The following is a 144,179-nucleotide window of genomic DNA, read 5'->3' as shown; positions in this document are numbered from 1 at the left end:
ACTTCAAGCTGAGGAACATTCTGGTAATATGTTCTTGGTGAAGGCTGAGGTATCAGCGGTGGAGTGACAACCTCTGTTGGGTGGTTATTCTTGTGTTCTGGGCTTACAGAGTGAGTCTCCTGCTTCTGTAGAGAAAGCATCCTCAGTTCGCCTTTATCCCTGGGACTCGTTTGGCTTTTGTTGCGTCTGAGTAAACAGCACAATCCAACGATAACGAAGAGCAGAAAAAGAATCAGACCTCCTCCTCCTGCTAGCACTGCCATTACAGTTTGACGTTTAAAAGAAAGTAAAGGTGGACAAGTCGGCCGAACCTTGTCGCTACTCGCCTTGCTGATTTTGTTTGCCACATCACACATGAAACTTCTCTCAGCTTTCAGATCGATAAAAGATATGCTCAGTGTTTGTTTTGTTTCACTTTTTAATGTCTCCTTATCAAGCGTCCATGAAAACACCAAACCCTCAGGTTTAGTAACATGGCAATTAAGATTAACAGCCATAGAGCTGAAGTCACAAGAATAACTGAGCTGAGGTTTTGATACTTTGTCCAGCACGCAGAGGCGCCCAGTCCATGTTTTAGCAGATGTATTATTGGGATGCAGTACATGTCCTTTGTAAATCCCTTGACTTGAAAACAGAATTTTCTTAAGCACGAGTGATCCATTTGAAGTAATGTCCTCTGGTTTTCCAGTTGACACTTTCCCTTGCCTGTAGAAAATGACTGTATTGTTATGAACCCATCTCAGGATATGAGAGTTTGTCAGTCGTTCATATGCAAGCGGCAGAGTCAGACTCTGCCCAGGAGTGGCATAGAGATCACACGTATCTTCTTTTGCCATTAAAAGGTTGATGAATCCCAAAAGAATTGCAGCACCAAACATGGCTGTAAAATATGCCATGAGATCCAGAAGTTTTAGAAGTCAAGATGATTTCCAAGCCTCGCTCCAGGACCCGTTCTACCAAAATGGGAGTGATACATTCGCAGCTCAGAATTTATCTGACTTTATTTGGGAAGTGAATCTTCAGTAGTGTGGAAACCACTTCATAAAAGTCTACTTTCAGTTCTGTAAAGCTGACTAAAAGCGCTGTCAGAGTCATGCGGTAACTGGCATTTACCCGTTTTCCTTCATGTGACATGACGTGATGTGACGTGGTGGAGAAAGAATTTTTCGTCAAAATATCACTTAATAAACCATTACAAAAAGTAATACCTTTTAAATGTTATTTATAAAAGCCACAGGGGATTCACAGTTGGCATCACATAACTCCCTCTAACCATAGCTCTCCAATGAGGAACAGATCCACACCAAAACCCCAAGATAAAGCAACTGAGGATCTCTCTTTAAGACGAAAATACAAAAAATAGATACAAACAAGTACCGAGTAGTAGTACCAGTAATCACAATGAAGATGCCAAAAATCAATGCTCAACATGTTAAACTTATCATCTGTGCTTATTTGAAAGCTTTTTTTAATTTGTAGATGCAGAAACGTCACCATACTGGAAGAGATTAGAAGACATTCAAAGAGCAACAACATCATAATAAATGACTTGATCTGTGCTCTGTAAAAAGAACACATCCAGCAATAGTATAATATTTCAAAAATGTAATATGCATGCTATATTAGATTACTGAAAATAACATGAAAAATCACCAGTAAGATATTTCCCTGCTGGCCTTTGCTTTATATATTCTGGTTATTGGTTTTTGCCTGTCGAAGAATACAAATGACTTTTATTTGTGGAGTCTAAATTGGTTTAGTCATGGCCGCCTTTTCTGATAAAGCAAATGAGTAATGAGACCACTGCCTCATGTTAATATTTGTTACAAATGCCTTTGTTTCAGTGGCTTCAGTTAAACTGCTCAGCTTGTGTATTTTGTAATTATAAATGGTGCCCCTTGAAACTATAAATCTTTTCCAGACACTTTCCTTTGAGAGTAGACCTCTTCTGCAGAAAGTCACACAACAGTATTTTCCTTTGAACAGTAACAGTCTGACCTTATTAGCCTGATTAGTTTTAGTTCAACAAGTGTCCAGGTGGCACACAGCTTCAGCTACTTTCACGGTCTTTAGGTTTTTTAATTTGGTAGATGTGAAAACGAGCTGGCTTTTTTTTTCTTTATGCCATTAAATATACTATTTGCCTTTGAAATGCACTTCAGTCATCACATTCGAGGGAGCGCTCTGTAAATCCTCCCCACAGCATTCCCGGTAAACACTGTTCATTGTTCATTTAACGCACAACACACCTCTGTCATTCCACAATTCGTGCCATCTATAACCCTTCAAGGTACTGCAATTACTGCCGTGGCTTATGCTGCACTGGCATGAGTTCATTTTGCACCCCACAACTATAATTTCATGCCATTAGCGGTGATTCACAATCTTTCTGTAACTCTCAGCACCTTCAAAGAAACGCTTGGCGAGAAGAACACCTGTTTCTTCTAGTTTCACCGTCATTACACTTTTTCCTACCCTGAGGGAACAGATTGATGTAAAATATTAGCTATTCAACTGAGTGTGTGCAGGGGGCTGAGTGCAATAAATTCCTAGTTACAAATGTTGTAAAGATTACACGTGCTTGTTTGTGCAATGAATTGAAAGCAGCAGGTTCACAGACACGGGGGAAAACAGTCAAAGAAACATATGGTGTCCTTGTGTTTTATATCATAGCTGACATGAAGCAAAGAACGTGCTTATTTCAAATTCTCCACTTTTTTGATTAGTGTCTTTAATACAGTACCTGGCAACAAACACTTACGCAGAGATGTATTTAATAAAGCTGTCGGCTGGAGGAGTTTCATAGCCCAGCTTCGCTGCATTGACAGGCGTGGCAGCAATTGTGTCAGTAAGATCATCAAAATCCAGTTGTGAAAATGTTTCAGCTGAGACTTCTTGTGTTTCTGACCATAAAGGTTTTTTAGGCTTTCCCAAATAAAAACTATAACTCCTTTTTCTTCCCTTTCCCAGAAGGTAAGCCCCACTGCAAGGGTGTTTTCAGGATTTTCTTTTAAAACAGGATGCTCAGCAATAAATACCAAATCAACTGAGAACTGGCTGAAACGTCACCAAATTCAAGATGAGGTTGCTCTGTAACATTTCGGCAGTTGCTCTGAAGCACAGCATTCAACCCAGAGGTAATGGTGCTAACAAAATCTTTAAGAACATTTTTTTTCTATTGAGTGGTAAAAGAAATGAACAATGAACATATCCTTTCCTTGTTTAAAGTAAAGGAGTCACCAAACCTTAGTGAAGTATTTGAGAGGGAGGAGATTTAGTGATATATTAATTCAATTCAATTCAATTTTATTTATATAGCGCCAAATCACAACAAAAGTCGCCTCAAGGCGCTTCATAGATACAGAGAAAAACCCAACAATCATATGACCCCCTATGAGCAAGCACTTTGGCGACAGTGGGAAGGAAAAACTCCCTTTTAACAGGAAGAAACCTCCGGCAGAACCAGGCTCAGGGAGGGGCGGGGCCATCTGCTGCGACCGGTTGGGGTGAGAGAAGGAAGACAGGATAAAAGACATGCTGTGGAAGAGAGACAGAGGTTAATAACAGATATGATTCAATTAGAACTTTATCTGATTGTAATTTTAGTATTATGTATACACTTGTGTTTTTAGGCTTTGAAATTTGTTAAGGAGATGTTAATCATTTAAGAAGATGGATGGATGGATGGATGGATGGATGGATGGATGGATGGATTCAAAGAGGAAGACAGCAATTGCTTTTCTAAGAAAAGGTCATCAGGACCCCCACACAAGCTGTCCCTTTTCAGTGTCTGGGGTGGAAATTTAAGTTTTATAGGGGGGATTTGCCTGCCCCTACTACACTGGTCATATGGTCCATATCATTATGAACACTCCCAAACACACTCAAAGCTGAATGTCAGCACCTTGACCACATAGCATGTGTTTCATTTCTATTTCAGTGTGCTGGAGTAGAGCCAAACAATGAAAAACATATTAGTTCTTATACTTAGACACTGCTCTGTGTAATGATAAATCCTGGACATATTATTCGAAATGTTTAACGGCACCACTCAGTGAAGTGAAAGCTAAATCAAACTTTGCCTGCATCCTGTTACATTGCAAATGATTTTCCATGTCACAGTCTAATAAGCTAGGTTACACTGGGCCACAACTGTGATCATTTCCATCTGTTGCAAAGGCAAAAAAGACTTCCTGATTTCTTTTCACTTCTGCCCTTCTCTTTGTTGTGTTTCATGTCCTTGTGTCATCTGCAGAAGTATTTCTTCATAGTATGTAGAAAAGAAGACAAAGTAGTATTTGATGACGTTGTGACATAATGTGGCAAGTCAAAAAAAGATTTTGCAAGTGTAGTATTTAGTGGTTATACTTAAAAGGTTTTGTTATTCTATAAATTATTCAAGGGAAATATTATTGGGGCCCTAAAATACCCACTTATTAATCATGATTATCCTTGGCATTTTTATTTAGTTGGATTATGCAAACTGTAATCACAGCCAGAGACAAAATGTTCTCCTCTGGTCTCTGTGATTTTATGCAAATGGTGTCCAGTGTTCCTGATGTCAAGTCAGAACCCAAACGTTTTATCATCTTTTGACATGCCCTCCTAATTGGCTACACAGTAAGAGCTGAATAGACCAGGCATGGGTTAATTGGCCTCAGTTTCTGGTCCCTCAAGCTCTGGGGCAGGGAGCCCGTCTGCCTAGATGATGTTTAATTCAGGGGTCCAGATGGAGGTGTAACAGCCTGGCTGTGAGATCTTTGACTCACACTTTATCCAGACATGGCTGTGGCCGTGGACGGCCTCTGGGGATGGCCCCTCCTGCTCGTCAAAGTCAATGTAGTCCCAGGGACAGTGATATCACTCTGAGCCAAGTGTTGGTGCTTTGAACTGGATAATACCAGATCACTGGAAAATAAATTAATTTATTAAGAGATTTGAGCATAAAATGAAACTTAATGAATAAAAATTTGTAGTGTAAGCTCGTGGATATTAATTGTTAGTGTTGGCATTTGGAAGAACTCAGAACCAAGGAGTGCAAAAGAGAAGTCATACATTCAGTTTTACATAACTATCCACCAACAACAGTTCTGTGTCAGTTGTAAGATCAAAACAAAAAAAACAATGTCTACTGGCTTGCATAAATCAATGCATTCTCATATACTTAGATCAATTAAAAATATATAGAAATGGGCGCCGGTTTGTGGTCTGCCATGTATGTGCTTAGAGTACGTCATGTAGCGAGGCAATTGCAAAGACACGTTTTAATTTGCATCTGCACCATCAGAGTCAAGAAGTCATGAAGGCCTGTGTTTTATCATCTGATTATATTTTATCATCCCTCTTTTACCAAAGAAGTGAAAATCCAAAGGAAGGAGACAACGTGATTGGCATCTCAATAAAATGTCATTCTCCATCTCACCTCTCACCTCATCTCACCTCATCTCTTGGACTGAAGTCAGGGCTCTAATACAAAAAAATGTGCATATACATGCTTATTTATTTCTGATAATGTCGTAATTACTAACTTCTCAACAGATTAGCCATGTGACCCTCCCGTCTTCAGAAAATGAGCTAAAAATTGAAAGCTAGCGAAACAACAACAACACATGGTTATAAGCTATTATTACCTTAATACCTTTATTTGTACAGAACTTCTCAAAACACAGGGTTAAAGAGTATTTCATAGTTTGAGAACTCAGTTGACTGCAATCCGCAGTCTACTGAGTTCTAGCGGTAAGATTTTACGCACTATAACTTTAAGTAAGACAATAAACTGTTAAAAACAGTACCTTGAGTGAGAGTGAAATTGCAAACTATACTGCAGTGTAACTGTTAAGAAGTTCCTTTCTCAGTGTGCTGATTCACAACTTCAGCTCTTTCTGAATATTCATCTTTGTTAATCCTTATTTGACTGTGTGCTGGATTAATTAGAGAATAGGCTTTAAAATTTGTTACTAAAAGCTCACAGGTGACGTGTGACCTGCATTTCCATAATATAAGCGTATTAGTGAACTTAGTGAACACAGTAACCAGTGCCAAAAGAGTGTAGCCCACAGCATGTGCAAGCAAAAATCATATCAGCCCCTTTAATGACATAATGCCGTGTAATCATTTGCAGAGCTCTATCCTTGTGACCTTGTAAATTTGTTTGGACTATATTAGAAGGATGGCATTACAAAAATGTATTCCTTCTCCTCGTCTCTGATACGCTTGACTTCAGGCACAGACTTTGGGAAACAAATTAGCTTAAAATCTTTATGTTTCGAAGGATCTTATGTGTACAAATATGAACTTTTGCTTCTGGCAGACTCTGAAAAGGGATCCAAGCTTGCTCTGTTGTGCATGCCTCAAGCGCTGTCAGCTAAATCCAACAGGAAATTGTGCAATTGAAAGTGTTTACCTCCACTTTTATGCAATGTCTGCAAATTGTAAAGCCTGGAGAGTCCTTCTTAGTACACTTTCTTGTCACATTGCTGTCAAATTCTGCACCCATAAAATTAGACTTAAAAACTTGTTTTAAATATGTCTGGTTTACAGGTCCTAGTGTTTTAAAGGGGGAAGACATCTTTAGACATTTAGATCATGTTCTTATGATTTTACAGGTCATTCGTTGCCAGTTAAAATCACACTCGCTACTTCTCCAAAATGGTTGTCGTGACAAAAGCCAGAACTCTTTTTTTTGGCAGGGTTCAAGAGATCGCAGTTTATATTTCCTCTTGCAGCACATGAGGCGGTAACTTGTCTGTTTTTGGTGGTGCTAGTAGTGCGGTGAGAGGACAGGTGGGGTAAAACGGGGAGATGGTAGAGTAAGAGGGTTTCGGGTGGGGGACTTATGCACTTCAAATATATAGGCTTATCATTGTCGACTGCAGTAGTGCCGCCCCTAAGGAGGAAGCTGCTTATATCATCTTTGTTTTGCTTGGGCCCAGCTGTTTTTGCTCACGGGGGTGACCAGCTATCTGCTAATGCTGGGGATCTTTGATGTGCACAGGGAGGCTCTGTATACAGGGGAAGCACTCTGGCACCATTCACCCCAAAACCTACCTCCCATCAGCCTGCTGGAGTTCAAGTTTAAACAAATTAGAAGGGCTGTTTTTGTTCCCCTTTTCACTTTATGACTGCAGGGCATCTGTTCTCTGTTGTCCTCCCCTGCAATCCAGTGAAAACTGAGGAGGACACTTAAGTGAGATGCTTTGTCGTTGACTATGTGCTGCAGACATATGCAACTCTCCGTTGCATAAATGTTGCAGTGTATGACTTAGAAAAAGAAAGGCTATATTTCCTAGAAGTACCAAATCTGTCCCTTAACAATTCTTTCTTTTTAGTTCTTTATTTGTTTTAATCCAAACAGGATTTTAGGTCCAGGAAAGCCACCTCAAAAATGCTGTTAAAACAAAGTTTGTTGGACAGCTGGGAAGAATGAACCAACACTTGTTTTCTGAGATTTCGCCACAGATTATGTCATTTGTACTTGCCTGAAGGTTATCCTGTCCACACTTTGCTTTTGTGACTAATGAAACGCCTAATCCTCTGCAGATGAAGAATTTACTTGATCTAGGAGCTTTCTTTGTTGTTTTCTGTATGCTAACATGCTGCCAATTCAGAAAGCAATAAGAAAGACCAGTGTGCTACATGGTGATTTTGACTTTTGATCCTTTCATCCCTTTTTTTCTGTGAGTGTGTGTGTTCTGGCCTTTGTCTGCCTATTGAGTCACAGTGTATCATTTCAAGCCCCTTGTTTTCCATTTAAAGTTATATTGGTTTTTTTCCTGCTTTTACTTGCAATATAAGATTTTTATGTTGTTGTTTTTTTAAGCACAGTAGTTAAAATCTTTAAATTCAATAATTATCTACAAGCTGATTAAATCTGTCAAGCTGTGAATCTTGACAAAGAGCAGAACTCTCAGTGGTGCGGGTTAAGGCTCGGGGTCAGTGTTAAAACCTGTGATTAATTGCTTGTTTGCCTGCTTAAGTGATTCTGTCGAACAAGTGAAAATAGCGTGCAAAACTGGTCGACATAGATGCAGACCTGGACTGTAAATCACTGCACACCATGAGGTAAGAAAGCTGGTTGAGTGAAACAGAAGTTCTTGCTGTTGTTTAAAACAGAAAAGTTAAAAAAAAACAACTTGTTTTGTTTTTCTTTAAATGATCAAGTATGTATACGTTCCCTTTAGTTTTTCATAAGGCTAGCTGGTCAGTCAATTCAAAATCATCTGCTGTTTCATTCATGAAAAACTAGCGTACAGAGTCACACCTGGTAGCTCGCTTTCAAATGCCTGTACTCAATAATTAGTAGTGGAGTTTATAAAGAGGGCAGTTATGTGGCATCTGTTCTTTGGAGCTGAGGGGAAATGCTGGCATCCTTTCTTAAAGTAGATTTGGAGTCTTAAGTTAATAACAGTTTTGATGCAAATGCCTGTATTTTGAATGGTGTTTTGTTGGGATTACTCAGAGCCGAGTACACTGCTGAAGATAGCAGCCAAGACCTGAACCCTACATCAGGCTGATGGCAGAGTATAAAACAATATTACAGCTTACTTAATGTGCTGTAATTAAAATGATCAAAGCATCAGCTAGCTTGAAAAAAGCCACAGGTTTTAGCCTGTGTACCTGGTAGGAGGGTATGAGATAAACTAAGCTAAGGACAAATATTACATTGTCTCAGACAGATATCAGAACAACCAGAGTGGAATATTAGACCATGGAGGTATTTCAGTGCTGCACATCTGGCAGTTTTGCTGGTTACATCTGTATTTCAGGCCATCAATCAGTCTTCATTCCTTCCACTCTTTCCACCTGGCTTGGATTAGTTCACATGAAGACAGGATGCCATATTCTGCAGTCCTCTTTGAATAGCTCAAAAACTTTTGATGTGGCTTCAAATGTGAGAAAAGATCAAGAGATCAAAAACCAACTTGGATCCGAGAGATAACGCTGTCGGTCATGTCTGTCATTAAATCAATAAAAAGGCTATGTTCTTGCTTTAGTGATAAGATTGCAGGGGTTTCGGTGAGTGAGGGTAGACAGTTTGGCTAAAGTGACGCTTGAGTGTGGTCCCAACTGATCAAATCCACAAACAGTTATTTAGGTACAAGAAATTCCTTAGAAAAGTGGATAAGCCAAAAGGAAGACAGTAATTCTGAAAGTCACTGTTCTCTTCTGAGATCTTTGAAGTGTTTGGCCAACATCGGCTCATGTCTTCATTGACAGGATCACAGTCATAGGGTCTTTCAGCAGTAGACTGCATGTGATTCAGCAGTTTCATATCTTCTCAATTGCTAGCCCCAATTATTATGAATTTCCCATGTTTATGATTTAATATAAAGGAGTCTGGAAGAAACAACTTAAATTGCTTTTTCTAATTATTCAAGTATTTCAGTTATTGTCAAAGCATTCCCAGAAACTGGAATTAGACACATTTCTGGATATTTAAATATGGAGGTTTACGTTAAATGTAAAATGTCTTCTTTTAACATGAATTTGTACAAAAATGTGCTTGAACTCCATTTGTGTGTGTGTGTGTGTGTGTGTGTGTGTGTGTGTGTGTGTGTGTGTGTGTGTGTGTGTGTATAAATACTCTTAAAAGCTAATCTACCTTTAAATAATTGTTTTCCATTAAGTCTTTATCATCCAATCAAAAAAGAGAAAATATTTCAAGACTTCCTGTCGAGTACGGCTTATCTTCACAGTCCAGAGATTCATTTAACGCTGAGCTTAACTTCAAATGATTTTTGAGAAGGATATGGTGACCAAGAAGAAGAGGTCAGCCTTTTTCTTTCTGCCATGACACTTTCATGTAGGTCAAATAGCTTATAAGCAGCCCGGTATGGGGCCCTGCCTCTCATAGCTTGGACTTGTCTGGGGACACAGAAGAGACACAGAAAGGGGGATTGAATTCAAAGCACTGTGAGTACTGTTCTCTCAATTCCTCTATAATCCTCATGCTTACTAACTCATGAGCTAAGACTGTTCGGCAGCATCAGCTCTTCCAAGAATCCTATGTGTACTGAAGCTTCTGTGTTTCGGTCAATCTGCTGTACAGATTGCTTGAGAGATTATAGCCAGTCACCGGAAAAAAGATAAAATAACAAAGGTTTTCCCATTTGTCTCCATGCACAATGGCTTCCATGGCTTGAAACAAAAGCATAAAGAAATACAAAGGATGGCTGCGAATACAAAGAGTCAAATTGGCTTTCTTTTAGCTTGGCTTTTTAATGAACAATAAAATCTCTCAAAAAAACCAAACTACATATATATATCAATCAGAAGATGCAAAGTCACATGCAAAGTTTGCACCTGCAGTGAAATTAGACTATAGTCATCTGACTAATACGACAGTTGAGTTAGGGTCAGACAAATTAAAAATCTTATGGCACCTGTAAGAAGTCAGAACCTGAGTCTGACACTGAGGAGTGTCATTATGAAATCCAGCCACGCATCGGGAAAACTCGATTTATATTTTGGACAACTAGATATTAACTAACTCCTCAGGCTTGTCCACAGCATCAGTATTGCTGCTTAACTCCTACTGCTAGCTCTATCTTTTTCAGTGAGTTGGGGTTTGATCATTTATTTTTTAAAGTTTGATACCTTCAGATGTTTCTGATGTGATGACAGTATGTCACCAGATCTGTTTAATGTCAATGGAAGACACTCAGTTGAGAGTAGCTATTACCTGGTTATTCAGTGACAGAGTTAACTTCTTTGACCACTGGCTAATAAACACCAAAAATCATACTCATGTGAAAATGATGGAGCTTTGTGAACACTTAAGAAAGCCTTCCATTACACACATGTTCTTCACAATTGTGTGTATTTGTGGGGTTATGAATACCTGATGAAATCAGTGCTGGCATCCTCACACAGAAGTCATGATGAAAGAAAAAAGAGGCTTGTCAAAGCGGGTTCAATCACAGTGGAGATGCAAAGATAGAATCAAATAAAATAATGATTTCTTTTGTTTATTCAAGAATTCAACCAAGGATTTTTTGTATTTTTAATAATGAACTACACAAATGCCAGAAAAGAATTAAGCAGTTTGACTGTAAAAAAGTAGGTACTTGTGGTACTTATTTTAGTTCCCAGAACTGCAAGAAGTCTTCAGATTTTTGTCATATTTGGTCCGTGTTCTTGCTCCATCCTGCAGATTTAAAAGAAGAAAGTTTCATTACCTCTACTTACAGATCAGAAATCATTGATTTCTTTGTCTTTACTTTCATTTTGGGCCTTTTCCCAGCACTGTCAATGCAATTTGTTTTCTAAGTTCTCTAAAAACCATGAGTATTTTATGCAGACCAGAGCGGGGTCCTAAACAAAATCCTACCTGACCCGTGAACCATGTAATCAATTTGTCATTGCCACATAAGACCCTAGTGCACTGCTATCCTACCTATAAAAATGCTCTCTCGCTCTCTCTCAATAAACCATAAGCAGGTGGACTGAACACATACAATGATGAAAACTTAATATTAGTGGAATTTTTTTCTGACATCAAACACAAGATACCTGACTCCTGCTTCAGATGTTTACTTTTTCCTTCCTCATTATGTGACCAGACAAGCACTTCGATGAGACATTTGAAAGCCCCAGTTTTCCACATGAGCCCAAAGCAGGCATTCAGCTTACTTACACATCAAAACAGCTCTGATGCAGAAAAATCCACTAAAGTTGGTAACTGGGACGTGGGAATGAACTGCCGGGCTATTAAGTAAAAATAAGTAATTTAATCTCAATAAATCTTTGAAACAATGAGTACTGAAATGTAATGTTAATATAATAATTTAAAAACAAACAAATAAATAAATTTTAAATATTAAATCATTGAAGAATTATGAATTAAGAATTAATAACTTCTCTACACATATGCTTTAAACTATTCTTCCTGCCATTGAGTTTAACGAGGGAGAAAACATACAGTTTAAAATGGATTATTCTTTGGGTGTGTGGGCAGAGGGGGTATTTTCACTGACAGGTGAGTGCGAACACCACCCATATTCCTCCATGTTGCAGATTAGCAGTGTGCCAGAGGGCGGAGACGCAAATGGGATCATTTCAAAGTGGGCTGTAACTACAAATCACAGAGATAGTGGGCGCAATAGTAAATCTTGTCGATGGATAGAGAAAAAAATGTGACTCCGTCTGCCCCGCTGTGGAATGTAGCATTGTCTCTGATAAGAGCGACGTCTCGTTGTAAAGCCTGAACATGCCGTGGAGGCAGAGGCCTTGGAATCATTGCTGATCTAATCATGCTACACTTTGACTTTGCATGTGTGCCAAAAGAGCTAGAAAGGGAGGGAAAGTGCAAAAATCCCCCGTAAGAAGGTGTTATTTAGGATTTTTATTGCAGAAACACTTCCAAGGTGTTCAGAGAAGACTAAAATGTCTTATTATTATTTTACTGAGAGCTGCCAAAAGATCTTTAGTTTATTTTGCAGTTTCTTTTGGATTCAGGTCACATGAGCACTCCAACAAAGCTAAAATGGGAACTGCCATTCATGGTCAAAGCTAATAAATTACAGAAATAATTCAAATCCATCTCTAATCTGGAATAATAATAAAAGAAAAGCCAGCAATGTGTGTCATAATGTACTATCAGCCATGCCAAATATAGCTTACTAACCAGTGGTAACACAGAGTTCAAGGAAAATCTGGGGATAGAAAAGGTCTTACAAACTCTCAGCTCGCTGTGTTTATGAGAACCTTTCCTGAAACCCTGTCAAAATACCACCTGTAGTTCCAAAACCAGCCTGGAGCTATCGAAAATAACTTGCTGTTTTTCTTTGGACAATGTAAAAGACCACAGCTGTACAGATACTCAAAATGCAATCATATCTGGGTTAGTAGTTAAATTCCTGCATATTTTCCAACTTACACTGCTTGTTGGCTTTTTAGCAGCGAAAAGTAAAAAATGTTCAAAAAATTTCAAAGTTGGAAAGGTGTGAGAAGTTAGGTGTCTTTAAGAGCGTAATGTTTAGAAGCTAAATTAGAAGCCTAAAATAGTTTATCTTCACAAGACATGACAACTATTGCAAGATGCTGTCTTATGATATTCCTGATGAATCAATGTCATTAGTCAGTATTTACTTCTACTTTTGCCATACTTGTTGGCTTCTGTGGGAGACCTGGGTAAAAATAGAGCTTTTATTTATGTATTTCCTGCCAGGGTCTTTATGACTGTAACCAAAACGCTGTTTGTTTCCTCACTGCTGATTTGTTTCCTCTTGATATGCACAATGTAAATTCTCAGGATGGGGATCAATGGTACTTGGCCACCTGAGGGCAATAACTCTAGAGCAAGTGGAAAACGTAGGGACTGAATAATTTTGTGGCAAAATCAGACCCAACGGAGGATTGTTAATTATGTAAACTCTGTATATTCACTGACAGACACATGTTGAGCTGGAGTTTTGTAGCACAACTCAAAGATTTGGGAACTAGAGCTCTTACATAGCAGAAAAACAGAACAGAAACTGATAGCTTAGAAAAGAAAAAGACTCTGTCTGGGACTTTGGTGCCAGTCCTGCAACATTTGTACAAAAAAGAAAGACTCAAAACATTAGAGCAGATAGCAGAGTTCCCCGTTGTCATAACCTTGTAAATTAAGACTGACAGCCAGCATAACAGCGACCTGAGCCTCACCACTCTCAAATGTTATCAAGGTCTCAACAGAAGCTCGGCCCTGTGATCTTTTCCACTTCCCTGTTTGCAGGTACGTTGACCCTGCCCTGACCTCGTAGACATTTGAGTAACCTTAGTTTACTTGTCGACTCAATAGGGCAAAAGGAACAGATGGGTCAAAGGTCAACCTGTACATTTCATGCTCTAATTTCGCCTTTACAGCAGAAGCCTCCAGGCCTGAAAAATGAAGCCAGTGAGGAAGTGACACAAACTGCAGTTTCTGTATTGGCCACACGAGGCTGGCCCTTAAAGACAGTCCTTCCACCTTAAGCTGTCCAACACTACAACAGAGAAACACCAGAGCAAGAGCAAAAATTCCTTTAATTTTAAATATGTTTATATTGTCTATTCTGTAAAATAGTCAGATTGTCTATTCTTATTAATGTACAGAATTCACCTGCTTGCTGCTACTACTGCACATTCACCTAATGTATATACTATATATATAATGTCCCCCCCCCCCATTTGTCAAGGAGCGTGTCAGGTTACATTTCACTGTGTGTTATACTTGTATAACTATGCATGTGAAAAATAAAGAAACTTGAACCTTGAAAAAAAGTGGTTTGGATCTCTAATACTTATTTTCATGTTCATGGCAATTTTACAGGCACGTTTTATTTTGTTCATTTATTCTTCATACAAAACAATCAGTGTCAGTGCGCTTAGCTTCTTCAAACAGTATAAGCTGCTCTTGGCTGCTCCCTTATTAGCAGTTGTTTTTTGGAAGTTGTTTTTTTGTTTGTTTTTTTAATCCAGGAGGCCTTCTGACACAACTTCAAATGGGATTTCTGTCTCCAGATGGAATTGAACCAGTGGCCTTTCACTGACCAAGTAACTATGTAAAACTACACTGTGGAGCTACTGCCAACCAATAGATTTAAACAGTCTGTTCGCTTTGGCATGTCCCTTTTGAATACTAAGGTATAAAGTATATCAGGACTTCCTCTTTGATTTTATATCACATCCTGCTTATTGTTGGATGGACTAAACCACACAGATAGGTGCTTGGATGGATGCAAAGTCCTTGTATAACTCTTTATTTTTATTTTTTTAATAATATACAATAAAACTAGGATAAACACTTGTCAACCTAAACCTTTTTAGTTCAGTTTACTGCCTCCAAGGAATTACAGTAGGAGGGGGGAAATCAAGAACAGCACACAGATAGCATGGACATATGGACATAACCACCTCACAGCCTCTGGCGTTGCCTTGCCCTGGACACTTCCTGTTGGGCCACTCCTCTCCTTTAGTTGTGGGGGATGCTGGGTGTCAGTGGAGTCTAGCAGATCTGTACTTAGCACTAGGTGGCTTTGCTTAGTGTGACTGTGGTAGAGCTTAGACAAGAAGAAGTGAGTTTGATGTTATCAAAGGAACTGGTTGGTTGTGGTTAAGGTGGGTGTCTGGAACCAGGCGGCAGCCGGCCATCTTAATGACCTTCTGTCATCAGGTAATTGCTGCTTTGGCTTCTGATCAAGACTTGTGCATTCCAGGATCCAGCAGTCATGATCAAAGTTGTTCTAAACCTAGAAATAACTTAATCCTCTCCGTAGTAAAGACGGCCTGATGAAAAATGGTTGCTGGGTTTCACTTTGGATTGAAGTGAAGCTTTCAGAGCTGGGCCTTCTTTACTTTCTTTAGTGATACTCTGTTTAGTGCCTTGTGTTGGACATAAAGTTGGAATTGATTGTTTTCTCTTTTTTCTTTCTCAACAGGTGATCCAGGTGATTGATATATGTATTTTCTGTCTGTTTGTTTTGTTGGTTTTTGCCCCTTATCACATCCCTCTTCCCCGCTCTTTTTTCCCCCTCTTTCTTTCTCCCTTTTCTTTTCCCCAGTCAAGTCTGTCCCGTGTTCAGCAAATGAAAATAAAATCAACAATAAAAGCAAAGGTGAATCAAATAGACCAATACGGCAAGGCTGGGATGGTCCATTTGGTAAAGTAAATCCGTTGGGCATCTTTCTTTACCTTTAGACAACAATTCTGATGGCAAAAGAACCAGACGGGACAGGCAAAAAAAGAAAAAAAAGGAATTGAGGATTAACTGGTCTGGACAGATCAGCAGTGGAACGCTACCTGGGTCTGAGCCCTGCTGGCTCTAGCCACTTGTCACTCATGTCCTAATGACCAGTTTTTGATACTCTGGTCAGCCAAAGGACTTACCAGCTTCACACAGAATCTCATTGATAAGATGAATGAATTTATTCTTCATGTCACCAGAGAAATAGCTGGACACATCCTATAAGCCGCATTACAGATCAGTGGAATCCCTCAACTTTATTGGTCCTTCTTCCGTTCCTGCATTCCACTGATCGTTGGAGGTATGGTAACAAGTTTTCTTTCTGAAAAAAGTTATGTTTGGGATGTTTTTAAAGAACCCTGACCATAATGCTCCGTGGTCCGTACCTTTAAGAAATCACAGCTGTTAGGCTTTGTGAATATCCTGCCGAGTTGCAAAACTGTTTGACAAAATCTGTTCCTCACCTGACAAGTCAGGCAAACACCTGCAAAACTATACAAAACTGTCTTTGTAGTCCTGGTTCAAGCAATTAATCATACCTATATTCGCACTCTTGAAATAGATGACTAATATCTGCAGGAAGAAAGATTGCTTTCGATAATAGTTTGCAGGCCAAAAAGGTGTAATTACCACACCTGGAGCAGTTTCTTCATCTCCATTTGACATTAAGCAGAATGTATAAAATAAAAACAGATGATTTTTCAGGGTCTTCTGTGGTTTTTCATTTTTATCTTCATTTCACGTTAACACTGTAAAGTGCGGAATACCAAATTTCACACTATTGTTCCTACTTGACTTTGGTTTAATGCAATCCAGACTTGTTCTCTCTCATGTTTATTGCAATGTTTTGTCATGTCCTTGTCAAAGCAACACTGAAGTAAAATGTTTCTGATAGAGCTAATTACTGGACAACAGAAGCGGACTGGCATGTTTTGGTCCTCTTTCATATTTTTGTTATTTTTTTTCAATAGAACAAGACTCATGAAATACACACGTAGCCCAAAACCTCGAAAAAATACCAATCTGTCAAATGTAATTGAAAATATGGGGTTTCTTTGCATCATGAAACAGAAGTGGATATTGTTACTTCCACCAAGGAGGTAGTGTTTGCATGCAGTGTGTAATTCGTTCTGCTTTTCAAGCACGATAACTTGGAAAGTTTTGCATGAATTCTAATAAAACCTTGTAGGGATGAAGTGGGGTCATGTTAACAAACCACTAAAATGTGAGTTAAGGCCAAAGTGATAATAACGGTATATAGAGCTATTTAAAACTATGTTTCTTACATATAGGGGCATATAGGGAATGACATATGATGATACTAAATATCACAATACTTTAGAGCTCTGACCTCGTCTTCAAGATCAAATAAGGTCAAACTTTCATGAAAATATATTTTACTTGTAGAAGTATGTTTCAGATTTTACCATCTTTGATTGTTTTGGCAACATTTAGGAATGAAAGTCGTATATTCTAAATTATATATTACTCACAATATAGTTTGCATCCAAATCACATTTGACCATTTAACTCACTTTTATATTTCAAATCCACGTTTTTTTCAAGTTGACACCAAGACGTGTTATATCTTTAAAGAAAAGTTTGTCAAGAGAAAGACACTGAGCTGCTTAGTTAGTTATAAATATACTGTAGTATAATATTATATATGTTCAAGTCATGCCCAGTTATTTAAAAATTAATGCCTGGTCCTACATAATGTTTGTGTAATCAAAGTAAACATCTGTCACGCTACCCTTATCTGATTTTTAATGAACAACTAACTTCTTAAAGTTAAAGTAAAGATAGTTAAGAGTAATAATCAATAATGTAGAAAATTATTTAATTCTACAAAAAAACCACACACACGTGAAAAAAGTATAAATTACTGACATAAAAACACAAAAGGGACATAAACACTACCCAGTCATACTTTCCTGTGCCAAGAGAGGAGCTCTTCTTTCATTGTGTTTGCCTTCCAGCACTGACGGTCCATTTATGGCCTACAGTTCTCAGTGAGTTTAGTCCTGGTCACATGAGCCTGCTGTCACAACCATCATCACTGCAGAACAAAAGGTGTAAACAGCAAGCTCCTTGGTATATTTCTGTGTTTGAGCTCTTATGATTTATTATCCAGTTGCCCTCAAATATGTTCCAACTTGGCAGCGGCTTCTGCCGAGGATTAGCAGCAGCTGTGGCTAACAGGCAATTGAATATTTATATACTGCTGAGCAGTGGCAAACAAAACTCCCTTTGAGAGTCAAATCAAATCACAAATCAAATCACTTTTTATTGTCACATCACATGTGCAGGCACACTGGCACAGCACATGCGAGTGAAATTCTTGTGTGCGAGCCCCACAAGCAACAGAGATGTGCAAACACAACAACACAAACGAGCAAAATACAAGAATGGCCAACCTGAAACTAATAAATATATGTACAATATATAATAGTGTATGCATTTCTGGATGTGTATACTAAATATTTTCCTACGTGTGTGTGTGTGTGTGTGTGTGTGTGTGTGTGTGTGTATACACATTTTTACAAATTAAATAGTAAAAAAATAAAATAAAATAATAATAATAATAATAATAATAAAATATATAAAATATAAAGAGTTGAATATGTGCAAAACAAGTGGCATTTATATACAGTGTGGAGTGCATAATGTTGAAGTCAGCAGCTTGAGCTGTGAAATCGCTCTATTTATGCGGTTGTTTACATAACTCTGACAATATTTTCACGGAGAATTAATGCAAATGCTATCTCAATCATGACTTAGCTGGTGGTGACAAAATGCATATGTGTAAAGTGCAGAGAGACAAGTCAGCCTGTTCTTTTCGCATAAAAGGCTTTGATGGGGGTGGTCACCCTCTGGCCAACATGGCCTTTTGTACGAGCTACAGCCAGTGAGAGAAGCAAAGGATGCATGTTTGCGATCAACTGACCAGCTTTGGAGCAACATAGCTGGGATCTTGCTCTTGTCCCTAACCTGAAGGTTTGCATATTAAACTTTGTTTGGCTAATCCTTATGCCACAGAGAATAGCGGAGGATTAAGACTTTAACCCCTTCAGAGAGCGAGAGCAGAAAGAGCCCTTGGCCAACGTCTCTCTCTGCTGGAGCACCTCTCTGACTCGTTGTCCCATCACGAAGGCCAGCTGTCAGTGTCCTTGAGATGATGAGATGAATGAGGGGCCCTTGAGCAGTGCGTCTGCTCCCTCTGTTTACTGAGGGGCCTCTTGCTGTGTAAATCACAACTTCAGAGCATAGCCCGGCTTTACGCCTTTATCGATTTTAGCATCGATGAATGAGTTTAAAACTACAAGGTTGAATAATTTATTAGATTACTGGCCTGCTGTCCCATCCTCCAAGGCTATTAGAAATGATTCTAAAATTGTATTAATTGGCAATAACAAATGCATTTTGAGAGAAATCAATTTAATCGCATTTTTGTTAAAATAATTTTTAAAAAGGATGAAAAAGTACAAGATGCAATATTTATGCATAAAATATTAGGAAACTACTTAGTGATAACATATTCTTTACGATGTCTGCTCTTGCAATAAAATAGCATAATCGAAAAACTTAAGTGGGGGTTACACTTTCCACTGATGAGTCTGCTATGGTCCACTTGGATCCCAGTAATGTAAACTTCCAAGAGTCTGAACAGACCTGCACATGCCTGTCTGCTTTTGGTGGCTCGTGGGCTTGTCCACGGAAGGTTTACATTACAATGCACCAGCAACACATGCACCCAGGTGGTGAACTTCATACAGTAAGTATGTATAAAATCTACTAAGTAAGTATAAAGTCTAGGTTAGACTCAGGTGCAGACAAGGACAGTTTCGCAAACACAGACAGTGCAGGCAGTCTTTCTTGGTACTTGGTACATTTTGTACATTTTTATTGTCATTTCAAGTCTTAATTACAAACCTTATAACTGTCTGTGACTCTGTGTTTTGATACCTTGCTGCTGTTCTCGGTACATTAACGTGTCCACGCCCTGCATCTATGTGAGTGTTCTTATATGGTGACAAAGGCAAATGTAGCTTATAGTGTACAGATTTTTGAGAGGTTGATAAGAAAGTGGACATTGACAAGCTAGTCCAGGGACACAAGCTCAAGTTTCCAGAAAAAAAAACCTAATTACAAAAGTGTTTGCAAAATAATGCAAAAAAGGACAAGATGGGCTTGAAATGGATTTGCAGTATTTTAAAAAAGCACTTTACAATTATTAACTTTAACACTGAGCTTTATGGACATCAAGTGATCACAGAAAGGTAGAGGTGCCCGGGATGAATTCACATGGATTCACCTGCATTGTTTATGAGGGGCTGGGGAAGAGTTCTTAGGGAGTGCGCACTTTCAGGTTGGACTGTAGGTGGTCTGGCCCTCACACCTGCTGCCGCATCCCGAGCCTGTTAGCTGCACATCTGCAAAGTCACTCACTTAACGCCCTGTCTTAACGGCATTTCTGCGTCACAGATATTCACCTCTTGGCTTACATGATGTGGACCCTGCAGGAGTTTCACTGAGTGATCAGCAATGAAAACATACTCACTGATAAGGGTGCTGGGTCACGAAACTGAATCCTCCCAGTCAGCTGCCTCAACTTCAGACCAATCAGTGAACCAATGGAGCAAATGTGTAATGTTTCACTTCACTGCTTTGCAATTGGTGGTCTCCCCTTCCCTGTATCTCCTCCTCATCTTGCTTGTTTTCTCACCGTTCCACATCCACTGTGCCACCTGAGCCCCCCCTGCATGAGCCTGCCTGTTCACATCTCTCATTGTGACTTAGAGTTCAAGGTGCGGCCAAGGAAATACCACCAACGGAGAAGCCTGAGCATTTCTGACAAACAAATGTCGTGAGCAATTCTTCAAGACTCTCACAGTCACCCTACAATCTTCTGAGACATAAAAGCAGCCATAGAAAGCATGAGCTAGAGACAACAGCGAAGTGTCTGGGAGGTGGTTGCTCATGTGGGGAGGGGGGGTGCATTTTACAAAGTTGACTCAGCTCTTGCTAAGTGGAATGACTGATGGAGAAAGGGAGGATGGGTGGTGGATGCGTGCAAGAACAGCTGTTTTCTTGCTGGTTTTACCGCAAAGGTCAGAGAACCCCGTGGATGATCCTTACCCAACCTGCTGTCACAACTGACTTCCAGGTGTCCAGATGTCCAGATGTTGATTCACCGTCATCTTGAAGTGTCACAAAGCCTGGCATCACCCTCTAATCACAGCAGTTTTGTGAATCAGCAACTGTTGCCTGTGGGCCAAAGCAAGCTGATCCTGCATGTAATAAAAGCATCTGAGCACCAGCAGAAATTTTCATTTAACTTTTAATTTTAATCAGAGCAAAAGTCAAGGAGTTCAAGTTCAGTGAAGAGATGTAAGTTTTCTTCCAGATGCAATGTCTCTATGGATTTATTGTGGAAATATTACTAGAAAGGGCCTGAAGCAATGTCACTGATACATTCTGGGTGGTTAACTCCCCTCCCCCAACCTCTTTGCCCACTGTTTCCAGTGCAAGTGCTCTCCATTTGTGTCCGCGGATCAAATGTCCCCAGTAACTGCTCTGTTGATCTGCGAGCCACCTTATAAGGCCTGAGCAGAGAGCAAAGCCTTGAGAGAGCTATACCAGCTCTTTCCCTTTATTTACACAGACTCTTAGTGCATGCAAGCATGGAAAATCCACGCTATCAGGCTTTATTTAAAAGACCCAGGAATATCTTGATTGTCAAACACTCCTAACGTGGCACAACTAGTCACTGTAATTCTGTTTGATTCTTCTACGTGAACCAGAAGATGGATATTATTGCCGTCTTATGTTTAACCATTAAACAAGCCATATGCAGTTGAGATATCTATATTGCTTTTCCATTATAAATGGTAGTAAATATACCTGTGTGGCTCAGTGACTCAATCTATAAAAAAAAGATAAATGTATGCAACATTTACAAAGACCATAAAAAGTAAAGACTTAAAGATTTATTTTTATTTTACTGCATATGCCAAAATTCATGGACAAAATTCCGAGGGTGCTTCAGCACAGATCAAAATTCATTATAAGGGAAACCAAAAATTATGGTTTCCCTCATAGTGAGTGAAAGAGGAATTTCCTGCACTGGAGGGCTGTTAACCTGAATCGTAGGGTTAATCTGTGCGGAAGACGGTAATATGACTTTTTCTTCTGCGTAGATTTGGACATATGTCTGGTTGAGTAAACACGGAGTCAGAGAGAGCCTTGTGTGAACAGTGCCTACATTCAGCCCTGCAGTCTCCTCCCTTAGGCTCTTTAAACCCTTTTCTCCAGCACATGGCAACATGGCCTATTAACGTGTAATATTTTGAGGGTGTTTGAGCAGATTTTAAAGTTTCGAGCAAAAACAACTGCTTTGTTTTCCAATGTTTTCCAATGGCTAGGAATTTTTTCACATCCTCTTCAGGTTGTTAACATCCCCAAATTCTCATGCATACGCTGTAAGTAAATCCACTAATAGATAAAGTAAGATAACCAAATCACAGCATGGGTTTTGCAGCAGCTCGTTTGCCAGGACTTTCCATTTTAATTAGCACAAGTTGCAGTCCAAACGCAGCCAATTAAAAATGATGCATGGGTTTGTTTGTAAAGACAAGTGTTCACACGTATGAAATGAACACCCATCAAGCTTACAACATGTTAATTTGCCATTCGTGCCAAGGGTTGGAGTGACCTGATTGGATGCTATGCTGAAACAATTTAAATCTTAAGCATAATAACAGAGCCATGTGACTAATTAACAGTACCTCAGAGCTCCTTTTCTTCTCCGCTACCATAAATCATGGCTAAAATGGTTTTATTTAACTGCAACATTTTTGCTATCACATTAAGCCACAGGCGTTTTAAATGAGCCTGCCTAATTGCATGATAAGGCTGGAGATCTGCAGAAGTCATTTGTGTAGGTGGGGGAAAGAGGAGTGTAGGCTGGAAGGATATATGAAAATGTGCCTTGGAAACATGATTCTGGCCAATGCAATAAGGCACGTTTCTATTAGTTGACACAGATGATTTCCCGGCGTTTCATATGAGACCATGTGGTAAGTTGTTCACGGAATTTAATGAATGTCGGAAGAGGATCAATATCTTAAGCAAATCAGTGAATCCAGGAAAACATACTGATGTCCCAAATGTAAATTATCATAGCTGGGATGTTTGTCTGCATTGTGGAGACTTTGCTCGACTGCTGAGCGAAAGGTCTCAGACAAGCAGTTACGCAGATAATGAGGGAGTGGAGCCGGACAGCGGACAATCAGATCTGTGTGTGCGCGGACTGGCAGAAGCCCCTGACGGTGCGTCAGTCCCCCGTCACACCTGGCAGGCAGCAACGTCTACTGGAACCGACAGCAGCCTTCAGCAGTCAACACACCTTAATGAATGCCTGCAAGAAGCTGTAACAACCGATGTTGCAATGCACTCAGGTGATATGTCAACAATGAATTGAAAAAAAAGTTCAGAACATCCTGTAAAATACCTGCACTTTTCTTTTTTGTTAGAATCTCTTTGCTTTGAGTGTGAAAGCATGTGAAGGTGAGTTGACAAGCCCTTGGTTAAAGTGATGTAAACTGGCTAGGGGAACGCATGGATGTCACAAATCTGTCTGTTAGCAAGGAAATTCAGCCAGTCAGCAAGCCAGCCAGGCAGTGAGCAAGGCCCTGAGGCAGTCTGGGTAATTACTGGCAAGTCATGAAGGCCAAATGGAATGTTTACTCTCCACCAGGGTCAGCAGGCATCAGGAGAGCGTGCTTCATAAAATCTCTGACAAGATTTGCAATCGGCTACTTTGTTGCTGCTGTCCCTCTTTAAAAGATCATTTGCCTGTCACCGTGACTCTGTTTAAAAACTGTCTTATACTCTATGAGCAACTTTTTATTGGTTGCCAATTAATGCTATTGTGTAATAAGGCAGCTGTTTTTGACATGCAATAAGGGTCCTTTTCATTTTCCCCTGTTATTTAACTGCAAAGAAAACTTAATTTCATTGCTGTTAAATATTCTCTGTATAGCAGCTGTAGCATAACTGGCTTTGAAATACATTCTGGGAGCAGGACACAGGTAAACACATGGGCCATAAACAGCTTTATTTTACAATGCTCTATGTAAACCTCACAAATCAGGCTGAGTATGATCTTTAAGCATAACTGTCAGCTGCAGAGGTTGTGACCTGGCCCGGGGCTCTTGACCTTTAACCTGTACGAGTTCACTGAGTTGCGAACCTTGTGGCTCTGAGGGGAGGTTGGGTTCAGGCAGACGCCTCGAGGGCCGAGGGGAGACATTAGCTTCTCTGCCCTCATGAGTCAGAACTACACACACATCAAGGCAATTACAACAGCGAGGCTCTTTTCATCTTATGTGCTGATTATTTTGATACAACACGATGGATCAAAGGTTCCATTTGTTTCCGTGCAAATTATGTTTGTTACTGAAAGGCCAGCCAAGTTTAGTACCATAAGTTTTAGCTGAGCTTGTACACAACCTCCTAAACTAAAGTCAGTCAGTTATGTATGATCCAAGAAACCCTCCCTTCCAGCCACTGATTTACAGTCCTTATTTCAATTTACAATCATATAAAATGTGAAATTAATTTATTCTTAATTAAACTTGGTCATTTAGTAGCTTGTTCCACAAGAGCCTGGGACTTGTTCAGAGTGTCAGAAGGATCTTGTTTCCTCAGCAGAGTTGCTGTTCTTGGCAGTAAACAAACCATCACGTCTAAGCCAAAGTCTGTGCGGTTATAATCATTTTCCCCTGCGTTCTGAGCTGGCACATTTGCCTTTAGCTTGTTTTCGACATTTTGTTCATATCACAGAGCCAACTGAGTGTGTGGAAATTAATTTTTGAAGCAGGAAAAAAAGTAGTTTTGCCTTCCCCTTCAAGCTTGTTTTTCTTGTATCCAACGAAAGTTAAAGTTGAAGATGGATTTTAGATGTGTCATGGTATCCGGTGTTATTGTGCAGCGTGGGAATGTTTCTACCTTCATCACTTACATTTTGCATAGTATATCATTCCATCTGCTGTCTATAAGCATATGATGTAATTATGTGAGTCACTGTTTCCTGTGCAAACAGTCAACTGATGAAATTAAATAGAGGTTAGGTTACCCTCATCATAGAGAATGATAGGATCAGCTTCCACTGTAAAGGTACGGTATAAGGAAAGCATGATGGCACAGTAGCAACCAGTTTAGCGAATTTCATCTGAAAGCCCTTCTTGTTGGATTTCCTGCCATCATAAATCAACATGACAGAGATCCCAGTCGGGATAGCGGCATTGTTTCCCAATACAACAAGGCAGGTTGGAGCCTCCTATTTAAAACCAAGTATTTCAATAAAGGCTAGGGTAGGGTAACTGAGCAAGGAGCCTTTCAAAGACCCTGGATGATGGGAGGCTATTTCTGGCCTTCAGGTGATGTATCACAATTTTCTATAGTAGAATGATCGAGTCCTTAGGGACTAGTAAGGCGCAATATAAATACAGGCCATTTACCAGATGCGCAGTGGACTGGCAGAGTCATAACCTTGGGCAATCTGCTGCTGGTACAGTGGAGACTTGTTCATCTCATTTTCAAATCACACTATCACTGAGAGGAAAGGCAGCTCTGTTTTGAAAGCAATGCCCTGCTCAGGGATGACTGTGTGGTGCTAGAATGTCAGCTCGCCGTCAGTACAGCGCATCTCTCTGGTATGAGGTCACCTGTGTGAACCAGTCCGCATGGGGGAAACTGCTCTACGACAGGCAAACAGACTTGCATGCTCCTGGCAATGAGGTATCCAGAACGATTTATCTCTTAATCGCCATAGCAGTCACGCAAATCTTCTAATAAACACACTCACATCTCAGCCCTTCACTAAGATGTTTGACTTGTCTCATGTTTGTGATGATCATTAGAGATTATGAAGACTTTATAGGGGATTTGAGCCAAACTTTTTAAAAGTTTCACTCCAATGATGTTGTTTCAAGAAGATTGGTGGTTAATAACTGGTTACTATGTGATTTAAAGTTTTAAAGTTCTCTATGATTTCTGCTGGAACTAAACCATCCATAGTGGAAAGGTAATTAGAAATTACTATATACTGTAAATTAGTGCCACTTGGAATTGGTTTAACAATTAAATGTCCAAATGACAGTGAGTGTGACTTAAGCACAGACTGGCATTGTCATACTTGAACAGTTCATGTTTTGCTACCATAGCTGAGTTTTAAAAGACAAGTAGAAATTGTATGTCCTACAATGTGAATTCTGTTTGCACTCGCTCCAGCAATATTACGCATATAAACTGTGGAAAGAAATGTAAATGTGCGACTAGAAGTATTTCCGTGAATGAACACATTTTTTGGACAAGCCGAATTCCAAAAGATGTAGCATCCATTGTTAGTATATGATGGTGCAGTCTCCTGAGGGCAGGAGGTGTTCAGTCAAGTCTGATTCCGGTAAGAGGGCTCCGGGATGACACAACTTGTTCAGCTCATCTGCAGAACTGCTAGAAAGACTCAGACTATGCCACAGCATGCCAACTCTTTTTTGCTGGCTGCCCAGTTCAAGAATGTCAGAGAATGCCATCTGGATCAAAGCAAAAGGCCAAATGTTCAACTCCTCTTCAAATGGTATCAAAGAGCCGTTAGCATTAACAGGCAGTGACAATATCATACCAGGCACGATGTGCATCTTTACAGAGCTGTGGTTGTAATGTGTTTATAACTCTTGTTCATGTAAAAAACAGCTGAATCTCTTGAAGCCAGCATGTCTACTACGGAGTGGAAAGAGTGGAAACACTTTTCTAGAAGAAGTTTCTGTGCAGCTTTATTTAGGGAAGGATTATACTGAGGTCGAGTTTCCTAATGAAAAGCTAATAAATGAAAGTGCTCTCATGGAAGTCTGTAGCTTCCAGTAATGCGGCACTCTGATCAAGAACGTTAGTTCACTTCCTTAACTTCTGTACCTGACTGTAATTATAGGCTTTGATATTTCCTGCTACAGTACTAGAGTGGCGGGCCTCTCTGTAAGAAAAAAAAATGTGTAAAAGCTAGGGGGTGTGATAAATGTGAATTTCTTTGATAAATGAAGGATCATGAAATGTGTTTAGAAAAGCGTGTTTGTTGCCAGAATCGCTTAGTGCAGGGGAAGAAATGTTTCTTATTTTTTGAGGTTCTACTGAAAATTGAAAAATGTTAGGTATCAAATGAACAGCCACAATCCAGGTGTGCGTAAAACTACATGCACTTTTTTTTGCTGGAATGTGGAGACTTGAAGAAATATTTTTTTTGTGCACCTAGCAAAGGTGGGGGAATGAAAACAACATGGAATGAATGCAGGGCCTCAGAGCTCCATGTCCGGCATGTGCTGACGAGAGCCAGAGACCAGACCTAATCCGCACTCCCGACTTCAACGAATACAGGCTCCTGCATACATGCAAAAAAAATCCCTGCACGTGCACAATCACCCCAGAAAATTGTTAATGTTGCTACAAAATATTCAAAAAGTGGATTCTATTTATCCAGTGATGGAAAAAAGTATCTCAGGAGAGGTACAGCAATGAGTGTCTACACCCGTCTGCAAAACGCGATGGAGGCTCTGTCATAGTTTGAGGCTGCTTTTCAGTCAGTGATGTTGGGAATCTTGTTCAGGCTGATGGACGAATTAATGCAGAAAAGTACTGTCAGATTGTGATCCACCATGTAATACCAACTAAAAAACATTTGATTAGCACAGCTTTACTTTTCATCACGACAATTACCAAAAAGACAATCCCAATGCAATAAAAGCGTTGGAAAGAAAAATGCACAATAAAACAGTCACCGATTGGGCTCCCAGAGCCCGAACTTCAACGTTATTAAAGCACAGTTTATTCAAAGATGAACTTTGAATATCCTTCAAGAAACTATTCCTGAAATCTTGCCCAAGAGGGTTTTGTTGAATAATAAAGGTAGTCGGGCCAAATATTGACTTTCAAGCTTGTTTGAATTTCACTTTACTTTTGCCTTAAATACTGTATTTCCATGCATCTTTGCACATTTCAATAAATTCCTGCGTTTGTGTCCCATTTTCCTTGCAAAAAAATAAGAAATGAGGGGTGATTCAAGACTTTTGCACAGTGCTGTGCACCTTGAGATCCATCATGAGAAACTGAACAATGAGTTTAAACATTGTTCCAGCACAGGCAGGGAACATCTGCTGATAGTTTAGTGGTTTGGAAAGCATTCCAGCAAGGTGATGCTTGGATGATGACACACAAGGAACTAGAATATCCTCTGTTTCTGTAAGATGAAGTCATTAAATCACTCCCTTGCTTTCTCTCTATATATTTACACACTATAAGGTTCAGACGAGAGCAACTGGGGAAGGGTACTGGGAACAACTGCTATTTGAAAAAACTCAGGTTTTTCCATTTAACGAGGCCACTTACTCTTTTTTGGACCTTTCAGGTTCTTTCTCTTTGATAATAGCATTCTGGCTGTCTGGGAAAGGCTAAGGTGCAATGGTGAATAACTGGCCTGAAGACCTGGCAAGACCAGAGGCCATAAACTATCCCCTTGATTCATCGAAGAAGGCTGTCCTGGGTATGAGTGGGAGCTCTGGCCAGACTACAAGAATACTAGCTGGCCTTAACTCATGTGTCCTCCTCCATCGACTTCCACATGTGCATTTTTGTACTGATGAAAAATCACTTGGTATGCAGTTTATGATAACCCGATGAAGTGCTGGGTTAGGCCGGAGATGTATGGGTCAAATTTTTCCAACACGTGGGTTATTGTGGATCTAAAACACTCTGTATTTTCCTTCTAATTCTCAGTATAAATATTGTCCAGTTCTTGATGAGCCCCATTAGAGCAGTTCCCTCTGTTACGTTTTAGCATAATGTACTCAGATATGTGCTTCTTATGCCCAAAGTGTAGCGGTAACAGTGGCGCAAATGTAGCGGTAACAGTGGCGCAAATGTAAAAGTAAGCAGACTTGGCCCATTTCAATCACTGAGCAGTTCATTAAAAACCCTCCCTCACATGGATGCACAGGGAATTCCTCTGCTCTGAGTTCTGTTTTGACCTAAATAGAAGACCACACCTACAAAAATGGAAACATGAGCTTCACAGAGTACATGTAGGAAAGTATATTCCTCAAAGTGAAACCATATGACTCAGTCCCTTGCAATTTAACTGCAACATAGCCGGTCAGAGGGAAAAGGTGTTATAGAACTCAGAACTGAAAATGTGTTATGGCCTTCATACATTTAGGCAATTCAGTCAATTCAGTCTTTGTCATTATTAATACCAGGTCCCCAGATCTCACTATGTGGACAGATTGGGTTCAGACTAAATTCTGACTAGCCACTGGTTTCTGTGTTTACATAGTTCACAAAGCCATTGAGAGATTCCTGTCAAATGCAGTTGAGAGGCAAAGCCACCATGTAGGTTCAGCTATTGCACAAGGACAGGGAGTATGTGCTACACGGTCCTTTAGCAAATCAAAATATCTGGCCAAAGTCTGAAGCATGTCTTCATTCATTTTGTTATGTTCTGTTATGCTGGTAGCTTTAGCTGTAGGAGCAATAAAGGAAAAAGCTACAGTGATGCTAGGTTAGCATTAAGACTGGAAATGGGTAACTAGCTTATAAACTGTTTTAAAAGTTAAAAAAATATGCTGAAAATGATTTCTAAGGAACGTTGCATTCAGTATTTTAAGCAGAGTTCTCTATTATTGTTCACATGCACCAGTGCATTTTGAACAATTGAGCAACAATTGCTTTTACGAGTATCTTGCCATTACTCATCTGTGGCATTCAATTTGTCAGCGTGGTACTCAGAGTCATCTATTAATGTCTGGCTGCAGATGTTGCACATCTCCCTGAGCAGGGATTGCCTGCTCTGTCTCCTCAAAGTAGACAGAATCCCTTATCACAGCTTGCTGATCTCACCTCCATTAAGATGCACCATCTGCAGTACGACATCTCTTTTATTTCTTGCCGTCTATCGTCTGGCTCTGTTTGAGGCCGGATTTATGGGAAAGAGAAAAAGACTTAGACAAGCTAGATCACCACTGAGGAAGGTTTTTATTACTGCTCTCCTCTCCAAACTAAGTTTAGTTGTTCTGTGCTGATCAGCCTGATTCTCCAGCATTTTATACTGATGGCTGTCTATTTATATGTTGTTTTCTAATATAATTTTACTGCTATGAAAAATGCAAAACTCAGTGATGCCATTGGCCTGATAAATCAGCAGAATCACAGTATTGGCAGTGAAAAAAGTGTATTTCTGTAGATAAAGACATTTCAGACTAGGTTTTAAAGCAGCAAGTATTATCATGTTTTTCTACCTTTCCCTGTCTGCAGCAGCTGAGCTGTCAGGGAGAGGATAGATGGGCTCAGGGCCCCACATGTCAAAAGCAGAAGTTACTGTAGCGTGGAGAGCAAGCGCTTTTGGTACACCCTCAGATGGCCCACACTCTCACCCTCCTCCCAATACCGCCCTCCGCTTGTGTCTTTGAGCAGACACAAGCTGAGGGCGTGGGCTGTTTGGACACAGCTGGTGGACAGGGTTCTGACAGAGATCAGACTGAATCAAGCTTCATTGGTCAAGCAACTGGATCCCTCCCTTCACAAAACAAAGACAGCAGGATAACGTATTATTCTGCTTATTATGATTTCCTACAAGGATGACTCCATTGTGATGTTTTGGTCTTCTTCATACTGCTAAAATGTTTCAAGTGATTCATGCTGCTCTCTTGAAGTGGTACTGACCGCTTGAGGGCTTGGACCAGTCTGAGTTGTTTCAGCTGTGGTTTGTGTAGAGCAAAAGGGTGTAAATCCTCAGTGCAGGAACCCTACATAAATCTGTGCACATTCTCAAAGTTTGTTATAACTCCATTTTAGCCTTATGACACTGTACAGTTGGTGCTTTTATCGTGAAATAATCAGACCAGCAAAGACTATATTAATCTTAAAGTGACAAAAAAACAACATTTTTTTGTTGTTTAGTATGATACTCTACTCCACTCTGCAAGCTACAACTGGTCTTTTTTTTGGTTTGGCTTTTGGTGTTTTATTCACACTATGGTTTGGGGGAATCCCATTAGATAGCCCTCATGAACTGATGTATTCAGTTCACACACAATCACTTCTATTGTACATGTACTCTGGCGTCTACCTTATTTTCTTTTGTTCAGACTCATTTAAACAGACACTCTTCTGTTCTGCTACAATGTTGCTGACACGTTCTGTTTGGGCATAAGAGCCCAGATGGCTGCCTATAAGAAAGAACATTGAAGAAACAGTCTACAGGGTGACTCATGTCTCATTATGTCATTCATGACTCTGCTTCAATCCGCTCATCAGTGCTTAACTCATTAACAGTGACATCTGTCTACCGTTGAACTTTGGTGTCAATATAATAACAGACTGAAGGAGCACGTCGCGTTTTCCTCTGATGCCTTACTGTAAGGTTCACCAGGGTTAAACTGCCCCGAGGGCAGATTCATGAAGTGAAGCTTTTATGCAGAGTTTAAGTGTAAAGTCAAAAGTATCGCTGCTAAGGTTTGTTAGATTTTTTCTCTTCAGACAGTTTTTTGTCCATTTCATATGTTGGCATAAAGTGGATGAACAAAGCCCATCTTCTTGATGCATTCTCAATCATCCAGGTAAGTAAATCTCCAAAGGCTGATTCTGTTCATCTGGACGTAACGTTTTCAGTGGGAGACCATCTCTGAATTGAGGAGGGGGCCTAAGGGTACATCTTTCGGCCTAAGGGTACATCTTTCGCCATCTTACAATGCTCTGATTGCAGCCATTCCCCAACTTTCTGTGAATGGTACTCGTGGCCATTGATCAGTGGTTGTTGATCAATGGCCATGAGAATTTGCATAATCATGATGAAGGAACTGACTTCCCAGCCCATTGTTCCTTCATTGGGCTGGTTTCAGTCAGACTGTTGTACTGTTTATAAGATTGGGGAAACCTGCAGTCAGCTGAGACGGAAGAAGTCACTTGGATGAATGACGAAATGTTTCTCCCACTGAAAATGCTACGTCCAGATGAACAGAATCAACCTTCGGAGAAGCCCATCTTGTAAAACCTTTAGTTTAAAGTTATAATATGTAACATTTGCAAACAAATATTTCAGTCTGTAATGTTTTGTACGCTTACATCATCCCAAATGTCTCTAGTAACGTTAAAACCTTGAGAAAGTTTTTCTCAATACATGACACATTTTAATGGTCTTGTCTCTGGCATCATATCCACTTTAACCCAACCATCTACCAAGCTAACCATGAAGATGACTTAATCTTGCAGCATGACCACAGGTAGAAGAGTAGTTCATTAATGTTATCTAGTTGTAGCTGTATGGCCAGCTGACTCACGCAATAATATTTGGGGATACCACCAGAAATGACACTTATGATGCCTTTAGAAACCAAAATTCTTTTTAAAAAAAACAAGTGTTTGGGTTTTTTTTTCTTTTTGTTTTTTGTTGTATGGTGCTTACTGTTGTTAGAATATGTACCATGTAGAGCTGTCAAAATGTCAAACTTTGAAACAAATTGTCACCAACCTTTGCTATTGAAACAACACTGATACCAACATAACTTGAAACAGGCACACAGCCCCTCCCGCCACTAGCAGCTGAACAGTAGTGAACACTCTTAACTGATCACCTTAAACAGACATTGTCTTTTTGAGCAGTTTAGTGATGTTTGTAAGACCACTGTTTCAGCAACACTGAAGCACTGAAACAGTTATCATAAATGTTCAAATGTGTGCACACGTTAACATTAGGTGTTTAAATATTAGCAGTTAGCCACATTAGCCATCTGTTTAGTTAAGCTAGCAACTAGCATGTTGGAGCTACACAGCAAACTGTGATACTGTTAATAAACTGTTAATAGACAGTGTTAAATTCACAGGATAACATAGTTATGTTTTTCTTAAAGTCTCAGACTGAAGCTGGCGAACGTCTGCCAGTAGCTACACAGAATGAGTGGCCGTTTACCTTAACAATTCTATTTGATCAGCAACAAAATCATGGTGCCAAGTCACCAGAAACACGGGGAATAAACAGGGCTGCAGCTGAATATACTTGCAACACCCAGTGTTGTTGTCATTTTTCGTTTTAAAAAAATGCACTGACAATAGTATTGAGTATTTTCCTGGGTATCAACTTATCAGTATCAGACTGAAATTTTTAACATAGTGACAATACTAATTAGAATAAAATTACATTCCATAAAAAAATGATTTCGATGTATTGACATATCATCTTTACCATAAACAAATCACGATTTGCATTTGATGTGAAATCCTACAAAACCTATAACCAAAACCAAAGACCAAAACAAATGATTCTTGTCATCTTGGTGTAACAGAACTTTGCAAGTTTGATTTTTTTGTGTGCTTTTTTCTGTTTTTCATATAAAACTTATGCATATGAGATAATAACTGGATTGGCTGCGCTGAAGCTGTGAACAGAACCCTGTAATCTTCAAGCATGCCCCATACAAGCTTCCTCAACAACCCAGAGCTACACCTCTACACAAATTACACAATTTACAAAGGCTAAGTGTATCAGTTGCCACTTCCACACATTGCACCACTTTGTAGCTGACACTTGGTCTCTAGCAGTCATTACAGTTTTCAGTTGCATAGATAGCAAGTTTCATGAACGAAAAAAAGACAATGGTTGAGCATAAATAGAAGCTGAAACAATATGGAGGGAGAAACCTGTGTGGTTTCATCATCATAAGGGATTTCTTTCATATTCGACAGTCATTTAGCTCATTGTTCTCATAGAAATTTAGCATTGCAGCTTTAAAGCTTTGAACCTTTGAATGACATTTGAAGGGCAGCTTTATTTTGCTTTGTGCAATTGCAATGAAAGTTCCTGTTTAGGATGGATATTTTTTGCAGTCCCAACATCTCTTAGCTTGCTTTCACTCTCTAGAATAAACCACTGAATAATGTAGCCCAGGACAATACATATGTGCTGACAATGAATTATGCTCCTAGTTTATTCTGTATTTATGATCAGCCCCATTGTCTGACTCAAATGCAGTTTTACTGCTGGCTAAAAGAGGATAATATGTCTTCATCAAGAAAGGCCTTCAGAAAATACTTAAACAAGCTTCCTCCATCTGCAGCTGCGGGGAGCTTTTATTCTTCCTTCTTGGAGACATTATTTTAAATCACACCCTATTTAAATTTTGGCAGACATGTGTTCAGTGATGGACACAGCTTTTACACTAACCATCGCCTCACCAACTTGAGTGTGTGTGTGTGTGTGTGTGTGTGTGTGTGTGTGTGTGTGTGTGTGTGTGTGTGTGTGTGCGCGCACACACATAATCCACAGCTGAGTGCCCCAAATGTCTTAAGTAGGATTAAAGAGAGCAATGACAACCTCTTTTTCTCCAGGCTGATGTTCATCTCACACATTGTGTGTAAGACAGTGAAGGAGTGTCGAGTTAAATTGATGGATAAGCACTTGACCAAGAGAAAGGAGCAGATGACAGAGATGTATACACAGACGTTATGCTACACCAGCAGAGTAGCAACACCTTCTATTCCCCTGATGGATCCTCAGACTTTGCTGTAGCCAGTTATCCAATAAGCTTAAAGATTCTTGAGTGGTGGAGGACAACACCACCATCACCGATAGATCAAAATAACTGAGTGTATACGTAGTGTATCCGTACATTCATAATACAATGCTGGAAAACTATTGTAGGATTTATCTCTGGGTCTGGCTCATTATCAAGGCTCTGATCTTCCTGGGACTTTCTATGTGAAGTGAATGGGTGAACTTTGAAACAAAAAAAATACTGTTATAAATCAATTTACTTTAGAGTGCAGACTGAGAGATACACATTTGAGTTACTTGAGTTTATTTTTAAAAAATGTTGTTACACTAAAAAAAAGATTATTTGTTACTTATTGAACCAATAATTTGGAGTAAAATGTATCTGAAATCTAATTAATCATTAGGAAAAATATGCTTGTGATGAACTGAATGTATACCAGTCAAGTAAATTTGACCAACTTCTGTTAAATGTAAGTTTTACATTGTGCCTAAGTAACAAAATTATATCAAAATTTAACAAGTCGTCAAATTACTTAAAAGATATTTAGGCCCCAAATGTTGATTTTGTGTGATTTGAATGTGACCTATATTATATTTCTTTTAAAAAATCATTTTTAATTTAATACACAGTCTCATATTTAGCTTATTGACAGTATGCTCACATACCTTGATTGAATATTACTGTGTAAAACTTTGAATATTACCACTTCATCGCATGCTTAGCCATCAAAATCAGCTTCCCAGTTTAAACAAATTAAAAAGGAATAAATAAAGAATTTAAAGTAAACCAAGTGCACGTCTCAGGCACAGAAGTCATTTTGATAAAACCTGAAATATTAGCTGAGGAAAGTTAAAACCAGGAGCTGACTGATGCTTTTCATCATGCCCACATGATTCCGCTCTCAGTTGTAATCACCGATGTGTCATTTAACCAAAAAACATTTTCACACATGAGGCAGTTTTTGAAAATGAGTCATAAATATTCTAATGGTGTTTGTCTTTAACGTCACAGTAGACTGGCTCTTAATGGGCCGGCATGACCCTTGACTCTCTGAGTGTGCCTGCCTGCATGTGTGTGTGTGTGTGTGTGTGTGTGTGTGTGTGTAGGTGTAGGTGTGTGTGTATGTGTGGCCACCTGCAATCCAGTAAAGCCTTCCACATGCAAATCAAAATGTGGCAAGTGTACAGGGACCTTGACACACAACAACACACACACACGATCAAAGGTAATGATTGCTTGGACTTCAGATTCAAGTAAATCCTTTCCTGGCCCAGGTGTTGGACAATATCCCAAATTACAAAAGATTCAAGTGTGTGTGGGTTTTTTTTACAAGCTCATCTCAAGGGAAAGTCCTATTTTGGGCTAATTAAAAGCTCAAAAGTTGGATTATTCCAGGCTACAGAAGTGAATTCTCTCTGGTGACACTGTTAATGAGCACAGTGTACAATAGAAGGCACGGTAGAAATGGTAATGGTGTGATGTGACAGTAGAAATATCTCGATCATCAGGAGTACTGCACATGGCCCGGCTTTCTTTTATTGTTCCCACCTCATTAAATTTGAACTAAGATCATCCTGAAGGCAGCGGCGCCCAAATGACACCAGCCGACATTCACAGATACAGTGTGCCTAATTATTAGAGCGCTGACTGACAGGCAAACAGTCTTTGTGAAGAGACGCTCTAGGTCAAGCCTTTGTTACCACCTTGGTGTGTGTGTGTGTGTGTGTGTGTGTGTGTGTGTGTGTGTGTGTAAAACAGGGGTAGGCAACTCCAGGCCTCGAGTGCCGGTGTCCTGCAGGTTTTAGATGTGTCCTTGATCCAACACAGCTGATTCAAATGGCTAAATTACCTCCTCAACATGTCTTGAAGTTCTCCAGTGGCCTGGGAATGAACTAATGATTTGATTCCGTTGTGTTGACACAGGGTGATGTCTAAAACCTGCAGGACTCCGGCACTTGAGGCCTGGAGTTACCTACCCCTGGTGTAAAACCATATAAAACAGAGAGCAAGAGCAAGCCGAAGAGACAGAGACTGAAGGACTGAGATATGCAATGTGTCACCCTCTATATTCAGGGATTTTTTCCCCCCCAAAATCACATACAGTCGTCAGTCTTTGGTCAGCAAAACCAGCACTAGGACACGGTGTTTAACACAGTCAAGAAGAGGAGGGCATTCAAGTGTTATTAACAGAATCAAACATTTTTAGAAAGAGTTGAATTTGAGCAGTTGAGACCATCATCAACAACTCACAATAATTTTTGTTCAAATAACTTACTTGTGTATACATTTTCTTGCAAAGCTATTTCCTGTCCACCAAATGATGACTTTCTCTCAGGAAGAAACAGCCAAAAAACTGAGCTTTTGACAGCATTATAACAATAAGCAGTGAGATGTGCTAAAATCTTGGGAAATTGGTTTTAAATGGAAGGGGTAATTTCCCACAACTTCAGATTTACTTCTGTCATTCTGCCTTCATGTAACAGTGTGTGTACTATAATTCTTCTTCCTGCCCTGTTGTAGCAAAGTCACTGTGTTTCAAGATTTTTGTCTTTTCTTTTCTTTCCTTTCTTTGGCTAGAATAGTGTGTAAAAACGTTATCTTTCAAGGAGCTCGTATGGCTCATTTTGGTGTTCTGCTGTGGTTTGGTGAGGAGTATTTGTGGGAAATTATTTGAAAACAAAGAAACAGTTTAATGATTCTTGGCAAAAAGACAAATGAAATCATGCACAGTTGGTTTCACATATGGTGTCATGTAACTGCTGCCAGTAGAGAGCTCAGATAGATTAACACTTTGTTCTCAGTGTCCTTTCCACCCTTTAGAAGGCTGAGCACCCCCTGCTTCCTGGGTAATGTAGTGTAGTGGCCTGGTGAGAGCTGTTTAGATGGGTAGAACTAGTCCACTCCTGAGTAGGGATGGGTATCGTTTAGGTTTTATCCGATACCAGTACCAAACCGGTACTTTTGAAACGGTGCCGGTGCTTAAAGAATGAAGAACACACACTTTGTCCAAAAACCTCTCATGTTTAGCTGTTTTTTTGTAAAAAAAAAAAAAAAAGATAACAATGTTAGCCTTTTCTGCAGCTATAGGGGATTTATGGCATCACTCTTGGCTGGAAGCAGTGCTTAAACAATGGGAAAAAAACCACCAACTTTGTCTAAAAACCTCTCATGTTTAATTGTTTTCCACTTTTTCTTTGGTCATTTTAGCCTTTTTGGCCAGGGTGAAGCGAGTATCTGCCATCAAACAAGAAGACAGCCGCATGTAACTACGACGGTGTTAGCTAGTTCACCTTACATGCATTAATTTAATAACGTGGTTAGCCTACTCAACATAAATTACACACGAACAACATTAAGCTACTGACCCAGAGAAGAACGGCTGCTGCTGCCATCATCATCCGTCATCATTTCTGCTACACTGGCAGGGCTAGGGGCCAGGACTCTACTCTTTGGGTTCTTGGGGGATGTTGCAAACTCGGGGTCCGATAACAGGCACCACACCCGCAGTAGATTTGCTTGGTGTGAGGTCTCGCAGCAAGCTATCAAATACGGTGCATTTCTCGGCTTTTAAAAAACGCTATGCGTCGCCAGGTGTTTCATCAGATTCGAGATGTTACCTCCTTTGCACAGTATCAGCTTAAAGCACTTGTTGCAGGCTGCTGAGTTTGCATCTTTTGCTGTGAAGTACAGCCAGACTTTTGACCGCTTCACCTTGGGCATTTTTAATCTGTAGCTCTGCTCTAAAAGAACCTACGTACCCGCCCGCCTACTACGCTTGCAAAGGTAAAATGATTGGCTAGAATCCAAAGTGTATGACATCTCAGTAAAAAACAGCACCAAAATAAAGCACCGAAATGTGCGCTGCTTTTCGGTCTGGTTACTACCGTTTATGTCAGGTACCCATACCTCCTGTCCACAGTCTTGAGTTTTATACTCACTACTGGGGCGATTGTGGCTCGAGAGTTGGGCGTTCGCCTTGTAATCGGAAGGTTGCCGGTTCGAGCCCCGGCTTGGACACTCTGGGTCGTTGTGTCCTTGGGCAAGACACTTCACCTGTTGCCTACTGGTGGTGGTCAGAGGGCCCGGTGGCGCCAGTGTCCGGCAGCCTCGCCTCTGTCAGTGCGCTCCAGGGTGGCTGTGGCTACAATGTAGCTTGCCATCACCAGTGTGTGAATGGGTGGATGACTGGATATGTAAAGCGTTTTGGGGTCCTTAGGGACTAGTAAAGCGCTATATAAATACAGGCCATTTACCATTTATACACTGCTCAACATTCTTTCCATTCTCCATCATCATTTAATCAGACCAGCGTGGACAAGTTGGAAGTTCTGTCATCGTGTCGTCCATATTTAGCTATGTGTTCTCTGCAATGTCAGTTTTTAACTTTTGTCTGCCTTTTGCACTTGTTTCACTGGCATATTTTTTACCCACTTTTTCTCCTTTGCTCCTGCTCTCCTTACTTGTCTGAGGGTTGTTTTGACATTCCCGCTGTTTATATCGTCCACAGGCACAACCATCTGCAGCTGACCCTGACCACACAGTGTTGTCCCTCAGGCGCAGACCCATGTTATTATCATCCACAGGAACATTCGTAGAGTGGAGAAAAAAAGAAGAAGAAAAAGGACCGTCAGGACCGCAGCAACACCAGTTTCGCATTAGGACTGCAGAGCTGCAGAAGGAAGTGTACACACAAATCCCTCATCCTGGCTCGGCGCTTGGTCGGTTAAATAAAACAAAGGCAAATTGCAAGCCCATGCTGGGATGGGTCTGCTGATAAAGATCTGTTAATGCCACATTTCCACAGGACAGACTGGTTGGAGGAACGGAGGAAAAAGAGAGTTTAATTTATTTCAGAGACAGCCCAAGTTTCCCAAAACTGTGCAGCACCTCCAATTGAAACATGCTCATCTGCAGCAGGTTTCTTAGCATGGAATTTAGGGAATGGGGCAAATTCCAGTAAGAGGCTTCAGACTACCTCCCCATTCCCTCATCAGCCCATCTTGCAGAGGTGCAGACAGAGTTGCACTGGCACAGCCCCAAGTTGATGATCCTGAGGATACTGATCTACAAGAACATGAAAAAGTCTGGAATGGAAAGAGTTTTTTTAGAGTAAATTCCACTGCCAACAAGGTACCACAAGTTTAAGTAAAATACAAAACAATCTTTGCCTGCAAATGCTGATAGCGCGAGCTTGGCTGTAAATCTGGTTATCTGGCTTTTTGCAGTCTTTAACAAGTCTTTAAAAAAAGTAATGTATTATATGTAAAGTGTCACCCAGAAGTGCAGCTGACCTCATTTCGGTAATGTATTCTTTTTGTGGTGGAACAAAGCTGTTGATGGTATTTTAGTGAAGCAATATGACCCTGCACTGAATTCCACTGGTGCACATTAAATTACAGCCTAGTGCCCCTGAAAGCTGCGGAGGATTGCAGTTGAAGATGTACAGCCTCTGTTATGAGGGAAACAGACTATCCACTGGGTCGGCACTTTGCAAATGGTTCCCATTGCCAAGAAATGACAGGATAAAGCTGGAAAGAGATTATATACAGCAAGCAAAGAATTTATGCATATAGCTTCCATCCAAAATCTTTCAACCATGGAAATTCTCAAGCTTGTTCGGGTAGTGTAGAGATGGGGGAATGTTCATCACTTTCTCTCTGGAAATTGAAATTATGCGATACCACTGTGTACAGTATATCTATACATGACAACTGCCACCAGCATAGTGTCAGTCTTCTCAAGTTCTTTCAACAAGAGGATAACTGCAGGCTTATGCAGGGTGAGATATCCCTCAGGACGGGTGCAGTCTGGAAGGCTGAAAGAGCAGAGTGTCAAAAAGCCACCAACAATGAAACCAGACACCAGAGCCGGTGTACTAGTTCGCATTGGACAAGGTCTGAAAATTCAGACAGAAAGTGTGATGGAGCAAATCCAGCACATCAGGAATCCTCAGTGAAGACAGAGGGGGAAAGGAAGGAAGGGAGACATTATGGAGACTAAATTAAAGCAGGGCAGAGTGAAAGCAGAGCTCCTCTTATGTCCCTTATCTGGGTAGCATAAGGAATCTTAATAGTAGTGCAGGTTGTGTGCTCTGTGCTATCTCACAGGCGACAGAAGACTGGACGAGGGAATGCAGCATGCCCAGTGGAGCCTCAGTCCACCCCTGGGAATTAATAGCAGAGGGATTGTAATGTCTGGGATAAGAATGAAAGGCTGAGGAAGGATACAGAGATGGGGAGGAAAAAAGCAACGGAAACTAGCTAACATCATGGTCTGATCATCTGACAACGTATGCCTTGACCATAACATTTAACAGGGAAACTTAGCCACACAAACCTACATGTGCAGGTCGCCAGCCAAAATGTGGGAAAAGAGAGCTAATGCTTTAACCTTAAATCTCTCTGCTGGTGTGGCACCGTGTTTGTCTTTCCTCCAGCGCTCCCAGCTGAAATTCTAAAACTCTTACCAACTCAGCGGCCCTTTTTGACTGGGAGGTATCAACTACTTTACCTTGTGCATGCATATTGCCTCTCCAAAGGGATTCAGTTAGAGACCCACAAACTGATCAAAGAACATAAGCCCTGGTATACAGATGCAAAAACACCATCTCTCTGATGGTTTGTTTTATGTTCAAAACCAAAACTGAATATATGTTTATGAGAAGGTGTAAAAATGAGGTAAATGCTGTTCATTAGAAATGGAAGAGCAGGCTTGAATGACTTCTTTATGGAGCTTTCCCTGTAAGTGAACATGACAAGTAGAATGTGTTGTTTGAGTCTTGTGTAACCGCAACAGCTGGATTAAAGGAATAGTTTTATTTTATTTTATTTTATTTTTTTGGCAGGGAGTGTAATATAATTATTCCATTTCTCTATGGTTTCTCTCTATAAGCTACCGCTGAAGGCTGGTTAGCTTAAATTAGAACCAAAAGTGGAGACTAGTTAATTGTACTTAATCTGTACAAAACTCTAGGTGAATATACAAAGAAAGGTAAACCTATTTTTACCATCTATTGTCCCATTTTATGCCGAGATAAGTTGCTGGCAGTGGATTTTTATGTATATTTTGAGCTGTAGTTTTCCTTATCTAGCTATCTGAAAGAGAAAAAACTGTACTTTGAAAAAGTTCTTTGAAATGTTTCCTCTATTACATTAACTTTTAGCTTTTGTCCAAGGTTGGCTCAAACAAAGAAAGCATGTAGTACCTCTCTTGAGCAATAGTTCTCCAGGCTTTCTGAAAGTTTTTCTTTAGACATTGGCTGCTTTTTGACTCACTGTCAGTCCATTTCTTTTACCTGGCCATTTTCAGAGGAATGCTTTTTTTTTTTTTTTTTGGTCATTTTACAACCAATGTTGTGTCTACAGATAACAGGAAATCAATTTCAAACTGTATCTGTAGGCATTAAAGATATGCATAATTTGTTCCCATGTCTTCAGTTTAGAGTCTATGAAAATGCCAGCATGAACAGTTGACAGATATAAAATATTATTTTTGCATCAACAAAGTGATTCCAAAAGAGCTGTTAGCTAAAAACCTGCTGTGCAATGTATCCTTAAAAGGTTTGAGGAAGAAGAAGAAGACAAAGTTAGAAGTAACGGGCCTAAAAATCTATCTGCAGTATCTGAAAGTTTCCTTCAGAAACTGGAAAAATCCAGATAGGCCTGAGAGATACATCTGGTCCTTCAGTTGTTCCATCTATTGTTCACTGAAGCCTCGTCAGAAATGAATGATAAAAAGTTGAGTTATGACAAATAATACAAGAAATGGACTGAAAATTAGTGATAACAGGTCTTTCTGATTCAAATCATCATCAATATGTATAGAAAAAGTCAGAAGAGAGATACAACAATAAGTGTCAACAGAAATCTGTAAAACACGGTGGGGGCTGTGTCATGGTTTTGGGTTTTAGCTGCATTGTGGCGTCGGGGATCTTGGCAAAACTGACTAAGTTATGAACACAGAAAAGTACAAAAAGTACTTTGATTCACCGTACAAAAACATCTGGAAAGCATCTGATTGGTAAGGATAGCTTCATTTCTCAGCATGACAGTGACTCTAAACACAATGCAATGAAAACAAAGCAGGATAGAAAAACTCCTAATGTAACACAATCAGTTGTGAATTGGATTCCCAGAGCCTGGACCTCAACATTGAAGCAGTGTGGGACCATTTTGACAGAGAACAGAACAGAAGGCAGTCAACCTCCAAAGAAGAGCTTTGAATGTCATTCAAGAAGCCTGGAGAACTATTCCTGGAGACTATTTAAAGAACAATACAAGATACTGTATTAACATATATGTTTTCACATGTTTTTTTTTTTAATCCGATTTTCCATCCAAATACAAAGAAATGTAGGTGACTCAAAATTTTTGCATAATACTTAAAGTTAAACTAGATTTCCCCAAATCATTAAAATCACTACCACCATTAATGTATTTCAATTAACTGAGTATTTTTATTATAATACAACTTTAATCAGCAAGCATAAATAAATAAGGGCCCACTGTCAGTTTAGCCTATGAAGTTGCTTCAGTCAGCAATCTTCCAGAACACAGAGGAAAACGTGATTTATTATTATAACAAGAAAATTGCATCTCTGTTTGCTCACCGCTTCGGCTGAATGGTGTTTAAAAGCTTTCTTATCGATCAAAACTACTTGTACTTTGTAACTATATGTTACTATTCTTAGTGGAGATCACTGCTTAAAGCAACTTCGGGCAAGAAGATGGGCTTTATTACATAAACATTTTCTATTCTTAAAATCCTGAAAGTTAGAAATATAGTTTGGGGTGTATTTGGAAATTTGAAGTGAACCAAGAAAGGTAGAGTGGATTTAAAAATCTTCAAAACTGTGGAAGTTTTAGATGCATGCAGCTATAAACGACAGTTTGACCACAAATCTAATTAACTAGTTTATTTATTGTCACAAGAATTATTTGGTTAATGGGGGATGCTAGTGATACAAACAGGAAGTGCAGAGGTCACAGAGGACAAAGTGGAGCAATCAGTAACTACCAACTGTAGACCTGCGCCATTATGGAGCAAGAGGCAGTTAGTGACTAGAGGCTGTAGTAACTACCCACAGCCTGTTTCCTGACAGTGCATGTGGGCCATGAGAGCTGGGGGGGATACACCTTTGCTTAAAAAAAAAAAAAAAAAGGAAGCTTTTTCCAAGATAAGATTAAAGTTGTCAATGAAAAACAAACAGACTGCCTGCAGCCTCATGTGAAGTGGGAGCAACCGACTAAAATGTCCCAAGCCTCAGTCTCAGGCCGACGTGTGGATAAGGCCTGAGATTACAAAAGACTTCCAAAGTTTTTAAACGTGTGACTGTGGCTTGGTGGCAATAATTACACAAGTACGGAGAAAGCACAGAATCTGCTGAAAACATCTGCAGTTGAAGAGCCTGGTGGGCAATGGGTCACTACAACTTTTGATTAGCTATATCTTCATGTAATCTCTAATCATCAGAGAGGAAGGAATCTGTACTTGAGGCAAAATATAATATTTCATCTCAATTTTCAAAATAAAATCAATAAAAACGTGATGAAGCCACAACAGCTAGTCTTGAGTTTAGTGGAAATCATCCCACCTCTATGAGAAGTTCGTCATTACTTCTGCTCATGTAACAGTTCCATAATTAACAGGTTGACAGCAAACAAGCCTTGTCTCATTTCTGTTGATGGTTATTTTGGGAGACTGTGAGCAAATCAGAGACTATAGAGGCTTTGACTACAAAGTGCAGCATGCCATTTACAACACTCTGGTATTAACAGGATGCGATAAACAAGTGAACTGTCATGACACCAACCAGAATTCCAATAATCTGTAGCTACTGTAGCAGTCTATTGCTGCTTCTCTATGGGTCAAGACAGGCAATTGGTATCTGAATAGCTTTCAGGAACTATAGCTTATTAGTTTAAAAAGGGATCCACGTGGATCCACTTTGTCAGGCTGTGATACGCTGTGCAAAAACCAATTCAAGTCCATTTTGGTGGCTTTTTGGGCCATCATCTTTTTGTCTTATATTTGATTACCACTTTTTGAGCAGCCATGGAAACTGGTCAAGGAGTAGCTTCTCTGTCTTCTAGTCCCACCTTTGCCTTCAGCCATCAGCTTTTGTTCTGGTCAACTGTTTATTTGTTTGTTTTTCCTGCCTTTGTTTGGACCGCAGATTTCCTGTGTAAACTCAAGGAAACTAGATCTCTTTGCAAAAAAAAAAAAAAAAAAGAATTCCCCTTCCAAGGTGTTTGAATGCATCTTATTGTGATTTTTTCTCTCTCCATATGTTTGAATAATGTACCAGGAATAAGTGATTAAAAGATATCTCAAATTGAAGTTGAGGGGAATATCTGCATGCGATATGTTTATGGGGCACACAGTTTCCTTCTCTGTCTCTTATTCTCATGTATTCTAATATGTAAACATCCCAGTAGGTTGCAGGAAGTCATAACTTGCATCTCTGCAAAATAATTTTGCATAAAATAGACAAAACATGAAAACGTGAGCCACTTGATTAAGACCGTGCTTACACTACAGCAAATCCTCTCCTCAGCCATTCTTGCAACCGCACAACAACTATAATGCTGTTGACTTGTGGTCGCTCTAAATAAAAACTTGTACTTTTTCAGAAACTTAATTACTGTAATTTCAGACCAAAAATCAAATAAATCTAGTTTTATGCTCTTGAAAGTATGCCACTGTTTACTGCTCATCCAAATGCATTTACCCCTCAAAAAAACTATGCATGCAAGTGGGATTCACTGCAGCCAAACACAGAATTCCTGCAAGCATATAGAGCTGGATCTGTGGCTTGACTCTGCGACATGTTCAGTTATTATTTGTCCACTGAACTGAAAGTAAAGAAAAACAAAATATAAGTGGCTGCATATTAACAACATGAACAGTATGAAAGATCTGAGGGCTTCAGTTTCTTTAGTTCCTAAACTTGCTGATCCTATCGACACATGAACTGCTCCTCCATCACCCAAAAAAGGTTTTACATTACGAAAAAGTCAAATGTCACATCATCTGAGATAGTACCTGGAAAGTATGACAGGCATCTTTATGATCCACTTAATAAAGTAATGCTCCCTAAAGTGTTTTGTTTTAATTTTTTTTTTTACAACACCACCATAAATATCTCATTATCCTCTAAATGCAAAGAGATATGTGACTAAAACAGGCTTGAACATTCAGGTCTAGCCAGTCCAACATTTTTGAACTCAGGCAAAAAGGCACTTCAAAAACAATTAGTTGGCTGAAATTCTATCGATCGGCTCTGGTGCCGGGCTAACAGTGGAAACATGCACGCTGTCTTCCTCTCACGTGTTGTGCTGTAACTTGTGCTTTCTTGCTATTTTTTCCTTCGCTTTTTGGCCTATTCTGTCCTATTTTCAAATCAGTTTTAAATGAGGGAGGAAAATATGGACCAGAAATAGATCAAATATCTCTAAATACATCTAAAACTCTTAAAATGAGCACTGATGCTAAAATGAGACACATCACAAATAAAGATAAGAAAGAAAAGTATTTTAAGGTTTCTTTTGTATAGGGACTAATTGGCTAGAGTGAGATCATGTGATACCTCATTTAGATAAGCTTCAATCTATAATATGAAAACACATGCAGCTCTGATGGACAGACAAGCGACTGTGGAAAAGGGTGACATGAGTGTGATCCACTTGAGCTCACTGTGTTGTGAGAAGAAAGGTTGACCCGCTTTGAGCTCCCTAAACCTGTTCTTACTTTAGATGCTGTCAACTGTCAGAGCTACGTGCTGGTCACTGGGCCATAACCCTGGTTAGCCAAATATATAGTGTCAATTTGAATAAGAGCATGAGCCATAGATAGGGCATGGAATTAAATTGATACAAGCTGTTGCATTTGTGTGTCATGTTTCCAAAGCCTCTCTAAAATATGAGCACTTTTAAGATTCAAATCTTTTTTAGGACTCATCAGTTAAAAACCATGTCATAGTTCATGCATTAACATGTGTGAAACATAAGTATACTTAAAATTATTATTACAGTGATCAACCTTTTTGCATACTTTGAGCAGCACAAGCCTGAATTATTTACTGTTGTTTCATGCGTGTCCAAGCACCTGTGCATGGTTGGACGGCTAAGCAACAGCTTTTTGGGGTTATTAGGCTGATAGACTTACCTTCCATAAGTCTTTGTGGCGAGAAGGACAAACGAGTTTGTATCTACACCAACTTAAAGCTTGTACTTTTGAGTTGACTTACTTAATTATGTGCAGCACAGAAGTAGAGAAATTTAAAGGTGAGCTTTCTTGATTACTTAAAATAAAGACCAAAGTAAACTTTAGGTAAAGTCGACAAATCTTATTCAGTAGGTTTCACCCCCTAAACTAAGAGTTAAGGTAAGAGTTAAACTCCCAGGAGCATTTGTCCACCATGCTGGAGGGACTAGCCCGTCTCTGCTGGAATGGTGGGGGCTGCTCGTTTAAGCCAATAAGCAGCAAGCAACGCTAATGTCATTTTACTGTGACCGCTGAGAGGAGCACCGCAGCGCACCGCGCGCCGCTGAAACGACTGGGATGTGGTGACAGAGAAGTCAAGACCAAGCTCTCTCAGCGCTCCTCTCCAATGCATTCAGTATCTGGGGTTTAAGCTTATCGCTCTGCGCAGCTCTCGGTTCAGCTTTCCGGGACATCCTCTCTGGACTGTGCATCTAATACCAATGAGACGCAGCTTTTCTAACTTCGGGAATATTGGTTCTGGATACTTGGTTCACTGCGACTGAGCAATTTTGGAGGTGAGCAGACCAAGTCATTTAGAGCGTTTAACTCAGGTCTACCTAGTTTGTAAACAATCCCACCCACTCTGCTTGTTTTTTTGTTTTTGTTTTGTTTTTTATGATGGCTGTGTTATTTTTGCAGTTTTACGCTAATTACTCTAAATGCATCGGTGGAAAAGCTGACGATACTTTAATTTCAAACAAACAAACAAAAACTCCAACAACTTTTAAGCATTTGTGAAACACACGCACATACTCTGCAGAGACTATATGCCACTAGTGTCATCCACATAAAGTCAGCAAACCTGTTTTAATTTCCCTGCGCAGTTTTGGGGGCTTTTACGCAGCGACATCTCCAAAGAGACACGTTTCACTTTCCCTGCGCGTACAGTCACAGTAACCTCGTTTCTCTGACGCTGAAAAAACTTGACCAGAGACACTCGGACGTGGCGTCCCTTGGGCCTCCAGATGTATAGATTCAGCTGTCGCCTGTCACTTCGGTGACAACTGGTCGGCGCACCGTGACCGCTGCCTGTCCGCCGCCACAGGCTTCGCATAGCTGTCACGACTGTTGTTGAGTGAACCAGAACTTAGTCACACATGAGAAGTTAGTCCCACTTTTTTTTTTAAACTCCCCCCTCTTCTTTACCATGATGTATGAGGTGAGAACGTCAACATTTAGGGTATTTTAACTGTATTTAAATAGCTACATGAAAACATCTGGAAACTTATTCTTGATAGCTTGTTTTGATCTGATATACTTTGTTTTGCTCTGTGTGGGTTTAAAACAGAGCCTAAAATATCGATTAAAAAAAAGCTTGAACTTAAAAAAGGGGGAAAGGACTCCAACCTTCTTGAGTGAATTCATCACTCCTAATGGACCTCTCACAGAGCTAAACATGCCATAAAGCCCTTCCTTTGGAGAAAAATGACACACCCTCAAGTTTCACATATTTCCATCCTCAGCTGTGATACAAAGAGCTAAACCTACGAGACACAGGAGAGCACATACTGTTTATATTTAACCAAGGCTGCCTGAAATAATAATTTGTCCTCAATGGACCAGGGGGGGAAGCCATTAAACCCTGAGCGTGTCTTTTTGAGGAGACCCACTTTCGACTAAGTGTAAAAGCAAGACTCAAACCTGAAATCTGTCACTGAGCACAGCGGATGAAAACAAAGCACTGCTGAGCTCGGGGCAGTTAGCCATGGAGAGCTAGGTGGAAGAGAGTGGTGTGGTCTTTATTTGGACACTAAATTGTTGGTTTGTGGACGTGATTTGAGACGTTGCATGGCAATTTAAGTAAGACTGGATTTAAAAGAATGGAGCACTTTGACAACACAAAGCAGGTATGTTTACTCCAGACTCTGGACAGTATCATCACAGTATGATTTCCAAGGTCATTTCCTGCTATAATTGTACCAGAAACTGTTTTCAGATATAACCCCACCCAGCCATTATTACCGCACTTTAAATATTTTTTTTCGCTCGCCAGTCCAGAAAAACATCAAACAAAGAAGTAGTTTGAGAGAGAACAGATATAAGTAGGAATAGAAACGGCAGCACAGAGAGTTAAGGTGGTGGTGTCACCTAGTGGCCAGATTGCAGGTTGACGGCTTCACTGCCTTGGAGTCAAGAGTTAACCAAATAAGGCAAACAATCTTTTGAATTTACATATAAATAAAAGTTTATTAGCACTTTAGTGCTCAGCACATAACAAAGACATATCAGTGTCACCACAGCCCACGTTTAAAGAAATTCAGGATCCAGTAGCTAATACATATTTTCATACTTTCAAATTAATGATTTACATTGTATTTCACTGCACATGGTACTTAATGTGTCAAATAATGCTGCATAGCCACTAAAATCTCTTACTTTACCGTACTGCAGGCATCAGTGTTTACTTGATTGAGAATGAAAAGGGGGCATGTGAGCTTATACTTTGAATGATCTGCTAAAGGTAAGAAGTCTCTCAGAATATTAGGTTTATTTATGGACTAAATGATTTACAAAGTGGTGCTTTTGGACCAGCACCACATGCCACACCATGCTTGTTCACGTCTCATTTGCAAAGCCTCGAGGTGCTTCAAAGGTGCCATTAATAGAATCAGAAGACTTTTAAAGTGCTTTGTGCAGGATTGTGTGTGAACATAAGGGGTGGGGGGTGTAGTTGGCCTCATCATCATTTTTGGACTCAGGAATGGGAACAGATTTGATCCTTCACAGCAAGCTTGATGTTTATGTGCACTTGCTTCATAACAGTAGATTATGTTGATGGTTTATTTTAGTACTACAATGCATTGCTAAGAAAAGGTGATGGTTTTTAGGAGAGAGAGAGATTGTAAGTAGGTGTTGGAGAGCACTAGAGTCTGCAGAGCTAAGTGCGAAGGGGCAGAATTTAAGTCCTGGTGCCCATATGTATACGTTTCCAAATGTTGATTTAAAAGCCCAGCACTAGTGAAATTTACACAGAGGCCTGTTTGTGCGAAGCTAGAATGAATCACCTTTGCGTCCGCGTAAATTGCCTGCAAGCCAAACACTCTGGCAGCCTTTTATCCCCCAGACGTGGTCCAGCTCACCGCAGCGGGGCTAAAAGCAGAGCAGGACAGGGGCCGTGTGTTGTGAGGATCTGTCAGAGGAGGCCAGTCTTTCACGGCTCTGGATGGGGAGATGTGGCACTGGAGTCGAGTTGCCATAGACAAACTCCAGAGAGCAGAGTCTACTGACTGTAAACTGTTTGTGGTAGGTTGGCAGGAGATTGGAAGAAATATGGCTTGTTTAAACGCCGGTGGTCCCTGAAGCTGTGGTCACTGGGCCTGGCTGAATTGGACGGCGGCTCAGATGGTCAAGTTTAGGGCCCTGTGACAGTGTGATTGTGGTGTTTGGGATAACTATTGTGGATCCTGCTTCCTGTAGGACAGAATATAACTTTGTGCTTGCTATACGGTACAGTTCCCCTTGTGTAATTTTCAAACGGCATCATGTATAAGAGTGGGAAATGTGCCCGAAGCGGTGGCGCACATTGGATCCACATGTTAAGCATTATTCTAAAGTGATTAGAGGTAGTTAGTGATTTAGCGCTTCCAGGCACAACTCTGTTTATTGGGAGCTGCAGGATGATGTTAGAGGAAAACGGGTTTGGCTCGCAGACAGGAGTTTAATGCCCCAGCAGATCTTTTGCAACCACACAGCATAATTGTGCGACCAACCATCAGACCACCAAGATGATGAAAGTCATACTCCACACACACACACGTTTCTTTATCATCACCATGTATAGAGGCATGATGATCGGCTTTGGATGTATACTGCATGATAATCATGGTGCATTGCTAAGAAGCTGATTATCATCAACATGCCTGAAGGTGGAATAACAGATGTAAAGATACCAAATGTCAGCAACTTTTGTGGCTCTGGAAATTCATCTGCGCCAGACGGGAATGCTTGCAGAATGGTGTGATTTCTCTTTGTCCTCCACATCTATAGGGATCCATCCAAGCAATCAAAGCATCGCAGGACTAGAAGCAAAAGAAAACATATTACGCAGAGTTGTCATTAAAAAGCCCAGCTCACTTCCCCAGCACACAACGGGGGATTCAGTTAAAGCTTTCCGGACCCCCGGCTGAAAATATGCAAAACACACTCCCCCAACTCAGCCCCTTCCTGTGGCTCTTGTTCCTCCTGTTGGCATTGTCACAGGGGTGTAGTCAGTGAGCGTGGATGATATGGAAAAGGTCAGCAGGGTTTAAAAATGGACGCTGCAGGGCTGGGCAAGAGATTTTTCAGCTGACAACAAAGGTATTTCCGGGGAATTCCCCCCCCCCCAGAAAGGTTACAGTAGGGACAATCTGCCAGAATATTCCTCTAAGAAGGTTTAGTTAATAAAAGTTGCCATATTTTCCTCTACCAGTAATTAGGTTGGAAAATAAATGCATGCAGAGTGATGTATTCCCAAATTGCATAGTGCTGAAGTTGACTATAATAACTCATTTAAAACTTTTCTTACAATATATCATACAAAGATTAAAAGGGACAAAAAGCAGTATGTCAATGCACTACCCCATTCCAGCTTTAGGCCTGTTTCACTTAAAGTTTTACATATTTTTGGCTTCAAAGCCGATCGTCCATTTACTGTAGTTTCAAGCAACACTATACTTCAGGGTGTCAGGGTTAGGGATATACATGGTAGCCAATTCCTAATCAAAGCCAATACTAAATGTTTAATAACTGAAAGTTCTTTGTCAAATAAACATGTAAGGTTTGAATATGGTAGAAACCCAATTACATTGCTATGCTAGATTCAATGCACCATACAATATTTGATAGAAACATAAGTGGATTTGAGGTTGGGTACAACATAAGATACAAGTGTCACAGCAATCAATACTTGCAAGGGCAAAAGGTCACCTAATGTATTGGCCAATCAAGTGCAACATTAAACCTGCCCAATATTGTGTATAAATCTTCCCCTAGCAAGCAAACATGTCTGGGCTTGGATGCAAGACCTCTGGGTGGGGGCCCTGTGCTGTATGGCAGTGGAAGCTTTGGGTCTTATGTGTTGCAGGGGTGGATCCTCTAAGCTATTTCTGGCATATCCCTCGCATTGTGCCATTGAAACAATGTGCAATTAGTGTCGATGTAGCATGGATATAGAATCCAGGACCCATAATTTCTCTGCAGAACATGCAGACAATGCTGATATTAATACTCTGATTAATTTTTGTTCAGTAAGAACTGAATTCAGTTGAAACATTGTATTAAAATGAAGAAAAAGATCCAGTATAGTTAAGCTGTGCAGCTTTAAGGGAGAAAAAAATGCCATATTCAAAGTTAAATCAAACTTCAAGTTGTTTAGCCAGACATTGTAACCAAAACCACATTTATTTTATATTTGCTAAAGAGTAAGAGCAAGAATTGCCTGATGTACTCATCATCCTCTTTATTTTGAGTCTGACCGCCATCTGACAGCTGTCATTTACGAAAATTCGATTTATGCATAATATGTGCTACCCGAATAATTTTCAGTAATCTGTTCACACTGAGAAAATGCATCACAGTAAAGGTGAGTAAATGTGGGTAACATACAAATGGGTTAATATTGGCAAAGGCCAGCTGAGGACATGTGTTGCAGAGGAGCAGCCTGAGGCCCGCAGTGGCTTCACCGAGCTGACGCAGAAACATTTCATTTCATTTGGCCACAACAACCCGATGGCAGCTCCTAGTGAGAGGCCAGTTCAAAGAGCCGGGTTTTTGTTTGCTGTGCTCACGCTGTCTTCCTGTTAGGGGCTGGGCTCCCAAAGAAAACAGAAAGCAGGGGCTCAGCAGATGTGCGCATCTTTGTATGTGACCTGTTTGTACAGAAGCACACTTCAGAGAGCTCGTTGGACATTTTTGGATCTGGAAAAGAAACATAACAGATATTATTAAACTCCTTCACGTGTTCCATCGCTGAAGATGGTTTGGTGTCATTAGTGACCTCAGTATTAGCAGCTCCAAAAATAACACGCTGATGGTGACAGTAACAGACACATTACATGCAAGGTTTCTAGGAATGGGATTTGCCCTAGAGGATTGGGATCTGTAATTTGGAGGGTGATAATGCAGCCAGTTTCGTCCCTTTTTCCATTCCACACATTTTGCCAACACACACACACACACACATACACACACATACACACACACACAAGCTGATCCCAGCCACTAATGTCTGGTCTGTATAGCTGATAAACTGACCGAGGCTCCCACAGGGCTTCAGATTGGACCTCTCCATGTTTACAGTGAAACATTCACACGCTCCAACTCATTTGTTGGTAAGCTGGACAGGTCATTAACTACTGAAAAGTTATACTTGCTCTAATACTCTAACAACTAATTCAAACCACAGATGTCAGCCTGACCCTAAAGACATGGCGACCAAAAATGGGTGTAAAGAATAAGAATTGATTTAATTCAGGGATTTAATCAGTGAGAGTCTTTTTATAATGGAAAGCAACCAATGGCAATTTTTTCAATGGGTCATGATGCACCAGCAAAATATCAGCCACTATCCTCAACACCGCTTCACACTTGACATAGACATTACATCACATTTCTATAAAGAAGTAGTCAATTCCTGACTCACATTAAGAGGAAAATAGAAATGTAAAAAGCACATATTGAGATGGTATAATTAAGGTTTTATGATTCTTAAAAATTAGAGTATTGGTTTGGGACGAGTATACAGTAACAGCAGAAAGCTTAACCTGGATACATGGCTGGAAAGAAGTCTTTAAAAGTTTCATGCTCATTGTTTCTCTCCTCCTTTTCTGCCTCAAAAATGCAATTTTCTTGTCTCGTAGACTGAAAAAGATCTGTATAGTCGAGTGATCATCTTTATGGAAAAGAGCATCTTTCATGCTTTAAGACAGCGTATGTATAGAAAGCCGGTATAGATTATGTCAACAAGCAAGATCAGGTAGAAACACAATGATCAATAATGCACAACAAGCGGAATACTAATAAAAGCAGCCCAATGTGGCAAACACATGCAAAGATACTCGTGTACAACTTTGCCTCATAGGATACAGGACCTCCAAACGTGTATAACCTCATGGTCTACTTCAGTTTTGCAACTACATTATACATGCTTAACTAACAAGCCAGTATGGGTCTTTCTGGACTGGATTTAACTTCAGCTGTACATTTTTTCCACCCCTCTTTTTTAATGTGAGTCACATGAGAAGGTGAAAGGGTCAACAACATCAGAGCAACGGGGAGCCTTACAGGGGAGATCATTGGGCCTCTCCTTTGCTCTTTCTGCTGTTTTACTACCACCTTAATGACTTAAATTGTGTCCAATTAAGCCGAGTTGGAAAGAAGCATCCCCGCTTGCAGTTGCAAGTTCCCTCTGTGCTGTGGCACTGGAGCATGTGTTTAATTAGAACGCTCTAAAAAGACTGTAACAGAGCGTTTCTTCAGGAATGTTAATCATTAGTGGGATCCTGACTGAGCAGCTCTTAACTGTTTCAGAGTATTGTTGGATTCCACGGTTTGCCTTTTGAAGCCAGGCTCAGGAAAATGCTTCCACGTGTGGGAGTTGTCAGCCACTTCTTCTTTGCTGGACCGCGTCGTCTCCTTATACACGAAAGCGCTTCATTTTAAAGTGTTGCCCGTGTTCATTCAGGTGACAGTTTGAACTGGTGGGAAGTTGGGAAGACAGGAAATAGTTCCATTTCCAGAGGAAGGATATACTATTGAACTTTGAGGAGAGTTAAGGAGAAAAGCCCATCAAGTGTGAGGGGCCGTGGTGCGTGCACGTGTGTTAGATTCTCTGAAAAATTGAGGTCATAAATTAAACCTTTTTGAAATTGGGTGCTGTTTTAAGAGGAGTAATTAAACCTTATCACGTGTCATATAAATTAACAGCTTTTAAGGTCACCAAGATCATATCAAAGCTCAGCTGAAGAAACAAGACGGTGTTAAAGCAGAGATTTTTTGGCCGAACATGCTGGTTTGAGGTGTTAATAGGACTGTTTAGCTATTTTATGTATATACTCGTCACAGTTTGCCCATGGAGACCACACATGAGTGGCTTTGCCCTTTGCTGATCCACCGCTTTTGTTAGCACAAGTGTGTAGTCTAAGAGCAGCCCATTCATCCTTAGCCTGCTCTGTGTGTAGACAGCCACAGGCTTTTGTTGAGTTATAGCATCCTCAAATAAAGGGGCTTCCTCTCTTTAACAGCCCCAGGAGCTCTGTCGCTCCACTTTCCATTGTTCCCAATGAGGTCCGGCTTTTACAACTGTGTGAGAGGGTGTCAAATTGAGGGTGAAAAACAAGGCGTCCCGATCGTGCGCGTCTGCAACGTTTGGCAAAGCACTAACGATAAAGCGGAGAAACAATGGGCTGATGCAGCATGCCGCGTACTGCTTATTGCAACTTGAGAACGTGTTGCATTACATCATACATGACACAACACCAGTGTGGCAAATTGAATAAAGCAGAAATTAATGAGTAAAGAAATAGTGTTTGTTCATAGATTGGTTCCATGCAGCCAGGCCCATTCATAGATCATCTGTTTCATCACTATTATATTATTGGTTTTAGACAATAGCATTACAGTAATCTAATAAATAAAACCAGGTGGCCTCTATTATCGACATTTTTTAAGCATCGTTAACTTTTGTGTTTCTATTTGGTTGATGAGGAAATTAGAATTTCAGCTGAAGTGGAAATGTTCACATGTAGTTGTAGCTCATTAGCAATAGAGTCCAATAAATGTTTTCCAATTCAGCACCCTTGAGAAACACGGGATCTTATGGGGTCAAGTATCAAATGAGCAGATATATCTCTTTAATTTTTACAAATGTCTCCTGTCAGAAACGAAGCTTAGATCTAAGCTTTGCCCTCAGCTGCCTCCAATGTGTCAGACTGAAACAGTAAAAAGGGGTTATGTGAGGGTTATAGGGCTAACAAGCCCACAGTCTGACCTGAGTTTGTCAGCGCCAATCTAGCTAAGTCAATATCAATGCGCTGACTGCTCCACCAGTTGACCTTTTCCTCCCTCTTTCAAGGCGTAAAAAGGATTGTTGTTACTGTAGGGTGATAGGCTTTTATTGGTCTTTATAACTGAAGCTTTTGTTGGGCCTGTGTCCTGCTAATACCCCTTGGCAAGTCATTTAAACCTTGAATGCCTACTTTTTATAAGGTGGCTCACACACTAGCGAGAGCAACTCTCAACAATAGTTCAGCAATAGCTGTGAGTTAGAGACTGACCTTCCATTTGCCTCCTTCGCTGGTAGTCCAAAACTTGACTAATACAAACAGTTAATAATGTTAATATGTGCTAATTCCACTATAAGAATCACTAGTGGTAGATATAGCAATAATGTTTGACCAGATTCTTAGTTTTGTGTGTTCCCTGCTTTGGGATTGTGTTAAGAATGCAGATTTATCACAGGTGATGGTTCTGATGATCATCTTCCCTGTCCTGTCATTGTCAGGGCGTGCTAGTTCAGAACTACTTTGCCAGTAGCACAGGATGCTTTTTTTGTTTTGTTCTTCTTCTTTTACAGCAGTGAGAAGATACAGACCAGGTGTGAGATGCTGTTCAGGTCATTGTAAATATGACAGAGGAAAGGGCTGTAAATCCCTAGGGCCATAGATTTATGGGTCATCTGATGTTCTCACAGGTCAAGGGTCGGGGATCCGTGACTTGTCCGACTTTATATTTTTCAGCTATCTGCGGCGAACCTTGAACTGTGCAGCCGGCTACTTCTAACTTTAGAGTGGTGTAATCATAAATCGATACTCGCCACTCTGCACGTTCCTGGGTAGATGTCTTTGATGAGATGTCTGCACATTCATATCTGAGTTTCTCTCTTGTGGGAAATAAGCAGGTTATTAATTTCTGTATGTTGAGGAAATGAAAAACAATCCAGGTCTGGTGTTTTGCCCACACTAGAGGAACCATCTTAGCTTTGCATTTCATGAATCCTCCTTTTGGGGGACGGGGGTACATTGTGTTGTTCCTCTCCTAAAAGACTTGCTAATGGAGCATGGTGCTTAGGTCTTTGGATTAACACAAAGGCCTGAAGTTTGCTGTGAAAGGGCTCCTCTCCTCCCCGGCCTTGACTGCAACAATGGCTTTGTCCCAGTGCTCGACTGCAAGAGCACTGGCAGGGGTTAAATCCCGTACTTTATAAACAGAATATTTACAGATATAAGCTCCATTTTTTTCCATTGAAATGACAGCCATCATTCACCACCCAAGCTGTGATATTCTGGCACATAATGGTGTAAAGTATGTAGGCGTGTGGAGGATGGAAAAAGTGCTACTCAGATGGTGTCCATCATGTGCTAGAAATGAGTTGTTAGCCTTTTTTTAATATATGATTTATTTTTTTAAACAACTTTCTTTTTAAAAGGCCAACTGAGTATTTCGCATGTAGACAATGATTCTCCGCTTGATTAAGTTCAATGCATTACATAAAACGTTTTCTATATTAATCCTCAAAGAAAAACACCATTCACAGAGTTAGGTCCCAACATTGCATCTCCTAAGAACAAACAGCTTCTAAAATGTTTAGAAAGAAAGCAATCTGACCAGTTTAATAGATTCCTTGCTTCCTAGTAAAATGCCTTACTGCTTTGTTTTACAGTCTAAGTGTTTTTATACTCGACAGCAAAACCTCTCTGACGAGGAAGAACTTCTAGTGCTCTGGAAGTTATGTCCACCGTAAACATGTCCTTTTGGGCAAAAGTAACACTTTGATATTGCAATTAAACAACCACAAAAGGATGCAAAAGGTGCAACTGTCCAGAGTTTGACCTGAACCAGCAACTTTTATTTTCTGAGGCAAGAGGAAGAGGATCACATTCTGGCATTCCAGCAGAGGTGAAGGAGAGGCAGAGGTCAACAGTGTCCTCTCCAGGGAGTTTCACTGCGTGGGTGGATCTGTACGTTTGGGCTTTATAGATATCTGTCATTTTAATTCCTTCTCATTTGTGATAACGGAGTAAACATTAGGGTAATGATTGTTTTCACTGACAATACATATTATATTGCTAATATATAATATCTTAATTTTGAGCAACTATTAAGACCAGTTAATTCTGTTTATCAAATAGTGACCTAATCGTTTCATCTTGGAGATAACTTTGGTTACATGTGTGTGTTTAGTTTAGACAGTGTGAGGCTTTGTGGTTGGAGTAACTTGCATGGAGGACTCGTTTTGATTCACAACCGGATGACTGGTCTCATACAGAAATGCTGACATCACATTCAGGTAGTAGAAAAAGTTATTGTGATTCTTGAAACCAATCTTTCTATAGAATTAAAATACATATATATATCATTTGATCTAAAAATAAGCCTACAATCAAAACTTTTGTTAGCAGACAGCTCTCTTTAACTTTACATGTAGGCACAAAGGAAATGTCAAACCACCAAATAAACCAAATCCTGACTCAACATTCACTGCCGTCCCCACATCTTTAAGCCGTTGATAGGGAAGAAGAAAGAAGAGCGTCATGTGAAAGCTGTTGTGGATACGGGGCGGTTAGCCTGGCAAAACAAGCTCTGCCATCACTGATGTGCTGCTTTAAAGCACGGTTTCTGCGAGCTCTACCAGCGATTCTCATTTGGGAGCATGTGTTTGAAGTACGAGAGGGGGGGGCTGACTGAAGCAAGAGACGCCTCGCTCTGCCATACCCAGCCATGACTCGCTGCCTCTGAGTTTAAGGGCCGGGCTGAGGTTAAGAGGGCCGGGTTGGAAGAAAGAGGAGGGGAGGAGGAGGAGGAGTGTTTGACAGAGAGGAGGGTGGAATGACCATCTGGTTGGGCTCCTCCGTGTACACGCACATGCACACACACACCTCGCTCACTCTCTGACTTTATACAGTCTTAGCTTTGATATGGGCTGTTACTGTGCTGACAGCTCCGGTAGAGAAGCCTGGCTGCTGCTGTCCTGGATTTAGAGTTTAGAGGAGCTTACATAGATATGGAGTGCAGAACAATTTAGGACTGGATATAGTGGCGACAAGATCCGTTTTCTCTATTCACGTCAGGAGAGTTGGCCTACACTGAGGTAAGACCTGCAGGAAAATGAATGAGATGTAAACCGGTTCCTCTGAGAGCTTTGCTTTGGTTGTAGTGAGGCTGAAAGAAAATGGAAAAGTTGCACCGTAACTCCTTGATTAAATGTATTTGAATGAATGTGTGGATGGCTTGATTGCAAATGCATGTTTCGCCTGTAAAACATGTAGCACATCCCAAATACAGGCAATTTCTGGTCTTTGTGGAAGTTGTCTCTTATATACGAATCAGACTTGATTTTAGGTCATGCACGAGTTAGTGCATTTGAAGTCTGCTGCTGTGTGTTGAATCTTAGTCCATGCTGGCCAGCACAGTAGTGTATATCTCTGTGGGGATGTCACTCCCATCCATTTGGTCTTGAAAAAACACTCCCCGGCCACAAACAGAGGCCTCCATAAGCTGACCAAACTCCAACTCCTTATAGCACCTTTGCACTGCGTAACTTATCCTCCCGTCGAGCTCTTTTTTCAGTAGCATTTTGACCTTGACTTTTTCTAATCTGACTGGTATCAAATTTTGAGTCGCTTTTCCGGGTTTTGATTTGATGATGCTGTGTAGTTTTATTCATTTTTGAATCATAAATACTACTCAATTACAAGTTCAGCTTTTTAAAATGTGATTTATTTATTTATTTTATAGGCACGAGGCTTCTAGTTTAGCACAGGGGTGTCATTTTTCTAATGAACTTCATCTGGCCCAGAGGTTGGTTTTTTTGCTTCTTTTTTTTGACACTACATTAATGGCCAAAGGCTGACAGGCAGTGATTTTTAAATATTTGCGTGTGTGCAGGGAGATAAATAATATGCTGCATATTTTTCAATCTTGTTGGACATGAAAAATAAACTGAGTTTGTCTGACTTCAAGCTTAAGTATGCAGGGACAGTGAACAGAAATTCTTGTTTTTCTCTCCCAACTACAGCCTATCCTGCATTACCCAGCTAGCAGAAGCCAAGTTAAACAAGTAGGGCCAGCCTAAACTGACAGAGAACACTGTGTTGGGTTGTGTGCCTGTCCATCATCCACTTCCTAAAGAAATAGACAGTAATTCAGACCAGAAGTTGCTTATTTTTCCTGTGCACTCTCTCAAGGGCTGTTAATCCAAAGCTCCAGTGTCTGGATTTTTTTTGGAGGGGGGGGGGGGACTATGGTTTAAGTGTTGTCGAACACTATTTAAAAATGTCACTGTTGATTGTATTTATTGGTCAGTCGCTGCATGGGGTCCTTCAAGAGTTCTGTATTCAACAAAGCGATAAATAATGCATTGCACTGTAGTTAGGCGCACCACTGCTGTCGGGCATTACAGTCAGACAGGACGTTCTTCAGGGTGAACTCAAATAAGTGGTTGTTTTGTTCTTTAATGAAACACGTCTGAACCCACACAGTCACCGAGGTCCTGTTATGCAGCATTTGTGGGAATGTAAGCTCCATTGTCCGCTTTCCGTAGAACACGGGGCTCTTCCCTCCTTCAGTAAGTCGTGGGATGTTCTCAAATCAGCAATCACTGAAAACATTTCAAAGCAAGCGCGTCTGTTAAAGATTTCCCTCTTTCTCCTGGCATGACTTAACTTCCCTCTCCTTTGTGGAAAAAGGACATTAACATTTTCATACATGTCAGTCACCCCATTTTATCCTCAGTCTAATAGCACCCCCACTACCTTCTGTGGGTAGATCAGTCAGATATGCAGACCTGCAGCTCCCAAAGCCATGTTAACAAGCACCTTTACAAAGGAGTGAGGGGCTGTTAAACATTCGGGACTGCAGGGGTCTGGCTAGTGTGGGAGGAGGGCAGGGCAGGGGCTTGGGGGGTGGGGTGGAGGGTGAAAAGGGAAGGGGGGCAGAGGGTTAAAACTAATCTCACAAACCATAGATCCCTTGTTAGAGGAAAAAACTATAAAAGCCAGCCTGAGTGATGAGTCAGTCAGTATGAGCACGGTGAAGTTAGCTGGCTCAGTGCTTCTGTCATTCAAAATGTTAAGGAATTGTTTCGGGTAAAGCCAGAGGAAATGAACTGCATGACAGATAAAGGAAAAATTAGCATGCAACCAGCTGTAGATGTATGAGAAACTTTTTTTTTTGCTTAACACAGAGCTGCGTGAACGCCGTATTGCTTTCGAGAGCCTGGCTAAAGTTCAAGCCTGACATTCCTGTGAGTCAGGTTTGGCTGTGTGAGACATCCTTGCAGATACCCAGCCAACATGTGAAAGCAAGAATTCCAGCAAATGTAGCACATGAGTGATTTTGTGCCTGATTAAAATGTGTGGCTCTGAAGTGAGCCTCTTGCCTCCTGACTGAACCTGCCTATAGTTAGCTATCTCCCACGTGAAACCCAAGCTGTTCTCAAACAAGGGCACATTTTTGTAGGTTATTTTGGTCTCATTTGCAAGTCAATAGATATGAATAGAACAACAGAGTGCCTTATTCCATCCCTAGCTCTCTCATCTGAAGACAGGTTATCTGGGTTCGAGGGCTTCGACTGTCATATGTGACAAGATAAAACGTGGCATCTTCAGGAAAAAAAATACTTGCAAAGGGATAAACAGACTCTTGATGGATAAAACCTTCAGTGACTTGACAAAGGCACCATTGTTTAGGGCATCAGAGGCATTTTAACGGGATATGTTATAAGCCAATCCGCCTGACCTGACACTTTATGGTACAAGGCAGCCTAAATTAACCCTCCCAAAAGCCCAGGAATCCTTTAACACCATTATCATCACACCTAACACTGATAGTCTATGACTGGATAAGCTTAAGGGGGGGGGCTTGTCAGTCATTAGTAGTAGCGATGCCACAGTGGCTGACTTGTCTTTGAGAAAGATGAGCTGATATGAACAGCCAGTAGCTGCCTGAACCTGCATGTCTCGTGGATCTGTTAATCATCAGAGAAAGGTCTGACATGCTAATATATCAGTCTTCACTAACAGAGTGAATCGACACGAGCACCTGATTTTGACAAGGTATTGATAGTTATTTCTGTATTCTATGTATTTGTGTGTAGAGTAGCCTGTGTCTGCATATTCCTTACAGAGGTTAAGCAACATAAAATTATATAAAAAGCTTGAAGTACCTGCTGGAATGACCTGGGTCTACTTTTTTACAACAGAGAGCAACGTTTTTCAAAGAGGTTCTGATCATCTTTTGTACTATGACGAAACATTTCTGTCGTGATGGGAGTGGTCTCTTCTGCGATGACAGTGCTTCCAGCCTCAGGATGGATCATTGAGTGGTTTGATGGACTATAAAAATGATATGGCTTTTGAGGTCAGCCAGCACCTATGGGAAATTTGAATTGTTAGACGGTGCTCTTTTACATCATCATCAAAACAAACAAAATATCTTGGAAAGACTGCTTTTCCATCCATCCGTTAGAGTTCTAAAGTCTCCCAGAATCAGTCTCAAACCTGTTGTGGTGGCACTGGTGGTCGATCTATTTATCATTTGAGCAGAAAGCAGATTTTAAGGCCCCTATGCTGTCATCTCTATGTTCAAAGGCTTGCCCTCGAGTGTATTTGGTTTTCTCAGCTGTCTCTCTGTGGCTCTCTGTACCTTTGCTGTCCATAGGGGTTCAAGGCTTGGGTAGGGGGGAAGTGGTGCAAGGGCCAGGCTGCTGGATGCTGGCTGGGCTCCCATTTGATCTCAGTTAGAGCTCTTGGCTAGTGAGAAATTACCACAACTGCACACGCATTCATTATGACTGTGTTTTCGTGGTCCTAAATGCTTACAGGAGTCCAGGAAATAAAGTTATGGGATGACTGGAGAGGGATGAATAAAGATCAGGGCAGATGGGGTTGCCAAATGATTATTCCAAAAATTGGTTTGCTTGGAATTTACATGTCAAATAATCACTTTAAAGTTACTCTGGACATCACTCCCTCCCTCCTTCCGTCCGGGTATATTCTGAACATTAAAGACAAATTAATAAATAAATTAAGTGATTTTATTTATTCGCTATTTCTTTAATTTTATCCAGCTTTGCACAGATTTAGTTTGTTTCTGCCTCATCACAACAGTCACGTCTGCAAAAGTTTGGATTTTCCGTAAGACATTAGTAACTGCAGACAACACATATATAGAGGTCAGTACAGTTCGAGTCTTTTATCTCCCTGCTCTGTTTGTTGCCTCAGGTTATAGTGTCAGTATCAGTTAGTCCTATCCATCCATGTCAGCCTCTATTCATCTGCATTCATCCAGCTGCTTCACCTGTCTGGCACTGCGCTCACTGTCCATCTAAAAGATGAAAGAACGATCAGGCGCTCACTGTTTGTTTTCCAACCTGCTGCAATCCAAAGAAAAAGAAGAGATGAAGGAAGAGAGCAGGCTTGTGGACGCTTCCCATATGGTGGCCTCGTCTTAAAGCCAGGCTTGTGTTTATACAGACCTCGGGCTCAACTGATCAAGCTAGGATCAAATCCCATGTGTTGAACTCCACCCCCCTCCCTTGGGGCATAGCATCATCAGCTTCTCAGTAAAGTAAAATGATGACTCATACAGACATAAACCTAACAAATTATTTTAAACCTGCAGAAGATTAATAAGAAATGGTCACAGTTATAAGCAACTTCAAATAGTTTATAATTCTGAATAGTTTGTTATTGTCACTATAATGAGATAGAACATCACCTCATGAAGCTTTGGGAATTTCCTAACAATCTCTGCACCCCCAAAAACCACATGAGGAAGGCACGTGTTTAACTGCTACCATAATAGCAGTGAAAGGATGGAGTTGTCTTTATGAGTGCCTTTATGTAGTAGACTCATCACTAAAAGTAAACCAAAAAAGCTTGCTTAAATACCATTATGGGTTTTTGAGGGGTGCTGTGAGCCTCATGAAAGAGGTGGCAATGGTGTGACTCAGCAAGCGGTTAACAATCAGCGGAACAGCACTGACATGAGAGAGCTGGATTAAGATGTGAGGACGTAGGAACTGATGTCATGGCTTGATGACAAACATTTCTATTTTTTTTTCCTTTATATTTCTATCCTCTTCCCCCTTCTGTCCTCTCTCAAATCCCGGTACTTCCCATCTTGCTATCCTTTCATCTCACCTGTCTAGTAAAAAGAGAGCCCGATGAGCCTGGTGAGTGCAGCGGGGCTGGTGGCTGGCTTCCAGGGTGGGGCACGCAAGCGAGATTTCATGATGGAGCAGAAAATCAGTAAACTGACATCTGGCTTCCAGCGGAGCTCAACCTCTGATGACGACTCAGGCTGTGCACTGGAGGAGTATGCGTGGGTGCCACCTGGCCTGAGACCTGAACAGGTAAGCACAATGTGGCTTACAAATGCACCAGTTCAAGACGCTCTGAGCTAAGATTAATCAAGCCTGCTCCGTTTGGATACCGGGACACTGTTCTCTATAACTGTGGTATCAATTTCATTGGTTCGCAAATCATTTCCTCCCTAAATCAACACCACGAATAATGGTGTATCCTCCAGACAGCGAATAAAAACAGCCCTGACCTGATTTTAACTCCCTTATAGCCCATTTGCCTGGCCCAGATAAACGCTATTCACTGTGTGTTATACTGAATAACACACCAAGTCTCTGGAAAATGGCACCTATGGGAAGGACAACATATTTCATTAAGCTTCCTTGTTCTCACTGCTTGTGGCAGATTTCTCAGACTCTATGAGGTTGCCACTAAAGGGCAGCATGAGTATACCGCAGAGTTAGAAGCAGGACTTAGTGGGTCGAGCTAGGAATCGGAGTCTTCGCCTCCACAACCACAGGCAGAGCTGTTAGCCGTGTCCGTTGAGCAGTCGGTGAGATATGGCACTTTCCCAGATCCTCAGAATTTTTAAACTCTGCTCTCACCACTGCTTGGTGTTCTTTTCTCTCTCTCACTCAGTCTGTAGCCGTCCCATTGCCCTTGATCAACAACACACATGGAAGCAATGAGTGGGTGATGGGCAAGAAGGGAAGCGAATGCAGCAAAAGCCTTAACATGCAGGGTCTCTTGTTTTAGGAACCACATAGATCAACTGTAATGCCTTTACTGCTGCCAATTCCCTAAATGGGCTATGTATTACAGGTCACTACTACAGGGTTGAAACACCTAGAGCTTGGGTGCTTGCTAGCTGTTCCTCGGGCCTAGTGAGCTGGATAAGGGGTCGTAGCAGCATCGTGATGTGCATAATTTATGATGGTAGAGGTGGTTGTTGGGGTCTGAGGGTGATTGCCAGGGTAAATTGCTGTGCTGTTACCCCTCCTCTAGACAGTCAAAGCTGCTGGAAGTCCCCTAACACACAGGACTACGGCATCCCATCTCTTTATCTAGCTAACTGTGATGGGCCCTCCCTCATAAAGTTTAGTCTTTAGCAGTCGGCCCCAAGGGTCAGGGTGCTACAATTACAGCCTGCTTTGTCCTGTCCGTGTAGAGACAACCATATCACTGAAAAATATAACCCTTAAACTGATTTGACCTGTTGACCTGTCTTGGCTTGTTCAGCACAGATTTATGTAGACGATGATTCCTGCGTTTTTCATCGTCAAAGAGGATCACTGCTGTGTGTTGCACTTTTGAATTAAAGCTGATTTGGGGATTAGGGAAAAGTCTTTGATTCCACAAAGTCATTCTTCCATACATTCTACATAGCGCTATCCCAGAATGTGTCTCATCACAAATTAATGTGCTTGTTCTCTAGTTTCTTGGAAAAGAATTTGTGTTAATATTGGCATATTGAATCCGAGGCAATAATGATAATATATGGCTGCAATAAGACGGGTGAAAATTTGGGTTTAAAATTACTTTTGGGGCGGACCAAAACCAACTCTCTGCTCCTGCAAATAATAATTCTGAGCCATTGCTCAGTTGTTATATTAGTTGGAATGCATTTAGTTGTCCAACCCTAACCCTTTTTATTCAACCAAAAACATCATGTGTTTAACCTAATATTTCCCCCAGGTCCAGCTATATTTTTCGTGTCTGCCTGAGGACAAGATCCCATATGTCAACAGCCCAGGAGAGAAGTTCAGAATCAAGCAGCTCCTCTACCAACTCCCACCACATGATAATGAGGTGAGAATTTTTGGTGCCTGTGTGTGCAAATGCGTGTCTCGTAAAAATTCAGCCCTCACATTTGCACCAAAATTGCAGCAAAAACAAAAAAACAATTGTGTTTGAGTAGCTGCATTTGATGCTGCTCACTCATCCTGCAGTGCTCAAGCCTCACCATCTCCATTGCTATCCCACTAATGTGCGCCCATAGCGTCTCCATTGACATCACACTGGGGGATTTTTGTTCCGCAAGCTTGTAGACGTCCAGAGTGGGTACAATGTTACTTTTGACTTGATAATTTTATGATGTTTGCCGTGAGCCCCCACCAGCAGGATTCCTGCCATAGCAGTGGTTTTTATGAGGACCGCTCAGCAAGAGAGAGAGTGAGAGGGAGGCTGGTTGAAAGAGGCTTTATGTGATGCCACCACTGCAGTGGCACCACAGTTCGCCTCGGCTGTCTGTCTTCCTTTGTTGCCCACTGTCTTGATTACACTCTAAACACAGGCCTTGTTTGTGTAAACGTCTGCTTTCCCCCTTGTTAAGGACTGTTGTAAAAAAAAAAAAAACTAAAAAAAAAAACAGGTTCTCAATCGGGGACTGTGGGTGGAGATATGTTGGGTGGTGTAGGAAGGGAAAGCTGGGGTCAAGAGTTCCTTTTGTTCAAACTGCTCTGATAAGCACTTCGCCCTCAATCCAAAAAGGTCACTTATATATACTATTCTCAGTAGCAGATTTTCAGGAAGCATTAATCATCCCAATTCTTATATCTATATCTATATATAGATATAAAAACCTGTGGTTGTGAAACTAGCCATCATATTCCTAACCAATTCCCTTCTTTCCCAGGTGTGTTATTGCCAGTCCCTGAGTGAGGAGGAGAAGAAGGAGCTGCACATGTTCAGTGTTCAGAGGAAGAAGGAAGCATTGGGGAGGGGCACAGTAAAACTGCTGCCTCGCAATTTTCTGAACAGCATTTGTGATCATGTACGTTGCATGCAGCCCATGTATTGTTTATAACACGATGATGACTGAGAAATAGACAGTAGTCTAGAGTTTTTGTGGAACTAAGGATATAAACAGTATTCTTATATAAAAATAATTATCCATGAATGGTATTAAACAAGGGTTTGCTACGTTTCCTATTTGCATCTCATTTTTGGCTATTTAGCTAATCTAGATCAGAAAGAAAGCTGGAAACGAGAGAAATGCTGTCATGGACTAAAAAGTGTTTGCTGTCTGGGCTGGAAAGGCTCAGTATAAAGTTCTTTTTTTTTAAACAATAACCAGTGAGCAGCCAAGTGGGTGCCCATAAACTGATGAATCTCTGAGACTGCTGTTTTTCCTTTTCTTTCTCCTTTTAAATGACCTCTACCACCCACTCCTGTTCTTGTCAGTCAGAAGGACAGACATAAAATATGTTCTGCTAATCTGAGAACAACCTAGTGGGATTCCAGGTGCTGATGGAAGGCATGTTTTTTTGTAGCCAGACTCAGACTTTGTGTGAAGCTAAATCCATGCCCATGTAGGACTCAAACATTATTACAAAAGTATGACAATTGTTCAGTCTTAATGTGACTTGTGTTGTTTTTAAAAGTTGATAATTAGCGCTTTCAATTACAGTGCGGCGAAAACATCAACGGTGGAGAAATGGCCGTGTTTGCTTCAAGGGCGAGCGCTGGGCTGTGCTGGCACCCATCCTGCTTTGTCTGCTCCACATGTAGGGAACTCCTCGTGGATTTGATCTACTTCTACCATGATGGAAAGATCCACTGCGGGAGGCACCATGCTGAGCTGCTGAAACCACGATGCTCAGCCTGTGATGAGGTAGTACTAAGGAGAAAAAAACAGTGTTGCAAAGATAGATATTGCATCTGAAGCTTCTAAAGGTTGATGACCATTTTGTCTCAACTAATGCACATCTTTGTCCACAGATTATCTTTGCTGATGAGTGTACTGAGGCGGAGGGGCGCCACTGGCACATGAAACACTTCTCCTGTTTTGAATGTGAGACAATTCTCGGAGGTCAGCGTTATATCATGAAGGACGGCAGACCGTACTGTTGTGGCTGCTTTGAGTCTCTCTATGCAGAGTACTGTGAGGCTTGTGGAGAACACATTGGTAAGACAGTGATCTTCTGGAGTTAAAATACTATTTCAAGCAACAGAGAAATGTTAACTTGCTCTCCCCCTTTAACAGGTGTTGATCATGCTCAGATGACCTATGATGGGCTCCACTGGCATGCCACTGAGAGCTGCTTTAGCTGTGCCCACTGTAAGACCTCGCTACTGGGTAGTCCTTTTCTGCCATACCAGGGTCGTATTTACTGCTCCAAAGCCTGCAGTCTCGGGGAAGATGTGCATGCTTCCGATTCCTCTGACTCTGCCTTCCAGTCGGCGCGCTCACGTGAATCCCGCCGGAGTGTGCGCATCGGCAAAAGCAGTCGTTCAGCTGACCAGTGCCGGCAGTCACTCCTGTTCTCACCCTCTGTTAACTATAAGTTCCCTGGCTTGAGTGGGAATGCTGATGACACCCTGACCAACAAGCTTGCCCATATGAACTTATCAGATGAACACTTCTGGAGAGGCCGCGGTGATGAGAATGAGGCACCTGACGACCAGGAGGAAGAGTGGGCTGAGCACGAAGACTACATGACTCAGCTATTGTTAAAGTTTGGGGAACAAGGGGTTTTCCAGCAAGCCAGCGACTCTAGACCTACAGATTTCTGGATTGCAGAAAAGGACACCAAGTCAAAGCAGGTATCCTCAAAAGCTGGGAGTAATGGTGGGGGAGGAAGGGGAAGCCTTGCCAGCAAGAAGTACCAAGCTGACATGTACTGGGCACAATCACAGGATGGGCTAGGAGATTCTGCCTATGGTAGCCATCCAGGTCCAGCAAGCAGCAGAAAAATCCAGGAGTTGGAGCTGGATCATGGGGCTGGAGGTGGTTTTCAGGGAGAGGAGCCACAATGGTACACCGACTCTTTGGAGTGTATCACCGATGAATTTAAGAAGACAGACCAGAATGTCCGAGACTCTATGGACTCACTTGCTCTTTCCAATATTACTGGTGAGTAGATGGAACTCTAAAAATCAGATATGGAAAATAACATGATTTTATGCTATGTCAGTAGTTGGATTTTGATGTATTTTAGTGCAGAAATGTAATAAATTTTCTTTTCCTTTCTAGGAACCTCAGTAGATGGTGATAATAAAGAAAGCTCTATGGTATATTCCCTGCAAGGTTTCCATGAACTGGAAACAGAAGACTGTGAGAAAACCAGTAATATGGGAACGCTCAACTCTTCTATGTTACACAGAAGTGCAAATTCCCTAAAAAGTCTTGCATCTGAGCAGGAGGAGGTGGAGAATGTTCTAGCAGAAGCACCCCAGGAGGACAGACCCAAACCTCATGTCCCTGCCCTCAGAAGGACACGTTCACAGTCTAGGCCGCAGCAAGTCAAATTCTCGGATGATGTTGTGGACAATGGTTATTATGGTGACATTCAAGTGCGGCAGCCACCTATGAGTGAACGGACTCGGAGGAGAGTGTACCACTTTGAAGAACAAGGCCAGGACCTTCACTCTGGTCGCCAACAGCACCACCATAGGAGGCGTCGCAGCCGCAAATCCCGGTCTGACAATGCTTTAAACCTTTTGCCTAAGGAAAGGCCCCAGATGTGCAACAAAGCGGACCGCAGAGGGAATGCCCTCGGTTCCAAGGGGCACCAACCATTCCACGGTCACCCCCATTCTGCTGCCATGTCCGACTACAGGTTACAGGGCCAAGCAATGGGAAGGTTCTTGGGTCTATATGATGATGATGATGACTGGTGTTCTACATGCTCATCTTCCTCCTCTGATTCTGAGGAGGAAGGTTTTTTCCTGGGTCAGCCCATCCCTCAGCCCAGGCCGCACAGACACTATTACACTGATGACTTGCCAAGCTCTGTAGCAGGCATGTCCTCTGCTCCTTATGGCCAATGGACTAAATCCAAAAAGAAAAAAGGCCACAAAGGGAAAAACTGTATAATTTCATAGGCTTTACTCTGCTGAGCATTGGGCAACGATTTGCCACTCACCGATGCCCCTTTGTTCATCATTTAAAATATAAACAGTTTGCTTGCTATTAAATGCTTCACAGCACTCAATTTACCAAGGTGGTTGTGTAAGACACAAGTCCATATTTGGATTATTATAGGTGTGTACACTTGTATAGCATTACAAACTGATGGTAAAGTATAATACATATTTATAAAATATAATCTAAACTGTGTTTATTTAACAGTGCAGATATATTGTATATATTGTAGAAATTTTTTAAAGTAATATTTTTCTACCTTTGTCATTCTTTATACCAAATGGCATTAAAATTAAACAATTGGCTGTTGGTACAGAGTCATTTTTAAATATGGGTGTCAGAAATTTAAAGACAAACTGACATGACCCAGGCTCTGCAGATGTTTTTTCCAGGTTTGTGCAGCACCAACATAAAAGCACTGTGTATTAATAATTAGCCTGTTGGAACAATCTATTTATGGGTCACTGTACTGTAAGAAAATCATTGCAATCTGTATAAATGTATAAACTGGAATATAAGGCTAAAATAGGTATTAATTGCAATAAAAATCTCTATATATCATGATTTGATTGTGTTTGGTGTTGATTTTTTTGTGACCATTTTCTGAAAACACATTTAATTGATGTACTGTAATTGATGTAAACAAGGAAATACGAGACATCATTTATTTACAGGTCTCACATTTTATTTGCAAAAGTTTTAACTGCAAAGCAAAAAGATATTCACAAGCAGAAAAAAAGAAAATAAATGCATATCCTAAAAAATGCACTCTCCTGCACCAGTAAAACACATCATGAACTTGGACCCTTTGATAACTGGTGGATAATGCTTGTTTTTGTGTTGGTCTTAGCTGCACTTGTAGCCATAGCTAAAGGTAAAAATCATTCTATGTGCTACATTTCATGATTTCTTATTTTTTTTACATTTCCTTATCAGAAGATTTTAGCAGTAATGTTAACCAAGCTTCCAGCTGGTGTAAATGATGACATGTTTAGCTTTACATCAATTATAAATGCAATAACATTTTATGTTTCTGACAACACAATTCATGGTAAAAAAAAAAAAAAAAGCACTAAGTTATATGTCAGTTCACAAACTTGATTTTGACCCAAAATGCAATAGGCATTTCAGTCATTCAGTCTAGTTTTAAACATACCCCTTTCTATCACAATGATCCTGTTTGCACATAATACTGTACATGAGTGTTTTGTGTAAATAAATTGCCAGTACTGTTCTTTGAAGAACACAGTAAAAATATAAAATAGTTAAACACTTTAGATAAACTTTGCACATGGAACATTTTTCCACTTTTTTCAAATGGAAAGTGTTGAAACTCTATTCTATCTCCTCTTTGTTTTAGTGATGTGCGGCTTACGCTTTGGTGTCCGGCTGCTCTATTACTTCATCCAGCTCCTTCACAAAGTTCCTAAGAGCATCTAGGCAACGCTGTTTGATCTCCAGCAGGTTTTTGTCTAGTGGCGCTTGCAGCATTTTATCCAAGCTGGGCTCTTTTTCCACCAGCATATTCACCACCGTGCGAAACGTCTCACAGTCCTGTCTGTAATGCTGTAAACAAAACAATCACATCAAGAATGTCATTATGTATGCAATATCATAACACAACGAATAAAAAACAAAACAAAATCAAAGCCACATTATAAAGACATAATAAATTGTTCTATTTGAATGTTATAACTGTGCCCTTATCTTAAAGGGCTGATTTGTGAGAAGGATAGCTGCAAGAATGAAAAGAAAGTCTAAAAGGCAGAAGTGAATCCTGTTCTGATCTGAAACAGTGGCACTAAGAAGGAAGCTGAGCTGAGGTGGTAGAGTTGAAGATGCTCAGGTTTATACTGAGAGAGACCAGGATGGACAGGATTAGAAATATCAGAGGGACAGCTCAGGTCGAGCAGCTTGGAGACAAAATAGAGGCACAAGTCTGGTTTGAGCAAGTGAGGAGGAGGCATAGTGGATATATTGTGCAAAGGATGTTGAATATGGAGTTGCCAAGAAGGAGGAAAAGAGGAAGGTTTATAGATGTAATGAAGGAGGACATGTGGAAGGGTTGATGTGACAGAAGAGGATGCTAGCAATAGAATGAGATTGAGACAGTTTTTTGCTGTGGTGAGTAGTAAAAAAAAGAATATTATAGTCTTTGATTCTTTTTTTTCTCGTTGCCTCTTCAAAATAAAATCTTGAGTCTTTTGGCTTTAAAAGCAACGGATCTTTTTTTTTTTTCAAATTACAAGAAAAGCAAAGGATGTCGTTTGGATGTGTAGTTACACAATGAAATCAATGAGAACTAAGCAGCAGCATTCTTTCACACCACATTGCAACAAGCTCTCATGTCCCATAGAGATTTTACTGCCAACCCAAAAGCTATTAAGTTCTTTATTGGAGTCCCAGGTGCCCGCTGACAACATCTTTATCACCTGAGGGAAAATGGCAAAATGCAAGGCCCTTCACTGACTCTGCACAGAGGTTTAGGGCTACACCAGCCTGTTAAGGAGGACTATGGGACATCAGAGTCTTCCAGAGTTCAGCCGCAATCACATCTACAATCACGGTCACTGGAGAACTTGAAACAGCCACTCTGCAGGTGATCAAGCAGCAAATATATATCAAAATACAGCCAGTGCAAAAAAAAAAAAAAAATTTATATCATTTCCAGCTAGTTTTCAATTTTTTTGGTTATCTCAACTATTGATAACAACTTGATCAAACAGAAGACAGTCCTTGCTCAGTTTTGCACATGTCTGGAGACGTGACCTCTTTAAAGTAATGACTTAATTAAACAGTCTCAGCATCCTTATGTTAGAAGTACTACTTATCTGTGTCATGTTCAGACCACAAAGCCATTTTAGGACTGTGGGGTGTGCAGGCATTAGTTGCTGAACTAAAATTAGCCAACTGTATCTCATCTACTATTATCAGTCTGTTAAAATACAATAAAACACACACCATCAGCTTTGCTAACTTTGAAAAGAAAAAATGCTGCCTGTCAACTTAAATCAGTGTCCGTGCTTAAACAGAAAGTGAGGTTAACCGGTTAAACACTATATTCCAGGGTTCAGTCAGTGCTGGGGAAATTAAAAACCACAGCTGCTGTTTCTTTGCCTAGATACATATCATGTAATGTCAGGCTAACTCAAAATTGTGTATCCATCAGTCTGAAGCATTTAGAAATTTACTGCCATAACCTAACCTTACCCGCTGAGAACTTACCGTAATAAAAGTTATGTGTCTCCAATATGTAATTTGCTAAATCGTTTAACTGTCATTATTGTAAATCTAGAATATTTAAAAAATATAAATTTACCACAGTCAAAATCTGAGAGGGAGTTGAGCCAGGTGGGGCTTTAAACACGCGGAAAAGGTCAAAGAAACAAGAATAACATTCACTCCTGAACAATATGGATGGAAACAGATCACCACATGGGAGCCATTTACTGTGTTTTCAAGCAAAAGAGGCTACTGAGCGAACCTGTTAGAGAGGGGAAAAAATCCCAGGCGCTGGGTCTGGTTAAAACGTTATGTGAAAATTACACACAAAACTTGGAGAGTGAAAATGAACGGTCTTCATTGTATGCTGTTCTTGATAATTACAATTAAGTTAAAAAAACTGCCTACAGCCTCTTTAGTTATCCTTTTTATATCATTCCTCTCTCACTTCACAGCTGAACCAGCCACAGCATGTTCAGATGCCTAATTCTCGCTTATTTGTTCATTCTCGCATCTTTAACACACCTTCTTCGCTTTAGACCATTTGAAACAAGGTTAAAGGAAAAATTAATCAAATATTAGGTGAGTAAATAACTATTATGAATGAATGTTGATGCAATATAGGTTATTATCACTGTATTTCAATATGCATTGTACACATACACACAAAGGGAAGGCTGTTTAGAATGAATCTGACAGAAATATCCCAGACTGTGGGAGATGTTTGGACTGCGGCGGATGTCTTAATGTCTGCAGATCATGTCATGTGAAATTTGCAACCCCACATAATGATAGACTTCAACCCGACCACAAGGAAGTGAGCGACTCACGACACGTGTGGCCACTAAGCTGAGGGTCAGCTTCATACAGCAACGCGTGGGCCCCTTTTCTCTGTCGACCTACAAAACCATTTGTCCTTCTAACAGTAGCAACTATTTTCTACTAACAAATTTATCTCCTAAGAAAAGATCTGTCCTCCTTGAACATTTGCACAAAGTAAAAATCATTTAGAAAAAAAGCCTGGTCCAAATGTGAGAGGAAACATGGGCTAAGTGAGACACAAACATGTGGTATAATGCCCAACGCACCAATCCCACCCCTTTAATCGCCTTCGGATTGATTTTGTTTGCCATCTTTCAAAACAAAGCCATGTCTGAGCTCTTCCCAAGTTACAGCCTTTCGTGGCAGTAATTACATTTTCACTTCATTATATCCCACAGACACTGTTTTCATGCTTGAAAGAATCAAAACAGACTTGAGAATGCTTCATTTGCTTCATTTTTCTGAAGGATTAACAACCGATGTATATGTACAACATACTGAACAACTGTGGGGAGACTATTATTTCTATAAGAAATGTTTCTATTTCGCATGAACTAATAGGAAGTGTGTTTCTGACCTCAGCATGCTCTTAATGTTGTGAGTAAAGGTTGCGGTGAGGTTCCGCCTAAGTTCCTTCTCTGGAGTGGGCGCTATGGGCTGATTTTTAAGCCTGATACTACGGGCCCACACAGGACGGACCGGAGCCCCAGGAGAAATGGCAACACTAGGGGCCTTAAGGAGGAGCCTTAAAAAGCAGGCTTCTGCCCAAATCGGATGTTTGTGGAGGTCCAGATTGTGAACATACAGACAGGAGTGTGCAGTGGAATAGTGTGTGGGGGCTGGGAAGTAAAGGCTTTGAGTGAAATTATACATACGGCTCTCACATGGATGTTTAGTGAGGCTCTGTTCAAATGAGCACTGATGCAGGCAGGGGTCCTGCATAATAAGGGAAGTAGGGTAATGACTTGAGGGCTGGTACACATTAGGGGATATTAAAAGAGCCATTTTAATCACTCAAGCTGCAAACCGGACCTCTCAATGGAGGGGCTAATAGTTGAAATGGATATGTTTCATTTGGGCTGATTGAGATGATGAATGTACTTCTAGGGAAAATCACTCCCAGGCACTTAGCTTTGGTGTGATATTGAAATATGGATGTTTTCTAAGTTTCTACTCTGTTGTTGTTATTTTACATGTTCAGACTTGTTCTGTGGTCACTTTAAAGAATAATAAACTGATCCTCTGCCCATCCGTTGCAACAGAAAAAAAAGAGAAGGAGTTATGCACTTTTAACTTAATGTTCACACACTCAGACTCTGATGGATGCAACTTGGTGTCCAGTATTTTGCTCAAGGATACTTCGACATGCAGGTTGGAGAATCCAGGGTTCGAACCACCAACCTTCTGAGAAGCACATTACCCACTCTACCTCCCAGGCCATCGCCTCCCTATGATGGCTTCAGACAGTATGTTATGGGATGCAATGAGTCACTGCATTAAATCTGTCTGTGACTGAATGAGCCTCATGCAGGGATGTCCACAAATGATTAAAACTCGTAGGAAAAAAAGCTCATTTTGAAACGACAAACATTTTTATAAAAAGAACACATTTTTTTAACCAGTGTATTGACTCAGTGGCCCGTCTCTGCTTGCTACCTGATCGGCTCATTTCGGCATTCCTTCAGAGTGACCGAGCACTATGTGGTTTTGACTGCGCCTGTGGCAGATGTTACAGTAAAGGCGCAGTTGAGGTTGCTGCCTCTCACCACGTCTTTAAATGGCAGGGTAAGCATGTGTGTGCTAATGCCAAGAGATGTACCACACTGTGTGTGGGCCGCCTGCATCCTGCAGGGCAATTCCTGCACTGCTTTAACTGGAATAGATAAGTAGTACTGTAGTGTAAAGTGATGAAGGGGATGGAAAAAGTGCAACTCCAAATAGCAGGCCGCGAGAGGCATCGCAAACTGAGGTGCTAAGCATTTTTCTGCTTACTCATCCTCTTTTTCTACAAGAAAAATATGATTCTCACATATAAGCTACAACAAGCCGAGGCATAGCTTGTACTTATTGCTCCATGACTTACAGTGATACATAAAGTCAAGCATAAAGTCACTCAAACATGTACAGCAACAGGCCACCACACATTGAGATGAACCTATTAGCACGTCCCAGCTAAAAAAAGTGGTTCAATACGTTTGGTATTTAATAACTTAAGACATCAGCTTAGTTTCTTTCCTGAACCTGTGCCTATGTCCTCTGTAACTGGCTGATCTGAGTGGTGTATAAGTCAGTCATGAGTTGGCTTTAAAAAAAGTGAGAGAAACGAGTTACAGTGAGGCGAGTCTGAAGGTTTCACTGGCCAACAGGCGGTTCAGTACCCTGAAACAATACGCAATTAAGCTAATTTCTCTATTTCCTGTAAAATCTCAGAAATATAATCTCACCCTTTTAAGGTCAAAAAGATTTTAGTTGATGTCGTATTAAAGACCCAGTGATATGATGAATGAATAATGAAGGGTCAGCCTGAGCAAAGAGCCATATAGGTAGTTGTGGTTACCCTTAGTTACATTATCCAAAGCAACATATAAAGTAAAGTGAATTCACAGAAGGTAGACAGTTTCATGGAGGAAATTACTACCGTCTCAATTTCCAGAGCCTTCGCCTTAATGGCCTCCAACCGGCGAGCCTTGATGTCCTGCTCTGGTGTCAGCTTTGGCTCCATGCTGGCAGCCGCCGCCTCTTCCGACTCCGCTGCAGATGCTGAAGTTTTTTCCTGGCGGGCCAAAGGTTAAGGGGTTAGAGCCGAGGGCACCGCGTTTAGAAACTGGCTCTGATTTCAAAGTCTTTCAAATGGAGACAACTTTGCTCTCTTACAGGTGTTGAGTTCTTGTTTTCGTGTGTGTCTAATTATGCATGCCACATGTCAACAGTAAACAGAAATGAGGTTACCAGACAGGGTATATCGCTCTGATTACAGAGATAACCTAAAGGAAACCCAACCTTAATGTCCGTGAACCAAAGAGCAAATTTTGCTTATTATTTTTACAGTAACATGCTGATGGAGCTGCCAGATTTTTGCACAATATGTTTCACCCATAATAATCCAGATGCACACTTTTTGAGTTTTCTGTTAACTGAATTGAAATCTATTACTAAAATCATCATTTATATATTCTTTATCCTCCTTATCTGAGTAATGCATCCTTAAGATTGATAGGTTTCATTAACGCATTCACAGAACTTTTATTTGGCTCAATGTCCAAGATAAACCAAAAGAATATGTAGATCGTAATGGATATAAATTGTGAAGGATTACAGCCCCGAATGCAAATATTTTCCTCTTCTGTATTTGCAATGCAATAGTACAAGTGATATTCTGTAACATCTTCTCATAGCTTGTGTTACCTGCACTTTTTCCAGCTGTTACCACATTTGTCAGTGCATTCAGTTTAAGAGCACAACTATTTGAATCTTCTCAAAAATGTTTCTTTTACCTTTGAAGAGGCTGAACTGTGAGGGGACCCTTCCACAGAGCTGCTGGGAGTGTGGCTTGTCACCAGATTGGGTTTATCTGCAGAGAAAAGTAAAATTAGAGTAAGAAAATAAGCAGATAAGCATCCTGAGATAACTATCATACATCTGACTAATGTTACACAGAGGGACCCAAAAAATACACGTTAGTACCCATAAATACATGATTTAAAATCTGGTTTTTGTTGTTGTTTAGTCTTCTTTTTCTAAAGACACCAAACTCTCCCTACTATAATGCCCAATAATGGTAAAACACCACAAAATATTTTTAAAAGATATCCTGGAGGAAAATTTGTTTTTACAGTGAGACATGAGACAGTACCTCACTTATCACAGTGAACAATTTACCACAGCCTTATGAAGCAGCTGAAAAGTATAAGTCACAGTTTTTTTAATACTCCCTTGTTGGAGCCTCCTACACAATAGTGGTCATGGAGTTCAGCTGTGCCTAAACTGAAATATTGCCGTCTTTGGCTCCAGTGTGTCTAGAAAAAAAACAAACAAAAAAACAAATAGAAGCTAGCTGTTTATTTTAATGAAGGATACTTCTCATTTTGATTTAATTGATCTGAGATGAAAGCTAATTGGTGTTTTGCTGTGGGACTATGGAGTCTCCAGATGGCACCAACTTTCGCCGCAAAAAGGTTAGATACTGCGATAATGTTGCTCAGAGCAAACAGAAAAACTACAGTGTGAAAGTCAAGCACTTATAATAATAATGAACCATGTTAAGTGCAGAGCTAGTTATAACAGCCTAAAGCTATTGTGGGCTATTACACACTCTTACATGAGCGCCAGTCTGCCATAATCCATATGCAGTTTAATGTTATAACTGCTCATATAAACAGCACAAACATTCATGTAATGGAAGTAGTTTAATGCAGAATAGTTCTCATTTTTAGACTCACAGCCAAATGCTACATAAAGTAAGTGTACTTGTATTGCTTATTTCAGAATGTGAGAAAATTTGTTATATGTACCTGACAACAATTGACTGTAAAAATGTACTTGAACTAAACCTTTTGTGTTCATGACAAAGCCCAGTGTGCCCTATAATCAAACACACTTTTTGAGTACTTTGCTGTGCTGCTCTAATTAACATCCCAGATGGTAGTGGAGCAGGGAGGTGCATCTGTTTTCTCACTGTTTTATTACATTTTCAAAGGGCTGTAGAACATGAAGCTCAGCTTTTAACACATAAATACATTTAAGCCTCTCAGAAATCAAAGAAGTGGAGAAATTATTGTCCACACTTCTTGCTTTGTTGTATATAGCATTCGTATTCTATTTTTATCTTATTGTATATTTTTATTCTATTTTATTCTACTGTATATAGTATATTATTTTATTCTATTCTGTACAGCTGTGTACTGTATTTATTCTTATTGTATTCTAATTTTTGCGTCATAACTTTTGCACTGTCCACTTCCTGCTGTGACAAAACAAATTTCCCACATGTGGGACTAATAAAGGTTATCTTATCTTATCTTTAAATTAATAACTCTGCTTGTGTCAGATCTCTTTAAAACATTCATAAATTTCACTGGCTCAGCACTGAAAATGATATTTCTGAAGCCTATAAAAGTCACAAAAGTGAAACTGAGTAAAATGACACACCCAGTGTGATTCTGAAGACAGTTTTAAGCTAGTGTATTTAATACATTCTGACTAAAAAAAGAGGTCAGGGTAGAGCCAAAGCCAAACCACCCCAAGCTAAGGGTACCCTTTTCCCAGCCTCTGAAAGTGTGTTTGGTGTTAGCCTAATTACCACCCTAACATTTTTCAGCACACCCTGACCCCACACATTACACACCACCTCTGAAAAACAGATGTTTCACCTGAAGCGGCTTAATTTGTTTAGACATTTTAATTATCTTTGTAAAATTGGGAGTGATTTCTAGTTTCACTTCAAAGGATATAACAGTTGCACAAAAAGTGCTGTATTAGGTAAGGCAACTTCACAACTCTCAACCTATCAATGGGCTTTTAGGTTTTTCTCATGCAAAATCAAAGAATGTGCTTTGTTATTAGATGTCCTACTATCTGCTGCCACACCGGGTCACACGAGCAAGTTCAACTTATAGGTCGAGGAGAAGAATTGATGTTGGACTATACACATAAAGTGGACTATGAGAAAGAGTTCAAATGCAAATGTGACGTTGAACAACCGGTGATCATCCATGTGAATATCAAGGTATTGTTTTCATAGACTGACCCTTGGTGACCAGTTCTCTCTACACACACTTCCTTTGGCATCTTTTAGCTAATCCCGCTGTGAATCGGTATGCGGGCATTATCAAAATCATTAAAATGAGCTATTTGGCATCCTCAGAGGATTTTACACTTACGCTTTTGCTGTCCCTGCTGATACGTGTAGCTTTTGTCCCCATCAGGTGAGAAGTTTTTGATGTTTGATCCGGAACGAAGAGGCGGCTGGCCTTCCCTTCTTCCAGGAGAGCGATCTCGCACAATAACTGTAGGCTGAGGGTTCCTGTACTCATCATGGTCCTTTCTATGGAGAGCAAACTAATGCCATAAATACTGGTGACCAAACAAACTGCTTACTGTATGCATAGAAAAGGATTACACAAAAGGCAAACTGGATTTCTCTTTATATAACTGATTGTAATGTATCCCACAAAGATATCCCAGATTGTGTTCATCTGGAAGTAGCACTTGGATAACAAAAAAGAAGCCACTTGGATGAGTGACAAAATGTTTTTCCCACTGACAATGTTACATCCAGATGAACAGAATCGACTTTCTGTGGTTTCCTTATCTGAATAACTGAACATGCATCAAGACTGGATCGTAATTCATATTCCAAATTCAAGCTTTGTTTGCAAACAGTTAAGAGGATGTCAACACCCAGAAATGCACGTGAGGGCACTGACTTGGCTTTTCTGTCGCGCACTGACCTTTGAGTAGGGCCTCCCCGACCTCTGTTGCGAAAAGGGTGTCCTCGACCACTCTTTCTAAGACAGAACACAACAGGAAAAAAGGCAGATTTAAGCACTAGCAAATGAAGCAGTTTAGTTAGAAGCACATTTAACGTAATCTATGAAAGTTGAGTTCAAAATGCTGTTTTAGTTACGATTGCTGGTATTAAAAACAAATGTGCAGGTTATGCATCAGTGACTCCGTCAGATTGGTGATGGAAGCAGGAAAACTAATGAAAAAGACTTGAAAGACTCCGTGGGGTACTGATAAATTTCTGGAACTAAGGCAATCTTCCACTTTGGCAAAAGCAACTGTTGGCTGGAAAATGGACTGATTATGGTCTTCCCTCACTATGATCTGTCCTCAATTTCATGCAGCCTGTAGCTACGGTAAGAACGCACTGACACTAAATCTGTTCTTTATTTACCATTAAATACAATTTCGGAGCATTTTTGCAACATTTGATAGCCCCAGCATAATTAAATCACCATAGTTCCTTACACATCGACTTCACAATTCTCCAAACTCAAAGCTTGTGTTCAAATAACCTCCAGAACAATTTAAAGGCACCTGGCTGTCACGACCTCTGCTTGAACCCAATCCTCATCTCAAACAAAAAGCAGGTCTAACAAGGGCTCAAACTTTTACGACTCATGGCCTGTTTGAAGTAGCAGACTTAGCATGCCATTTGCCAAACACTGTCATTTTATGCCGTCCAAAACAAACATTAAAGGTAGAAAAAAGCTTGTGTATCTTATTTAGAAGTCAGAAAACAACAAAAGAGAGTAAAGCGTTTATCAGACATGCGTTCACAGACAAATGACATACATTCAAAGGTTCATGTCTGCACATGAGTGCTCTTCATTCTTATAGTCAAGAGTTAAATGTATAATTTCCAGTAAGTAATAATAGTAATTTGTATATTTATCCACGCAGGCAACTTTTAATTTAGAGAGCGACTAATTAGTGCCTGAGCTGTGTCTTTATTCCCCGTCTGCATGAGTCCTGCTCGGTCTTACGGAGCAAAGAGTACCTAGAGTTTATATCTTGTGCTGGGATTGTAAGAGTAATTTTACATTTGTCAGCTTGGCCTCGTTAGTAACCTTTACATAAAACGAATCTGACTTCCAGCTCTTTGGTAATGATGAAATGACTCAAAAAAATGAGCTGTACCTTGGCAGAACAACCAGAAGCATAAACTTTCTCTAAACTAAACACTTCATTTACACAGTTCTGATTGTGGAGCAATATTACACCAGTGCTGCTGAGGAACTGACAGAACTCTTGGCTATGCATTGTGACACAAATAGGATCAATACTGAAATTTTTAGTCATTGCAATCTTTGTTTAAAATACCCTCCTTTTCTACTCACAGAAACACCTGACAGATCCAAAGTTCACATAAAGGCTCAGTAATTACACAAGCAAGTCAAATTAAATGGGCGTCTTCGTAATTTTACAGTTAAACAGTACAGAATTCCTTCTTTAGTTGTTGTGCAGTGGGTGAGACTGATATAAGTGGGGAATCTGGTAATTAACTGTGAAAATATTCACTTGATTTTAAAGTATTTTTTCATTAAACAAAAACTATAGATTTAGTTTAGAATTACACAGAAGGCAGGTTGTACTACATACTGTATGACCACTCTGTGCATTCTGGGTTTTACAATTTTACCAAAATGCCTCATTTTAAAGTTCATCTACAATGTCACTGTCAGCATTTTACAAATTATGATAAATCTAACGTGGCAATCCAGCAGTGTCAGCATGAAAAAAACAGAAGGGGCAAATTTAAAAATGTGATATATGAGCTTACAATTTAAGCTGGCAAAATGCTTTTTTAATGCCAGGCATTCCTTCACAAGCTTTAAATAATATGCACCTAACAGAATTACTGCATCATACATATTCAAGATTAAATGACAACCTGAAATTATCTAATATTCATTTAGGAATATTAGGAACTTTAGGAAAATAAGGCCAGAAATTAAATAAGACCTGCTGCTCAGAGTGTCAGAGACATGTATGTGTATATGGGTGTGTGTTTGTGTGGGTGGGTGGGTGTTTAACTGTGGACAGAGTGTCCAGCTGTTTTTCCTCTCAGGGTGGGGTTGTCTGACTTAGTGAGTAGACACTAGTGGCCTTTGTCCCCTTCTGTAGCCTGGTATGACTCCTTGAAAGTGAGGCTTGGGCCTATAAACTGGTGGTATGTCGAAGTGGCCAACGAGAAAAGAGTGTCTGCTGATGTAGCTGCTAAGAAACCACTTTTAAGGAAAAGCAATAAGCAGGAGAGATTTGTTTGGGCCAAGAAACACAAAGAAAGGACATTAGACCAGGGGAAATCTGTGCTTTAATCTTATAAGTCCAAATTTGAAATCTTTAGCTCTACCCACTGTGTCTTTGTGCGACGCAGAAAAGGTGAAGGGATGGTCTCTACATGCATGGTTTCCACCATGAAATATGGAAGAGGAGGTGTGATGGTGTGGGGGTACTTTGCTGACGACACTGATGGGGATTTATTCAAAACTGAAGGTACACTGAACCAGCACGGCTACTACAGGATCCTGCAGTAATATGCCATCCCATCCGGTTTACGTTTAGTTGGGCCATCATTTATTTTTCAACAGGACAATGACCCCAAACACACCTCCAAGCTGTGTAGGGCTGTTTGACCAAGTAGGAAAGTGATGGAGTATTGCACCAGATGTGCTGGCCTTCACAGTCACCTGACCTAAACCCCATCAAGATGGTTTGGGATGAGATGGACCGCAAAGTGAAGGCAAAAGGGCCAACAAGTGCTCAGCGTCTCTGGGAACTCCTTCAAGACTCTTCGAAAACCATTTCAGATGACTGCCTCATGAAGCTCATCGAGAGAATGCCACGGGTGTGCAAAGCAGAAATCAACGCAAAGGGTGGCTATTTTCAAGAAACTTTTTTGATGTTTTTCAAACTTTTTGTTTACTGCGTAATTCCATATGTGTTCATTCATAGTTTTGATCCCTTCAGTTAGAATCTCCAAAGTAAACAGTCATGTAAATAAAGAAAAACCATGAAATGAGAAGGTGTGTTCAAACTTTTGATTGAGCTTACTTTTTAAAAGACAGAACTCTGCCACCATCTAGTGGTCAATAGAATGGATTACACAAAGAATTCATCAGAGTTGAGATCTGACACAAAGTAATGAAGACGAAATATAAAAAGCAAAAATTGTTGACAAATTGAATACCTTAAAAAAAACAAAAAGAATGAACATACTACCTTGAGCTTAACTGATGCCTCAAATCATCTTTGCTATAACACTGCTGAGAATACGGTGCCTCCTGAAAAAAAGAAAAAAAAATCACAATTTCAGTAACTTTAATGGCGAAAGGCCACAAATGCAGATTTAACACAACACAGATTCAGGTTTCTGAACCACACTTGCAAATCAAGTTTATCGTACACTTTGGTGGGGAGAGGAATTTCTACGGAAATTGCCCAAGTTGAGATTTTCATCAAAGCCTCGTTGATTGTTCGCTGGATAACTGCCGTCCTCAGAATAGCCTCTTCCATCATGGTAATCACGAGGACTTCCATACCATGGATCATCATTAAATCTTCTGTCTAATTCCACTCCCGGCCGTGGCATGTGGGACCTCTTTTCAACAATATTTACAACCCGCTGAACTGTCACCTGAAATAACAGCACAACACATTTGATATTTCAGAGCATACTATCCTTAATGCAGCATCAAATAGAATAAGAGAAACATGTCTAAAATTTCTGAGTGTCAAAAGACTTGGAAAGAACACTGACCTCCTAAAAAGTGGTCAAATACTCATCAACACATACATACTCTGTCTACAAGACTATAGTAATGATAACATCATAACACCAGAGATTCCTACTAATAAAATTCTTTTCACTAAATACAAATGAATTAGTCATGAAAAGCACATTCTCTCACCTCTCTTCCATCCACTGGTAAGAAGTGTTCTTCATATGCTTCTCTAATAAATGATTTTCGGCCATGTCGATATGCCACTGCAAAAAAACAACAACAAAAAAAAACATTTTAAAAAAGGGGATTAAATAGCTGTTTATCAATATAGACACTATTATAACATTGCTCTACAGTCAGCCAAAATAAAGACAACGTTTTAAAGAATGATCTTAATACATCAATGATCTCTCGTCATCACGGCCCTCACGGCCCCCCTCCTGGACCCCCTGCAGTTTGCATACAGAGCCAACAGGTCTGTAGACGACGCCATCAACATGGCCCTACACTTCATCCTGCAGCATCTGGACTCCCCAGGAACCTACGCCAGGATCCTGTTTGTGGACTTCAGCTCTGCCTTCAACACCATCCTTCCAGACCATCTCCAAGGCAAGCTTTCCCAGATGAATGTGCCTGATCCCATCTGCCGGTGGATCACTGACTTCCTGACGGACAGGAAACAGCATGTGAGGCTGGGAAAGAATGTCTCGGACTCCCGGACCATCAGCACCAGCTCCCCTCAGGGTTGTGTTCTTTCTCCCCTGCTCTTCTCCCTGTATACTAACTGCTGCACCTCCACCCACCAGTCTGTCAAGCTAATCAAGTTTGCAGATGACACCACCGTTATTGGACTCATCTCGGACGGGGATGAGTCTGCCTACAGGAGGGAGGTTGAACGTCTGGTGTCCTGGTGCAGCCACAACAACCTGGTGCTGAATGCCCAGAAGACAGTGGAGATTATTGTGGACTTCAGGAAACACACAGCTCCACCCCCCCCCCATCATCCTGACTGACACCCCCATCACCTCTGTGGACTCATTCCGCTTCCTGGGTACCACCATCACCCAGGACCTGAAGTGGGAGCCCACCATCACCTCCGTCATTAAGAAAGCCCAGCAGAGGATGTACTTCCTGAGGCAGCTGAAGAAATTCAACCTGCCAACACGGACGATGATGCAGTTCTACACCGCAATCATCGAGTCCATCCTCACCTCCTCCATCACCGTGTGGTACGCTGGAGCCACTATCAGGGACAAACAGAGACTGCAGCGTGTTGTGCGCTCTGCTGAGAAGGTGATTGGCTGCAGACTCCCATCTCTGCAGGACCTGTACACCTCCAGGACACTGGGGCGTGCAGCTCGGATCTCAGCTGACCCTTCTCACCCTGGACACAGTCTGTTTGACCTGCTCCCCTCAGGCAGGAGGCTCCGGTCCATTCGCACCAGAACCTCTCGCCACAAGAACAGTTTCTTCCCCTCTGCTGTTGGACACATGAACAGTAACCGTATGACTGTTCCCACCACTAACACATGACCCTACGCTGTGTTCACTGCATCATTCCATGTTTGGCACTGATCACCACCTGCACTCATGTATATATCATGTATATATCTATCTATCTACTTAGCACTTTTAATTCTTATTCTCATTTTTATTTTCATGTCTATTTAAGCTTAATTTATAACAGTATTTATAACAGTATGTTTGCACTGAAGCACCGCAGCAATTTCCTAATGTTGTAAACCCGCTCAACATTTGGCAATAAAACCCTTTCTGATTCTGATTCTGATCAGAGATATTCTACTCTTTATGTAAGGCAGGGGAAAAAAGGTTTGATGATTACACACACGATTCTTTCACTACTCCTCTTAAACTCAGGGAACCCAGCCTGTAGACAACCCTTATCAGGTAGTGTGATATGAACAGGATATAGAAAACTAAAATTTTAAATTTTACTTTCTGAGCCCCGTTTTGCTGTTAGACACGAACTTTTCGGGTCATTTATGTGTGTGACATTGGAAGGATGTCCAAGGGAAGGAGACAAACTGAGAAAAACCTTACTGCCGAGAGTTGTGCTAATGCTGGCGCAGCAGAGGATGCTAGTGCATTCCCCCTTAATTTTTTTTTTTATGAGTCTGTTTGTTGTTGTTTTTTGTTTTGTTTTTTTCTCTGCATTTTGCATTATTGTATGCTTTGCATTCAAACCTTTGTCTAATAAAAAGACTTTTGATAGAAAAAAAAAGAAAACTGAAATGGATGCCTGATGATCTCTCAAACTATTCTAGCTAGAAAAACTAGACTAGAACAAAAACTTCACTTCATGGTGTTTTGTGAGTTCTCAAAAGTGATGTTCTTGGCACAGACATCATTTCAAGCAGACTCTACAATAGGGCTGGGCCATATTATACCGTTCACGGTAATACCGGTATAATGTTAGGCAACGATAGGAAAATGAAATATCGCGATAGAATGGGAGTAAAACGCGCATGCGCAGTGCCTTTGTTTTCATACGCACATGGCCGATTGTTGAGTGAAACAGATGAACCAGAATTGGTTTGTAAAAATGGTGCAACTTCCGTGATGTGGAACTGGTTTGGTGTTTGTCCGTCAGATACACGACAAAGCACATTTTTTTGCAGAACATGCAAGCGGCCGTTGTTATTGTCGTATTTGTCGGACTAAGATGCTCTTAAATCTGGGAGTAATCTGGGTCCTAAACTCCGTATGCTTCAGGTCAAACAACACTGCAGCATCACTTAGAGTTAAAAACTGTCTAAATTCTTTCATCTTTAATAAAACGATCAGCATTGCTGCTTTACCAGGTGTAACTATGAAGTTTAACTTCCAGGCATCCATGAAAACTAAAGTTATTACATTTAACGGAGTTAGACGTTAGCAGGAAGCTAGCGGAAGTTAGCTCGCTAGTTTCGCTAGTTACCTAAGCATGATATAGCATGTTCTGACTGAGAGATTTCTGAAAAAATTCAAACGTACAGCTCTGCTATCACTTCCAACATAAATGAAGACAGGAAACTAAACAGCAGTGACGTTTGTAGGGTTACTGAAGTTGGGCTAGCTGGTATATAATGATGTGCTACGTGATCGCTAGCGACACAGCTATGTTAGCATAACATAAACAGTGAAGCTGGAGGACGAACACTAACACTTTTCCACTTATAAAAGTTAACGTGAAGGTTCTTCATGGTTAGAGACAAATGCAATCGCATGGCAGGATGTTGTAAACGGACCAAACTTCAGTCAGGAGAACAACTGAGATGATCCATCCACAATATGAGGTTAGTCATTAATAGACTGCAACAACATGGGAATAGAGCAGCTGCCAGAGAATTCAACATTAATGAATCAATGGTACAGAAGTGGAGGAAGCAAGAAGAATGAGTTTAATAAAGTTTGATTTATCTGACTGCTTTGTTTCCCTTAATGTGCCTTATAATCCCGTGCACCTTATGGTCCGAAAAATACATACTGCACACTGCAGTTTAATGTTGCAAAGCACCTCTTTTTAACTTCAGTGGATATTATACATGGTTATGCTCAGGATATGTCAGCCCATTTCTACTGGAAATGCCTTTTGGTTAAACTTTCAGCAAGGAATTTGCATTTGCACTGTTACATTTTTATAAAGCTTTAATGTACATAAAAACCAGCTTCTTGTTTAAGTGAAAATAAATGGAAGGTTGTCTTTTTGCGCTAGTAATGTTGTGGAGTTGTATTTTGTCTCGCATCAATTATATCGTTGGTTATATCGTTATCGCAAATTTTCAAATATATATCGTGATAAATATTTTTGGCCATATTGCCCTGCTCTACTCTACAATATATGTCTGAAAACCACGCATGTAAACATTTAGGGTAGTTATAGCTCAGGAGGCAGAGCGAGTCTTCTGCTAATCAAAACATTGGTGAAAATAGGCTTTAAAGTCTATACTAATTCATGCAAATGTTCATTGCTTATGGATTAGATTTTATGGTTTTGATGGCCAAAGGGATGACTTATCACATAATGAGAATTTGTGCTGAAGCCTGCAGCTGCCATGCACAAGTGTCTCTCTTGTCTTCTCTCTTGTCTTTTTTTTTTAAAGACTAGAGTGCTTAAATCCAGAGATCTGATGGCTTTAAATCACTACTTGATGTTTGGCAAAATCCCATCTCATCAAACTAGAGGAAATAACAAAGGCATGTAAGTTAACACAGGGTGGCACTGTAAGTACTCTGGGATAAAACCCCAAGCTCAGCTCGAGCCTTTTGTGTGTGGAGTTTGCCTGCTCCCCCTTTACACCGGTATCCTGCCACAGTCAAGTCATCTGTTGAGTTAGTTGGAGATTAGTAAATGTGGATCTTAGAGTGTTTTGTTATCTGTAAATCTGTGTTACTCCTATTATGCCTGGCGTAATGCTCCACCCACCAGTGAATTGGTCAAGGGTTTGATAAGAGTTTAAGAAAACGGATGAGGGTCTACACAGACAGAGACAAATGAATCCATCCTTGGAAACTTAAGAGATTGAGAAACGCATAACAATATATCGCAGTCTCAAATGAACTTGCTCAGGGCACTGAACACAGTAGAAGAGCCAAAAACGTTCCCTTATGAGCTCAGATCTGTATTATAATGTACCAGTAACGCACCGAAAAGTTAGTATATTTACTTACTACCAAAAGAATGTTTTTGGTTCTCCGTCTGGTATTTTCAAGATGTTTCAGTTGCGAATGATGAACCTGTAAGAAAGAAAAAAGTATTTGGGGAAAGCAAACCATGCGAGACCACATCATAAGGCCATTTCTGTTAAATACTAAATACGTGACTCTGCCAGTTTTTTGTATTATGCTGCTCTAAATCAAGGACATAGCTGTTTTATCTATGTTATTACCAATGCTAACTAGCTAAGCTAACACATGAGGCGAGGTCTTCAGAAACTCACCAAGTAGTGATTTCTATGTCTCTCACCGCGACGTCCACATTATAGAATCCTCCTATCGCAAAAAGGCTCCCATAAATAGATACAAATTATACGAAAGTCCAAACTATTCAAAAGTAAAACCAAAACAACCCCAGCAACACTGCAAAGCACCACCCTGCACTGATTCTTGTTTTCTATTTTGAACAAATTTAATAACAACGTTCATGCCATCTCATAGCGCCACCTAGCGCGCCGGAGTATACAAATCAGAATACAATTTACGTTATATACAGTATAATAAGCCTAGTCCTACATGATAACCGTCTTTAATGGTCATTGATTTGTTTTATTCTTAAACTCTCTGAAATGTTTAATAAGAAAAATCATTTAAGCTATATTTTTGACTAAAATAAGACTAAACCAAACTTGTGACTAAAGAGTGTTTACTTAAAATGATACTACCCTTCCTTGAGTTTAAAACAGCTCCTCTTCTTACAGTAACCTCCAAAATCTCATCCTTACCAAACTCTTATATTTGTTGTTGCAAATATAACCTTCAGGACCCTACTTTCAATTAACTCTTCATTTTCATTTCATTTTCGTTTCATTGTTTTTTGAAAAGGGTTGTAAGTGTAAATGTGGATAAGTTCTAATGTTCTCAAGAAAACAACTTTTGGGTTGTTGTTTTTTTAACTCTGAAAGAGGGGACAATGGAGGTCTCTCCTCAGTTGTTATTATAATCACTTTTTTAAGTGTTGAGTTTTGAAGAAACTACTGAGATGTACATCTGAAATAATGTTTATTATTGTGTTGCTGCAGGAAACAAAATACGAGATGTATTACTTGACTTCGATGCAGCTGCTTTCATTTTGCCTTTTTTTTTAAATGTTTTTTTTATTAGTTGTGTGCATTGACTTTGCAGACTGGACGTGTGAAAAATGAAACAAAATCACAGAGTACAGTAACATAAACATTCACAAATACACTAAATAGATAAGTAAAACAGCCATTTACGAAAATGCACACTTATTTTGCCAACATAAATCATCATAGACGATGGAGATCATATTTTACTAGGGTTTGTGTGTGTGTGAGTGATTTTAAGAGATCATTTACTTCTAGAAAAAAATCAACCAATAATAAATAATGTGATGTATGTGTATTTGTACGTATGTGTTCAAGTACATGTCTATACTTATAGATATCTATTACTTACATAGTAGTAGAATAGTTGAAATGTATTACTTGCATATTTCCACAACCCTGTATCCATAATACATACTGTGTATGCGTGTACATAGAACCTCAGCTACCGTTGTATATATTGTATTGCATTGTATATTGTATTATCTTATTTATTTTGTATTTCTTGACTTTACATTCTTGGTTTACTCTTTTTATTCTTCTGCTATCTGTACCTGAGCTGTGGTAAAGTACACATTTCCCTGCCGTGTGTATTTTGTAGTTTGGGGGGGGGGGTATAGCAAAACAGATCGATAGGCTTTTTGGTTGAGTTTTATCTCATAAAATATTAACATTAAAGTGAATTACGCCTAAATATTTTTTTAGTCCTACTCTAAAAGATTCTATTCTTACTTAAAATCCTGTCTCGTACTATATTGAATATACCATAGCATTTATGCATTTCCATGCGGTTTACTGCAGTAATAAGACTTTTAATCACATTTATAGCGCTTGTGATTACATTTAAAGTGATTGGGTAAACCCGCAGCACGTGACCGCCCTTCGACAGGAGTTTCTCCGACAGCTGAGCAGCAGCTAAATGCGTCTTTTCACCTGTAACATCGATCCTTTTCAAGTCCTGTAAGACCGCGATTCTCAAAAAATGGGAGACAAGAAGAGTCCCACGAGGTAAAACTTTCACTAGTGTGTTTGAATTTAGACTTAAACGGACAATTCGTGAAGGCAAAGCACCGTGAATGGATGAAGCCGTTTTACTGAAGTGTTCATGGCGGCTGGCTGCTGGTTTAATACGGGGCAACTGTCTGTGTCAAGTGAAGACTCGCTTTGCTTCACTGACTGCCTTCTGAGCAGAAACTACTTCCTCGAAGGGTTAATTTCCACCAGCGGTAACCTTAGTCGCACACGTAGTTGGTGAAATCACCATTCCCGCTGTAAAACTGCCACTGTCCCTCTGTTTTTGTTTTGTTTCTGTCTGAAGGCCAAAGCGGCAATCGAAGCCCTCCTCCGACGATGGTTACTGGGACTGCAGCGTGTGCACATTCAGGAACAGCGCTGAGGCGTTCAAGTGCATGATGTGTGATGTCAGAAAAGGCACGTCAACTCGGTAAGAAAAACTGGACCTACCCCATAACTGCTTTAATTACCCACAGCTGTGCGAAACCTCATTCACGTAGTCGCTTTTCATTCTTTCCTTTTTTCCCCAATTTTTTTCTTTTTTACATTTGTGATGTTGACGCGTGACAACTTTATTTAGGCGTTTTTATTGGTGGCTGGGCTTATGACCTTAGTATTTCCCTTTGTTTTGTTTTATTACATTCAATTGAATTATACTTTAATTTGTAGTTGTAATATTGTGTCCACCTCATTCATAGTACAGAGGACACACCAAATTTTAATTATCTCTCATTATGGTACAGCTCTACAGCCTTACATAACCTTCCAAAATACTTAAATCAGAATAAAGCCAACCACTCTCCAATCAGATCAATATTTAACACATTGTCAGACTATGTCATATACTATATGACATATAGTATAATATGTCAATGTCATAGGCCCGTATGAGGAAGCAGGATTTCAATTTATTGGGGGGGGTTGGGTAGCTTTAAATAGGCTAAATTTTATTAGTCCTTTTTGTTCCAGTCTTTTTGACCAAAGCATTTGAAATCTTACCTATTGTGTCTGGTAGTCTACAGTTATTTTTTTATCTCACATCGCTGATTTTTTTCTAAAATTATAGTCTACTCTTCCTTTTGTACATCAACCGCTCAGTTGAAGTGTGACTGCCAGATCACAATGCCACCCCTTTCATGTAAGCACGCTTATACCTAAATCAGGAAACCTTGGACTAAATTTAGCAAGTTGATAATCAGTTTCCTGTGACCACTTATCTTGATCACCATTGTTAGGATAACTGAAATTAGGTAACGGATGGATACCATGGGTATGTTGAACTTGCTTCATAGTACTTTCCAGTTTCTACACTGGCCATGTGTCTGCAGGTGTAAACATAAAGCATAGGGTTTGTTCCTTGTAGGAAAGACTACAGAGGAAGAAAATTAATTGCAAAGGTGAGACTGTAAATGTATTTGCTTGGACCAAGAGTCAGGTCAATCCATTACTGAAGGTTACATAGAAGTCTAAAGACATCATGGCAAAATTAGATTGAGAATTGTCACAAAACAAATTCCACAGTGTATTAGAATTGTAACAAGTGCCTTTTTCACTGCCAAATGAAGCCATGGCAATTTGAAGAAGTAGTGAGAGAACAGCAAAAAGTCGCTAAATTTTCAGAGATTAAATTCTGTTGTGGGCGTGAACAGACAAGTCGTCATTCCTATTATACTTCTTAGAAGTCCACCTGATAGGGTGCAAGCGTGCGGCTGTCTGTGTCATTATAGTAAAACTAAAACGTGGCTGTACCATGAGAGCAAAACTCTTTACACGTTTTCCCAGCTGATGTAGACTGAAAGGTTCTTGGTGGAGAAGGAGGGTCTACAGTTGTTGCTCTGTAAAATACATTGCAGAGTTTATCAGAAATGTATATGAATCTGTGAATTCAATCACTGTCGTTTATGTAATATTCTATCTTTTTGTTCCAATGCTCCAGTTAAGCTTCAGCAGTTTAAGATTAAACCTTTGAATGATTCTACTTGCTTGGATAACATCAACTTGTGGAGCCCATTTTAACACACTGATGACAAGAGTTTAACACAAATTTGTTTTAATTACCTAATACACACAGTCAAGCAGTCTAAACCTCTCACTCACCCGACTTACTGGTTGAGTGATCTAAATATTCAGTTTAATTTTATTTATGTTGTACCAAATCACAACAACAGTCACCTCAAAGCATAAGAATATTACAAGGTAAAGACCCTACAATAATACAGAGAAAATCTCAACAATTAGGTAATCCTCCAGGAGCAAGCACTTGGCAACAGTAGGAAAGGAAAAACTCAGTTTTAATAGGAAGAAATCTCAGACAGAACAAGGCTCAGAGAGGGGCAGACATCTCCGTCGACAGGTTGGGGGGTCAGGGGAGGAAGACAGGGCATTAGTGACACTGTGGAAGAGAGGCAGAGATTAATAATTGATATAACTCCAAGTTTTTGTTTTTTTTTTTGTTGTTTTTTTTTGTTTTTTTAGAAAACCCCGGCCTGTTTCTCAGCTGGTTGCACAGCAAGTAAATCAGCAGTTTCCCCCACCAACACATCCCAAAAAGGAGAAGAAAGAAAAATCAGAGAAAGACAAAAGTGATAAAGAACCTACACTGAAAAAGAAGGGCTATAAAAAGATGAGGTAAAGAATTTGTTTTCCAAAGAAATCAATGAATGGGTCACTCTATTTAGTAATCCTTGATTTATTTTCTTTTTTGCTTTTCCTTTTCTTTTGCTACTGAAATGTTTTTTTACCCTTTAAGCTGTACTTAGACCCCATTTGTTTTGGGTTGCTTCAACAGGCCAAGGTTAAAAAACATAGACAGGAGCAGCGCCCAGCATCTGGAGGTCACAGTTGGAGACTTGACTGTAATAATCACAGACTTTAAGGAGAAAGCCAAACCCACATCCACTCCAGTAACCACTGCCTCAGGAGACCAACACAATCTGAGCGGCTCAAGTTCTGATAATACTGAACGAGGTGTCTCCAGATGCTCTTCGCCCCGTGGGGAAAGCTCGTCAGTTAACGGAGAGACTCACTAACATCCACAGCCCTGGTCAGCACAACCCATTCTCCTGCACTCTCAACAACCTCAGTCAGAGATTAAACTTCAAAATGCACATTATTTTAATAATACTATATATGCCACTATGATAGCATTCACTTTTTTTCCCCAGTGCCTTCCAATAGTAAAACAATTCAGGAGTCAATATGTAAGGTGTCTGCTTGGTTCAAAGACCTGTTGCAGCAAAATCTATCATGATGAACTGAGAAAAGGAACTGTAGCATTAAATCCTGGACGTCAGAGGAACTGCGCCACGTGCTGTGGCAACTTGCATTTAACACCTCAGTGTCACACAAGCATCGCTTTCAGTTTGTCGTTACAGCACAGATTAAATGATGTATTGTGGAAGAAATGTGTCTTCATCTCACAATTGTAGCTCATCCTCTGAAAATTGTTGTGTTTTGCACTTAATGTCAACCTTTGTTGATGAGAATGTTTCTGGGTTTTTTTGTTGTTGTTGTTTTTTTTTTAAAAAAAAAAAGCATTATAATTTTACCATTATCATAAATCATAACACTGTTGGTTTTTCTGGCCTTATCCGGCTGTCATTGTTTTTAATCCCGTTGAATGCAATAAATGTTTACTGTGTAACTTTTTAGTACAAATATTGATGAGCTATTCTCGGTATGCTTCTCCTTCACTTGGTAGAGTTGAGCATGATCTAATCTATAGACTGGTTTATATTGTAAAATGATGTTGAATAAAGTAAGTTGTAGATATTTGGCTATTTTTGTTTTTAATGATCAAAAAGAACTTAAATAAATTTCTGCAGTTAATGAACACAAATGCAATTTTGAGATGCTTTCATCTTTCCACCTGTTTATTCACACCCGCACGCACACACACGCCTCCCTGCTTTTCAGAGAAGTATTGCACATTTGACACGGATATAAAATATGGCGCATTAATGCATTAAAAATACTGCTTATACACCAGTAACTACAGGAGATTTAAATATGTACCACCACTTCATAAAGGAGACTATTTTGTCTAAGCTTTTAAGTTTAAAACTTCATTATTCGTGTATTCAGTTGGCGCTTTGAGCGTTCCCTGAATTTCGTTCAAGAAGGAATGATACTGATTGTAGAATCGTTATGGGTTTTTGGTTTTTTTTCTACAATGTGTGCTGTAATTGTGAATGACTCCACCTCTGCCCTGCATGTGCCACTTACTACTGTAAACTGTGGCGCAGTGTGGGTACATGGCTGATAAGACAAAACACGTGTAACAGAAGTGGGTGGGGCTGAAACTGTAAACACCAACTGTGCCTGTCTGCTTACTTTCTGACTTAATAATGCGATAAAGTAGCTAGCTGGTGATATGTCGTGTGATAGCTAGCTAAGCTTAACATGAAAATGTTTCTTTAACCTATAAAATCTGAAGCGCAAGATGCGATGCTATCTTCACACATTTCTCCTGTGCATGATCTTCGTCTTCTTTTCCTTTTTGTATGTGTTCAATCAGCTAGCCTCCACCTTAGAGGACAGAGACGGGTGGACAGTAAAAGAACACGGAATACCCGGCAGGAAAAGTCATGACACCGGGCACCTTCTCAGGAAAAGGCCAGGCCTGGAAGGCCTCCGAGACCGCGAAGAAGGGCTTGACAGGTAGCTTAGCTAGCTGTGTCAACCAATTTTACACTTAAACTACAAAAATTAGTAGAAGTTAGCTTTACCTGTTTGTTACAGCTTCATTTGCACCTTTAGCATATCGCTGCAGTTTAACGTTAGTTTACTTGCTTCAGCTAGCGTGTACGAGCCGATACATGTATTGTAAAACCTAGTTTACGTTAGCCAGCTACCAAACAAATAGTAATTTGGCGTGTTTTGGATAAGTTAAAAAGGTTCAGTGTTTTAGTTGTGCTGTTTTTCACCACATAATCTGAAAACAACCATTAGCTACCACCTGTTAGCTTGCTAGATAACCGATAAGCTTAAGGTTAGCTTTAGGCTGGATTTAAAGAACCGCCACATGTTAAACAAATCTTAATGAAAATCGCAAAACACTACTGATATCCGAGAGAGAGATTTGATTCTGAGGATCCAAAAGATGATGTTTCTATTCTGTCAGGTGTAAGTCACAGTCAGTTTCTTACTGGAATCCATATTGGAGACTGCCTGCTGATGTTTGTGGAGTGAACTGCTTATTGGAATCATCTTTTAGGTATGCCTGATTTTGTGAAACTATGAATGATACATGTTGCAATAATCAACTGCCTCCAGCTTTACACTTTTCACCTACTTCGTAGATCCACAGTTCAGAGTACATGCTTGATAACTGCTGCATCCACAGTGTTCTGTGTGACTGTTTTTGAGTTTTTGCATTCCTGCTACTAGCACAGCATTAAAGCATTAAATCTTTCATTTTATGTATAATAAAAGGTTTTTTGTGGTATAATTTAATCAAGGCTGGAAACAACCAGTTCAAATTTGAGGTCTGAATAAAATATAACATTTTGCTTATTGTATTTGTGTTAATGGGCTTTCCATACAGTAAACATTTCTGTGCATACATGGAAATGATTGAATATGACAGGCTACATTCATTATGTCCAAACGTGAAAGCAGTAATTCACAAGAAGCACTTGAAGGCAGCAAAAAGTATGAATGACTGTTCTCTTCTGAGTCCCTCTGTTAAATCTAATGACAGTTCCAATCCTACAGGGCTGAGTACCAGTCAGCCGAGACTCACTTTTTCTTTTGCACTTGCCAGTGTATCCATTCTAATGTAAAAATAAACACCTAAATTTTTTTCTTCTTCCACCTCTCTCTTGACTCTTAGTGAGCGGTCAAACTCTGCAGTGAAGGCAGAAAGCAGGGATGAGAGGAGTCACCTGGCTGTTGTGGCCTGTGGCCCCAGGCTAGAGGAAACAATCACCATGTTGAAGTCTGCTGTTCTCTTCAGCAAAAAGCCTCTGCACTTTTACATCTTTGCTGATGATGAACTTCACAAGAGTTTCAGAAACACTGTAAGCATATGTGGTTTCATTTGCTATGTTTCTCAACCCATCTCAACTCATAGCCCAACTGTTCCTTTGGAGTTTTTTTTATTCATGCTGTGCAACTTCACAACAATGGTCATCTCAGGCCCCTTTACAGTACAGAGAAATCTTTAATTGTGTTTGAGAAAACACTTGGAAACCAGCAAGTAAAAAACAAACAAACAAAAAGGATTAGCGTTACTAAATGTATCTTGAAAGGTATCCTAGCAGCCTTGGCCTGTAGAAACATACCTGAGGATTAATTCAGAGTCACCTTAGCGAGCTATAACAATACAAGGCTCAACAGATCTATGGCTTTTTGGCAGCTTAGCTACAATGCTATAAAGAAACCTGAGGTTGGTCTTGTTTTCCGGTGGAAATACCAGGTTTCCATGGCAGGTAACTTTTGTCACTTTCTGTTCCTGTTTTCAAGATATCTGCTTTAAAACAGCAGTCCCCAACCGTTTTTGCGCCACAGACTCGTTTATGTCCAACTATTTTTTCACTGAGTGGCCTTTAAGGTGTCGTGGATAAATACAACAAAATAAAACCAGTACCAAAAAAATTTTATTCATAACACATGGGAAAAGACCCAGGGAAACAGAGCTAATGATAAAAAAAACATAATGATAAAAACGCGGAAAACCATAAATTTCACACCCGAGCCTCAACTCTCGCAGCCCAGTACCAAACAACTCACAGACTCGTACCAGTCCAGGGGTTGGGGGCCGCTGCTTAAAAACACACATTTGCAAACTGTATCAAGGAGCTAGTCTTCTACAATTCATTGTTTTCAGAGGAGAAACAGCATTAAGTGTCCAGTTATGACTAAGTAAGGAAGAAAGTAAAGTCTTTACCCAGTTTTTGGTGCTTTTTGTTCTAAAGACAAAGATGCATAATGAATGAAAGAGCTCAAAAAGAGATGCAATTAAACATTAGTGCTTTTCTGTTTTTTGTTTGGTTTTTTTTATTTTTTCAGCTGGAATCGTGGCCTCGGAGAGTTCGGGCAAGGTTTAATTCCAGCATCTACCCTATCACTTTTCCCAAGGAGAATGCAAGAGAATGGAAGAAACTCTTCAAACCCTGTGCCTCTCAGAGGCTTTTTCTGCCAGTAGGTATCTTTTTACATTCAGATAGCTTAATACAGTAATGCTTTTTCAGAATATACTAATCTTTTTTTTCTATATGTCTTTTGCAGCTGATTCTGAAGGAGGTAGACTCCTTGCTTTATGTAGATACAGACATTATTTTTCTGCAGCCAGTAGAAGACATGTGGGCTCTGCTTTCTCAGTTCAATTCAAGGCAATTAGCTGCCATGGCTCCAGAACATGAGGAACCACGTATCGGCTGGTACAATCGTTTTGCCCGCCACCCTTACTACGGCAAGACAGGCATCAACTCAGGGGTCATGCTCATGAACATGACACGCCTCAGGGAAAAATTTTTCAAGGTAAAGATAAATCTGTTGCTTATTAACCAGCCTAATGGTTATACCGCATTGTGTCATGATATATGTGAAAGTGTATCAGCTATTAAAAAGGGTTTGGTCATGATATACATTTATTTGTATTTGTTTTAAATGTTATATACCTATGTGGTATGTGACTTTTGTTGCCATGATGCCAGCTCTCTCTTGGAAATGAGATTTTTAATCTGAATGAGATTTTTTACCTGGATAAATAAAGGATTAATAAAATGGCCTTTAATATACAATATCTAAATAAGTACTGTTTTTAAAACAAGGACTGCATTAGGCATGTTTTTCTCAATTCCGTGTTAGTTTTGCATTTTGACTGAAACCTCTAGAGCTGTCTAATGTTCTTAAATCCTTAGAAGTAGCTGTTCTGCACCACTAAAATTGACCAGCTGAGGTCACTCTTGTAATTCAATGCTAAAGCTTCCTAGAGAGCTCGCTGACAGACAGTCCCTTTCCTTTGCGTGGATGGGAAGTGTTCCCCAATTGATTGATTGGCTAAAATGGCATGTTTATGGTTTCTAGAATCAAAATGACACACATCCCTTCTGCGTTTTGTCGTTCCAGAATGACATGACAACAGTTACACTAAAGTGGGAGGAAATGTTGATGCCCCTTCTCCAGAAGTATAAGCTCAACATCACCTGGGGTGATCAGGACCTTCTTAATATCATATTCCACCATAACCCAGGTTAGTGCAACCACATACATGGCGTTATTGTGTGTCATGATAGTTAAGTCAGACCAGCAGACAAAGATTAATTAAAGAAGCTTCTTCTTTTGGATGTTTACTGTCAAGTACAAATTTCAGGGATTTCAATGGTTTTCTTTTGAATCATTGTCAACCCACTCATCTTACTGTGTTACAGAAAGCCTGTATATGTTTCCCTGCCAGTGGAACTACCGTCCAGACCACTGTATCTATGGCAGCAACTGTCAACAGGCTGAACAAGAAGGTGTCTTTATTCTCCATGGTAACAGAGGAGTTTATCATGACGACAAACAGCCAGCATTTCGAGCTGTCTATGAAGCAATTCAGAAGGTACGGGCATCTTCACAGAAGTCTACCTTACCTTACAAGGGGAACAAATATTCAAGTGTCCTTCCTTCTTACGGAAAACTCTGTTCAGTGAAGTATATGAGACACAGCATGCAAGAAAGTCAGCCAAAGACGCAGATTGAGAATCCAAGCTGTACACTAAAGTAGCTAAGAAATGTTGCTACAAAGAACAGCTGCACTTATTGTCAGTGTTTCAGTGGTTCACAGTTTGCAAATATCCCTCAAAACTATGTCAAGAAATGTAATTTATTGAACGGTTTCCGAAGCACAGACTCCAAATAAACAGCAAATATTTTGCCCCGAGTCTTCATCAAGGAAACCTCTCGGCTGCGAGGGTAAACCCCCTGCTCGGGACAGCCGCACACGCCTGGGGGTGGGACCTGGCAGTCAGCCAGTGAAATTTGCCCGTTCAGTGGTGCTGCCGACTCTTCCATCTTTGGCTTGGGGCGTTAACGTTGTGTGGATTGTGATCGATCAGTGGTTTCTTGTAAACCTAATGGGGTTTTTATCAGAAGTTTAATCATTTAGAAACACGTTACAAGTGTCTGTTTATTTCTTGGAATCTTTAAACCGCAATCATTCAAAGAACAGACACAGTTTTAATTCATAGAAAATAAACAGATCATGAAATCATTTTTATTTGCATGTTAATTTAGAAGTTTTCAAATGTAAGAAATATTTTAAAAAATCAAATATGAAAATTAGCCACATATCTGAAGGTATTAAAACATTTATTCTTCCAAAGTTATTTCAAACACATTCTTGAAATAACTGACTGGAAAAAGTTAGAAGATATTTAATATATCATGGGACATGTTTATTCTTGTGAGAAATTGCTTTTTGAGGGCAGTTTTGTAGGAAGACCAGATTATTTTGGAGAAACATTTGCCAGTTATTACATTATCAATAAGCACTGCAGGTCAGTGCTTTTCTCTTATAGATGCTTCCATCCACGAGTGCTTAATCAATAGCCTGTTAAACATTTTCATCATCCTGTCTTTGGTCTTCCAAACCAGGCATGTCGGCTCCATCCAGTTTTAGTCAGTGAAACGGTTGCTTGGTATCCTATTAACTGCAAGGTTAAAAATTCAAGCCAAAGTTGTTGCTTCTCAACATTTAAGGCATTTATTCAAACATTTTCACATGCAGTTTAGACAAAGAGGTCATTTCACTTAGATTTTATACCACTGTGAACACAAATGCCTGACAAATCTACGCAAAGCTGAATTTATTTAACTACTATTGAATGTGGCTGCTTTCCAGAAAAAGGCTTTTTGTCACTTTGTCCACAAATTGGGTGAAAGGACTGAAACCAATTGTCTGTCAATATTTTTCACTTTGTTAAGACTGACTGTATATCTTTAAATACAGGTCACAAACATGTATTTTAACCATCTAGATCATTTCTTCAGGGTTGTGAAGATTTACAGCTCCTCTGGCTATGCTGTGTTTGGGGTTTTTTATGTAATGGAAGACTCATGTCACAGAGTGTGATTTTTTTTTTTTTCTTTTTTTTTTTTGTTCGGCACTGATTACACAAACAGTGTACACCAATCAGGCTTTAACACTGTGAGCACTGACAGGTGAAGTGAATGACACTAACAGTTTCTTTCAAGCCAGCAGAGGCAGTGTGATGCTCTGTGCAATGTTCTGCTGGGAAACCTTGGTTTCTGCCATCCAAGTGACTGTCACTTTGACATGTACTTAAGCAATACAGCAGACATTGTAAGCTCGTCATGGAAATGGCATTTCCTGGTGGCTGTGTCTTCTTTCAGCAGGATAATGTGCCCTGCCACAATACAAAAGTGGTTCAGGAATAGTTTGAGGTGCGTAATGACTTTAGGGGTTGACTTGGCCTCCAGAACTCAATCTATTCGCGCATCTGTGGGATGTACTGGACAAACAAGTCTGATCCATACAGGACCCACCTTTTAAAGGATGTGTTGCTAACATCTTGGTGTTAGATACCACAGCACACCTTCAGGGGTCAAGTGGACTCCGTGTCTCGATAGGTCTGGCCTCTTTCTGGCAGCAAAATATTAGGCAGGTGGTCATAATGTTATGCCTAATCAGTGTATGTTCGTAGGATTAGTCTGTTTTTGGGTTTTTTGGTATTTTTTGGGCGTTTTGATGTAAATAACATAGGTGTGATTTTTACCTGTTTGAAACAACTGGCTAGGTCTGATTTTGATTTAACACCTGTAAAAAGTGTCAACATAGCATCTTTAAGTCTGGACACAGGACACCACCTGGAAATAAAGACTGAACAAAAAAGCACCTGGAAACTTGAAATGTGTTTAAGCTTATAGGCCTTGAAAGGCTAAAATGCAGCACTTGTATCATTAGTGAGCAAGCAGAAGAGCCTGAGAGCTCTTTCACTGTTTTGCTGGCAGCTCCCCTGCGATCTGCTCATTTTGATTTCAGCTTACCGTTCAACATGCAGGCAGCTATTGGGGGGAGCAAGGGAAGCTTCATTAGCTGGTCTCCATCCATTACCGCCACAGGGCCGAGCCAGGCCGCTATCAGTGCGGGCAATGTTCTCAGCCATTAAGAAAACGAGCAGGCTTCATTATGGGGGCACTCGGTCCTCATGCTTCCATCAGTCTCTCAGACAGCACAGAAACACATACAGCACATACCATATCCACAAGGTTTTAGGAGGCAGAGGAGTGCTGCGGATTCTCGTTAGTAAGCAAAAAGTTGAGAAGATGTTTCTAAGATAAAGGGCCGTGTTTCACAGTCGCTGTATTGGAAGAGAGATCTGAAGATCTTTTAAAAATGATTCTCCTTTTGTTTTTATCTTTAGCTGTTCTGCTCAAGTTTTCTTTTCTTTTTTTTTTTATCAGAGCGTTCAGTTGCTTCAGCTCCACAGTCTCCTCCCACTTTGTTCCCACTCCAGTCTTTTGAGGCTATCATCCCAAAGCTCGGCGCAGGCAATTCTCGAACAAACTCTAATTTCGATCCAACCGAGACCCCCTTAGTCAGCCTAGTTCCCAAGGCAGGCTCTCTCTCAGCCAGCAGAGGAGCTTGCAATAAAGGGCACTACCATTACCCAGCCAAGCCCACAGAAGAGTTGTAAAATTTTTAGTGCTGATGCTAGTTTGAGACATCATGATGGCTGTGTGGACAACGCACCCGCCACATCCACATAAAAATCAATAGGAGGCTGTTAATGGTATTTTATTGCCTTCTGCACTATATGAAAGATAATAAAGAAAGTGCGCTTTGAGTAATGTAATACTTTGCCAAACTCGAGTCAAATAAGACATTGTAAAATAGTGATTTCCCTTATTTACTCGAGCAGTAAAAGATTGGTGCACCTCAATATAAAAGTGAAAGGCACACATTCTTATTTGCATACCGTACGTGACAAAAGCCTTGGCTGCCAATATTCATTCACAGTGGAGGCTGGAAGTTTCTTTTTAAATTTTTTTCTCCCCCCCTTTGCTGTTTACTTGGCGATACAAAAGCGTACAATAATGAAGCATATCTGGAATGCAGCAGCTGTAGTTTTCCCCGACGCTGTCACGTCTTATTAAGCCCATTTGCGAATAGTTGGGGTAATAGATATTCATCACTCGAACACACTCTGAATTGACAGATACGAATCAAAAACAGAATGTTATTTTGTCTGGAAGTGACGGTGATAAATGTGGCACTTAATTCATGTGAGATGAATGTAGTTGTCATTGTGCTTTTTCTTTTCTTTAAGCTGTCACAGGAAACAACAGGTGTTAAAAACAAACACTTGTGCTGCTTTTATTTATTTATTTTAAAGGCATAAAGGCAGGAGAACGAGAAGAGCTGCATTTTAAGTTGGTGCAGCAGCCGAAAACGACGTGGGCATGGAAAGAATGCAATTAAAAGGCAGTTTTTATTGTTTCATGTCTGAAATGAGGAGTAGGAAAGCTGAACATGTTTACTTTTGATCCTAGTACCAATTCGGCGACAACTTGGAGACCTCGCTGCTTCGACCGCTGGAGACGTCGCTGCAGACAACCACCCACACCTACTGCGGCAGAGCAAGTCACTTGCTTACAAAGAGGTTAAAACAGAGCATCATGTCTGTTCAACAAGACGCCACACAGAGAAGAAGGTGATGATGGGGGTCAGCAGGTGTAACATCAAAGAAACGGTGCCTAACATCTCTTAGGTGAGACTAGCTCTTCCTTTGTTGACAGTGAGCTGGATCAAAAACAGACTCGGGTTAACAACGAGTCATCATTTGTTTACAAACAGTCTATCAAGACACTGGGAATGCAGAAGGGTAACCTGTTTTGAGATTGTATTTATTTTATTTTGTCATTTTATTCTAAAGCCAGTGTTGGTGCATATCCATCAAATGAACACAATGGGTGTTAAATGTGGTATAACTGTAGTGGACAGTGCACTGATGCCACTTTGCCCTGCAGAGATTTTTGGACTTCATGGCCAAAAAGAAAAAAATGTTTTCTGTATGTCAGACAATCAGTTTGTATTTTTGTTTTATTTTAGAAGCTACAATCACTTTTCATTTCTGTACTGATTTTTATGAATAAAAAAAGACTTATCAAGAGTATTTTATTAGATTTTTATATTCATTTCTACTCCAGTTTATTTCACAGAAAAGGGATGCTGTCATTTTCAGGTACTATTTTCTGCTACTGTAGATGAGAATGTTCTTCTGAGGAAAGCACTCATTGAGAATATTTTAAACATTTTCATCAGTATTTATTTTTGTTGGATATGTGCATCTGGAAGAAATTTTGATGTCTGTCTTAAGTTTTTAACAGGGGTCTGTCATTTCATGTACTTTGATATGGTAGTTTTCAATACGTCGTGTATTGTATATTGTCATAGCATATCTTTCTTTTCATTAACTTTACAAGTAACGACACATTGTCTTATTACGGTACAATATATGGGACTGTTGTTTTTAATTAAACCAGCTGGCATGAATGTGTATGTTAAAAAAAACCGCACAGCTGATTTAAGAAAGCAATGATTGTAACAGATGTTTGAACATTTTACTGCAAAACTGGAGTAAATATTTTAAATGCATCTCAGTTGTATGCTAAATAAATGTTTTATAAATAACACCCTAATGGTGCCCCCATTTTATTTAGGCATATATAACCAAAACACTACAGTGCTCATAAACACATTACTCATAGAAACCTAATGATCCAGTGGCCCCCGCTGAGCAAGCTCTTGGTGACCATGGTGAGGGGAAAAAACACTCCCTTTTATCAGGAAGAAGCCTGTCGCAGGACCAGGCTCGGGGAGGGTGGCCATCTGCTGTTACTGTTTGGGGTAAGAGGAAGGAGAAAAGAAGAACCTAGAGAGAGGACAAAGTCTTTGTAGTATCTGTGCTTGCGGTGGAATTCAATTGAAAATGCCATAACATTTTCAGTGTGACAAAGATTAATGGTGTGCGATTTTTAATTTGAAAGAGCCTATTGTTGATTTAAAAGTGCACAGTACACACTGTGTAAAGTATTGCAGTGAAAACTTTTCGTTTTTGTAATATGACAAGCTAATTCAGGTGTAAGTACATGACTGTGGAAAAGACGAGGCTCACGTTAGGACATTGGCTGCTTTTTCACTCATTTTCAGTTCAGCCCTCATATCTGATCTTTTTCAGATGCAATGCAATTTAAGGCAATGTATTTTGTATTCCACTAAACATTGACCAATAAATCATTCAAGCATTGAAGAAAGCCACGTAAACCCCTTGGTTTACGTGGCTTTTTAATTGCCACAGACAAAATAGAAAGTTAGCAGACTGATGCTAAACCACAGAATCTGTTCAGATTATTTTAGCTGATTTACTGAAAAAACACAGTTTGACAACCATTAATTTCAGCCTGTGGTGCTTGTTGGGGATTTTGGCAAAATTAATGAAATAATAAATGCAGAAACATAACATGCATTTCCATTTGCAAAGCAACTGGTTGATTTTTCAGCGCGACAATCATCCCAAATGCACTGCCAGCCAGGAAAACGATAACTGGACAGAAACTAGGTGAGGACACTGTCAGTCATGGATTGGCCTCTCCAGAGCCTCAACATCATTGAAATTGTGGGATCATCAGAACTGCATAAAAGACAGCCAACATCCCAAGAAGAGCTTTGAAAAAGCCTGAAGAATTATTCCTGAAGAATATGTAAGAAATGACAAGAACGCTTGCCTAAGACAGTTCTGTGTGTGTTAAAGAATAAAGGTGCTCATACCAAATATTGATTTTAGAAACATACAAATGCTGTTTTGCCAAATAATAGATCAATATATCAATGCATCCATTTCCCATTTTCCTAGAAATCTATATAAAGAAATGAAGGGTGGCTCAAGACTTTTGCACAGTACTATATGTTCGTAGCAACTGTACATCCCAAAGGTTTCATTTAAAAGATAAAGCTTTTCACTTTCATGCATTTTATTTTATATTCATTATTCAAAGTCTGTTGCATCAGCCATCATAACCACTTTGTATAAACTGTACTTGTTGCCCACTCACTCCACACAAAAACTGAGCCGTGTCCTCGAAGGCAGCAGCAAACTGAAAATAATGAATCAATGTGTGAATGTGAAGACTTCAGAAAGTGTTGTTAGAGGCCAAAAAGGAGCTGATGTGTCTGGGTCAGTAGCCCCTGGCTCTTCATTTCACAGGCAGATTGACAAACGTGCACGGCATAGGCAATAGGTCTGTGTGATGAATTTAAAGTGGTCTCCATGCCAAGAAGCGGTGAGATATATCCATTTTCTTCTGAAGTGCGCGCTGAGCGGGCAAACGTTTTCTGTGTTTAAGGAAAGAATCATGCGTTCACAAGTTTCATCAGTTAACTCTGAAGCTCAATGTCAGGATGTGAAGCTAGCTGGAACCATCAACAGATTTGCATCTCCACTGTAAAGTTGAAAGGTTTCGTTTATTTCTTTGGGAACTCATAATTGGTAGATCACTCATAACTTACTTACTTGTGGTCGATTAAAAGCCTAAAGCCTATAAATTGATTATTTATATTTTCAATATAATACAAACACAAATCACTCTCAGCATTACTGAGTTTGCTTTTTCATGTGGATGAAAGTATATATTGCACTTGGGCCTGCAAATGAAAAGAAAAAAAAAAGTCTCCAAAACCCATTTCTTTCATGAAGTGATTATACATTCGCAGAATATTTAATATTAAATACCCCAAAGTGCACCTATTAGTGAGATGGATTACAACTTCAAAAGGCAAAGCGTGATCAGTTTTTAGTAGGAAAGGCTAATGCTGCTACAGCCTGGTTGCACTCCCCCTGAGTATAATGGTGATTGAGAATGGCCTCATTCTGTTTTGGTCTAACAGGAACTGCCAATGGATTATTCATGTTATTGCTTGGAACACTTGGCCCCCGTGATGTTCAATAGCGATTTCAAGCCTGGGCATAAATTAAAACAGTCAGCGGCAAACTGGATCAACACATAGCAAAAAGGTTTATAAAATAAGCATCATGCACTCTTGGGAACTGTAAAGTTATCAATTTCATCTTTACAAGAATAAAATGTGGAGCCTGGATTAGCAATAGTTAAAGTTTTTGCAAAGTGAGTTTCAAGAGGACAGTTTTTGTGCTAAGATAATTACACCTGCTGTTGATACAGTTTATACAGCATTCCCCACTCCCAGAACTACAATTCAGTGAAATAGTCACTTAAATGTAGCCGCAAATGATGCCACTTCTACACATGCTTGTGTTATAATACTTAAAGGGTGCTTAAAGCAATGTAGAAATGAGACTGAGGATTATTTGGTGGATAAGCTACATGTGAAGATGTAGCCTTACATCTGGGACTCTCCACTGGTTGAGTCGCACGCATTGTCGCCTTTATTGTTTTAGTCATTGAATGCTTCTATGCAAGAGTAACAAAGTGGTATTAAATGAGTGTATGGGTAGGCACTATCTGGTTAAAATAAAAAGACATTAAATAAACATGTTTTAACATTTTCTTCTTCACATTGTAATATATTTTTGAATGTTTTAAACTGTTTTTAAAACAAATCTATACACATATGTATATATATTTAAAAAAATCTTATTGTTAAAGTTCAGACTCTCCAGTCGGTACTGTTGGAAGGCCCGTTTGCCTGTGTCTGAACTGCCATCTTCAGGCCTCTCTACAGATATACTATGGGGGTCCGTGTTGGGGCTACCTAGCTACTCATGTATAAACAGAAAATTGACCTGCAGCTATTCCAGCACTGCCGAAACTGCATGTTTTAGTTTGCAGTCATGCTGAAAGATGAACTGTTGCCTAGTGTGGAGCAGCGTCCTCAATGCCCTTTCCCCATTAGCCAGGTGATGATCTGGTATTCACAAAATACAGTGTTCAATTTTTTGTCTTAGATTTGAGAATTTTTACTATCACAACCAAGATTGATCAGGAGCTGCTCAGGTAGTTCTGGTAGGCTCTCCTATCTCTGCAGTAGACGTCTGGAGCTGTTAGAGAGGCAGTTTGGTTCTCGGTCACTTCACTGACTGAGCGCCTTTAAATGATTATTCTTTTCCAAACTTTGGGAAGAGTGCTGGCAGTTGGAAACTTATTCCATTTCAGAATTAGGTCACTTGCTAGGCTTTTTTTGACCCGTATCATGATCTATGCATGGGTGCAGTTTTATACTAGCGGTCTACAGAGAGTTACTTGGCTTGGTTTTTGTCTTGGACTTGTTTAATGTATGACCTTATGGACTGAACTGTGTCCAATCAGTTCATTTTGGCACACACTAGGAGAAACCAGTGCAGCTCCTCACAAGGCTTAAGGATAATTTCGGTGTACACAGTGATGAGTCTTAAGGCTTTCAAAAATGACAAATTTCAGGGGGTTTTCCATATTAAATGTTTGAACAAATATGTAGAATGCACAAAAGTAAGAGGCTATAAATACATCATGAATGCACTGTACAGTATAGATTTGTTAGAAATATTAGCATCAAACTTCTTGCAACGACTGATGAGGCTCTCATTGCAATGAATGTTGCATATTAAGGGGATTTTAAGGAATGTTTTTTCCTTATTGGATGCAAGTTACAGGACAGCACTTCAGTGAATGTAAGGATCCAGTTAGTCAAGAGAGGAACTTGAGAGTCATTCATGTATTTTGTGAGTTTGTTAAAGTGAACAAAGTGACCTATCAGAGCAAGAATGAGAAGTTTATCACAGCTGAATGGATCGGGTAGAAAATCAGTTTCTTCCCCATGCATACATCTCCCTTGCTCCCTACCCTTCCTGCTGCAATAGGATATCATTTAACGAGCGAACATTTTGATCAATAATACATTTGCCTGCACTGCTGAGACAGGTATAATTGTGCCGGTATGTCAGGGTTTAAAACAATTAGTGTAATTTACCGTTGAGCATTAGCTATGCATGGATCCTTCAGTATCACGCTGAGAAGTAAATTTGCCACTGTAAGCAGAACAAGATGAGAAATACGCATATGCAAATACAACGGAATTGCTAGTTCAGTGCCTCCAGTCAGAAGTATGGATATCACCTTGTCATGAAATGAAGTTCTGTTTATGACAAGGTATGGCTTGGGTGCTGACTAAGTCTTCCAGTGCACTTCGTTAGGCACAAAGTGACTTTTGCAAGTATTGACAAATGGAACTATGAAGTTCATTTAAGCTTTGCCTGAACATGGCTACAGATCTACAGTCAAAATCCCCAAAACAGAGCATGTGCAGTGCTTTAAGCAGAATGCTAACTGTGGCATTATAACATACATTTAGCACGGTGTCCATCATCACAGGTTAGCGTGTTGGTATGTTAAGTTCTGGCAAATAATGGAGATGTACTTGTACTTCATTCATTTTGTTAACTTAAGTCAGTCTTAACGAGTGTTATGTTCTTCAAATGTCTTGCATCACATAAGTCAGTATGTACTAAATGTCCACACACGTTTATGCTAATCTGTAGAGTGGTTGTTAAGCTAGCTATTAGCTAGCAAAAGATTATGCCTAGTTTAACTTCTCTAAGCTAATCTCGATCTTCTAAATCCCTTCAATCCATTCCTTACTGAACATAAGGTTATCTGCATGGATCAATGTTAAGACAAATAATCAATACCACCATCTACCCAAGCTCACATTTAGGAGCCATAAACAACACTTGAACAAAGCCCCCTAAAGGGCTGTCACCGTCATATGCAAGACAGCAGCGCATGTTTTATAGATGCTCAACATTCAAATACACAAAAATAAGGACGTTATTGTTATTCAGTCTCACTCCTATATCGTTTTTTAATGGCCAGGTTGTAGTAAATGTCATTGAGATTGAGCAGTCAAAGTGCACAACTAATATCGTCCATATTACGACTCATAAAAGAGGATATCAATCACTCGGGCTGACCTTTTCCCTGATAAAATGTCTCATCAATGAGCTACATCCTGCTGCCTGAGGGCTAAAGGACTATTGGCTAAAATCAATGCCTGCCAAGAATGGTTGGCGAACAAAGTCCTCCGCGATTCAATACTCAGCACTTTCTCGATTGTTGACACTAGTGACAAGCAGCATTAATGAACTGAGTGTTTGATTAACTGAGCGACCGTGCACGGGCATCTGGAAGGCCACTTTCGTGCACCGACACAGCAGCATCATCTGTGGCCATATTGTACATTGTCTGTGACTTGACCGAATGCCAAGAATGTGCTTCTGCTGGCTGCTTGTATACAAATTAATGTGTAGCTGTGTCTGTGTGCATATCACTGACCTTCAGGGGACACTCCAAAGTCTTACAGTTCTATATGCTGAAGTTTTAACACCCTCTAAGCTCTTCGATCACCATAATGACTTCACTGTCAGTGTCTACCGTTTTCCTTTTTGACCCAAATCCCTATAATTGCTTAATAATTACAGTGTACTGTGCAAACTTTGTTCTAGGAACTTGTTTGTTGAACAGTTGGCTTTTCCCTTCATCTTTTTAGCCCCCCGAGTCCTCAGTCCCCTCCAGTGTAGGTCATTTAATTGTCTTATACATCCACCCCTCCTCCCCTGGCATTTCCTAATGAATCTATCTTTTCTAGGCCCACCCAGAGAGGTTGCCTTCATTGACTATCGGAGCAACTCGACCTGTGTGTGGAACCTTTAATTGTTTTTCCCACAGTCTGACAGCAGGCGGCACATGATGGATTTGCCAGAACACTTATCTCTGACATGAAAAAAGACAGTCTATGTATTCCTCAAAAAATATTTGCTATCAAATGAGACCTTCTGCAAAAAATCCAGCTCAGTCAGCACAAATCAATTTTTTTTGTTTTAATGTGTGCATTTCTTGGCTTGGTTTTACACCGGTGTCTCATTTGAAATTAAAAGTACATTCAAAGGAAATCCCTGCAGCTACCGTTCCTCAAACTCCACAATTTACCACAAATCTCTTTCCACCTCGTGAACAGATTGCCATGATGGAAGTGTTAAATGAGCTAGGCTCTCCAGGAAAAGACGTAGACATGCCCCTCATGTGAAACCTATTATAAAAATCGAATCTCGGAGTAATTTAGCATTATATTTTTTTGCACTCTAAGGCATTTGTAACAGCGAAGTAGATTGATCAGGCACATTACAGCAACAATGCAATTTAAGGTTACCAAGCTGCAAAAGCCATATTGAGCTGTATAGTTTCAGCTAACGAGCAGAGCACAAGTACTCCAAGAAAGACATTTTTCAGGCACCGTTATTTATGTTCAAGGGCACTTTGACCACAAAAACACAGAGATGGTTCCTCATCAAATCTCCTGTAAGTCATTATCATTATTTATGATGCTTGGAGGATTGAAAAGCCTAATTTATCAGCGATATGACTGATAGTCAGTGAAGGCGTATACTATTAAGACATGAAAATTTTACAAAAATATTACTCACGAAAACCACATTCTGACTGAAGCCAGTGTGACTTCTTAAGGTCAAAATCGCCTGCATTGTGAGTACTTACATTCAGATCCCGTTATCAAAGGCAAATTTGTTGTCCTACACAGTGCCACAGAAAATGAGCTGATATCTGCCAAATAAGTTTAGTGGAGAAAAGTTAAGCGCACTTAGTTCCCATAACCTCAGGATTAAAAAGGACTGAGAGCAACTGCCTTCATTTTATAAGCTGTCCATCATGAGCAGAGAATAACTAGATTTCAGTTAAAGGAGAAAATCTTTACTGTTACGGGACTGAGAGTGAGTTACTCGTACGTGTCTTAAGATTTGACTTAACTCGGTTTCATTATCTCTGTCCTGAATGCATGGATTTCCTTTTAGCAGTGCCTGGCAGCCATTCAATGTTCCATTGACTCGGTACGTTCTCTATCGAGGTATCCAAGGAAAATCAGTCTAATGCCCTGATGCGCAGTCAATTCTAAAGAGTTACACTGAGTAAAAAGTTTCCATTTTGATCCCTGGCTGATCATTCCTGCATTAACACTGCATATGTAAAGCACGTTATCAAATTGCATTAAAAGTCTTTAGTTGTACTCTTGTCTTATTCCAAAAATATTGAATGAAGAAATGCACAATGTGTAAATAAAAGTGTGTAGGTAGAATGTCTTTATTTTGTAATAAAGATTTGAGTGATTTTGCAGATGGATTGCGTCATTATATAGCACATGAATGACAATTTAATAAGAAGATTAAGCTCTAATCCTGTTTGCGGATCACTGAGGTTTACTGTGTGACATTGGAGGATAATCCAGGAGGCTTCTCAAACAATTATTTTATCAACATACAAATACTGATAAAATAATCCTTTGTGCCATTAATGTGGCTGGAAACATGAAACAAGGTTTTTTTGTATAAGCTTGTACATAGGCTAACAATATCAGTCACCACAGCTATAGTTACCTAATCATGCTTCTCTAGGATTGAGAGTGTGAGGAAATGATTTGCTCCAGCATCTTAATGACCACTCAATTTTTTTAAAAAATAATAATTTTCCAACTCAATACAAAATAAGAGAAGAAAATCTTATTTTGTATTTATTATTCTGTTTAAGGTGAATGGCAATTGGACATCAGATAGATAAGCTTAGCAGTCTCTCCCAAAGAGAAGCAGGTGCAACAGTTGCATTTTGGATGGATGGATGATAAATTTAGCAAGCATCGCAGTTACTCTAAAAAAGTGGCAAAATGGGGCACCTGTTAACAGCTGCTTTCTCATTACAGCTCTGTGGCAGTAAAACCAATTCCACTGGCAAGACCTTTCTTATGATCCCCTTATCAAATTAAGCTTCTGAGCAGACCTGCAGAAGCGCTTAAATTGCTTTCTGACCTTTATCTATATCTCCCTGATTTAAGGTGAAAATCTCATGGGGTCACTGTTTTAAAAACTCTTACACTGGTTACAGGCTATCTATGTGCAAGAAGCTTTTTTGTAGTGAAAACTTTTACCACCCTTTGAAAACGCTCTTAGGAGAACGGCTGTCTTTCATGTTATCATCCCGTCAGCAATATAATGCTACACTACATAAGTTTGATAGTCTTCTAATGTTAGTAAGGCAGGTTGTTTTCACTCTGTGTAGCACATCAGCATCAGTGATACTAGAGCTGGGCGATAGAACGATAACGATATGTATTGCGAAATAAATTTTCCTCGATAGAAAAGTTAAACTATTGTGATAGGCCTCATCTCTGTTGTCCTCTTTAAAAAAAAAAAAAAAAAAAAAAAAAAAGAACAACAGCCAATCCAAATTAAGTAGCGCAGAGCCGAACCAATCACAGCCGCAGCGTCACGTCACGTGACTTGTTACGTGCCGCACATGTGTATTTGTTTGGGAAGCAGCCAACGGTAATGGAGGAAATGAGTGTGCCGACTAGAGAAAAATCAACCGAGCATGACCGAAGGTTACCGAAGAGAAAACAGATGATGGTTCCAATGCCGGAGAGATTGTCGAACGGAAGAGCCATAGAAGTTCCGTAGTGTGGAGGTATTTCGGCTATTTCAAGTCTGACAAAAAACAGAGTAGCTCGCACTGTAAACTGTGCCGAAAGCAAGTCTGGAAATACAATAGACCAGTGCATGCTCAATCTCTGACTGGAAGCGCTAATTCGTAATTTGGCTTTTGTCAGACTAAAGTAACTGTTAAAACTGTTTGAAAAGCTAAGCTATACAACAAGGAGAGATTGAGAATTTCCTTTTAGTTCTCAGTTTATTTGATATTGACAAAAGTTCGTCAATTTTGTCTGTTCTTCTGTAAAACAAACTAAGATTTATTTTTAGAATTAATATTTTGGAATTGGAATTAATATTTTGGAATTGACAATTTAGTAGTCTGTTTCGTTTGTTCTATTTTGAAACTTAAACGCTTTAGCGGCTGCTTTTGTGTAGTTTGCAATATTTGCCTTTATTTATCTGAAAAAGTCTCATGTTCCTTAAGTACATCTACCCTGTTGAACTTATTATGGGAAATAAATATTTAAATCAAAACAAGCTGCTGATTATTTCACATTTTACTTGTGAGCAACGTCACATTTAAATCTTACAAATATAGTTATTTGGCTTATATCATGATATATATCGTTATCGCCTGAAATGAAAAAAACATATCGTGATATGAAAAAAATCTTATATCGCCCAGCTCTAAGTGACACTATTATGACAATGCACGTATACATTTAGCAGTGTTCGGTTTTATGAGCATGAATAGCCGCTGTTTGCAGTGAAATGTGTAAAAACAACCAATCTAGCTTGCAAATATTGCTTGAAAGCAACAGTAGCTCCATGGATGGTCACATAATCATTTATAATGGATGTGATCAAGCTCACTGGCAGAAAATAGCTCTCAATTACAAGTAAACACCTGACTGTGTCTTTATAAATTAAATGCACATTCATCGAGATTCAGATTAAAGATGTAAACATCCTCCAGGTGCCTGTCTGGAAGGGGACTGGCTTGTCAGCCCTTACAAAATGATGGCACTTCCACTGATTACTGGTAATATAGCAGCGTTTTCTGCAGTGCTTTCTGCTGCAGTCTCCCCCGTTTTGTTTTATAATGAATGGTACTTTTGAGCAACAGAGCAGAAAGCAATAAAACATTTGGCTTCATACTACCACTCTGAGCAACCTTTCACACCACTGCACTTTCCTTTAATTTCATTAGAAAAATGTATAATTGAGCAGAGATGGGAATGAAACAACTCAGCAGCATGATCTATTTAACGTACCCGCGATTCTGACCAAATTAAAATCAGCATTTTTACAGCAGAAACAAGTTTGAATCATCACACATTCATCTCAAACTCGACAGAGCTCTATCTGAATTCCTAATTCAATTAACATTTATTGGAGATTCCCTCTAATCATAATTATATGGTCTGGCATTTATATGACTTGTCCACAAAGAGCACCGTCGCGTTTAATCCTCTCCAGCACGTTGTCACGATTGTTCCCTGACTCCAAGCGATAGCTGTAATGGAGCTCCACACATGTTAAGAGCAATGATTCAGCTGATATAATATGATTGTTCTTTCCATCAGCCGGGCTGAAGGTGTGAAATGGCAAGAATGCGTGGCTGAAACGAAGCCAGATCTGGATGACAATCAACAGTGGAGGCTTTATTATTATGTTAAACCTCGTGTGACATATATTTCGCTCTCGCATTTCATTTTGATTTTTCACACTTGAATTATTCATGAGGCCACAAATGACTAGCTGGAGAAAACCATCAAGCATAACAAAAATGTAAAAGATACGTAACTCAAGTTGTGTGTCCACTCGTTTTATTTTATTTTCATGTGGAGGAAAGAAGATCCAAAAAATTAAGACTTCAATTCTACTCGTGCTGCCTTCTGGGATTTACCAAGTCTTGCCACAGTGACTAAAGTAATGATCCCCTTTACTCAAAATACCACTATTCTGGTCTCTGTTGTTACAGGGTTGGTTCACAGAAATCCCTCCTCTCCTCTCAGTTGTGTGTCATTATTATTCCGGTTTCACATCCCGAGAGAAATTCTCCCACCGGAGGCTGCATCTCCAGTTTTTCACACGTACTCTTCAATCATATACAGTGAATTTAATTTTTGTTGAAAAAACAACATCGCCCTGGTTTGTTTCTGGCCTCTGCTGAAGTCTGTGACGACAACATGTAGCTGAATAGAAATCTACTTCTACTGGAATGAGAGTATGTCTTAAGTAGCATCAGAGAGTCAGTGGCCAGGCATAGGTTGGAAATAACTGTTTGACTAAGTCAAAAAAAAAGAAAGAAATTGCATCACGCTTTAAGCATTCATAAACAGTGCCTTAATTTGGCTAGGGTCAATGTCATTACTCGTAGCATGAGGCAATACCTGGACCCTACAGAGCTGTACAGGTAGTCCAACTCCTCCTGGATACATCCCATTAAAGGTTTGCTCTTTTGTGCAAGGAGGAACGGTATGAGCACTGTCGGAGCGCCACAAAATGACCTCCCACAGTCCACTGGTGTGAATGACTCTGACCAAACAATCAGAAACAGACTTCAGGGTGGCCTGAGGGTCCACCGTCCTCTAGTCAGCCCTGTGCTTACTGCGTGTCACCGTGGAGCCCGATTGGCATTTGCCAGTGAATATCAGAATTGTCAGGTCCACCACTGGCGCCCTGTGCTTTGCACAGATGAGAGCAGGTTCACCCTGAGTACATGTCACAGACTGAAAGGGTCTGGTTTGGCTTTTATGATGGTGGAGAACATTATCCTGGCTGTAACATCATTCCGCATGACCGGTTTGGTGGAGGGCCACTGATGGTCTGGGGAAAAATATCCATGGACGGATACACAGACTTTAAGGGGTTAGGCAACGGCACCCTTACTACCATTAGGTGTCATGAGGAAATCCTTGGATTGCCTGTCAGACCCTATGCTGGTGCAGTGGGTCCTGGATTCCTCTTTATGCACGGCAGTGCCTGGCTTCATGTGGTGAGAATATGCAGGAAATTCTTGGAGGATGAACAAACTGATACCATTGACTGGCCCCCAACGCTCACCTGACATAAATCCAATAGAGCACCTCTGGAACATTATGTTTCAGTCTGACTCCACCAGATTGCACTTCAGACTGTCCACTGATGCACTGGTCCTGATATGGGAGGAGATCCCCCCGAGACATCATCTGTCACCTCATTAGGTGCAGGCATGCATGTGGAGGCCATACAAACTACTCAGTACTATTTTGTGTTGCTGCAATGAATTTTCAGCAAAATAGGCATTTGTTTACTTTTCATGGTGTCTTTGAATTCAGCCCTCCATAGGTTGATCATTTGTATTTCCATCCTTTTGTTCGTGACACATTACCTCAACCTTTTGGGATTACCCAAATGAGCATAGATAACCATCATAATATTTTTTTTCCCATTGATATCTGATATGTTTCTAAAGTGTTCTTAAATTATTTTGAGCAGCGCATTTGCTTTTTTTTGATGGACATACAGAACATCCCTAAATGCATCCCCAAAGTGTGGAAACGCCTTTAGGCAAGTCATCCATCAGTTAAAGAACAGTACATATTTAGAAATTCAGATTATGTCATCTAACTGACCTCTGTGTGTCTGGACTTTGGGATGACATTGACATAAATGAAAAAAAAAAGAAAAAAGAAAGCAAACATGTAAGTCTTCTGTAAATGACCATTTAAAATGTACAAAGGCTATGTACATGAGAAAATGGTTGTTAATATATTTATTGCATGTTTTCCAAGATTTATATGATTAATATGAAAGTGGCCCCTTCACACGGCTTGTTTTCCATAAAACAAGTAATGCATGAATCAAGAAAAATGTCATATTCTGTGAAAAATGTAATGGCCACCTTCATTAGTTCATAAATATGTATTAAGATACTTTTTAGACCCAGGAAAACATACACTGCAGTGCCAGTATATGTTTTTGAGAATCCACTGTATTTCTCTTTACTGAACTGAAATGACCTACAGTAGATTTCAATAAGACATTTTGCTACAATATAACCCTTTCTCCTCCCCATCTATCCACTATTAATCAATAATGCCTCGCTGCAGAAAACAACTACTTTATAAAATGCTCTTTTCCCTCATAAACGTATTCGTCAAATAAAAACATTCAAAGAAAAGTTCAAAAATAGCTGTCTCTGTAAAAAATGCCTTCAATCCAGAAAATCTTTTGTACTCAGTGTTGCTCTCCCCCAGTCATGCTCCAATGGGGATAGAAGCGTGGTGAATGAATTTTAAAAAACCTCAACAGGAGACAAAACTGACTTATTAAAGACAGAACCATTTAACTACTGCGGTGGAATATCAGGGGAGAATGTGCACAAAGCAATGAAGGTGGGAGCAAATGGCTCTCCTGAAAAATAAAGCATTCACAGCTTGAGTATAATAAAGTGGGACCTCTTCATACAGCTATTTTCTCTACAACATTTAACGCGCATAACTGACTGCCGGTGCCCTTGGCAATGAATACTACATCAAACTGAGCTATTGAAAATCCTGCATCTGATATTATAAATAGAGGAGAAAGAAAGCTATGAATCTATGATGCTTTTATTACCAGATTTTAATCACGTTCAAAAAGCACTTCTGAAATATTAACTTTACATCTTGTCTGCTGACTTATTGATCACCCCAAACATTGCAGCGGTGAAATATTCCCCAGCACCAGTAACATTTTATAAGAAAGCACTCATTAACATGACAAAGAGTATTCTGTGAACTAACTTACATTTAAAATCCAACTGATTTTTTTTTTATTACAGTCTAATTATCTCCAGAGTGATTAAAAATCAAGCAAAAACACATAATTGACGCTGCTCATAGGCAAATTCCCACATTCAGTTTTATAAGAGCTTAGAATAGAGAGCACACATACAGGCAGGCTATTGAGAATGTCATGTTTTACTACTTAGTTTGATGGTAACAGTGTTTTTTGATAATAGTGCTTTTGACTTTATTTAATATACTTGACTTTAACCACATCACATTTAATTCTGTCTGGTTGCATTGATTTTTGCTCAGTTTGTTTTATTAAAACATAACTCCTAGCATTTCAGTTTGTGAAAGCAACTGTTCTTCTCCAATGTCCTTAATTCAGTTTCATGAAGTTCTGAGACGATCTCAGAGTGATTCAGAAAGAATGCAATTTGGCCTTTTTTTCATGAAGGTGTCAAGTTTATGTTATGGCCCTGAAAACACTCTCCAGCTAACTACTGACTTCATAAAGACACCTGTTTCTCACTAACCTTCTCCTGATTGTCTTTTTCATAGACTGCGACTTAAAACATCAAAAGTTATTTGGTTGGTTTTTGTTTTTTTTTAAATAATTGTCAAACCTTTTCTCGAAACAGAGACTTTCCTTGATTGTCCATATCAGTCAGTATGCGTGATCAAAGGAGCCACTGCACCATATGACTAAATAAGTAGATGTAGGTGTGAAGTAGGTGACCAGTCATACATGCTTATAGCAAATAAGGGTATAATTAAAACGAAATAGCACGCCATATTATTTTTTCACTAGTCAGGTAGCCAGGTGCTGGAAAGATTCCTAGGACATTTTAGTCCATATTGACATGATAGCGTCACACAGTTGCTGCAGATTTCTCAGACACAAATCTCCTGTTCCACCACATCCCAAATGTGTTCCATTGGACTGAGATCTAGTGACAGTAAAGGCCACTTTATTACATTTTATTACATTGTTATCATTAAGAAACCAGTTTGAGATGCTATGAGCTTGTGATGTGGTGCGTTAACCTGTCGGAAGCACCCATCAGAAGATGAGCACACCGTTCTCATAAAGGGATAGAGATAATCACCAACAACACTCAGGTAGGTTGTGGCATTTAAACAATTCTCTGTTTCTACTGAGGGCTCCAAAGTGTGCCAAGAAAGTATCCTCCACACCATTACACCACCACCACCACCAGACGTGTTGATGCAATGTAGGATAAATCCATCTTTTCATGTTGTTTATTCAAAATCTTGACACTACAATCTGAATATCGCAGGGTTAGTGCGAGTTACTGTTACCTTCATATCAACTCAAAACAGTCTGGCCCTTCTCTTCTGACCTCTAGCATCACCGAGGCTTTTTCAACCAGAAAACTGCCACTCACTGGATACTTTCTGTTTTTAAGACTATTCTCTGTAAACCCCAGAGATGGTTGTGTGGGAAAATCCCAGTAAATCAGGAGTTTCTGAAATACTCAGACCAGCCTATCTGACACAAAAAACGTTGCCATGTTCGAAGTCATTTAAATCACATTTGGACATTACTCTTCTTTAGTCTTAAGCAAAATAATAAGAGCCTGAGATTTTACTCAGTTTAACTCTAGATGAGATATTATAGTACTTTGCGCAGATGTCAACGCTTAAAATATTTTTATTAGAGGCTGCCCGGCACATGTTTTTCTTTATCAAAAGCAGTGCAGCCATTGTTGAATATTCAGTCTTTGCATTGTGGGTTAATTAGATGAGCATTACAGAGGCACAGGAAATCAATTTTCATCATATTGTTTTAAGGTAATTGCTCTTAGATAAGCGTATATTCCCCAGAGTTGAACTCAAATGAAATCACAATACCACAAAGGCAACATAAGTTTAAAGCCTCAAATCGATTAGTAAGGTAATTAACTTGAATGAGCCACAATGACAAATGATTAACTAACAACCCATACTCAGATGAGACAAGCCGCTATTTTGTAGAGCAGCATTACTGGAAAATGAAAGTAAACTGTGCATAATGGACAGTCAAACATGAATATCCAGAAATTACAAACAAGTTTTAGATGTTTTCCTGTGACAGTAACTCATTTCATGTCTCTGTGCCACTAGTCCCACTCCAGTCTAATCACACAGCTCATCTCAGCAGCAAGTCATCTGTTTCCCTGATCTGAGAGCAACAGCTGCCCAATATTTTCTGTCTTCAGCAACTCCCAAAAGCCGCTTTTTTTTAAAGTCCACTAAATAAAAAGTACTGGCAAAGAGACACTTCTCTATCATTTTCCCGGGGTTATCCTTTCCTTCATTTTTTCTTCTGTTGTTTTTTTGTTTTGTTTTGTTTTTTAATCACAGCTTGATCAAACTTGATGCTTATTCTACTACTATTACTCTTGTTGGCTGATGGCTCTGTCTTGGACATATGAACTTCAGTTGTTTCTGGTTTCAGAACAGGTAATGCCAGACATTTAGATGGATTTCATTTATACTTGACTAATAGAAATATTTCAACTGTGTGGACAAATTGTTGCTAAGCTTTAGTATAATCATTCAGAATTTTATGGGATGCTGTAATGTAATTTCCATTAACATAACTGGCAGTTTAGACTTGAAGAAATGACTCTTGATTCATTATTTCAGCCTTACAGTGCATCATAAGTTACATTTCCCTGAATCTGGAATATTGTTTACCTCTCAGACAACAATGTTATTACTGCATGCTAGGGCTGTTCGATATAACGATATATATCGGATGATGATATAAAAACGTCTATCGTTTCATTTTACACTATCGTTTGTTTCGTGGTGTCGCAAAATATACTGTTTACGGCAATAGTTTTTCATCGTTTTGATGGTCACTGTAGTGGTTATATTAATTTCTTAAAGTTCTCTCTTTCTGTTATATTTAATATAACCACACTACGGACGGACAAGCGCCTGTTTTTATGCGTTGTCGTTAGCAACAACGACGGTAACACCATCGCGTGTCCGCTTGTTTATGTTCCACATAAACCTTTCACAATAAAGCTCAAGATCCTGTTGAGACTTTTCAAAATAAACTGAATCACGTCAAAGAGCAGATTAATAGAAGTAAAAAAAGAGCCGCCAGGTGCTAAAAAATAAACCTTAGACTCAAACGTTAGAACAGGCTTTTCCCCGCAGCACGCCGTGTAATAAATACAAAGAAAACGGCAGCCGTTACAACTTATGTCTAAAAATGTATAGTTTCATGCATAGGTTAAAACACTCGACACCAGCTACATGACGCACAGCTGGAAACACTTCCCGCAAGTCGAGCTGCCCGAGATTCACAGAATTTACAGAAAATGTTACATTTTTGTGATTTATATCGTTATCGGGACGATAGAATTCTTATATCGGGATATGAGATTTTGGTCATATCGCACAGCCCTACTGCATGCTTTACCTGATAATTGAATTCTGTTTAGTCAGGGGAACAAATAATATTTAACACAAGTGCCTGGATACCCTCATGGGACTAAGAGTCACATTAGTATCTCTGTGGATAACAATGTGCGTTCATATGAAATATAACAATGCATCACATATTGAAAATATAACATTTCCAAAATTTATTTGGTCTGCAGACATGGGAATGGTTATTGAAAACCCAGTTTTTTTGGTACATCACACCAGCTCTTGGTTATCGTCAACTGACTGACAATTAATCTGCAAGAATCTAATAATCTGCTGAATAACCTTCAGTAGGCCTAGAAAACTGTTCTGAAAGACTACTTGAACTCTGTTGCTGTGTTTAATATTGAAAAATGTGCAAACTTACATAAACTGCTGGAGCTATCTCCCATTTTCCTAGCAAAATATATAGAAATGAGGAGTACTACATATCATGGGTCCATTCTGCCCTACTATGAGCTGTGACTCTCTTATTAGTTGTATCGACAATATCAACTGACACTTAACCTGAAATCGTCCTGGTCATTTATTTTTATTAGATGCACATTTCTAACCTTCAAGGATGAAGAGATGTGGACTTTCTGTTATGCTCACTGCAGAATCACCAGTTATACCTTTCAAATGATTGCCACTCAGCGCATATGCATCACGCTTGCTCTGCACTGCTCATTTTATCTAATGCGTGGCTCTTCAAATGCACACAGATATCAAAGCAGTGAGAGTTTGTTGTTCTGTGAGCCTTGGATTATCAAAGCTGTCATATTACCATATTTACTCAAGCAGACCTACTAGGATGTCAGATGTGACTTGTTTATTGTCCAAGCTTTGCACTGCCTATCTTTCTCATTACATCCTGACATTGCAGTAATTTGAAAAGATTTGCTTCTTAGACAATGGCACTCCTGCATATTCTACGTTGCACATGTGTTCCCTGCTCTTTTTGCCTCCTGGGTCTCCTGAATATGAATAGACAGGTTGAATGAAATGATGATATCTCCAGCTGGTCCCTGTGTCTGAAGTCCATAGCTGACAAATAATGATAGTTTACCCCCACATCAAAAGGTTCATTATTCCAGACAGTTTCAATACATTCATTACATGGATGGCAGATCTATTAATGAGTGCTTTAATATTCCTCTATCATCGTCAACAAACCGAGTACAGACTTACTAATGGGATAATGGTTTTGTAATAAGTTATATTGTGATGGGTAACTGGATACTCACTTAATTTATTCTGGAGCTGCAACCCCGTAGGCTTGTTTCCAAGCAGTATTGAAATCAGAATGCATAGCTAATCCCTTCATGTCATATCTATCCTGTAAATGATAACAAAGTAGACTTACTTAAATTCCAATTATATGTTAGAAAACCTATTAATGACATTAATATTCCCTGCTATTTTCATTATAACAGATTTTACTTCATCATGAACTGTTCTCTACAAGCATTAACTTTAGCTAGACCAATATATTTTTTCATGTTAGTATTTCAAGTGAAAATGAAAATGTTTCTATATATCTTTAATAAAATGGTCAGTGTGGCTGCTTTACCAGGTGTAACAATTAAGTTTAACACGCAGGCAGCCACGAAAACAGAATTTATTAAATTTAACGGAGTTAGAAGTTAGCAGCAAGTTAGCTCACTAGTTTCAACCCAAACATGATATAGCATGGTCTGACTGAGGGATTTCTGAAAAAATTAAAACTTACAGCTCTGCTGTCACTTTCGACATAAACGAAGATAGGCAACTAAACAGCAGTGGCGTTTGTAGGGTGACTGAAGGACTAGCTGGTATATAATGATGTGCTGCGTGGTGGCTAGCTACAAAGCTATAGTTAGCATAACAAAAACACAGTGAAGCTGGAGGATGAACACTAACTTTTTTCTACTCGATAAAAGTTAACATGAGGGTTCCCGATAGTTAGGGACAAATGCTATCGCCTGGCAGGATGCTGCCAAAAACGGACCAAACTTCAGTCAGGAGAAAAACTGAGATAATCCATCCACCATACATACGAGGTTAGTCATTCATTAATTGCTGCATGGGTTGGCTGTAGTTACATTGTAAGGATTTAAAAACTGAGCTTTAAAATGGTGATAAAAACCGAGAGAGGCCGACAGTGATCACTGCCTTTTTTAGGGGCTTGTTCAGATTAAATAGAAAAGATACAAAGCATTAAAACATGTTAAAAACACAACAGCCTTAATAAAAGCATAGTTAGGACCAGGAAGCAGGATTCATCACGTCATTACTTAAAGACCGCAAGTCTTGACAGCAGGCATTGCCTCAACAACTCCTCCCAGATGACGTAACGCTTGATTAAATTATACTTTTTTGCAAAAGCTTGGTTTAATTATGGATTTACTTAAGGAAAATAGTAGCCTAATTAACAAAATAATGAATAAATCCAATGCAGAGGATTCCAGTCTTGACAAGCAGTAGTAATAATTGGCATGCTGTATGAATTAAATCTGTGCTTGAAAAACATTCCATTAAATTGTTAAGTGTTTGAAGAAATTGTAAAGTTGGAACACTCATTTCAATACATTTACAACGCTTTACCAAATTAAAAGACACTGCCAGTCAGAAAAAAAACCCTTCCTCAATTAAATAAGTATGAATGCTAAAATGGTTTCCATTGTTGATTTGTTTTCAGTTTTGCTTCTATTATTAAACCAAGCATTATGCAAAGATTGACTTAAAAGTGGTAGAACTCTTCAGAGCTTTTCAGAATCCTGCAGCCACCTATCAGGGAAAAATCAAACACATATCCTGGTGAAGAGATGATATGGTGAATTTATTAAGACGCCAGACCAGAGGAGAGTGAAAGGTGGTAGCAGAGGGAGAATTGAGCCACTAATAGTTGCATTGTCTTTGTTTGCTTTAAATATGACCCGGAATAGTATGGACCCATTGACTGTCACCTAACTTGTTTCTTTTGACATGTCATTTTCTACTTGTATTGCAATATTTTATGAATACAGAGTAAAACAAGCAGACTTGATGCATCCCACTTTTTACCTAAGGGAGCAACAACAGTGCTGTGGCATACCATTAAAACAAAGCAATCTGGGAGAAATTCGTGAATATCTGTCATGGCTAACAGTGGAATTTATAAAGTCTATAAAAGGTGTGTAAAAACAGATGCATGGCTGTAACGATCAGTCCTTATGTCCACAATCACTTTGACCAACTGTGCCAATTTTGTTTTTACAGATCCACGAGGCATGTGCCAGTACTTTGTGGGCAGGATCAATTTCAAAATAAAAGCTTTCATACACACAGGCCACTTGCTCCAGCATTTTCCATCTGCTGTAAGGTTGTTTGGCGCTGCTGAGACCCCCTGTACAATTCAGACAGGTGCCTTTCCCCATCCCGCATGCAGCTGCCAATGAGCCTGTCAGCAAACAGAGGAGGATTTGGCATATAAGAAAGAACAGCTGGCAAGTGCTAATATACAGTCCCACTGAACTGCCAAGGCCTCTCTGGTACACATATGTACTCTCATAGACATGCTCAACCTCAAATTTCACCCCCTCTAGGACCCCCAGTCATCCTTGCTGTCTTAATTCTAAATCTGGCTTCAGTGTCACCACCACTTGTGTCCCTAATTGAGGCAAAACATACAGCTACAGGCAGCTCTAGCTAGCCTGTAAGTGGATGCTGATGGGCTGTTTGGGGCAATAATATCTTCAGCTAAATTTGACAAATGAGTGAACAGTGTAACTATGGTCAGTATAAGCTAATGATTTCCAGGTGTTAAGCAATAACAAAAAAATGAGAAAATAAATCAGTTAAAACCATTTAAGTTTCTGTCCTTAAAGGGAGATTGTGTTTTAATATTACAGTTTCAACCGCTGTGAGATAAGACTCAAGGCTTTTACCTTTCATGTTAAATGCTAAATATCACTTTGCTTTATCTTCTTTGTCTTTCAGCTGCTCACTTTATCAGTTTCCAGAGCAGATCATCTGCCTCCATCTGACTTTATTCTTAGCATCTTCTGTCACACCAACCCTCTGCAAGTACTCGAACCTCCTCTGTGGTCTTCCCTTCCTCCTGCCTGGCAGATTTAACATCCTTTGACCCATGTAGCCACTATCCTTCCTCGGCACATGTATTGACCTTCCTTCTCTCCATCTCCCCTTTTACCAGTCAAAGCCCCTACATTTAGAGTCCCTATTCTCATCTCCAGACTCCTGCCTTTCTTCTCTCTCGCTGACTCCTAACCTTCCCCCACTCCTATTGCTTTGCCTTTAGCCAACAGTACAACAGCACCCTGTTGGCCAACAGCACCAATCAATAGGAAGACCAATCTTTATGATCTGAATGTTTGATTTGGCCGAAAGTTTACACTGGATGCCTTCTCTGAGGCAACCCTTCCCATTTATCTGGACTTGGGACTGGCACTAGGAGCACAGTTGGCTTGTGGCCGTTGATATAAAGTTGCTTTATATTAATTTTAAATTATTTGTCTGTAAGTATACATTATTAGTCTGCAGTACACTTTGGCTTTCTATGATTCTCCTGCAGGTACAGTACCATCTAATCCGACTGCGGTTACTCAAAATAGGCAAGACTTTTCAGTCATTTATACCGCTGCTAAATGACTGATACAATTTTAAACATGTCTGACATCAAGGAAAAACTGTATTATGAACATTGGAATCAAAGAATCAAGGAAATTCTATAAAAATATCCATTTTTAGATCAAAACTAACAGCCTGTTCACATTTTATGTCTCCATCGGTCTCCTTATGGCACAGTTTTTATACAATACCCAGATAAATCACACAAAAACCAGACAAACTGTTTTCATTCCAAATGTGGGCCCTGGCCAGGTACACACCCTATGATGCCACATTAAAGCTGCAGGAGTCTGGGGATCTGGAAACGAGATGATTGAGCAGGAAGTAGGACATGCAACAAGGGGTAAAAATCAGCTTAGAAAATCCTCAAGGGGCTCTGAAGGTATCTTCATTCAAACAGTCACCACACACACTAGCCTGCACGTACAGATGCAAGGCACAATGGAGGCTGTTGTGATCCATTAGAGGCATGATAAGAAGGGTGTGTGGCAGGAAAAAGACTATAGATCTCAATGCAAATTCTCTGCTTTCGTGACAGAATGAAAAGACTATTCTTTAGGGGCGAGCACGCTGGTGTGGCAGCAGCGGGTGGCTTCAGTGGGGTGAAAAAGGAAGTCTGGTAAACAAGGATTAAATGATGGCGAGTGTGCACCGGAGCTGGCGGCATGACATTTCTGCTCTGTGAGATTAATAATGAAGGAGATTACAGGCATCTCGATGGGGACACACAAATGAGACCAAACCCAGGAAGATTATTAGAAGGCTGACAGGCCCCGTCAAATAAGGGTGAGCAGACAGCTGTTGTGAAATTAATATTTCATGGCCTTCCATCAAAGACTGTGAAAAGGAATCTTCCTACGTAAGATGTGGATGACTTTATCGCCAAAAACTGGGGTGTCTGGGTGTTGGAAGTATGTGTCGACTATCATTGTAAGTATATAATGAGCTAAAGTGTGACTGTACCCTGAAGGGAGAGGGCATGAAATATTTATTTCGTGCACTATACGGAGGGTTATATCGTTTTTGAAAACCGTGCTGCTAAAAACTATTGTTCTGTTAATCAAACGACTTGCCAAAGGGAGCAAATAAGGCGAGGCAGACATATCTCAGTTAGGAGGAAATGGGAGATGGCAAGCTCAGGTCAGGAGTGCCTTAGATGGTAATAAAGATCGTATATAAAATCTATAATAAACTCTCATAGAGCCCAAAACAACTTTGAGGCAATTTTATATTCAGCTGTATCCATTTTCAAAAATGTTACTGACACAGACACACACTTACAATTGTCTGAAGGCAGAGTAACACGGCTGAACACATACCCTCTTTTTATATTCTTCAAATGATGTTGTAGTGAGGAGTCTTGATACAGACTGACAGTGAGACAGGATCAAACAGATGTGGATTGACAGGGGAGTTTAATTTGCAAGTTTTTTCCCCTCATTTAGCTGTTAGTGTTGATTTTGATTGCTGACAGACGCGTTAGCAGCTACCGCTAGCTCCTCTCCTACCAGCAAAGCACCGAACTTGCTCCTAATAGATGTCTCATAGACCCGATTTATCTCATATCTAAAACAGACAATACATTTGTTCAGGCAAAGCCCAAAACGTGTCATTGTAAAATAGCATATTTTTTCACCTTTGGTAATGGGATGTGTTTGACATACTGTAGATGTATTACTGGCTAAACAGTCACCACAGAAAAACAGAAAATTTTCTTTTGACAGGGTGAAATGTGTGTTAGTATTTGTGCACGAGCCCAAATGCATTACATTTTCATCGTATTATGAACTCAATAAAGCATAGAGCAATGCAGCACCATAGTGTAAATAAAGGGCGTGAAGCATCAAACAAAACATTTAACAGTTAACAGGAATTGTGTTGTTATTCATTAAGTTTGCAACAGTTTTCAGACACTAGTTAACACCTTACACAGAAGACAGTAATCAGCTGTGGATGCTGTGAAGCAGACCGGCTCTCACGCTGTTGTTTTATTCACTGCACTTTCATTAGCACATGTAGCACCATTAGCATATGACAGCACCATTTCTAACTACTCAAACATCTTTTTTCTGGAGCATTGTGTTTCTTAAAAAATAAATACATGAGAAGAAAAAAAAAATCTATCTATACATATACAGTGGAACCCCGACTTACGAAATTAATTCGTTCCCGAGGGTCTTTAATAAGTCGAAGATTTTCGTAAGTCGAAGCACCCATCGTGCCTTTTGAGTGAACGATAGGCTATAGGCTAATTGCTAACTGCAACAACAATACGTCGTTCAAGTGGAACAGCAAAGCGTAAGTACGAAAGCCAAGGTGGTTATCACATGATTTGGAAGGCATTGTGGACATTGTAGGCATTCTGAGCTCAGCCAATCAGAGCTAGCGGATTTTGTTACACGGGCATTTTGCCGTAACACGGGCAGAAATATTGCCGTTCAGTGCCTTCGTGACTTGAATTTTTCGTTAAATGGGGTATTCGTAAGTTGGGGTTCCACTGAATATAGTGATAAGTGATGTATGGGAAAAGGGGCACAAGTGGTATAAAGCATTAAATATGCTGACCTATTCAAGTCTGTGGTAGACAGGTAATGGTTACCATCCATCCCCCCAGACCTCCTTTCTACTTTTTTTTTTTTTTTTTAGCTCTGTGTAAAACCTCCATTGTTCATGTTAGTTACTGCAGTCACTAACAGGTGCTTTCATGATGTAACTGTAGGGGTTGTAATAAGCTTCTTCCACAAATGATTAGTTTCTTTTCATGTCACACTCTGAACATGGTCAAAAGCAGGATGAATTTTATAACCAGCATACTTAGGTTCAGGTAACCACACTAAATTGCTACACTGCACAGGTCTCACACTGCCAGCGAAGCTCTTAAGCAAAATGTACATTCTAGCTCACTGATGACTATAATGCAGGTGAGCCATCTTCAAAGTGCCCATATAGCTCATTTACAGCGTCATAATTTTACTATGATGGTCGGCCCAAACACATTTAGGTTTTTAATGATCAAAAAACATCAAATACCTCTCCTCAACCTCTGCCTAAAAGCTTTTAGCTGCTGTCTGTGCAAGAGCCCCCTTCCCAAAAGCCCATCTGAACTGATGAAAATGTTCTTTTGTATAGACACCATCATATAATTTTATATGATTTTTATTCCTATTTATTCTATTTATCCCCTTTGTATATTTTATTTATATTTGTCTCTGTATTTATATATATGTGTGTGTGTGTGTGTGTGTGTGTGTGTGTGTGTGTGTGTGTGTGTGTGTGTGTATATATAACAGTTCTGTAACTGTAACTTCGGTCGTTGCTGTGCTTTTTTTGGAAGTCGAATTTCCCAGAGGAACCCACCCGAGGGATTAATAAAGTTCTATCTTATCTTATCTTATCTCTTATAAGAGCCCTTTAAGGGATAACAGCTAACAAGACCTTGGAGTTCAAGTTCTTTAAACTAGAATTAAACCCAGATAAGAGAGACATTCCTGCACAAGTCACTATAATACACTATGCATTCATGCAATGGCCTTACCATTTCTACTTGCATCATGAGGTTTTATTCCTCTGCAGCAGCTGAGGCAAAGACTCAGGCCTTGGCGAAGCTGTATGTTTGGTTATGTTTGCTTTTTTGCTAACAAAACAACTGTAAAACTACACAAAATTCATGAAACATGAAGAAAATGGGTTGCATGGAAAAAGAAAGACCTGGACCAGGGTCCCATTCTTTGAAGCTGGATGACACAGAATGGGGGGATGTCAAAGTAAAAATAAAGCATAGGTCTCTATAACCTTCATTCTACTGACACATTTAACAATCAGGTTTCCCTGGGAATCCCAAGGATAATTTCCTGAAGTTAACAAATAAAATAATAATAATAGTAAAATGTATTTCTTCTCAAAATATCCTCAGTTACTAGCAAAAATCCCTCCTATGGGTGGTTTTTACCAGGCGTGCTGTGGGGTTGGTTTTTTTTTGTTTTTTTTGCTTCTCTTGTGTATGGCACAGACATATATGGTAGCTTATTATGAATAAATTTACTGGCAAAGTCACAAGGAATTGGAAATATAGAAAAACAAAACTGAGACATGACAAAGAAATTAGAATCTAGTTGGTGAGATAAGGATTAAATTCTGAAGTTTTAAATCAGGATATAAAAATAATCTGTTCCATACCAGGTCTCAAAATTAGATAAATACAAAACATATACAGTCTCATATACTCTCATATACAGTGTATCATTATTTATTTAACAAAATGTAGGCTAAAATATAGAAGCAGAATGTGAATAACTAAGTACTAACTACCGGTAAGGTGCTGATAAATACACTTGAGTAACTGAACATCAGCAAGTATGACCATCTATATGAGTTTTTGCAGATCTGGAGCATTCACCTGTGTGTTAGCACAATGGCACAAGAGGAAATGTCACAATAGTTGCTGCCCATCAGTCTGGGATGATTATAATGCCATTTTAAAATGATTTGAAGCCTGTTATTCCACAGTGAGAAGGATTATTCACAAGTGGAAAACATTCAAGACAGTTTCCAATTTTCCCAAGAGACAGCTTGCCAGTAAATTCATCCCAAGATCAGATCATGCAATGCTCAGAGCAACAGCAAAAAACCCAAGAGCCTCATCTCAGACTCTACAAGCCTCAGTTAGCATGTTCAATGTATAATAACAGTACAATTAGAAACAAAAAATACAAGTATGGCCTGTTTGGAAGGGTTGCCAGAAGAAAGCCTGTCAACTAAGATAATAATATGTGAATATTAGTTAACAAAGTGCTTGTATGAAAGTTTGCAAGATTTTGGATGAAGTGCAAAGTATTTTGAGTGCTCAATTAGAATGGAAAAGTGTACATAAGAACCAGTGCATTTACTACATTGTGTTGTGGGCACCATAGATTAAGATGGGAGAGAATAGGAACGAGCCATGCTTTGCGTCCATGCTGAGCAAAGAGAGATGGGTAATTAAAAGGGGCCATCTGTTAACCACTTTAGCCCCATGCCCCTAGTACCGGGGACAAAAAGGAGATCACTTTAATCGGTTATAATAACACAGGGTGAGAAAGTCCTGACATGTGTGGTGTCCACAGAAACCTCTGGATCTCAGCTAAAATCACATACCATTTCTACAACCACCAAACACAACGAAAACGAGCCATGATTAAACGAGCAGTTATGTAAATGCGTACAAGTCTGCTAAACAAACAAAACCTAACAGGAAATCCTTTAAACTTCATGTAACCGGCTAAAGGAAGGCCAGTTATCTTCCAGAGCTATTACTGACTCCACACACCAAGTTTCACCACGCTCTGACCAGAATTCACTGACTGAGCCGCAAAAGAAGACCACAAAAACACATTGCAGCACAAACGCGCTAAGACAGAAATTGGCTTACTGTCCTGATTTCCTCAGTTATTTTCGCCGGTAGCCACGTGATTATCCGCAGTTACCACGCCTAACTAGCTGCATCAGAGCCATTTTCCGTCAACAACCTCAATTTTAGACCCCCCTACAGACACATGACTGGACAGATTGGTTGTAGTGACGTGAACGTGACATTGTTACTGTGATCCTATTGGCTCAAACGATTAAAAAGCGGTGTCAATCATGTAGATTAACCAAAAGAAACCAAAGTTACAGCCCCTCAGAGTTTAAAGGGCCAGAGGCCAATTAAATGCTCCATGAGCACGGGAGACAAGGGCCATTGCCATGTAAATGTGTGGTTAATTCTTCAAAAATAGATTTTTAAAAAAGCATTTTCAGGCCTGTAAATAAATTTCATTAATTTCTGCTCTTTAATACCTAAAAAATTCAACTGGCATGGTGTCCAACGTGTGCCAAAATTGAACATTTTTGTACAACGTCTGAATATTCATGTATTGACAGTGCTGTAATTTTCACGGTTTCATTTTAGAAACATAAATCTTTGCACAGATGATGTTTATATGAACTGAGGCATATTTTTAAAAGGGTTACATGCTAAAAATAATTTTTTTTAAAAAAGGTGAGGATAAAATCTACTTACTTTTTCTGTGTTCTAGTCTCAGTAACTTTGACACAGTAATTTTATCTTGCCACTTATATTCCATCTAAACAAATCATGTCATATTAATCCATCTTGATTGTGTTGTTTCAACACAATATATGTTTGTAAGTTTAACATAATATTAACATTAAAATTCCACTAATTTGACTTTTATTCAAACAACTTGTTTGTACCAAGTTAGTCTAATTAAATTTACAGGGAGTGCAGAATTATTAGGCAAATGAGTATTTTGTGCACATCATCCTCTTCATGCATGTTGTCTTACTCCAAGCTGTATAGGCTTGAAAGCCTGAAAGCCTACTACCAATTAAGCATATTAGGTGATGTGCATCTCTGTAATGAGAAGGGGTGTGGTCTAATGACATCAACACCCTATATCAGGTGTGCATAATTATTAGGCAACATCCTTTCCTTTGGCAAAATGGGTCAAAAGAAGGACTTGACAGGCTCAGAAAAGTCAAAAATAGTGAGATATCTTGCAGAGGGATGCAGCAGTCTCAAAATTGCAAAGCTTCTGAAGCGTGATCATCGAACAATCAAGCGTTTCATTCAAAATAGTCAACAGGGTCGCAAGAAGCGTGTGGAAAAACCAAGGCGCAAAATAACTGCCCATGAACTGAGAAAAGTCAAGCGTGCAGCTGCCAAGATGCCACTTGCCACCAGTTTGGCCATATTTCAGAGCTGCAACATCACTGGAATGCCCAAAAGCACAAGGTGTGCAATACTCAGAGACATGGCCAAGGTAAGAAAGGCTGAAAGACGACCACCACTGAACAAGACACACAAGCTGAAACGTCAAGACTGGGCCAAGAAATATGTCAAGACTGATTTTTCTAAGGTTTTATGGACTGATGAAATGAGAGTGAGTCTTGATGGGCCAGATGGATGGGCCCGTGGCTGGATTGGTAAAGGGCAGAGAGCTCCAGTCCGACTCAGACGCCAGCAAGGTGGAGGTGGAGTACTGGTTTGGGCTGGTATCATCAAAGATGAGCTTGTGGGGCCTTTTCGGGTTGAGGATGGAGTCAAGCTCAACTTCCAGTCCTACTGCCAGTTTCTGGAAGACACCTTCTTCAAGCAGTGGTACAGGAAGAAGTCTGCATCCTTCAAGAAAAACATGATTTTCATGCAGGACAATGCTCCATCACACGCGTCCAAGTACTCCACAGCGTGGCTGGCAAGAAAGGGTATAAAAGAAGAAAAACTAATGACATGGCCACCTTGTTCACCTGATCTGAACCGCATTGAGAACCTGTGGTCCATCATCAAATGTGAGATTTACAAGGAGGGAAAACAGTACACCTCTCTGAACAGTGTCTGGGAGGCTGTGGTTGCTGCTGCACGCAATGTTGATGGTGAACAGATCAAAACACTGACAGAATCCATGGATGGCAGGCTTTTGAGTGTCCTTGCAAAGAAAGGTGGCTATATTGGTCGCTGATTTGTTTTTGTTTTGTTTTTGAATGTCAGAAATGTATATTTGTGAATGTAGAGATGTTATATTGGTTTCACTGGTAAAAATAAATAATTGAAATGGGTATATATTTGTTTTTTGTTAAGTTGCCTAATAATTATGCACAGTAATAGTCACCTGCACACACAGATATCCCCCTAAAATAGCTAAAACTAAAAACAAACTAAAAACTACTTCCAAAAACATTCAGCTTTGATATTAATGAGTTTTTTGGGTTCATTGAGAACATGGTTGTTGTTCAATAATAACATTATTCCTCAAAAATACAACTTGCCTAATAATTCTGCACTCCCTATATTTAAAGTCATGTTATATTGTTTAAACACTTTGGCACATCAAAAGTCAGTCTTGTTACATGAACTTGTAAAATATTTGTTTGTTACACCAGTGATAATCTTGTTGAATGAACAAATGTAACTTATGTCTGTAGTGCATGTTGTGTTCATATTACATAATGTTCAACAAAAAAATTCAACGGATTTAGAGCAACTTCCAATCCACCCATCCTCTTATCTTTATCTGGGCTGCGGAAGTGATAGGGTAAGAGGGGCAGGGTACATCCTGGACAGGTCGCCAGACTATCACATAGAGACAAACAACCGTTTGCACTTTAACACCTTTGGGTAATTTAGAATCACCAATTACCCTTACCCTAATAACGGCATAACTTTTAACTGTGGAGGAAACCAGAGTACGCAGAGAGAACCCATCGCAAACTTGGTCAGATTGTGGATTTGAACCCAGGACCTTCTTGCTGTGAGGCAACAGCACGAGCCACCATGACATTGAGCTGTCAATACAGACTCAACAAAAGAAGGAAAGCTATGCTTGATGCAGAATTTCCTTTATGTTTTTGTCCTTGACAAGTTAAACCATAATAAATAGTAATACATACACGTGCTGTGTGTATGGTTGTCTGCCTCTTATAACCCCAGGGTTTTACATCTCGTGTCATCTTGTGAATTTCGTGAGTCCAAGCAACTAACCACTCTTCCTAGATTGTATCATGTCATCTGAACAAGAAAAAAATACGTTTTTGAATTTCATGCACATCCAACATGATTTAATTGCGTTCACCATAGAAACATTAAATTATTTTGTTCAAATGACAAGTTAGACTTTTGTAAATATAACAACCACCCAATTTATTTTTTTTGAGTGTATAAGAAGCATTTATCATATTTTGAAAATGGAGAGTATACACACAATTGCAGGATTTAGCCTGAGTGCTATTATTACTCTGTCTCTACCGTAGTTATTCTGCAAATGTGTTGTACAGTGACATATAAGTCTTGGAAGTCATAAAGCTTGGAATTCAAAGGAGGCATTTTATGCATCTCCAAGAACAAAAGTTTTTGTGTGCACAAAAGCTATGCAACACAATGCAAGCACAGAATAAATGGAAAAAAACAAAACTCTAATCTACTTTACAATGAATTCATGAAAACTTAAAATGGTCTATTATGAGAGATGTGCGTTTGCACCCAAAACTGTTGTACTGCTTATATGTTTTTGATGGATTTTTATGCTTTTACCATTATGGCCCATTAAACTCCTATTACGGCGCATATGACGTGTGAAAAAGGTCCACTAGCTTTGAATGAATGGTATGTTATATATGCACTTATATTCTTTTGATTATCTTTTGATTAATCGTACAGCTGGTTTTGCTTTATGTCTCCTGTTTTCCAGTTTTATCTGACCAAAGCCTTTATTGAAACATTTTCATGTGCAAAAAGAAGATAACAGAGTGAAAAATCAGGATATTCATATTCTGGAAAATCAAAGAGCTTTTTGGATCATTGGTAAAATTATTGCAATGCTTTAGTCGCACACTATGGCCCCACATTAATGACTATCAGATCCTTTCGTGTTTGTGATCATCAAAAGAAATATTAGCCAACCTACTGAGCTGCCACTATTGAATGGAATCTAATTTACAATATGCTTACAAGTTCTTTTTATAGTAATATGAGGTGAGCATGTGCATTTGTAAAGGACAGAGGACTATGTGATAGAATGAAAGAGGATATTGAAAATGGCTAATATTCATATGTATTAGTACAATATAGTATTCTGGTTTTATTAACTGGGATGTCGAATCGAGAACAAAGCCAGTCTGCGCCCTACACTCCCTATTGTCTTTCTGTCTTTGTTACATCAGCGTTGAACAGTGGTAGGCAAAAAAAAAAAAAAAAGTTTCCTACTCCTGAAGGTGCTCAGATTTCAGGTAGAGTACTGGATGGTAGTTATGGTAGTAACCTTAAAATATCATCAGAAACCCATAAAGATTATGTTTCATATATTTCACAAAATAAGTTTTGTTGTTTTTATCATAATAGCACAGCAGGAAAAATCTTGAACAAATTATAACACATTTATCAAAAACAGCTACATTTTCTTTTTTTTAATTGTGTATTTTCAGGCTTATTTACTATCAGTATAGTTTTCAACACTTAATAAGGATATTAATAATTGAGTTGAAATTTCACATCAAATTTTAATTAATCTACCCATCAAAAGTAATGCTATCAGAGGGCGAGAGGTGGTGTACGTCCTGGACAGGTTGGCAGTCCATTACAGGGGTAATACAGAGAAACAAACAACTACACACTGTCACATCCACACCTATGACCGGTTTAGAGTCACTAATTAAAATAATAAAAATGTCTTTGCACTGTTAGAGGGAAATCCATGAAGGCACATGGAGAACATGCAAACTCCCAACTAAAGGAGGTTGGGACTCAGAATCTTCTTCCTGTGAGGCGACAGCAAAAACGTGCCCAATTTTCTGATCCTCTTGTGGACCTCTAGACCACATTAAACACTCCTGCTGTTTTTAGATAGCTCATTCTAACATTATTTCTGTCTGTTGTAGCAAGATCATATCACTCTCCTGCCAATGTATCTGCAGCCAAGCAAGGGAGAGTGACACAGCACACTCTTGCGACTGTATTTACAAGGACACGAACAGTAAATATTGTCATCTGCTGACTCTTCTGTCTAATACAGTTTCTGTGTTGTTTAAAAATTGCATCTTAAAAGACGAATACATCAGTTATGTTCATATTGGTAGGGATGGAAATCAAGGGCAAAGTCACTGTGCAATAGAAGGAGGAATGAATTCAATATCAAACTGAACAGAGCGGTGGTAATGAAATGTACACAGTACCTCAATATTAGGCATATACATAATACAGGGACCACAGGCAGTTATCTTTGCTGGTAGTTTGGGCTGTAACTAATAGCCTAATTTACCTCACAAAGATGCAGGACCAAGGTCTGACTTATCTATTCAGATGCTCAGACTTGCCCATAATACTCATTTCCTGCTTTTTCTGCTGGTCTAAACAAAATAATATGCACTTAAGATAATGAAAACGCCCTACGCTGTAATGTCTATGTACACCAATCTCCTTAAAATGCAACTAATACTCTCAGCCAGAAGCAATTTTAATTGATTACAATGCACCAGAGTGGTGGATGCTCATAACTTTACATTCTTTATGAGATCCCTTTGTTCTCGATGCACTTATATCCCCCAGGTTCCCTAAAGAGCAGAGGGCACACCTGAGGAGTTTTAAGCTCAAGGGTATGTTAGAGGATTATTCAAGAAGTAACAGAACTGATGCAAGAGAATACAGTGATTAAAAGTGAAATTTACATATTGCAAAAGCACATTAAACTTAAACACCCTTGCACAGTGTACTTGAACAGTATAATGCCTAAACTCAAATGCATGCCTTTTCTTATCTTCAGATGACTAGAATACAAATATATGTTGACTTGATTAGAAACATTAACTCAGAAGTTGTCAACAATATTCAGACCCACAGTATTCCATAATTCAGTGTAGCTGCTTCACCTTTCAAAGGTATCACATCCCTGTTACTCATACCAGCTACCAGGCTAAGGCACATGATGTGCAAAAAACATTTTACACGCTTTCGTTGGTTTTAGTATGATTGTGTGGAACGTAGATAAAAGCACTGGGCACTCCAATGATGGAATTCACCTCCTAACATTAGCTACAGTATATGTAGCCTATATTTAATTAATATATCTAAAGGCAAAGCTAACATTACTTGCTATTATTTCATTAAAGGTGCAGTCTGTCATTTTTTGAATTTATTTACTAGAAAAAACAATTCTATGCTATAAATATACACTGATTAGTGTGTCACTTACGACAGCAACAGCTAACAGTGGCAAAAACAGCAGTGCTTACCAACAGAAAAGTTTAGGATATTCTCAACAATCACCTCGTTATCTCTGGCATGGGACACAATGAGCCTCATTGACAACCTGTATTTGACTCCTTACACAGGTTTTATAGGCTCTTATTGAGTAAATAAACACAGACACCCAGCATTTTGACAGCTAAGGAAAAGACTGCTAGACTACAAAACAGAACTCAGCTGACTAGAGTCTGCGATACACTGACATCTACTGGCGAGATTTTACACATTGTACCTTTAAACTGAAATGTAAATGTAAATGAAGCTTCAATATGTGATTTCTGCCTGGATTGCAACAGATTTTCGGTTGTGGTAAAGACAAATTGCATAATGCATAACTTCTTTTGCTAGCAGATTCACATCTGGCTCATGCAGCCATTGTTGTCTTTGCATACTGCAGTTATCGGTGGCATTCACGGAGCACATTCTCACCGTGTGCCATGCAAATAGGAAATTCAAAAAAGCAGGATCAGGGTGACAGTGATGTATAGCCCATCCGCTATTGAGAACACGAATACGTATTGCAGTGTATATTTCTCCCAGTGAGGATTCTGCTGCTACTTTATGATTCTGCACTGTGAAGCTCAAGAGGTTGATATCGAAACTAACAGCACTATTCCAGCAGCACCCTCTGATGTGTCTGCTCAAATTTGCTTTAAACCTGACCTTCTCTTAAATGCACCAAGGGATATGACACATAAAACTAACTTTTTCCTATTAACAGAAAGAAATTAAAGCCAGGACAAAGAAGGAGGGATGTAGTTTTTTCTATTTTATAAGATTCTGACCCATTTGTGTCATTGCAAGGTGATGATGTTGCTTAGCTGACTTGCTCAAGTTAAATTTAACTTTACAACAAAGGCCATTATTGCGCTTTCGCTATGACTCCACCTTTGTTGTCTTCTTTTTCAAAACTCAGCACTGTCAAATGGTCTGCAAAGCACTATGAAATCAGTAGCAATGAATCATAAAGCTTGCACAGACATCTGAAATCTACAGTAATAAACTATAACGGTCCAGTCGAGCTTCAAGGTCAGTCTCTGTGAAAAAGGCTCTGCTGTGCAGTCAGCTACATCTTTGTTTTTTGTGGGAATTCACTAAATCCTCACCAGCCACCAGCGTCCTCCGGACAGCGTCACACCTTGATCAGCTTACTTCAAAGGCAACGCAGGCCGTTCTTTAGGAGATGAAATCTGCCTTTTCTTGTGTAGCTACAAATTATACTTCAAAGGCGTTAAAATGATGAATGAACTGTTAATGCACATCATAATAGAGGAGAGAGGTGCGCAAATTAATGACTAAAACAGAGAGGAGGTTTTCAGCTGCAGAGCTGATTTAAGTGGTTAATTGGGAAAAGGCACTTTCAGCTTCGGTGTGTGGAATTTTCCCAGGCCGTCTCCAAACAAAGCATCAGACGAGATGAGGCTATTACTGTTTCTACCTCAGAAAACAAAAAGCTATCATTAGCAGATTTGGAAAGGCAGCAGGTAATGTTGGGCAATAATGGCATTTCCTGAAGATGGAGCTTATTTCTAATCAAAATAACAAATCGGGAAGAACTATGAATAATCACCTCTGTGAAATAATTAAACAATTTTTCCTAAATCACTAAATATTTCAACGGAAGAGCAAATCATAAAATGTGTATGACATGTATGATTAGTCAGTTGGTACACCTATAAGCAAGCTGACTTACACAGTGTGTCAAAAAAGAAGCAGTGCTTATACTTTGCGCGTGTGCAAAGATCAAGTCAATGAGTAATGACTCGTGGATCATTCCCAGCTTCGCCTGTGGGAAAGCCTGGAAGCAGTGAAGAGCTGAGCTCTGACCCACAAGGCCTCCTGGCAAGATTCTCATTACTCACAGAGCAGGTGTCCCTCTACTCAGAATGCACTCAGGAGAAAAAACCCTACAGTGGCAGAAATACAGAAATATGAGTGCATGTAGAGTCTCACTCTACATGCAATTTCATTAAGAGGCACACCAGGAGCCAATTAAATAAATGTGAAGACAAGAGAAATTATGAAATTCCTTCATGACAGGACTACATGGTGTCTTACATATGAATATGAAATGGTAATTGATGAGCTCACTATAACTAATAAAAAGACCCTCTACTTTCTTGTGATGCTGACACCTAAATAACATGAAAGGCGGTGGGGGGAATAAGTGTTTACATTGTGTAATAAATTGGAAACACATCCTGCGCACTGACTGCTGACATTATTTATTAATTCTAAACCTGAGTGAGGCAATCGCAGACTGAGAATTATAATAGTAATTTCTATTGGATACGGACTCTGACCCGGGGCTCATGAATAAGGGGAAGAGGAACTTTAAAGGAATGTTAATGGGATTCACAGAGACAATGAATGTACAAAGGTTACTATCCGGTTTTTCAGTGATGACGCGACGAATCCTACTTCCGGGTCTAAAGTAGTCTGCGTTTAATGTGGCTTTTGTGTTGTTAACATGTTTAATGTTATGTATTTTCTTCTATTTGATCTCAAAAAGCTCCTAAAACAGTCAGTGATCACTGTTGACCTCCCTCGGCTTTTATTACCGCTAATCATTTATTTAAGCTCAGTTTTTAAAACCTTAGGATGTAACTACAGCCCAGCCCATGCAGCAGTATATGAATGACTAACCTCGTATTGTGGATGGATTATCTCAGTTGTTCTCCTGGCTGAAGTTTGGTCCTTTTACAGCATCCTGCCATGCGATTACATTTGTTCCTGACCACCGAGAACACTCACGGTAACTTTTATCGAGTGGAAAAAAAAGTTAGCTTGTTTATATTATGCTAACGTAGCTGTGTCGCTAGCGGTCGCGCAGCACATCATTATATACCAGCTAGCCCAACTTCAGTAACCCTACAAACGTTACTGCTGTTTAGTTTTCTGTCTTCATTTATGCTGGAAGTAATAACAGAGCTGTACGTTTTAATTTGTTTCCAAAACCCCGCAGTCAGGACATGCTATATTGTATTTAGATAGAAGCTAGCGAGCTAACTCCCTGCTAACTTCTAACTCCGTTAAATGTCATAAATTCCGTTTTCATGGATGCCTGGATGTTAAACTCAATTGTTACACCTGGGAGAGCAGAACGCTGATCATTTTATTAAAGATGAAAGACTTTAGACAGTTTTTCAACTCTCAGTAATGCCACAGTGATCGTTTGATATATGGACCTGCAGCGGAGTTTAGACCCAGACACGGCTAGTGACGTCAGACTGAACAACCGGATTGTGTTACATTTGTGTACAGCATAGAGTTCGCATGGTTGACCACACATGTCAATCTTTTCCACCTTGGAGGCAGGAGAAAAAAAAACAGGACAAGTGACCTACCAGGTAATGGTAATGGAGGTGAAGACTGAAAAAAGTTACAAAGAAAAAACTATTGGTAGATCCCAAATTGAGCTTTCACTGAATGTTAGTATATGACTTGTGATGGGAAGTGTGTATGTGGGCCTGAGTTAGCAGCAAATGTGAATTTGTGTCGTACTTCTTTGATCCAAGTGCAGCATGATGGGTGAATTAAAAGTCGTTTGAACCATTGTTACATTTTTGTTTACATGTAGGATTTCAGCCGTGGTAGCGGATTGTTGAAGTGAGGTTACGTTTCCACCGACTGGGGCATTAAATAGCTCTTGAAATCTGCAATGTGTGTCTATGAATAACATAGTAACACATATCTTTCCACAGTAAAGAGTATTACAATATGTTTTAGGGAGTATTATACACGTTCTAATTGCACTTCCAAATAGTACATATCTGAGACTTCGACAGTATGTACTGCAGTTTGGTTCACCCGTTTTATGAATAATGAATTGTAATTAGAGCTCTAATTATGCTCTGAAATATTCACAGGTTTTTGCTTAATAGTTCTCCAAATGCTTTTGGCTGGGGTGAAAATGAGACAACAAATGACACATAAAACTGGGGGTGTAGGAACACAGGGAGAGAGAGTCCAAATGTTTCTAAGAAGCAATAAAAGATCTCTGCCAGTAATGACATGCAAACATATCCAGCAGAGAGTTTGAGCACGCAAAGCTGTGATGAAGCAAAGGCTGACACAGTAACACAATAGATAATTCGATTTTTCTAATAATTCTATTAATAAAACTATAACATTTTTAATGGCCTGTTTAGCAGTGGCGTGACTTGATGGATGGTGGTTAGTTTGTTGTTCCTCCATTGCCCAGATAATTTTATTTCACGGTCACAATTGAGCACCAGGATTTTTATTTGTTTATTTATTTTTTATATTGATGCTGATTTTTGAATGTAAAAAGCTAGGATGGCTAAACATAGAAGCTGTACTCAGATCCACAACCAGTGTAATATGGTGTATTTCAAAGAGGCAAATCAACCGGTTTCCCATCCAGTGACAAGATTTCTTTCTTTCTTTGGATTTCTGGACTGTCATCATAAAATGTGATGTGATTCTGCCGTACTTTAAGTTGCTGCTCCTCTCCATACCATTACCAAAGTATGAAGAGTGGGTGGTAATGAACGGGTGCCTTCCTATCACCTTGAATCAGTCTGGTCATTCTACTCTGACCTGTGGCACCAACAAAGCATTTTCACTTTTTTGGGACTCTGTAAACCTGATTGATTGTTTGGGATAATCCCAGTAGACTGTCAATGTCTGAAATACTCAGTTTAGTCCATCTGGAACCAACAACCATGCCAAAGTCAAAGCCACTCAAATCACCTTTCAGTTCACTTCAGTTCAGTTCAATTTATATGGTACCAAATCACAACAACAGTCACCTCAAGGCACTTTATATTGTAAAGTAAAGACCCTACAATAATACAGAGGAAACCCCAACAGTCAAAGGACGCCCAAAGAGCAAGCACTTTGTGACAGTGTGAAGAAAAACTCACTTTTAACAGGAAGAAAACTTTGGCAAAACCAGGCTCAGATAGGGGTCTCTGCCGCAACTGGTTGGGAGTCAGCGGGAGACAGGGGGAGACAGACTTTCCCATTCTGATGTTTGGCTTGAACTTCACACAGTTGTCTTGACCCTGAGTTGCTACCATGTGATTGAGTGATGGTTAGCTGTATCATAATAGATAGGTAGATTGATTCTTATTGTATTGGACTGTTGTTTATAATATTCCTGTGTACTTTTTTGATTTTAAGATTTTATTATTCTTTTTTTATGGCGTTGCACTGGTTAGCACCCTCATACCTGATCTTTAAATTGGTACACTCCTGCAAGATCACTGAGGACTGAGGATCGAATGCTCCTCGCTGGCCCGAGGTCCAGATTAAAGCACAGAGGAGAGCAGGCCTTTGCTGTGACTGCTCCTAAATTGTGGAACAAACTGCCCCTTCACATCAGGACCTCCCCAACATTAGACACTTTCAAAACCCATCGGAAAACCCGCTTTTGGCTCAGAATGAGTTTGTACTACTTGTTTTGTCTTATTTCTTTCTCAAATCTTCTCATTTTATGCTTCTTTTTCTTAAATTTTTATCATGTCTTCCTATGTTTTTATCTCTTTAGGTTATCTTAAATGTACAGCACCTTGGTCAATAGCTGTTGTTTTAAATGTGCTGTTTATATAAATTTGACTTTGACTTAGTATGACCTATTTGAGTAAACAGCCTAAAAATATGTGTAAAAAAATCACTTTTCCTCACAAGGGACGCTTTAATGATTATATTAATTATATTTAAACTACAGGATGAAATATTTACTGAAAATTGTTTTTTGGTTGTTAACTTTAATTCCGGCTTTCCTTACTGCAACTACTCCAATACGTACTTTGGCACAACAGCAACAACAACAACAACAAAAAAAGCTGGAAAACTTTTGTTCTTAGGGTCTGGAGAGTTTGGTTCCCTGTGATCGTGCCATGTGTTACTCTTACAGATAATAAATGTGCAGATCTTGATTCCTGCTGCTGTTCAGCCTGTAAAAACCACCCAGTAGCTGCCACATGTGGATCTGAATAAACTGGTGTTCTAAATATTAGTTTTGTCAAGTTTTTGTTTAGATTTTAATGAGCCATTCGCAGTTTCACTGTACCGGCCGCGTGTACTTAGACCTGCATGGCTTAATCTTTGAGACAAGCATATGCTACTGGCAGGATCAACCAGGTAGCCCCTCAGGCGGCGGCAGCGGCGCGCACGCACGCGCTCGCTCGCTCGCTCGCTCGGGGCTACTGAGCCCTGTCGACCAGGGCGAGGCTTTCCGGACGCACGTGTGGACCGGGGCGAGGGTTCGAGAAACCGTGTTTGCCGGACGGGGCCCCGTCGCCCTCGCGGGGTGGGCAAACTCTGGGTTTGCCTACCCACTCTGCGACGAGGCCCGCCGTGGTATGACCACCGGGACGGACCGGGCGTCTCGGTCTCGCTACCGAGCGAT

At 39.8% G+C, this 144,179-nt stretch overlaps 5 protein-coding genes across 8 annotated transcripts in view; 3 read left to right on the top strand and 2 right to left on the bottom strand.

Annotated features, from left to right (window-relative positions):
* Positions 1–949, bottom strand: part of LOC146569970 (T-cell surface antigen CD2-like) — a 2,201-nt gene extending 1,252 nt beyond the window's left edge. The window contains exon 1 of the mRNA XM_085281118.1: positions 1–949. This exon is cut by the window's left edge and continues 1,252 nt beyond it. Coding sequence (XP_085137244.1) covers positions 1–896 — 896 coding nt within the window. The 5' untranslated portion in view covers positions 897–949.
* A 45,869-nt stretch (positions 950–46,818) lies between these two features.
* prickle1a (prickle homolog 1a) lies at positions 46,819–70,273 on the top strand. 3 transcript variants are annotated; one of them, XM_085282696.1, is made up of 8 exons: positions 46,819–47,079; positions 63,693–63,896; positions 65,542–65,655; positions 66,482–66,619; positions 67,256–67,459; positions 67,567–67,753; positions 67,832–68,701; positions 68,822–70,273. In XM_085282696.1, the coding sequence occupies exons 2-8, from the start codon at positions 63,708–63,710 to the stop codon at positions 69,670–69,672; spliced, it is 2,553 nt and encodes an 850-aa protein (XP_085138822.1). In that variant the 5' UTR covers positions 46,819–47,079; positions 63,693–63,707; the 3' UTR covers positions 69,673–70,273. The 3 variants fall into 3 exon arrangements, with proteins under 3 accessions (XP_085138822.1, XP_085138824.1, XP_085138823.1); XM_085282698.1 differs by lacking the exon at positions 46,819–47,079 and adding an exon at positions 48,209–48,411; XM_085282697.1 differs by lacking the exon at positions 46,819–47,079 and adding an exon at positions 58,488–58,631.
* Positions 70,274–70,375: 102 nt separating this feature from the next.
* Positions 70,376–89,094, bottom strand: LOC146569968 (uncharacterized). The gene is made up of 10 exons (XM_085282699.1): positions 88,929–89,094; positions 88,660–88,725; positions 84,175–84,251; positions 83,670–83,900; positions 83,486–83,547; positions 80,206–80,262; positions 79,636–79,799; positions 77,251–77,327; positions 76,395–76,529; positions 70,376–71,278 (listed from the first exon to the last, which is right to left on the bottom strand). Coding segments are annotated over exons 2-10 (999 nt in total). The 5' UTR covers positions 88,661–88,725; positions 88,929–89,094; the 3' UTR covers positions 70,376–71,083.
* A 1,544-nt stretch (positions 89,095–90,638) lies between these two features.
* LOC146569967 (YY1-associated factor 2-like) lies at positions 90,639–94,301 on the top strand. Its single transcript, XM_085282695.1, has 4 exons — positions 90,639–90,779; positions 91,090–91,215; positions 93,261–93,413; positions 93,574–94,301. The coding sequence occupies exons 1-4, from the start codon at positions 90,754–90,756 to the stop codon at positions 93,812–93,814; spliced, it is 546 nt and encodes a 181-aa protein (XP_085138821.1). The 5' UTR covers positions 90,639–90,753; the 3' UTR covers positions 93,815–94,301.
* Positions 94,302–95,065: 764 nt separating this feature from the next.
* Positions 95,066–104,429, top strand: gxylt1a (glucoside xylosyltransferase 1a). Of its 2 annotated transcripts, XM_085282693.1 has the most exons (8): positions 95,066–95,444; positions 95,908–96,000; positions 96,619–96,805; positions 97,797–97,928; positions 98,016–98,267; positions 98,859–98,982; positions 99,161–99,333; positions 103,287–104,429. In XM_085282693.1, exons 1-8 carry the CDS (start codon positions 95,227–95,229, stop codon positions 103,449–103,451), a joined length of 1,344 nt encoding a protein of 447 aa, XP_085138819.1. In that variant the 5' UTR covers positions 95,066–95,226; the 3' UTR covers positions 103,452–104,429. The 2 variants fall into 2 exon arrangements, with proteins under 2 accessions (XP_085138819.1, XP_085138820.1); XM_085282694.1 differs by lacking the exon at positions 95,908–96,000 and having other exon boundaries at positions 95,067–95,444.
* The last annotated feature ends 39,750 nt before the right edge of the window (positions 104,430–144,179 follow it).

This window comes from Mchenga conophoros, linkage group LG7, assembly GCF_057382185.1.
Source record: "Mchenga conophoros isolate Kocher_MC1m ecotype Shallow Benthic linkage group LG7, M_conophoros_male_GT1.1, whole genome shotgun sequence".
NCBI lineage: Eukaryota > Metazoa > Chordata > Actinopteri > Cichliformes > Cichlidae > Mchenga > Mchenga conophoros.
This window is presented reverse-complemented; position numbering and strand designations above follow the sequence as displayed.

What these genes read in the sequence shown, in the direction of transcription:
- prickle1a (XM_085282696.1), top strand. Translation starts at nt 63,708, where the DNA reads ATGAGCCTGGTGAGTGCAGCGGGGCTGGTGGCTGGCTTCCAGGGTGGG. An exon ending in GATGCTCAGCCTGTGATGAG is followed by an intron (nt 67,460 to 67,566) that starts GTAGTACTAAGG and finishes CTTTGTCCACAG; the next exon opens with ATTATCTTTGCTGATGAGTG. An exon ending in TGCTCTTTCCAATATTACTG is followed by an intron (nt 68,702 to 68,821) that starts GTGAGTAGATGG and finishes TTTCCTTTCTAG; the next exon opens with GAACCTCAGTAGATGGTGAT.
- LOC146569968 (XM_085282699.1), bottom strand. An exon ending in ATTCCTCTCCCCACCAAAGT is followed by an intron (nt 83,548 to 83,669) that starts GTACGATAAACT and finishes TCTTTTTTTCAG; the next exon opens with GAGGCACCGTATTCTCAGCA. An exon ending in ACAGTTCAGCCTCTTCAAAG is followed by an intron (nt 76,530 to 77,250) that starts GTAAAAGAAACA and finishes TTGGCCCGCCAG; the next exon opens with GAAAAAACTTCAGCATCTGC.
- LOC146569967 (XM_085282695.1), top strand. Translation starts at nt 90,754, where the DNA reads ATGGGAGACAAGAAGAGTCCCACGAG. An exon ending in GACAAGAAGAGTCCCACGAG is followed by an intron (nt 90,780 to 91,089) that starts GTAAAACTTTCA and finishes TTCTGTCTGAAG; the next exon opens with GCCAAAGCGGCAATCGAAGC. An exon ending in AAGGGCTATAAAAAGATGAG is followed by an intron (nt 93,414 to 93,573) that starts GTAAAGAATTTG and finishes TTGCTTCAACAG; the next exon opens with GCCAAGGTTAAAAAACATAG.
- gxylt1a (XM_085282693.1), top strand. Translation starts at nt 95,227, where the DNA reads ATGCGATGCTATCTTCACACATTTCTCCTGTGCATGATCTTCGTCTTC. An exon ending in TCAGGGAAAAATTTTTCAAG is followed by an intron (nt 98,268 to 98,858) that starts GTAAAGATAAAT and finishes TTGTCGTTCCAG; the next exon opens with AATGACATGACAACAGTTAC. An exon ending in TCTATGAAGCAATTCAGAAG is followed by an intron (nt 99,334 to 103,286) that starts GTACGGGCATCT and finishes TTTTGATCCTAG; the next exon opens with TACCAATTCGGCGACAACTT.